At 36.4% G+C, this 144,179-nt stretch overlaps 3 protein-coding genes across 8 annotated transcripts in view; 2 read left to right on the top strand and 1 right to left on the bottom strand.

The window, feature by feature from the left end:
• Positions 1-16,865: 16,865 nt before the first annotated feature.
• Positions 16,866-75,174, bottom strand: pdgfc (platelet derived growth factor c). Of its 2 annotated transcripts, XM_067378671.1 has the most exons (7): positions 74,638-75,174; positions 74,468-74,534; positions 41,116-41,311; positions 31,825-32,005; positions 20,611-20,818; positions 20,298-20,518; positions 16,866-18,996 (listed from the first exon to the last, which is right to left on the bottom strand). In XM_067378671.1, the coding sequence occupies exons 1-7, from the start codon at positions 74,638-74,640 to the stop codon at positions 18,883-18,885; spliced, it is 990 nt and encodes a 329-aa protein (XP_067234772.1). In that variant the 5' UTR covers positions 74,641-75,174; the 3' UTR covers positions 16,866-18,882. The 2 variants fall into 2 exon arrangements, with proteins under 2 accessions (XP_067234772.1, XP_067234711.1); XM_067378610.1 differs by having other exon boundaries at positions 74,468-75,174.
• A 7,478-nt stretch (positions 75,175-82,652) lies between these two features.
• Positions 82,653-108,725, top strand: glrbb (glycine receptor, beta b). Its single transcript, XM_067378776.1, has 10 exons — positions 82,653-82,782; positions 85,458-85,600; positions 85,930-86,036; positions 88,849-88,916; positions 92,591-92,817; positions 99,352-99,434; positions 100,232-100,372; positions 100,523-100,675; positions 102,819-103,105; positions 108,274-108,725. Exons 1-10 carry the CDS (start codon positions 82,780-82,782, stop codon positions 108,568-108,570), a joined length of 1,509 nt encoding a protein of 502 aa, XP_067234877.1. The 5' UTR covers positions 82,653-82,779; the 3' UTR covers positions 108,571-108,725.
• A 13,486-nt stretch (positions 108,726-122,211) lies between these two features.
• Positions 122,212-144,179, top strand: part of gria2b (glutamate receptor, ionotropic, AMPA 2b) — a 37,005-nt gene continuing 15,037 nt past the window's right edge. For 4 of the 5 annotated variants that reach the window (XM_067379111.1, XM_067378894.1, XM_067378953.1 and 1 more), the window contains exons 1-3: positions 122,212-122,366; positions 122,463-122,603; positions 138,927-139,166. In XM_067379111.1, the coding sequence (XP_067235212.1) occupies positions 122,282-122,366; positions 122,463-122,603; positions 138,927-139,166 (466 nt within the window). In that variant the 5' untranslated portion in view covers positions 122,212-122,281. The remainder of the gene's footprint in view (positions 122,367-122,462; positions 122,604-138,926; positions 139,167-144,179) is intronic. The other variant, XM_067379191.1, reaches the window with a different exon arrangement.

The raw sequence follows: 144,179 nt of genomic DNA on the forward strand, positions 1-144,179 counted from the left end.
CTGAGGGCAGTAAACACAAACAGATGCTCAACCGAACTTGAACGACACATGAGAACAAACCGCTACCGGAAGCTCCAACATGCTGCATAACCAGTAAGGTTCATTCTCGTGTGTTAATCAGCAAAAAGATCTTCATTTGTGCTCTGAAGATGAACAAAAGTCTTACGAGTTTGGAACGACATAAAGGGTGAGTAATTAATGACAGAATCTTCATTTTGGGGTGAACAAACCCTTCCACTCAGTACTTAGTTAAAGCACGTTTACAGTCTCAAGTCTTTTTGGGTATGATGCGACAAGCTTTGATATCTGCATTTGGTGATTTTGTACCATTCTCCTCTAAGGATCCTCTCAAGCTCTGTCAGGTTGGATGGGGACCGTCGGTAGACAGTCATTTTCAGGTTTCTCCAGAGATGTTCAATTGGGTTCAAGTTCAGGCTCTGGCTGTGCCACTCAAGGACATTCTTGTCCATAAGCCACACTTGCATTATCTTGGTGTGTGCTTAGGGTCATTGTCTTGTTGGAAGGTGAACATTCTGCTTAGTCTGAGGTTCTGAATGCTCCGGACTATATGTTTTCATGAAGGCTATCTCTATATTGCTGCGTTGAGCTTTCCTTCTACCCTGATGAGTCCCCCAGTCCACTGAAAAACACCCCGACAGCATGATCCTGTCACCGCCACACTTTACTGTTGGGATAGTATTGTGCAGGTGAATAGCAGTGCTTGGTTTCCTCTATATATGAGACAGAGAATATTGTTTCTCTCAGTCCTCCAGGTGTTTTTTTTTTTATTATTTTTCAAATTCCAAGTGGGCTTTCATTTGTCTTTACTAAGGAGAGGCTTGAGTCTGGCCACTTTGCCATAAAGCCCAGATAAGTGGAGTGTTTCAATTCTTTTGCAAGCCACTGTATATAAATCCATTCATGTAAATTTATGTTCCAGTTACACTAAATGTTGTTATTTACGGAATATGATTAGGGCCAAGCAATAATAAAAAAATAAAACCATCTCGAGATTAAAGTTGTTAAATTTCGAGAAAAAAGTTGAGATAAAATGTTGAGAATAAACTCGTTACATTACTAGAAAAAAACTTGTTAAATTTTGAGAAAAATGTCGAGATAAAATGTTGAGAATAAACTCATTAAATTATGAGAATAAAGTCATTAAAAGAGTTTATAATCAAAATTTTATCTCGACTTTTTTCTGTAAATTTAAAGACATTTTTCTCATAATTTAACAAATTTGTTTTCGTAATTTAACAACATTTTTCTTGTAATTTAATGAGTTTATTCTCAACATTTTCTCTCGACTTTTTTCTTGAAATTTAACGAGTTTTTTCTCGTAATTTAACGAGTTTATTCTCAACATTTTATCTCGACTTTTTTCTCAAAATTTAACGTTTTTTTTCTCGTAATTTAAAAACTTTAATCACGAAATGGTTTTATTTTTTTTATTATTGCTTGGCCCTAATCCTCTTCCGTAGTTATTCCTGTTGTCATTCCTTCAATTCATTCCTTCCTTCAAAAATACAACTGTATTTTGTATTTTTACATAATATTATTAATGTAATATTGATAAAAGCTAAGTATAAATCTCATCAAGTGTTTTATGCATTTTTACATTTATTCTAAAATAATAACTAAAGGCAGTAATAATTTAAGCAATAAGTTTGATTTTGACGTGACATAAATCAGTGATATCTAAGTAGGTACGTTTTTCAATCACTTTTTAATTAGTCACCCGTTAACGCCATCATTTTGTTCATTCAGCCTGATTCGCGAATGAGGAACACGCACGAAAACAAGAAGCAGGATTTATCGCACAATCCAATCATATCCAGTCATGGCAGCTCTGAGAAAACAGCATTGCTAGATCATCAGATCATTTTAACATGACATATAGTGACTGAGCAACACAGATTTAACGATTAACATTTAAAAGAACCTGACACTCTACATAAGCATTTGTAACCACAGCTCATTATACTGAATGCCTAACATATGGGACTGCAACAATATCGTCATTTCCTAGCTCTGATTCTGTCATGCTTGGTCGCCTCTTTTCTACTCTCCTCCTTTTTGTCTTTCCTTTTTATATCCCATAGTTTCATTTCTGTCTGATACGTTCTATATTTTGGCAGCCACACCCTCATAACTCAAGTGTTATGACAGCTTTGATCAGATCTTGGGTCTAGACAATGTGATGAGTGGGTGGTCAGATTTTCCTGCTGCTATACGCAACATGCAACTCAGCTGTCATACTTTATAAAGTGTAAATGGTTGACTAATCATATCATAAGGGTTCTAACATAAGGGCAGTCCTGTAGCTCTGTTGGTAAAGCATGGCTGAGGTTGTGGGTTTGATTTCCAGAGAATGCGTGTACTGGAACATTATACCCCACTGAGGGACTGGAATGTAACACAAAAATTTGTAGGAAAGCTATAGAACATGGGTTTGGATCTTGTTTGTGAAAAGAAATACACTGTGGAAAAATAATAAATAAAATCTTCAGGGATGAGGAAAGTCCCAAAAATAAACCAAGACCATTACTGTATAAGAAAATCTACTAATAAGTATACTTAAATGCACCATTAAAGGGTTAGTTCACCCAAAAATGAAAATAATGTAATTTATTACTCACCCTCATGTCGTTCCACACCCGTAAGACCTTCATTCATCTTTGGAACACAAATTAAGATATTTTTGTTGAAATCCAATGGCTCAGTGAGGCCTCCATAGCCAGCAATGTCACTTCCTCTCTCAAGATCCATTAATGTACTAAAAACATATTTAAATCGGTTCATGTGAGTACAGTGGTTCAATATTAATATTATAAAGCGACGAGAATATTTTTGGTGCTCCAAAAAAACAAAATAACAACTTATATAGTGATGGCCGATTTCAAAACACTGCTTTAGGAAGCTTCGGAGCGTTATGAATCAGCATGTCGAATCAGTGGTTCGGAGCGCCAAAATCACGTGATTTCAGCAGTTTGGCAGTTTGACATGCGATCCGAATCATGATTCGACACGCTGATTCATAACGCTCCGAAGCTTCCTGAAGCAGTGTTTTGAAATCAGCCATCACTAAATAAGTCGTTATTTTGTTTTTTATGGTGCACCAAAAATATTCTCGTAGCTTTATAATATTAATATTGAACCACTACTGACATTTAAATATGTTTTTAGTACATTAATAGATCTTGAGAGAGGAAATTTAATTGCTGGCTATATAGGTAGGCCTTTCCTTTCTCCTTTTATCTGTAGAAAGGCCTGTAGAAAGAATATGTAGAAGGGCCAAAAAATTATAATAGTAAGTTTTTGAAACGGCAGTAATACAAAGAGCGCAGCTGTGACTAGCCGGGTGCGGGGTGTGTGGATCTGCTAGGAGGATGTCCAGCTTGAGAGGAGGGAAAGGAAAATTGTTTTGGTATTTTGTAGCAGATGTGTTGTTTGGGCTAGACTCTTTTGATCTAAATGAAAATCACCAGGGATCAGTGTTAATCGGTTGTATCAAAATCAAAGAGAATGAACACACACTCACGCACGCATGCACACACACACAAGTGTATTCCCACACATATCATTGTAAGTGTGAGCAGTCTGTTCCTCTGGTGACCCATGCCCTTGAAGTGCCATCACTTTGATCTTCCTCAGCCCTGGCATTGTTCACAACTGCTTGGCACCTCTAATGGAAATAGGCCATCCATGCCAGCTGTGGGCATCTTAGAGCTCTGTTAGAGGAGAGAAGAAAATAATGAGAATCAGAAAGTGGTCACATGTGCTGCACATTTAAACAGCTTGAGAGGAGAGAAGAGACCTTAAGACCCTCAGAATAGTTGTTTGTATAGATGATGGTTAGCCATAAGTTAAGTTCAGAAGTTGGGCAACAAACAAAGGATGGTGAAAGTAAACAAAGACTAAGGGACTTTGAAGTAAAGCAGCCCATCTGAGCCCATTGCATGCTGGGAAGATGCTGTGGCTGTGGAGATCCAGATGTTCTTATAGCCCATTGCATGCTCTTTCATGCTGTCCAATAATGTACATTTGCCTTCCACCTCACTTTTCTCCTGGGGTTTGGCCTGCACTTGTTTTATGCTTTTCTTAAGTTTACAGTAAGAACAGCATTAGCATGTGGCCATGCAATTACTACTATTTTTCTTAATACAGACCAATCACACACAAAAAAGTGTTTTTCCCTGGAGTAATGCTATCAGAATCATTTTTAACACAAAGTGAAAAATTAACATATTTCATCAAGTAGTGATAATGAGTGTGATTATTCTTTAATTGCTTCAAGTAAAGGGCACCGTCATGCTGTTTTGTTAATGTAAAAATGTTTCATATTCATCCTGTAGCTAACATTTTGTAAACCGCAGCAATTTTAAGGCTGCTAAATGGTTTAAATAAATAAAGCTTTAAATTTATCAAAAGTTTGGGGTCAGTAAAAAAATCCGTAAGGATGCATTAATTACATTGTTACAAAAAAAAACCCTGCTATTTTTTAATAAATGCTGTTCTATTCATCAAAGAATCCTGAAAAATGTTTTCAACATGATAATAAAAAGAAATGTTTCTTTATAAAGCTTTCTAAAAGATGGAAAGACTAGAGTAATGGCTGCTGAAAAATCAGCTTTGTCATCACAGGAATAACATTTCAAAATACATTAAAATAGAAAACAGTTATTTTAAATTATAAAAATATTCCACAAAATTACTGTTTTTAATGTATTTTCAATCAAATAAATGCAGCCTTGGTGAGCATAAGAGACTTTAAAAAAAAAAAAAACATTTTGTAGATGTCTTTTACTGTGATTCTATAAAAAAAAGTCACAGTGTTAACAGTGATAGTTAACAACCCCATACTATTTCCTGAGCAGTGATTTACCTTCAGCTAAATCTCAGAGCGAAACGACACCAGGCTGACCTGTACATGATATACTGCTTTGATTGTCATGAGAGGCGAATCAAAGTGACGTGCATGGATCTGATCTGGCTTTCAGCTTGTATTTTAAGTAGAAACCAGGGTCTTCACAGCACACTACTATCCCTCCTTTGAGAGTTCCTCCATCAGCTCTGTCATCAAACCTCCACTTCACATCAACATGAATAAGAATCAGAATGACTCATTTGTCTCACACTGACAGCCTGAAACAGTCTGATCTCACACAATCCCTGGCACATCCTGCTTTCCATCTTCTCCTAAGGGGGAATCTTAGGTTGGGTGCTGAGGAAATGGGGAGTCAAAGAACAATTAAGGTGCCTGATTATTCTAGGATAAAAAGAAACCAACTGTTTTGTGCCATTTGCTTGTCAGGGGAATTCAGGGGAAATTTGACGTCATTGCGATCTATTCATTTCAAAAACGGGTTTGAAAGGAGGAAGTGTTTTGTTTCCCCCATGGTCCCCAAATGTAAAACTATAAAAGGAAAACACAATCCTCAAGGTCATCTTTTTAATGCTGCTGGTGTTGCACTACTACTACAACCATATTTTTCATTTGCATTATGACTTTGTCAAATGAAATGATGTAATTTGGAGCATAATGACCAGCAATTGTGTACTCTGCACCCAAGTCCATTTGTCTTATTTATTCTTGATGCAATATGACTCTGCATTAAAACAGCACAGTTTGCCTTGCTCCCAGCAGTCAATATAAATCCAGCAGAAATGAGACTATTTTCCCTCCCAGAATAAATGTCTGCCATTAGGCTGTCTGACTGGCTGTAGCTGACATGAGATATTACCTTTTTTTCATGACTTGGGGGACTTTGTTAACTTCCACATGACTCTCGGTGTCTTAAGGTCAGTGTGGAGATTTGGCCTGCTTTGGAGTACAATTTGCAACTTGATACTTCTGGACAAAGTGTTTTAAAGCCAACAAAGGAACAATTTATACCCTACTGTTAAGGGCTTTCTCTTTGAGTCATACTGCGGACATGAGACTTCTTTTTTTTATTTATTTATTTATTTATTTTTACTTTTTTTTTAAAGTGAAATAATTTTAGTAAGACAAGCTCCAGATGGGCAAAAGAAACCCTATTAGAATTGATTACAAACTACCCACTGAACTGACAGCTTTAAAGGATTAGATCACTTTAAAATGAAAATTTCGTCAAGCTTTACTCACCCTCAAACACAATCGGAGTTATGTTGATAAATATCCTGACGCATCCAAGCTTTATAATGGCAGTGAACGGGACCAACGAGTATGAAGCTCAAGAAAGTGCATCCATCCATCATAAATATACTCCACACGGCTCCGGGGGCTTAATAAAGACCTTCTGAAGTGAAGCGATGCATTTGTGTAAGAAAAATATCCACATTTAACAAGTTATAAAGTAAAATATCTAGCTTCCACCAAGACAATCTGGCCGAAGCTAGTTCCTTAACTTTATAACATGTTAAATACGGATATTTTTCTTGCACAAACGCATTGCTTCGCTTCGGAAGGTCTTTATTAACCCCCCGGAGCCATGTGGAGTATGTTTATGATTTCTTGAGCTTCATACTCGTTGGTCCCGTTCACTGCCATAATAAAGCCTGGATGCATCAGGATGTTTATTAATAAAACTCAGATTGTGTTCATCAGAAAGAAGAAAGTCATATACACCTAGGATGGCTTGAGGGTGATAAAGCTTGGGGTAATTTTAAAGTGAACTAATCCGTTAACACGTGCCAGAAGTGCTGAACATTGACAAAACCTACAGCAGAAAGAGTGATTGAATGTCTGTGACCACCATACCAAATATGTTGCTGGAAGTTAGGTAATGCACATAGATAACATTTTTAACATGACCACATGGTAATTCTTTTATATTGAGATGTTTGATCTTACAAATGGAAGACAGACTTCAAAGGCCTGTTGAGAGTAGACTAAGAAGTTTGATTTGCAATAAAAGACCGTGGAATCAAGTGTGCTGAGAGGTATTATGTGAGACAGTACAGAGAAAAGAGGCATCTGATATTACAAAGAACTTTTAAAAACTATTCCAAATATCCAATCTGCAGAAACCATCAAAGTTTTCACTACAAAGCCTTTCAATTTATCATCAAAGAGCTCAGAAATACTCTTAACAGATGCTTTGAAATTCTGAGACACTGTGTTTATATGTAGATACTTTTTGTTCTTGGTGAAATTGGACACAACCCTGATATACAGTATAAGAAGGCGAGGCTGTCAAATGCTTGGAGGTATACATCAGCTAAAGACTCCACTAGTGTTCAACCTAATTCAAAGAGGCATTGTGAGGCTTTGTAACCTCTTACCGTGGAGCGGACCAGTGATTTAGGTCAATGGCATCCCAGAGCAGCACCCTGCCTTAGAGAATCTAGACCGTTTGGCTTGGACAGAGGCCATCTGAGTGAAGTCAAGCAAGTTCCACCCTGTTCAGACTCCCACAGAGAAAGAGGGAGAGCAAGAGATGGGTGTACATGACTGAGATCACAAAAAAATGCATAATGCTGACATTTTGGTCAGGAATAAGCTGGTAAAATAAAGATTTAATAAGTAAGGGATAATGCATAAAACCAATCAAGAAAAGTGAGTTTCTTTCACAATATTGACAGATGCTGTTTATTACACGGCTACTCAATAATTTAAGAAACTATTTTATAGTCTTTCCTGTTTATATTTAAAGCTTATGCTGAGACAAACTAGTCCATTACAATGTACAAAATAATCAGCGTAGAAATAACATGAACACTGTAATGATATTACAGTCAGTGTCGGGGTAACGCATCACAAGTAACTTGAGTTATGTAATCAGATTACTTTTTCAAGTAACTAGCAAAGCAACGCATTACTTTTTCAATTTACAGAAAAAAGTCACTTTTTCAAATAAGTAACGCAAGTTACCTTTTTACATTTATTGACAGACAGCTCTCCTGTTTCCATTTTGAGAAATAAAGTGCAGAGGTGTTGTGTGCGCTGTGTGAAAATGGTTATTGTAATTCTAGACTAAATGTGAACATGCATTTATTCATCTCACTTGCACGAAAACATTCAGTATTCCCCAAAATGAATAAAAACAGTGAAACGGAATCTCAGAATTGTATACAAACCTGTAATAATTAAGTATATTAAATTTCACAGATATACTTTATGTATTTAATCTCACTTTATTAACCAATCTCTTTGCTGCTGACCTTCAATGATCTAATTCAACCATACTAAGCAAAAATTACTTTAGATTAGATATAGAAATAAGAGTATTGAACTTCCATCTCCTGTATCCTTATGCATTTCCTTCAGTCTGAGGCTTATTCATTTCACTTTTGGTGTGAAAGGGCCTTAACATTTGCCAAAAATATAACTTTTTTTGTTATTATTAAAAAACATACAAGCAAGCCCAGCCCAGATGAGAAAAAGTAACGCAAAAGTAATGTAACATTACTTTTCATAAAAATTAACTAAGTAACACAATTACAAGTTTTGGGAGGCGTTCCCTCTAAATGAGCTGTGAAGGAGGGGGGGTGTTCTTACCCATGCGCTCATTTCAAAAACTCAGTCGACAAAAAGAACCACTTTAGCACCTTTAAGTATTTTTGTAATATGTTACTACTGAATAATGCTTTAAATTATCAAATTATCAAAGAGAGCAGTAGTTACCCTCAGCTATATATAACCAAAATTCAGAAATTATGAAAAAGTGCCTGAGCATGTCCTTTGTTACAGACATTAAGGATTCATTGATCCTGCTATAATACATGCCTTGTTCCTCAAACTAATTCCAATAGTTTGGCTGTCATATTCACTAATACTTTTTTTAAAATGAAAGGAGGAAATATTTTAGATTATATAACACTGGAGGATTGAAGGGATTTACTAAGAGCCTTCCTTCCGTTTCGGCAGTTTACAAAGGGCAACGGGAGCTATAAAAGCAGACTAATACCCTATGTATGCCATGCGCTGCGTCGTCCCTATGCCAAGACAAACAGACATTTTCCTCACATTAGACTCCAGCTGGGGCAATGGGTCCTGAATGCACATGGTGTATTCACAGGGAAGTCTCCTAATGAAGAGGGACGTCTTGTTAAAACTTTCCAGGAGCTGGCTTGGAAAAGGGCGGAAACTTCTCCTTTTCAAAATGAGATCCTTCCACTGTGTTAGGCATCAGTGGTTTCCTAAATTTGTAAACCTTCAACCATTAAAGAGTAAACTGACCCCAGCTGTTGTTTTTTCTTCTCCTCTCTTCCCCCTTTTTCTCGCTTCCCTGAACAACCACATCACTGATGTGGATTAGAGAGCCTGGAAAGTGGTGTTTAGATGTGAATGGCACATTTTGTGGACTGCTGACTTGTAATATGGAAGTCTTTACATGTGGTTTGTGACCCTCTTTTCAGTAAGGTCAAAGAGGAATGAGGGGAAAATGCACCATTCTCCAGCGCCATTAGGTCTGTATGACTAACAAAGAGATGGTCTGTTTGTAATGCCGGGTACCGTGCAGGCTAAAACATGAAAGCAAGATGGCTAGGGTTAAACAGCACAATGTTAAGACACAGGGTCACTTGCTTTCTAGCATTCTGTCTCTCTCAGGTGTTCTCCGATTAGTTTTCCCCTCACAATTGATGGAAAGGAGAACTGAAGGGCTGGGACTATGTTCTCATAATTTGGGCTGCTTCGAAAATGACCTCTGTGGATTTGGGTGGTCTGATGAAAACATTGTTCTTATACAAGCATGAGTAATTGCAAATCTGACTCATTTGACAGTGATGTCCAAAAGTCAAACTCAATAATGAAGGTTTTTTTTCTTGAAGAAGTGAACATTTTCCAGACACATGCCCCTTCAGCTTCACCTTCTCATGATTTCTTTAGCTACACTGTGCGGTATGTTTCTCTGTTGTTACAAAGACTTGATTCAAGCCACAGTACAAGGTCAATAAAAGCTCTCAATAAAATGTCTTGTGTAGGGTTCTTTGTATCCAGCTGAAATAGCTCAAAATAACTATCATTATCACAATGCATGTTAACAATAAAGCAAACAAGAGCTCAGCCTTAATGGTGTGAAAAAATAAATAAATAAATTTATATATATATATATATATATATATATATATATATATATATATATATATATATATATTTATATATATATATATATATATATATATATATATATATATAATATAATATAATATAAAGTAGTTGTTGGCAGTGTTGAGGAAAGTTACTTTTAAAAGTAATGCATTACAATATTGCGTTACTCCCTAAAAAAAGTAACTAATTGCGTTACTTAGTTACTTCATATGATTACTCAAACACAAACACAACTATTAAAAAAAGGTTCAAACATTCACTGATGTTCCAGAAGGAAACACGATGCATTAAAAGTCAGGGGTGAAAACTTTTGAACAGGATAAAGATGTCAAAATTTTTCTTATTTTGTTTAAATTTCTGTTTTTTTACTTTAGTATTGCCCTTCGGAAGCAACAGAAGACACTTAAATGTTTCCCGGAAGACAAATTAAGTACAATATTCCTTGATCTTCAAATTCAAAAGGTTTTCATGTTTCCTTCTGGAACATCAGTGAATGTTTTAACCTTTTTAATAGTTGTGTTTGAGTCCCTCATTTGTCTCAAAATCATACAGTCATTACTGGAAATGGTTCAAATATGCAAAAGATGCTGCTGGGAAATTTTTTTTATTTTTATTTTTTTAAGAATATTGGGCAGTTTAACTGCTCAGGACAAAAAAGTGACTCATGAACAACCATCACAAAACATAAAAACAGTCGTGGTTCATCCAGTTAACCACACACAGTATTAAGAATCAAGGGATCATAAACTTTTGAATTGGGTCATATTATTATATTTTTTTGTCTTGTGGACTCTATGTAAACATCTTTTATGTAAAATATCTTACTCAGAGCAGTAAAAATGACATGCATTTTGTATGATCCCTCTTATTTTGTTAAAATTATTCACATTTCTTTCACATTTTCTTTCTTTCGTTCACAAACTTTCAAGCAGCAATGTATATTGCTTTATGCAAGTAAACTATACAGTATATCCAACTTTTAATATAGTGTTTAGTGAAATGTGTTTATTCACTTTGTTAGGTGAGACAGATTTGACCTACTGTCCTTTTCCAATTAAAAGCCACTTTGTCCATCTCTTGTTTTTACAAGCAGTTAGAACCATGTGTAAATATAAAATCCTTACCAGTCATGTCAGTGGGATAGGCAAAGGGGTATAAATGATTGCCTGAAGTGCAAGGAAGTTGTGGTTGAGTGGAGGTTACTCTTTGGAAAGAATAATAAATATGATTAGATCTCATTCATCTCAGTCTAATATGTTCACATAGGGTCTCTTTTCATTTATGTATGTGTTTTTGTAATATTATTTGAAAGCCACTTATTCAGAGCATTAGATGAAAGGCATAGCAGTTGCTTATGTCTACATTTTTTTTTTTACCTTTATTCATGATCTAAAGTGTTTTGAATACATTTTGAAGAGTTTGTGTCCTCACTCACTTTATTTCTGAAAGTTACTTTTATTAAATAGCAGCAGGGCAAGCAGATACGTACTCTTTGGTCAGCATTATGCATATTGTGTGTAAGCGTGAAACAGCATCTGTCAGTGTCAGAGGGTTGTAAGCGTCCAGTAGGCTCAGCTCAACAGGGACTTCCTCTAGACTGATTACCCATGAATCTTGTGGAGTGAGTAAGACTGACCTCTCTGAGCCTCACGGCTATATGGGGAAGAGAATGTGTGAATGTGTGAGACCAGGCACCGGGCACCTTATTCACATCCGTTTTACCTTGCCAGACATAAGGGCACAGTAAGTTATTTTTACTGATAAGTGAAGCATTATGGTATTTTTTTTCAATAATTTTTGGCAAAATACTGAGAATAAGAATAATTATTGAGAATAATTTGTCCATGAAAATTTCAGGATCATTACATTTGAAAAATGACTGCTTATAATTTGAATTTGAATTAAATTCCTCATAATAAAACACTTCATTAAAAAAAAAAAAAAAATAATAATAATAATCCACAACGTTTCTCTTTCAATACATGTTTCGCCAACACTGGACTGTTCAGAATTTTTCAGGTTTGAATGGCACTGGCACGTCATACCACATTATTCAGTCAATATTGTTGTAATTGTAAATTACACAAAACTGTAAAAATATACCTAGAATATTGGGTTTGGCAGGCCAATATAAGTGTAACCATAAAGAAGCAGTGAAATAGTAAGAGAAACTTGCTTCTGTTTTTGAATAATGTGATTAAAAAGATTAAATCTAACATTAAATATTAGCGGACCAAACCATTTTTATATCTATCTATCATATATATATATATATATATATATATATATATATATATATATATATATATATATATATATATATATATATATATATATATATATATATATAGGGGGTACAAATAGGGCAAAAGTGGCAGTGAAGGACATTGGTGTAGCCTTGGCTCATTCCCAGAGGGTCCAGCTCAGCCCTCAGAGTACACAGGTCAGTGTTTATTATGAGAATGTGTGCATGAGAATATGCATCAGCACTTTGCAAAAAAAGGCTGTAGCTCTAAGCAGAAGCTGCATATGAAGTAAGTAACTACAGCCATGCAGTGAAGATCCATTGATGATTTTTTTTTGGACAATATAATGCCTTACTCCTGGTTTATTGAATTAATTTCAATGTTTTTTTTTTTTTCATTTGCATATTTGCACAGTGGCAATAGCAACTTAGATGTTCAAAGTTCCATAGTTACTATGTTGTAGTTGCCGAGAATATAGTACTGAACAGTTCTGTTTAGATACACAAGTAATTATAAACCATCAAAAGTGGCTTCTCATGTTTTTATATGCAGCTGCCTTCTGAAGCAAACCTTTTTTTTTCCATCAGACTTAAGACCTTCTCATTAAGAGGGATTCTTAAACCCCAGGCTATAATCATCCCAAGCTCACTTGATTGATCTACTGTTAACACAAAGAAATTGCTATGTATGTGGGATCTTTATTGCAGCGCTTAAAGGCAACACTGCATTGATATTCCTCAAACATTCTGGTTAGGAGTTTGTTCAAAACCCTTAAGCATTAAACAATGAGCTTCGGCAATTAACCCAGCCTAAATAGTTTTAAAACACAAGTAAATTTCTATTAGTATCCATATAGACATTTTCAGCCTTTGGTGTGCAGTGTTTTCCTAATGACAGAATGATTGGCTTTTCAAAATATAACTGGTACTGATGCTGTCATCATATTTATATACTGAATTGTGATTGGTCTACTTTTCTGACATCTACATGACTTTAAAGTTTAAGGTCATCAATATTTTTAATGTTTTTGAAAGAAGTATTATACTCACCAAGACTGCATTTACAAAAAAAAAAACAAAAAAAACAAACAGTAAAACCAGTATTAGTATGTAATGCCAGAACTGAATTATCAGCATCAATACTCCAGTCAGTGTCACATGATCCTTCAGAAATCACTCTAATAATCTGATTTGGTACTCAAGAAACATAATAATAATAATAATAATAATAATAATATCATTAATGTTTAAAACAGTTGTGCTGCTTAAAGAAAAGATTATCGCAACTTCCGTTTAATGCAGACTTTTATACACTAAGGTAAATCTAAAACTGGTTTACTGATTTAATCTCACCGTTTCTATTAAGATATACAAACCTAGTTAAATGATAATGTAGCAGGACTGGAACCACACTTTCAAGTTTTAAATTGCTGCAGCACATCAGCTCCTTGAAGTTTAACTAAACCTAGCACCTGAGGAAAATGTGATTTTCACTCACATGTGCGACACGCAGTGGATTATAGAGTGTGGCCTTGACCGCTCTGCCATCTTGTCTACAACAACACTTCAGAAAGTCAAAGCTCACTTATATTAACTTAGTTTAGATTATGGAAAACAGCATTAGATGTATTAACCTTCCAGGACCCTGAATACGTATATATGTGCCTATGAAGTAAATGCATTATTCAAAGACTAGAGGCAAATGCAGTACAGTCTAAACTTTGCCCTCTATCTGTTCTAATTGGACATGACAGATTAAGGTTTTCCAAGACAAATGGCCTTTTCCCTGCCCCTTCGGAATAAGCTTGTTATCAAACCTAACACACACAGGATGTGTGAGACAATGTGACTGTAAATGTTTTGTGTGTTAAAAGCACTGGTTGTTTTAGAAAGGGATTACAGACCTTGTTTTTAAGAGTTATGCATATTCAGTGCTAAAAGGAATTAAACCACAACTGACTGTTAATTTTTAGTGCCGTTACAGCTGTTACTTGAGGGAAACTTTACACACTCAATTTTAGATTTATACAAAATACATGTGTGAAGCCTATAAAACAGGCAAGATAAGGCATAGTAGAATTGTGTATTTTTTTTCCCTTTCTTTGTTTAAGATCAGTAAGATTTTTGTTTTAAAGAAATTAATTTAGCAAGGATGCATGAAATTCAACAAAAGTGACATTAAAGACATTTATAATGTTACAAAAGATTTGAATTTTCTATTTATAAATGAATACTAATAAAAAAGCAACATACTTTCCACAAAAGAAAAAAAAAAAAAAAAACCTTAGGCAGCCCAACTGTCAAAATTGATAAGAAATGTTTCTTGAAAACCAAATCAACATATTATAATTATTTCTGAAGGATCGTGTGACACTGAAGACTGGAGTAATCATGCTGAAAATTCAGCTTCATTAGGAATAAATTACATTTAAAAATATTTAAATAGAAAAGTTTATTATTTAATATTTCACTATCAATTTTTTGTTGTATTTTTGATGAAATGCAGCATTGAAAAAAAAAAAAATATATTTGAAGAGAAGTGTAAGATTTTTTGTTGATCTAAAACGTGAGTGCATCACATAATGACACTAGCAGTGGAAAGTCAAACTGTCCTCATCATTGATTAATGCCACTCAGATGTCAAGTCATTACCCAGTTCCTGGAAAACCACAAAGCAACCACCCTGTTATTATCCAAATAAGACCAAGCCCACAGTGCAACGCTCGTATACGCACATCTTTGTTCTCAGACAGTCTCATAAATTTGCAGCCATCATTTTTTATTATTAACTGTGACAGTGAAATTCCCAATCCTCTGTAAGTAAACGGAAATGTGCTAGCATATTAAGTCTTCATGTTATTATGCTGATGAAGTAATAATAACCTCTAGCCCACTTGGTAATGACTTTGTTAGCGTATTAACAGTTAAGTGTATAATTTGCACACCACCAACGTGACCAAAACTGAATTGCAGAAGTATGACTTTCAACAAATCAAATTTTCATAACGTAACAGGTCCACGGTGTTTACATTTTCCAGGGAAATGAATGGCTGGGTCTCTCCAAAGAAGAAAGTATTTTAATACAGGAAAAAAAAAATACAAGCACTTTTAACGACCGTGTCCTAACCAGACGCTACGCGCCGCGACACGCGATGAAAGCGGTATCTTTTCCATGTTAATCGGATTTTTTGTCCAAACTTGCCACGACGGCGACACGCAACCGTTTAGAAATGGCTTCTATTTTTCTGCGACGTAGCGGCTGGGACAACAACACAATGTATGACAACAGTGATAATCTCAGGTACTTTTTATGTGCTTTATTTAATGTTAAAAGTGTCTAATATGAGTTTGAATACCATTCTGTGTGCTTTTATAACCGTACTGAAAGCAACAATTGACAAATCACCTCAGATCTTCAAAATAAATTAAAAGAAACAAAAAACGTTCAAACTGTCAACTCATTGTGAACAGACAAGTGTATTCTATAACTTAAAGATTGCTTCAGTAACTCAGTATATTTTTAATAATGTTAAAGTGGTGTAATAATCATGAATTTGATTATACTTATCCATTTCGTTGCGAGTGCGGTGTCGTGCCTAATTCTGACCCCCGCCAAATTATTACCCCCCTATTATTGGTAACGTTAGGTAGGTTAGGCAATCAGGTAGCGACTTCATCGAGGACCCCAGCAGGAGCTTACTGAGAGAGCCCGCCCACATGCTCTTCTGATTGGCTGTGATTTTTTATTGACTTTATGGCGTCTCTTAGTCGCGGGTTAGTTCACCCAAAAATGAAAATAATGTTTTTATGAATTTATTACTCACCCTCATGCCGTTCCACACCCGTAAGACCTTCGTTAATCTTCAGAACACAAATTAAGATATTTTTGTTGAAATCCGATGGCCCAGTGAGGCCTGCATAGCCAGCAATGACATTTCCTCTCTCAAGATCCATTAATGTACTAAAAACATATTTAAATCAGTTCATGTGAGTACAGTGGTTCAATATTAATATTATAATAAAGTGACGAGAATATTTTTGGTGCGCCAAAAAACAAAATAATGACTTCTTTAGTGATGGCCGATTTCAAAACACTGCTTCAGGAAGCTTCGGAGCGTTATGATTCTTCTGTGTCGAATCATAATTCAGACCGCGTGTCAAACCGTCAAACTGCTGAAATCAAGTGACTTTGGCGCTTCGAACCGTTGATTCGACATGCTGATTCATAATGCTCCGAAGCTTCCTGAAACAGTGTTTTGAAATCGGCCATCACTATATAAATCGTAATTTAGGTTTTTTTTGGCGCACCAAAAATATTGTCGTAGCTTTATAATATTAATATTGAACCACTGTACTCACATGAACTGATTTAAATATGTTTTTAGTATATATTAATGGATCTTGAGAGAGGAAGTGTCATTGTTCCCCATGGAGGCCTCACGGAGCCATCGGATTTCAACAAAAATATCTTGATTTGCATTCCGAAGATTAACGAAAGTCCTACGGGTGTGGAACGGCATGAGGGTAAGTAATAAATGACAGAATTTTCATTTTCGGGTGAACTTACCCTTTAAGATTCCCTGTTGCATAGTAATCTGACGATTATCTGAACTGTCACACACACTTCAAGATGTAGCCTAAACCATCAAGAGATGAGGAAAACCCACTACAGGCAGCATCTCTCAGAACCTTAAATGAGTCTCATGCAGAGAAACTTCTGCGATTTACATTTGTGTGTGCTGTGTAACAACATCAAGGGACTTCTCTCACTTTCACGTGACACATCAACAAAATCCCGATTCTCATCCCCTCTGTCAGAATGCACAAAAATGAGCCTTTCTTCTTTTAAAGATGATCTCAAAGCCTGCTTACAGAAGGTGGCTTGTTAAATTGGTTTGCCAAGTGTGAGGAATCTGTGATCAAAGTATAAAAACAAGTCACAAAAATATTACATCAAAGAATAATAGTATGACAAAATGACAGCAGAAAAGGTCATCTAAGGCGGATTAAAAATATGCGAATAATGCTGCATGTCTTGTTTACTCAGCTCCTTTTTCCAGTAAATCAAAACTGAATGTGTGATGATTTGTGAGTAAAATCACATCGCAGTCTTCATTTTACAGCAATGTGATGTTTTGTTATATTGTTTCAGCATTCACATCATCTAATGCATCCATGCAGATGTGAACATTTCCCCCCAAAAAACAAGGAAATTAAATGCGTAATGTCACTATTCAAGGAATGTTGAGTGTAACGTCACATGATTTTACTCTTGAAAAGCTTATGAAACTCAAAAAAGGTTTTGATTGGCTGACAATACAGAACATACCTCATAAGAAAACATGTGAGCGAGACCACTGTCTTAATGCAGAGATACATCTTTTACATTAATAACGCTCTCAATGGCTGAAGACAGATTGTTGTTAATAGTTCATGGTTATAGGGTTCCCTGGCAGTGCTTTACAGTTTTGTGACAAGATTACTTGAACAAACCAATCCTTTAAGTGCCATTTGGAAAAACCACAACAATTTAGTTAATTGTTTAATTGTAGAGGAATATGTTACTGGCAGTTCTATGTCCCTTTAACTTCTAAAAAGTCTATTTACATGAATATCTAACACTTTTCAGAATATTTTGTCTCCAGTCAAAAAAAACAATCTTGTTACTCAAATAAAACTATAAAAAAAAAAAAAAACACAATAAATGTATGAATGTCTCTACAAAAGAGTGACTAATACTGAAAATACTACAGTGATTATGAAAGGGGAAAAATGATTCTTACATGCCAAAATTTTCGTACCAAAAACAGTAATGACAGGAAAAGTCAACAAATCACAATTTGAAATGTATTTACACAAGTTTCACTTTTGTATTTTAGTGTTCTCTCTTGAATGGAGTCATTCTCATAAGAGTCTATAGTTCATAGCAAATGAGCAAAAATGCAGACATGACTGCACAACTCTGGTTTAAAAAAAAAGAGGGACATCCTTATCTTTCCTGGAATATTCTTTATGAATTATTAATGAAAATGTCTAATTTTAATTCACCGATGAGTAGGCGACACAGTGCTGGTTTATGACAGTGTAATTAATTTCTTTGGGATACTATTGAGGAGGATGTCCACGCCACCTCAAAAATGTCCTTGGATCGCTGAAAGTGGATGCATAGTCAAGGTCCTTTGATATTTAAGTTGTAAAAAAATAAGAAAAAAAATATGTAAAAACGTGGCAGATCCATTTTTTCCCCCAAGCAACCTCACTTCAGGCCCTCTAGTTATCCTGGAATACCACAGCCCTATACATGCACTCAAACACTCAAAAAACAAAGAAGAACCGTGTCCAATTTTCTTGCAGATACTCCATGCTATCATAGGGCCAATGGAAACTTCTTCATTGGTCAATTGTTTATGGATTTGCAAGCTCAAAACGAATGGAACCGCAGGCTTAGATAAGTCAAAATAAAAAGATATCCAGCGCTGGGTTTCATTAGTTTGCAATGTCAGAGTAAAAACTCTTTCGCTCATTTATGCACGAAGCAAGAAATATTTTCCCTGGGTGAGTCTGTGGGGGGCCAGTGTAGCTCTCTATTGCGGAGACTGCTTTAGTCTGAGTCATTTTTACAGACACAGCTACACTCCTCATGGTGCTCCAGGGGGACATCCGTTAGAGTTTTTTGCAGTCCCCGACCCCCTGCCCTGTGCTTCAGCATCAGAACCTGCAAAAGAACAGACAAATATAGATACAGACGAAAACACACTCACACAAAGTACTTAAACATATCATAACTTTACCATTTACTCCCCATGGGTCTCATTCACTAACCATGTCCAAATTATGATTTGCACTTAAATTTTCTCTAAACTCAGGATGAATTTTAGATCCAACTCAAATTAAATGTGCCACATAAGCATTTATATTTAAATATACAATGCCTTTAAAAATAAATACAAATATATTAAACATTAATACAGGAATAATAAATACATCTAAATAGATATAAGTACATTTAGATGCATTTATTTTTAATTTATTTTAATGATTGCTCTCACTTGACCATACATAGGACAAGTGATTTTGAGAATGGATAGATTAATTGTTACAAATAATAAATTACAAATAAAGTAAAATACAAATAAAGTAAGTGCCCCTATAGACAATATGTTTTAGTGTTATACCTCATTTGGGTTAGACTTGCAGATCAATGCCTATATATACAAAAACTCTTGAGAAGATTTGGTATGTATTATGCTAATATTTAAAGCCATTTGTCCATCAAAGCGTTTTTTTTCCAGCGGCTAGCATACTTTTCCAAATATTTTTTAATGGGAGCATTGAGTTTTTTTTAAAGGCCAGGAGCGAAACGAGGCGCTGAGCGTCTTTTTCACGCTCAAGCGCTGAGTGCTCTGCGTTTTTTACCGCCTTGAGTTGAAGAATGTTAAACTTTGAGTAAACGCTGCGCTCATCACTGTCACTTTTTAGCCAACCGTCCAATCAGAGTAGAGGAGGGGCGGGACAAATAAAACACCGACTAACCGCCACATTCTGCTTGTACAGCGTAATCAGATGACAACAAGCATAATAACGGAACAAAATCATTTAAAACAAGAGCCAGAGCTATTCTTTTATCAAGATTTTTTTTTATATAGAAACAGTACAGAAACAAACTATGAAATGAGATATTAATAACATTTCCGTGGATATTCTGTATCATAGCAAGCATCTGAAAAAAAAAAAATGCTGTGCTGCAGAAGCACTCTCGAGCGATGACAGCAAGGCGTTTTCAGCAGAGCGCCTAGCATTTTCAGCTGGTTAAAAACGCTTTGGTGGACACACGGCCTAATTGTTGGACATATGCTACCTTTTCATAATCTGAAATCATCAACATCACAACATCATTAAGATGTAAACAGCAGAAATGTTGTGTGAGATGCACCATTTTTATTCATATAAGAAGTACTAAACAAAACCCAAAATGTGAAAAGTAGAGTGTAATGGAAGGCCTTCTGTTTGCTGTACCTCATGATATTTTTTGGCCACCTTGGTAGGCGAGCACTGGCAATCATAGCAGTTGAAAGAGCAGCATGCGCAGTTCCCTCCACAGCGCTTCACCAGCAGGCAGCTGGGCCAGAAGATGGCGTCCGTCCTTTTCAGTTCCTCACGCAATGAGACAGAAAAGTTCCGTGGAGTGCAACTGTAAAGCCGCACCTCCTCACGAAGCAGGTTCAGGTCCACCACTCCTACGCAAACAAAAATAGACAGCAGATTTACAAAAAAAAAAAAAAGTTCCAATATTTCAATTGACTAATACTTCCAAATACAAGATCTTTACCTCTGGATTTCTTTTGATGGAAGAACGATTTGCCCAACACGTGCCAGGTAGGCTTGTAGAGGTCCTCCATGTCCACCTGCCAGCGATCCGGCTCCAGGTATTTCATCACTTCCTCCATTGTGCTGAAACCAGCTACAGCTTCACTCAGAACATCCACACTCTGCATCCATGCAGGAATCACTGCAGGGGCCTCTGGCTCTGACTGCCTCTGAACACACAAACAAACAAACAAGAATTTCATTTTTAATGTGATTTTAAAAGTGTTCTGCAGAGGCCTGGTTTATTTTTAGAATTGTTTAATGCAAGGGTAGGCAAGTTCGGTCCTAGAGAGCTGCTGTCCTGCAGAGTTTAGCTCCAACCCTGAAAAAAACCTTCAGCTGCCTATAGCCTTAGTAATCCTGAAGAGCTTGATTAGCTTGTTCAGGTGTGTTTGATTAAGGTTGGAGCTAAACTCAGCAGGACAGTGGCTCTCTAGGACCGAACTTGCCTTCTCCTGGTTTAATGCTTTAATTAAACATGAATATCTGATGTATGAAGAAACAAAGCAAAACCAAGGTAAATATCACTTAATTTAAGAGCAGATTTACTGTGCATAATCTCCAATTAAGGAGTAACTGAAATGATATATTATTGCATTGTCTATTTAGAATGGAGAAAATGTTAGCTGTGAAATTGGCCTTTGTAAGTTTTGCCCAAAATAATATCTAATCATAGAATAAACCATACATTTTCAAGTGTGCAAAAAAAAAAAAAAACATGCATACATACAAGTTCATTTTTTTCACTTACACACAGCACACCACATTGACAGAAAAACACAGAATTGTTGACATTTTTGCAGATTTATTAAAGAAAAACTGAAATATCACATGGTCCTAAGTATTCAGACCCTTTGCTGTGACACTCATATTTAACTCAGGTGCTGTCCATTTCTTCTGATCATCCTTGAGATGGTTCTACACCTTCATTTGAGTCCAGCTGTGTTTGATTATACTGATTGGACTTGATTAGGAAAGCCACACACCTGTCTATATAAGACCTTACAGCTCACAGTGCATGTCAGAGCAAATGAGAATCATGAGGTCAAAGGAACTGCCTGAAGAGCTCAGAGACAGAATTGTGGCAAGGCACAGATCTGGCCAAGATTACAAAAAAGTTCTGCTGCACTTAAGGTTCCTAAGAGCACAGTGGCCTCCATAATCCTTAAATGGAAGACGTTTGGGATGACCAGAACCCTTCCTAGAGCTGGCCGTCTGGCCAAACTGAGCTATCGGGGGAGAAGAGGTAAAGAAGAACCCAAAGATCACTGTGGCTGAGCTCCAGAGACGCAGTTGGGAGATGGGAGAAAGTTGTAGAAAGTCAACCATCACTGCAGCCCTCCACCAGTTGGGGCTTTATGGCAGAGTGGCCCGACGGAAGCCTCTTCTCAGTGCAAGACACATGAAAGCCCGCATGGAGTTTGCTAAAAAACACCTGAAGGACTCCAAGATGGTGAGAAATAAGATTCTCTGGTCTGATGAGACCAAGATAGAACTTTTTGGCCTTAATTCTAAGCAGTATGTGTGGAGAAAACCAGGCACTGCTCATCACCTGTCCAATACAGTCCCAACAGTGAAGCATGGTGGTGACAGCATCAGGGACAGGACGACTGGTTGCAATCGAGGGAAAGATGAATGCGGCCAAGTACAGGGATATCCTGGATGAAAACCTTCTCCAGAGTGCTCAGGACCTCAGACTGGGCCGAAGGTTTACCTTCCAACAAGACAATGACCCTAAGCACACAGCTAAAATAACGAAGGAGTGGCTTCACAACAACTCCGTGACTGTTCTTGAATGGCCCAGCCAGAGCCCTGACTTAAACCCAATTGAGCACCTCTGGAGAGACCTAAAAATGGCTGTCCACCAGCGTTTACCATCCAACCTGACAGAACAGGAGAGGATCTGCAAGGAGGAATGGCAGAGGACCCCCAAATCCAGGTGTGAAAAACTTGTTGCATCTTTCCCAAAAAGACTCATGGCTGTATTAGATCAAAAGGGTGCTTCTGCTAAATACTGAGCAAGGGGTCTGAATACTTAGAACCATGTGATATTTCAGTTTTTCTTTTTGAATAAATCTGCAAAAATGCCAACAATTCTGTGTTTTTCTGTCAATATGGGGTGCTGTGTGTAATGAGGAAAAAAATTATGAGTGAAAAATTTGAGGTCTGAATACTTTCTGTACCCACTGTATGTGTTATGATACCCATTATATAATGTGTGTGTATATACAGTGCCTGGCAAAAGTTTGGAAACACCAAGTCTTATGGTTTTTGAGAGACGCATACATGTTCCCATTGTTTATAGGCAGCTATAAGTTCAGTATTTCTTTCACTGAACTTCAAGTCTCTAAACTTTCCTGCCATAAAACATCCCCAAACAATTACACTTCCACCTCCATGTTGGACTGTGGGTGTGAGGCAGTCTGCTAACATCTCTCCTGTTCTGTTTTACATAAGTTCTTCTGTTAGAGCCAAAAATGTCAAATTTGGACTCATCTGTCCACAAAACTTTCTTCCAATCATTCACTGTCCAGTTCTTGTGCGTTTTTGCCCACTTTAGTCACTTTGCATTATTTGTAGCCTTAAGGAGTAGTTTCTTGCAGGAAAATCTGCTCATCAGCATTGCATCTCTGAGCCTTCTAGTGACAGTGGATGTTTACATTACGTGCGTCATTGAGCTGTGCAGTAAGCTGAGGACTAGTTAAATGTCTGTTGTGAAGGCTGGACATCTTGAGGAGGGATACATTTGGGCCTTCTACTCCTTTTTCAGTCTTTTCTAGACCCAGTACTGCCTTTTCTCTAATAAACTCTTCAATTTCTTTGCTATAGCTCGCAAAAAATAGCCTTCATTTCTAACAACAGACTGGCATTTTCAATTGAGAATTTGTGCCATTTTGTAAACTACAAACACTAAACAAAATGCCTTACATACTAACCTGCAATGCAATCAATGCTCAACCATCACCACCTGTTTTTCATGGTTTTTAATGCATTAATTCAATTACTCAATCACTCACTTAATAACGCTCTGTAGGGCATTTAAAGGATTACAATTTCCTGATAATTTACTCACCCCCATGTCATCCAAGATGTCCATGTCTTTTTTTCTTCAGTTGAAAAGAAATTAAGGTTTTTGATGAAAACATTCCAGGATTATTCTCCTTATAGTGGACTTCAATGGTCTCCACACGGTTGAAGGTCAAAATTACAGTTTCAGTGCAGCTTTAAAGGACTTTACCAGATGAGGAATAAGGGTCTTATCTAACTAAATGATCGGTTATTTAAAAAAACAAAACACAACAACTGTATATGCTTTATAAAACACAAATTATCGCCTTGCAAGTGCTTCCACCATTCTGCTTTCCATATTGGGAAGGTGTACTTGAATAGGGAAGGCCTAGGACATACAGCGTAAGCTTTTTGAAAGATATGGAAAGCGGAAGCACTTGCAAGGTGATCATTTGTGTTTATAAAACATATACATTTGTGTTTTTTTTTTAGAAAATGACCGATCGTTTCGCTAGATAAGACCCTTATTCCTCGTCTGGTATCATTTAAAGCCCTTTGAAGCTGCACTGAAACTAATTTTGACCTTCAACAGTGGAGTCCATTGAAGTCCACTATAAGGAGAATAATCCCGGAATGTTTATCAAAAACCTTAATTTCTTTTTGACTGAAGAAAGAAAAACATGGACATCTTGGATGACATGGGGGTGAGTAAATTATCAGGAAATGTTTATTTGAAAGTGGACTAATCCTTTAACCTAGAGCATGTATATAATGGTTAACATGTTCTCCAAATAGAAACAGAAACTTGTGAAGTAGAACATGACATAGCTACATGTATTTCATCCAAAACCTTCTGTTATTGCCTAAGGTGACAGTTTGAAGAAAATAAGTACATTTGTACATTTATTTCTTTGGTCAAAGTAAATCTTCATACCATTAAATTACCTTTGTTGCATATAAATAAAAGGAACATGCATGTGTCTCTCAAAAATAAGACTTTTGACAGGCACAATTTATATTTAAAATAAGATATGGAAATAAACGAGCTTTTGTAATACCAAATTACCAATTAATAAGGGAATGAATGGTTTTTCTGTGAGTTAATGTTTGACACGTGATTACCCACAGGATCACTTAACCAGTCCTCCCTGTTTGAACTCGAACACACACTTAAATATGTATGCCAGGGCAGCAACACTGATACCTATGGTGTTGGGAAGCCTGCAGGAAAGCTATATTTCTGCACTCAGTTCAACTCTGCTCCATTGCCTCAGGTGCTGTGGGATCTGTCAGCATGTCCTTTTTCCAGAAGCTTAAATTCAGACATACTAACATAATCCCCCTATGAATGACACGTCCAATGGTGCACTGTAAAACCTGGTAATAAGTGAGGAGTGAGTTGGCATGGTTACCATTGTGTAAAGGACAAGGTGTCAATGGAAGGCCTGTGATTTCTACAATGATAAAAATTGCACTGCTGCCATGAACAAAGTGGTAAATGAGGTCACCAAGACAGACTGATTGAGAGCATCCGAGTCAAGCACTGAAAACATGTCTGTCAAAACAAGAATACTGTATGTGGACATTATGGCAAGCAAAAAAACCTTCTTTAGTGTTTTTTAATATGTCGCTAATTTATATATGGAAAGAAACCCAAATAATACACACACACATATACACATATACACACACATATATATATATATATATATATATAAACCTACATGAATGTGATGGGTGAAAGAATAGGGTACTTCAAAATAAAACAAAGACAGCACATTGTTTCATTGCCTTGTCCTCATGCAAAAACAAACAGCTTAGTCAGATTAACAAATGTATGACCTTATAATCCAGTTATTTTTTTGTCCTTTGAATTGTTCAAAAGGACTCAAACTCCCAAGTGACTTGTTTGGATCATTCTAATGAGTGCTTTAGTGTATTAACATCTGACTCACTGAATTGCAAGTCAACATTACATCTTCAGTGAATTATGAGATTCAAGTACACAACACAATAATTTTAGTTCACATCAGACGCGAGTGAAAGTAAATCAACTGCACACATCAAAATGTTTTAAATCATCTTTTGTTGTAAGCTCTCAAGACCAGTTACAATTACCTCCTAAAAACATGTACATTCAGCTATCCTTCAATGCAGAAAACTGGCTTCCAGTTTTGGCACTGGTCAGCAGTGGGGAATGGAAACCATTAACAGCTTGTGAATGTGAGGCACTCTTTCAATCTGTCAATTATAAGATCCTCTGAGCCCTCGACTTTAAAGCCATAGCCAAATGTCCCTTTCGAGGTGGATAAAACAGCGCTTGTGCAACTTTGCTTACAAGATAAGACATTTAGGAGACTTTCAGACATAAAACATGGAATTATAAACTGAAATATAACATTTAAAAGAAAAAAAGGACAATACTTTCCCCAATCTTTAGAATTCTATTACGCTGGCATAATCTGACTTTAAAAATAATTTAGTAACGGATGCCATTGTAGAAATGCACTATTCACACTCAAACATTCATTTATTTTGATTAAACTTTTTAAATGAGGAAATACTGAGTTTTTTGACCTTTAAAACTAAGAACTTAAAGGGTTAGTCTACCCAAAAATGAAATTTCTGTCATTAATGACTCACCCTCATGTCATTCCAAACCTGTAAGACCTTCGTTCATCTTCAGAACACAAATTAAGAAATATTTGATGAAATCCAAGAGGTTTCTGATCCCCCATACCAAGGGCGTAGATTTGGTTTCAACTTTGGGGGGGCTGAACATTGGTAGAGTTGTATTATATTGGGGGGTAGTAACTGATGGATTTGAATATTGGGGGGTTACCTCCCCCCATCCCCCCCACAAACTATGCCCCTGCCCTATACACAACAATGTCATTCCAAATTTCAAGGCACAGAAAGGTAGTTAAAACATAGCCAACGTGACCACAGTGGTTCAATTAAGTATTCTAATTTTTGTGCGCAAAAATAGCAACTTTATTCAACAATTTCTTCTATTCCCTGTCAGCAGTGTAGGACACTGTTGGAATGACATGAGGGTGAGTAATTAATGACAGAATTTTAATTTTTGGGTGAACTAACCCTTTAAATTTCCAGGAATTTAAAAATCACTTAAAATACATAAATCAAAGTCACACTTAAGGCACCTTTCCTCCTACATATCTCTTTTTTTATGTCATCAAATTTCATAACCGATGCACTGATTTTAAGGTAAAATATTATCTGAAAAATAATGGCCACATTTATTATGTTCTGCAGCCTGACAACATGATGTTTCAAATTGCTTGCAGGTTGTACGGTTCTGTTAGACTACAAGGAAAATGGCAGATGGAAATGAGCGCACAGACTCAGACGTCTGCCAGTAGCTCGTCAGAACACACATGAGAGCAGTCAGTTCTTTAGAAAACCAAATAACAGTGCAGAGGTCTCACTCAAAAATGCACGTGATTCACTGTGGACATATTTTAGTGAAGGCCATGCTTGGTGGCATGCCAATCATACACAGTGGTTGTAAGAAGAGGAGCAGAGAAATGAAGTGACTGGAGTCATTTCCACACATCGAACTCTGAATTTTGAATAGGTATTGTGTTTGAAATGATATGCCTTAAGTAATTCAATAATCCTTGTGGTTGTCCTGAACAAATGCTACTGAGAGGAAAGGTCTGGCCAACAAAACCGCCATCTACAATTACTTTAAAAACAAGTGGCAACTACAAAGGTTCTTATATACACAAGTGCATACTGTGTTCACACTGCATGTTAACGTCTCTCTTTTGAAGAGAAGCTGTTGCAAATTTAAAATGGTTTATAAAAAACATGTCCTGAACTTAGTTTGGCCTCAGCAACCATCTCTCACTTTTGGTGCCTATCAAACCTGTTACTCTGCTTGGCAAGAAACACATCTTACCTTTGTTTGAGACTACTAAATAATTTTACAATGACTGCGATGAAAAACACCTGTAATTGTTTCACTTTGTGTTGCTGTTGAAACATTTATATATATATTTCAGTTGATGCTGCATTGTATGAACAGTATAGGGCGCCTCATGCGCTGAGGAGATGCTTTTCTTTGGCGAGGAACTTCTATGTCGAACTTGTTCAGACAGTGCAAAGTCAATGGTCTGAAGAAGAAAGATTCAGAGGAATTGGCATTTGATGCTGCTTTATAAAGCAGAGAGCCAACTGCCAATGCCACATCCTTTTTTTTCCTTTTTAAAATTTTTATTTCTTTTCTTTTTCTGCAGATCTCCCGTGCCCCCCGGCAGGCACTTTGAAAACCACTGCCATAGCAGATCTAGGCAGGTGGAGCTGGGAGAGGTGGAAGATTTCAGAGCAACTGGCCTATAGTAAACACTGAACCAGATTATTTGAATGTTCAGCAAGCAGTCTCATTGGTTGCAGGATCAGCAAAAGCCAATCAGATTGTGCAATGTGATAATGATGCGAATGCTTGCAGATCGATGTAAAGGACCTCAGCCTGCGCCCTGACTGACCTAGATATTTCAGATGGTACAAAGCCAGTAGAAATCAAAAAGCACATGCAAAAGGCATCTTTCAGGTTGATTCAAGGAGGAAAACATCTATGAAATCCAGCTGAGAGCAAAAAGCAGCAGTCCAGCAGTTCCTGACTCTCGTGAGAAATCACAAAACATTTCTTATTTCCAGAGCTAGGCGCTGTTTTAATGACCTCTTCCCTCAAACCCTTACCAGTTCCCAAAATCTCTTCCTGAGAATCGCAGCTGGAGCTTATTTTCCCCCTTCTCTCGGTGAAAGTGGTGAGGGGGAGTGATTGCTTGTTTAAACAGAAAGTGTAGAGCTGCCCCCGTGATCCCGGGTTTCCAGTAGCTGAGGTTGACCACAGAGAAACAGAATTGGGCTGTTCCAACATGGCAGCCCATTGCCATGCCGTACAAAGCCAACAGTCAGCCAGCCAGGCCACTCATTTTCCTAAATTGCATCATAAGTGGCGAACCTTAAACCAGAAGATCTGAAGCACACATCATTTAACTGAGCATCAATGGACAGCAAAGGAAATATTAAAAAAAAGAATTGGCTATAAACACAGGTATGGTAAACACTAAAACAACACCATTAAGTGTTTTATGAGAAGTGCACTGGATTTGTGAAGTCAGGCGAATTAACACTTCCAAAATGCATGATGTTGCTCAACAGAAAACTGAATGCCACATAAACTGGGAATGCTGATCTCTGCAATAGTCTGACCTTATCCACTTTATCCGTTTGTGTAGTTGGGTTTTATTGATGGATATTTCATCCAGGTTGATAGTTGAAATGTTTTGCTCCTTACACTAAAGGAAGGAGGCTGGTTATACATCTATGCCTTAGCAAACTTATAATCCATTTGCATAAGCCAGATAGATAAAATATGGTAAAAGCAATAGCCTATCCCACATGCCAAGGACCCTCAAATATGACTCCTTTTCTAAAATATAAAAGCAGCTGGCGCAAACAGACCCATTTATACTTTGTATGATAGCTTAAATGCTAATTGTGATATTACAGACAACATGTTGACTTCTGTTTGTCTTTATACATATTTATACATATTTATACATATTTTATACATATTTCCAGCCCCCAGTACTCAAGAAGGTCACAAAATAATGTTGAATTATTCAGTGCTAACAAAAAGACCCTAATAGAGACACTTAAACAGCTTTTTGTTATTTATTTATTTTTTTTGGTAAGGGAATCCAAGCTAGATTCCTATTAAATTGAAGTGTCATTAACAACACTGCTGTCTTTATACAATTTAGTTGACAATAGGTGGTACATGATATGCAAATTAAACTAGGTATTAGGGCATGCTACCAGAGAGAAGGTGACTTTAACAGGACTGAAGATAAATAACAGCTCTTTTAATCATTTAAGAGCTAGAAAAGGAGTTCCATGTGCATTTTTCATTTCATTTTATTATGAAATTGTATTTTTGTATTTGCCATCTGGAATTTAACAATGTATCACATGCTCACATAATGATCACACTTTAGTCACATAAACTATTATTAAGTGTTTCTCACATAATTGTCATGTCGAAATGTGTAGGACTGTCAAGCAAAGTTTCATTAAAGAGCAAATTACTTATTTTTGGTCTGTTGAAGTCATTCTGCCACACACTTCCTGAAATTTTATGACAATATTTTGAGCATTTTATGCAGGCAACATTTAAAAAATGCAGCTCCCGTCCACAAGCTCTTTGGCGAGCAGGAGGAAAACAAAAACTATGCACTGTGAGTCAGGGCTGGAGGAGTCAGTATTGGAATTGTAGGTTCCAGCTTGACATCCTCCTCCACATACACTATAAATAGAGCTCGATTCAGCCACACCTTCTCTGATGCGAGCTCTGTGTCCAGAAACCAGCCATAACACAACCACCTCTCCTCTGCAATAATACAGCACTGCTCAAAGAAAAACAGCACCTACTGTAGTATAAAACGGAGAGAATATACTCATTTACACAACCTTTTACATACAAACATACCTCATTTTATATCTAAAAGCTAAAATTAAATGTAATGTAGGGGGGGAAAAATCCCTAAAAATAGCTAAATTGAAAAGTACCATTTCCATGATTTGTGCCATTGTTCAGAAGTTCTCCTTAAAAGGCACACCAATGTCTTTCTATTGTTAGGACATCAGTATTGAAGCCAGAAATGAACTAAAGCAATTACATTTATACCACAGAGAAGGCCAGGAAAAATTGTCTCTTCGCTGGCCCCTACCAGGAACCTGGAGCTGCTCAACGGATAGGAAGGTATAGATAATACATAAAGTTTGCAAAATGATAAATAAAATTAGTTACAAATAATGTGTGCATTGATTGATGTGAATTTCATTTACACCGCTGTTTAAATGTTTGGGGTCAGGGTGATTTTTTTTATGTTTCTGACAGAGGTCTCTTATGCTCACCAAGGATGCATTTATTTGATACAGTAAAAATAGTAATATTGTGAAATATTAATACAATAACAGAGTACAATTAGATTACAATTTCTAGAGTTTCTCAGTTTCTAAAGTCTTAACTCTCACTTTTGATAACGCGTCCTTGCTGAATAAAAGTAACAATTTCTTAAAAAGAAGAAAAAAGTTACTTACTGCACCCAAAACTTTTGAATAGTTGTGTCTAGCTTTGTGATTGGATATTAAATGTGATGCAACATTTGTTTGTTGGCAGGTTATGTAGGTTATGTAAAACTTGCAGATCAGCATCTGCTGATCACTTTCAATGAAAAAGATCTGAGTTCAGAAGAAAATGGCATATGGAAGCAATATATTCATTTTCTTTGCCTTTTAATAATCCATAGCCGCATTTGTCCTGTCTAATTTTAGTGGCCTACCTCACCACAATCAACACTACAATAATTATATTTCAGCAGAATAGATGCAGCCATTATCTACCACAAGGAGATAAAGCACACCTTTGTTCACTTGAATACAATGAGAGCAATTTTCGCGCAACATAGCAAAGCGTTCAGACACGCTCTGAAGGCTCAGTAAACAAATGCAAGGGAAAGTGGAGTCATAAAACTTTGACAGGCATCACACATCAAAGCCAAGCATGTCTATTAAATCATTTCAGGGGAATAATCCTTTTCAAATGTGCCGTGTGACGCCTGTCAGGGTGTAAATTAAAGGGAGGAAACTGAACCATGGCCAAGGTGGAAAACACCGTAGCACGCCCCGCTGTGGTTTTCACCACCACATAAAGTGAAACATTGAGGAGAAGGTCTCTGAGGTAGGAATATGATTAGAACTTGAAATTTCCAACTTCGTAAGTGCCATTTAAGGTTGCCAGGTCATTTCAGAGGAAAGGGATGGTGATTACAGCAACAGATGCATTGTAATAAAATGGAAGTATGGTTCTTACTTCCAAGATCCTTTTCGTTTTTTGGCCCCTGTTTTTTCAAGTAAGCATATCTCTTCGATTTCTGTTAAACAAGGTACACTGTATTTCTCATAAAACACTTTATCTTGTGCACACTGTGTATTTAATGTTAATCAGGTGGAGATATAAATTTAGCACAGGGTCATTAGGGATTAACAAAATGTTTTCAACAAAAACGTAGCCAGCTCTCAATAAATGTTGCATAAGCATTAGGAAGAACGTGGTGTATGAGTCGTTTCTTACCTGATGAAGCAAAGTGTAACGGATGCAGAATCCAGGGTCTGAGGGAAAGTATTCATCAGAGACGAAGCGGATCAGGATCTGGTTCCCCTTGGATACCTGGGGCCCTGGAACCATCTGTGAGCCACACCAACGACCCAACACTATCTCTCCAACAGGTTCCTTCACCTCCACGTAATCATACCTACAACAGCAAACAGTTTTGGTATAAGAGAGTAGCTAATGAATCACTAGCATTCAGGTCCTGTTTTTGCACATGGTATTAAAAGGATAGTTCACCCAAAAATGAAAATATGAAAATTGTCATTTACTCCCCCTCAAGTTGTTCCAAACCTGTATAAAATTCTTTCTTCTACTGTACACAAATGAAAATATTTCGAAGAATGTTTGTAACCAAGCAGATCTCGTCTCCACCCACTGACTACCATAGTATTTTTTCCCCCTACTATGGTAGTCAATGTCTTTAAATGGTTTAAAAACATTCTTCCAAATGATGACAGAATTTTCATTTTTGGATGAACTACCCCTTTAACATCCATCTAGATAGTTGGGCAAGACAAATCGGCACTTGTGGCAAAATTATGACTGAATTTCAAGAGGCACTCTGATTTTGTGAAAATTAGCAACCACAAAGTTAATTATGTTAATTATTTTAGTTTATTTAAGATATTTAAGAGTCCTTTGGATATATGCCATTGGATGTTGATAAATGAGGATGTTGGATGTTAAACAATGCGGAGGAGGATTCTGTCCAATCAGGATCATGATTGGATCTCAAAACATTTTGATTCATATTATTTACATTTGCCTTTAGCACTGTTTAGTTGGGATTTGATGGGATTATTTTAGTATCATTGAGAATATTATACTTTTTGAGATACTGTTTTATTTTTATTAATATTTTAAATCAGTTTTTATTTTTTCAGTTTTAATTTTAGTTGAAGTTTTGGTAATTTTGTTGTGTTTTGTAATTTTTCATTATGTCTGTGTAGTTAATTTTTATTTCAGTTTTAGTTTAGTACATCAAGTATATATATATATATATATATATATATATTTATATATATATATATATATATATATATATATATATATATATATTTATTATATTATATTATATTATATTATATTATATTATATTATATTATATTATATTATATTATATTATATATTATATTATATTATATTATATATATATATATATATATATATATATATATATATAATTATTTTTTTTTTAATTATTCTTAAATTCAGCTTTGCCTTCACAGGAATAAATTACATTTTAAAATATAAAGCAGTCGTTTCACAATTTTACCGTTTTTACTGTATTTTAAAACAAATCAAGGCAGCCTTGGTGAGCATAAGAGACAAAAACAAAAAATCTTACTGAGCCCAAATTTTTTAACAGTAGTGTATATAAAAACAAGGTCAAATTATTCTGAATATGTCAAATCAGCACAAGGAGGTTAAAGGATGATGGCCATGTGTGTCTATTAGTGACTTTTTTTTCATCTCTTATTTTTTCATTTCCTATCAGATGTACAGGCTCATGACAGGATCTGGTGTGACATCAGTCCTGCCAGCAGCATGTAATGATGTGCACCTGATGCTAATTGTGCCTCATTGGCGTTGCCATAAATCCAGCATCATGTCCTTCCTCTGTTGGCCACCAGGCAGCTTCTGTCACATGCCTGGACGTGGGCAAACGACTAGTGAGAGATGATCTGAGGGGAGGCTGACGCTGCTCGATCACAGCTATATAGTTAATTCATCATTGTCCCTTATCCTTGGGTGAGAGGGAAGGCTAATGGCTATGGAGGAATCTAAGTGTAGGTCTAATGCTTTAAAGGGAACTATGGCAATGAAGCCATTTACAGACACACTATTTCACAGACATTCAAACAAAGGCAGTGAGGAAAGATGTGAAAAGTGGAGAGGAAAAAGAAAAAAGGAGAAAGAGAGGATACTGAAAGAGAAATTGAGCTAAAATGCTTGAGAGAAAGTGAAGAGTGAATAAGATTAAAGGAGGACTACGAACATGTAAGCTCATAAATTATATTTATCTGTATTTGATCTCAAGCTAATATGCTAACGCATTAGGCTTTTCATAAGCTACAATAGCTGTGACCTAGAAATCCATTCTCACAAGCATTCAATGAACTGAATGAGCTATAAAATGAAGCATGGCTAAATGTATTATCTCAATCACCCTGATGGCACTGCAGTCCACAGAGAACATGAGAGCTAAATCTATCTGTTATTATGACGTCTAAAAACATATTGAATTCTGGGATTACTCAGCTATCCAAAATCACAACTGAAGGATTGTTTGTATCCACTTCAGGGAAAATCACACCTCATCAAATGATAAAAAATTACATTTAACCCCTAAAAACAGCACACATTTAAATGGTTATACAGTAACTTTATTACATGCGTGTACAGCCATACAAAAGTACCCATACAGCAAATTCACATACCGATACAAAGGGGGGAAACTGTCTAACAATGAACAGCACCTGCTGAAATAATAGCATCATTTATTTAAACTGTCTATAAACTGTTTTAGCACCTGGTTCACTAAAAGGATTACGGTAATGATGCTGGCAAAATTATTGTTTTCCCAATATGACTGCAATATACGGAGTGCAAACTTACAAAATGCAAGGTGACATTCACAGACATGCACATGCAAGTGTGTGTATAGTGTTAAAAAAATCTGCATTGGGTACAAGTAGGTAAAAAAAAAAATAATATAAAAAATAAACAATTTACAGATAAAATTCTACTCGCATGTGAATATCCTGAGCAAACATTCATTTTATACATGTGTGGTATTTGTTCACTTAATTAGAACTTTAAAAATCAACAACAAAAATGGCAAATGTTATAGTATGCAAGTATGTAAATATGTATGCAGGTATGGATGGATGCAAGTATGGATGGATGAGAGGCAATAAAGACATTTATGATGTTATAAAATATTTCTATTTCAAATAAATGCTGACACTGAAGACTGGAGCAATGTCTGCATTTTAAAATATATCAAAATAGAACAGTTATTTAAAGCTACAGTCCGTAACTTTTTTTTTTTTTTATCCAAAGTCAATTTATCCAAAAGTCAATTTTTGAGCAAGTACATAACCAGCCAGTGTTCAAAACTATCTCCTTACCTTGCCTGATTCACAACGGTAAGCTTGTAATAATGTTTTCTAATTCGGGTGGTACTGGTAGGTTTCTGCGGGAAATTTGAGCATGTTGCCGTCATCTTTGCGTCATTATGTCAGGTTTGTTTACATAAAGGAGTCGTCCCAGGTAGTTGGCTATATGCATGCGAGTATGCTGTAGGCGGCGGATCATTTATAGCTTTTTCTCGCAGCAGCTGGAATAATTAAACATTTTGATGGCGGATTGTATGGTATGACAAATTAACGCTAGAGATTAGACTGCACAGAAATTGAAATCTACAGGTAACGCTAATACACTAAATACACATAGTTATGCAATGCTGATGTTGTTAACATTAACAATTTGAGAACAAAGTATAATAATAATTTGCACGGTTTGATGTGATATGGGCTAAACGATTAAAATCACCATATAGCGCAATTTATTGTAATGCTTTTTTTTTTTCCCCACAAAAGTGGCAGATTTGTTACTTGTTCAAATGACATTCGAGTGAAAATTGTTATTTTGGTCATACTTCCAAGACATAAGTACAGTATCCACACCGATGTGGTGACTGAAAGCAAGCGGATTCATCCGCGCTGAGCAGCCGTGTCAATGCACAACCCACATAGAGATGACAATTACGCAAATAACTGCAATAGCAGGTTTCAAACAGAGATGGTGACAAAGAGGCAAAACTTACAGACTGCAGCTTTAAATTGTAATTTAAATTGTAATAATTTCACAATGTGTTTATTTTTACTGTATTTACTTCAAATAAATGCAGCCTTGGTAATAGTTCCATGTTAACTGGCAAAGACTCCTGACATTTGTAAATCCGTTGCATTATATAATCCTCGTTAAATAGGAAGAACATGAGAAAGCGATGAATTAATTTATACTCAGAAACCTGATTAAACTGGATTTTGCATTTTTGAGCTAAAGTACCACACGCTAAAGAGGTGTAACTAAGTAAATTGCCCTCTTATGTCTTTCATGGCCCTCTTTTGGGCTCTAAATTAAAGTCTTTTGATGCAACTTGGCCTGAACACACTGGCCTGACCATTTTTTTTTTTAATAAAGAAAAAACAGCAGCGTTGAGGTTGTGTTATTCTTGCCTGCATGGCCTCAATGTTCCTGCAGTGTTCAATAAAGGCTGGTTTCAGTGGCCGAAGCCAAAGCCTGGTAGTAATACTTTGATTGGACAGGAATACTTTCCCTATTCTCCATGTGCCAGCACAACCGTTTGGCTTTCTGGAGTCATTGTTTACTCTCTGCCCAGCCCGACACTAATGCTTCAAACCACATTCAATAAAAACAACAAAGGTCATCACGCATTGCACTACCAAAGTTCCTAAAGTTCCTATTCAATACAAGTTGTGACAAAACTATATAAAAGAAACACATACATATATAAATTAAATGTTTCTCTCTTTTGGATTACACTTTATTTTAAGGTGTCATTGTCAATATTTTATATAACACAAAACACCGCATTGACCAATGTGCACTGCTGTACTTAATATATATTGGTGTCTTATTGTTTTTTTTTTTATAAGTTATGCAATAAATCACAAACAGGTGTCCATACATCACACATTAGCAACTGAATATAACACATCAACCTTTTTCTCTGTCTATGATTCTTTTCTACCTCAGAAGACCATAAAGCAGAGTGACATTCCTAGAGACACTTTAGGCAGATGGCTCATGAATAATGTAATACGATTTCACTATTACCGGGTTTACATGCATACATTCACTCCACAGAAGCTCAAGTAGGACAGAAGCATGAAAGAGCCACAGATATCTTTTAGAAAATATGGCACAGCATCAGAAAATAAGTACTGGATGTTTGGAGTTCTTTTTAACACCGGAATATTTAAACTGAATGCTTAGAAACACAACACTTTGTGCTTAACATCTTTTATCTTCATTCGGTAACAGAGAGGATGAACAAGTTATCACGTTAAAAAAAAAGTTGTGCTATAGATTATGGTGAAAGATATTAATAAAGATACACTATGTAATATTTTTGATAATCTCTTATGCTCTCAGGCTGCATTTATTGTACAGTACACACAGTAATACTGCTAAATACTACAATGTAAAATAACTTTTTATTTTTATAAATGTTCTATTTTATTGAATAATAAATTGTAATTTATTCCTATGAAGGCAAAGCTGAATTTTCAGCATCATTATTTCAGTCACATGATCCTTCAGAAATCATTCTAATATACTGATTTGATGCTCAAGAAACATTTATTATCATCAAATGTTGAAAACAGTTGTGCTGCTTAATATTTTTTGTGGAAAGGTTTTTTTCCCCTCAGTATTTACAGTCACTTTTGATCAATTTAATGCATCCTAACTATTACTTATGAATGGGAGAAAGTGCAACTCCCATAGACTGTATAAAACAGGCAACACCCAATATGGTGAATAAGCCCCGCCTTCTAAGTGAAAGAGCCAATCGTTGATTAGTCAAGTCATCACATCACTGCAGCTGCCATTAGAAGCTCCAGTTGCTATTGAAACAGGCGGAGTTCTGACTCGTGCTCATGACTGACTCGCATCGGCTGTTCTAGCATGAAAAACAAGCATTTTTAAATGCTATTTGAACATAACCTGTATGAGACACTGGTCAGATTTAATTGGTATTTTCAAATATTAAATTTAATCATAAGCTTAGTGAACAGTTTTGGAGAACTTGATGTTCCCCATTCAAAAAGTCTATAGATGTCCAAGGAACCTAAAAGGTCTGCAAAGTTGTAAAGTCGAAAGTGCATAATAAATAAATGAATTGTCTCCCAAAAGACAAAATCCGAACCACCTCAAAAAAAGAGTTGACAGGAACTTTACAGTGTGTACAATCACTGAGCTTTAGGAAGCCTCCGGAGCGGAAATTCAGTTATGGTAATGGGCAATTTGTTTCCGACACACGCTGCAAGCTGTAGACCAATCACAACAGACTGGGCCATCTGGCCAATCAGAGCAGATTAGGCTTTCGGAAAGGAGGGGTTTAGAGAGACAATCTTCAGATGAGTTATTTGAGGATCATTAAAAAAAAAAAAAAAAAAAGTGTTGATGTTCAATGTATATTATGAGAAAATTAAAGTATTTTTGACCTTTAATGCATGTAAACCTGTTGTAGGAGACCTCCCATTTTAAAATAGCATAATTGAGGCATTTTAAGTCAGGATTTCACAGTTCGAGAACCTCTGCCATAGAATAAACTATCATGATTCTTTATTCTATTACAACTCCTGTCCTAATGTCCTAATCTTTCACCATAAACCTCAATAACAAATATTCCTGTATATTAAAAAGGTACTGTTGATCACAATTCAAATTCCTAATAGTTCCGATGAGTGAAACTTATTTCTTATGCGTCTTTTCAACACCTCTCAGCTTTTCACCAAAGACAGAACCAACATTGTAAAATTTCCAAAGTAGTACAGAAAATCTGGCCCAGTTTTCTTATCAGTCTGAACAAACACAAAGGATGATGAGAGCTGTCTGTAGTGGCCTGTCGGCTCTGGGCTGGGCTTTGCTGGAGGCAGTGTGATAGGATTCAGCATGCAGCTTTATTACAGTTTATTCCAGCCCAGCTGCTTTGATTCGATCCAAACAGAAGGGTCTTTTTTCTTCATTAACTGGCATAAGATCATCATACCAATATGTAATAATGCCTTTACTGCTTTTCAATATATGGTTGCTATAAATATTTTAAAGGAGGACAGCATGGAAGCTGTGCTAAGGGGTAAGTTGCATGGTGTATGTGGATGAATGTGAGGGGGAAAACGTGCATTTGCTGACTATGTATATGAAAGTTATGCGCGAGCGCTTGTGCCATCACTTGTTCAATAATGAATTTAATAATTTATTGCTGGTGCAATCACACAGACCAAGGCATTGCATGGCTGCTAGGTAGGTATATAAAACATGAACACAGATGACAAACACAAACTCTTTCCAGGTCAAATACACTCTGACTCACGGCAAAAATCCAACACCAACCCTACACATGTTCCTCAAGGCCACAGCTTCTGATTTAAACAAAGTGGACAAGTAAGCGCAGATTCATAGCATCAGTGTGGGCAACTACTAAGAAAGGGTTCAGTTATGTTCAGTATGATATGTCTATGGGAAAGGAATAAAACATATTTATCGTTTTAAGTCAATGTATATGTATATGTATATATATATATATATATATAAAATCAGTTGATGCGGTTTACTTCATATACGTTCCTGGTCTTATTAACTTTGCTTTCCTGCTGACATCACTTGGGCCACACATGCTATTGGACAATTTTAACCAATATGCAAAAAGCTATAGGGATAGAAGAATAGCATTCGATCTGACTCCAATCTGATATATTACACCCGCATTTTTCCATCCAACCAATTCCCTTTGGATAAAACACATTCCTTCACATTGAATATAAAAAAAGTCACATTAGGAAAGTAAGATGGGTTGCGAATGGCAGTTTGTTGAATTTATATACAAGACTAAGATCTTATAAGACCAATAAGACTTTTAAAAAGGACTAAGGGGTCCATTAACCGAAACGGTGATAATGTGCATTTAACATGGAGCCACTAGGAGGCGCTATACAAGCAGCTGGCAAGACTCCAGAGGTTTGCTGATAAGCGTGTATGAAAACACATTATCTAATTGATTATTGACAAGAAATAAAACCATACTGATTTACTCGTTTAAGTACAAGAGCACTGTCACAAATCATTTCCCATGATGCTTGCAGACAACGAGGAACCTTTCACAGGTAATGTCCACAAGTCAAGCAGACATATATGCTAGAAAAACACATGATTATTTTTTATCAATAACTGGCAGAGGTCTACAAGCATTTTTTCCACATGAAACCACCAGCTATGGGAAGGTCATCATCTAGATTCTGGGAAGTAAAAATGCACAGATGTGCACGTCTGCAATCGATTGCACCATACAGCAAAACAGAGGCATGGACAGAGGCCTGGAAGGAAGGAAGAAAAGCTAGCCTATAATTGAAAGAGTCTTTAATGTGGATTGGCTGGCTGAGTTGTGTGTGACCTACACTGTGTGTGAGTGTACGTCTGTGTTCGTATGAGCCTCCAGAATCTCAAACAGATGCTATGGAGTTACATAGGAGACTTGGACTTTTATGCACAAAGCAGAAAGGGCTGTTCTTTATGTCACTGTATCAGTCATGGAGAAAATAAATATATAACAGAACATAATCACTCTAGGGGTGGGCTTTTCATTATTCATCAGCCTTCTTGCAGCACAGCCAATCTCCCAAATGGCTTCCTTTCGACTCTAAATCTTAAAAAATGGACGTGGTCACAACAAGCACATACATCTCCACTGTAATCCCCCCCTTCCCCTCCCCGCACACACTTATACTGCTTCATTGTATATGGGTGCTTTATCTTACGTCTGACCCTGTCAAGAGAGTGCAATGGATGCCTGATGCTGCTTGTTTAGTGGTGCTGATTTGTCGCATAACAGCAAGCAAATATTTGAACGCCTGAAAGGAAACACTTGGGAATTTTTCAAGCTCTCAAATCTTCAAAATCTCCTCCTCTCTACAGTTTCGGTCCAGCCTTGATGCTATATTGAAACCCGCCTGTTTAAATCAACTGCCAGCTTTGGCTTGTACTAGATAGTCACAGCCCTGAGGAAAACATTTAAGAAAAAAAAATCTGTTTGATTTGTCAGGTACCACAGAAAAATGGCATTTTTAAATTGTAAAATTAAATTTAAGTGTATAAGAGTTATAATCATTACCTAAACAGTCTCATAAATTAAACAAACAATTTACCCCCCCCCCAAAAAAAAAGAATACATAACTATTTAATATCAATAAATGTTTTGTTTTTTTTCCAATTGAACTACTACCTTCATTAATATATTACATTGTATTTAAAGATATGGAAATGAATATCAATTTACTGTTTTTGTAATGTCTACTCTATTTATTAATCTGTCACAATAATGTCTTTAGTTATTTACTCCTTTATTCTCTTTCTTCTTTGCTTTCTCCATATTAAAATATTGTCTTTCTCTAATGTGCATGTGAGGTCTAGCAGGTGACCAAAAGGTTAGTCTCTTACTTGCAAATGCCGTCCTCGGCGTCCTCCAGGCCAAAGCGCGGATCAAAGGTCAGCTGGATCCTGGAACTTTCTGTGACTGCCACCAGCCGCCACGCTATAACTGTATTCCGGGGATATGTGTTGGGGAAGTCAGGGCTTTGAATAATTCCATCCCCAGTGACACTGAGGACCTTCTCGTGTTGAGACTCATGCACTCCTTCAGAAGAGAAAAGAAAGGTTTATTAGTACATTTTTAAACCTGCATAACTAGTCATAAAAACATGTCATAAAGTCATTTGTGAATAGTTTGTTTCTTTTTTTCTTAGTGTGAATACTAAATAATTGATCACACAAAGAAAAGATGAACCAAACTCAAGACTTCCGTTTTTTATTATTGAGCATTGATTGATTGACTGCTGATCACATTAAGGGAGTGATAAAAGGAAACTGGAAATGATTTTGCAATGTCAATACCATAAAAGCAGCAAAATGATGTTCCAATATTTGCTAACACAGCTTAATGAACCTTTGTGCATCAAAGCAATATTGTGCTTTCATGTTGCTTCACCATAATGGTTTACCATTATAGATCCAGATAAGAAAGATGAATCAGTAGCTATAAAGTGTTATTTATAGTGACCTGACAGCTGGAAATGACATTCCTAGTTGTAACAGTAAGATAAGAATTAAAGCTAGTTTGAAAAACATTGTTTGGGTGGTAGAAACTTGTGAAGGCCACCAAGACCGATTATTCTGCTACAATCAATTGTACCTCTAAGAGCTCTGACAGTTTAACAGTTCAGAGAAATGCAAGGCAAAGACGAAAATGAAGTAATTTTGTGCTCAGTGATTCTGGTTTAGCAGGGCAACAGAGATATGCAATGACTTTAGTTGTGTTTAAAATTCAGAAATGATAACATACTGATTCACTTGCAACTGTTATGACAAGATTTACAGAGTTGTTCCTCCCTAGAGGAAGAAACTTTAATACAGCACAAATAAAAAACACCTTTTACCTGCAGCTTTTCCAGGGAGGGAAAATGAGCTCCTAGAACACAATGCTGACTTCCAACATGCTTTTCACTTAAAAAAAGAGAGTCATTCTTAACTCTTAATCCACATTTCACACTGTTATTCTGGGTTTGTAATTAATCCTACAGTCAGGATTCAATATCACACTTGCTCTACATATTCAAACACAGTTGATAAGCTTATTTACATATTTATGATGTTAAAAAACATTGATGGGATAAGTACAACATGCAACAAGCACACAATCGGTTGTAAAAAACAAAACAAAAACCTTGCCCATCAGTGGAAACGTCACCATACATATCTGCACTGGTTAAGTCTGGTCATTTGCTATCATTGTTTCCTTCAGACACTGAAACTCAAAAGCTGTGTGCATGTACAAAAGTGAATGAATATTTAATAAGATGACCACTGAGGCCTTTGTGATTGGTTGCCCATAAAATTTAACATCACAGTGTTTCACAATGTTTCATTTTAACATCCCAGGATCAAAAGAAGTGTGAATCACTTGCTAACCTAGAGAAAAAAAGAAACAGCCTTTACCTGGGTTTTAAAAAGACATTAAGCCAGGGTTGAGGGGTAAGAAAAACCAACAAGTATTTCTACATGTGCTGATGCACTTTAGCCAACATTTCACAACAGTTACATCACAGCAAAATGAACTAATAAAGAACCAGCCTGAAAATACTTTCCAAAATAGGTTAAAAAAAAAATCTTAGAAAGGGATGCTTGTTTCCCGTCCAATAAAATGTTATTGAATTTTGAAAGTGGATTGAAATCTATCTTATCCTGTTGTACTAGGTTCAGAAAAGATGTTTGATGCAAACAGACAGCTGGTGAAATGCAACACCAGTGCTGGTTTTACAGGCCTGTCACATTCAGAGCCCACCCAGGGGAAATGCACACAGATTTTCTTTCACACTCCACTCACCGAACACACACGCACACACGGCTCCATCAAGTTGTGTGGCAAAGCTGCAGTGTCAATAGGTATCCTAATCGGTTACAGTGGTACAAGATCTCTAATGCTCTCCCCTGTCTATCTGAATTATGCAACACCAGAAATATTCACCTTCAAATGTATCACAAAAAAAAAAAAAAACAGCATTTTTCTATGCTGTATTTGCAGGCATCAATACATAACTCTTGCTTGAAAGGAAGCAATGATAGTTTATCATTCGTTAATTATCTTGTTAGCTCAGTGGGGTCCAAAACATGTTGATTTTCACCATATGAAGAACCCTCTCACGACCAATTCGTACACACTAAAAAATGCTGGGTTAAAAACAACCTAAGTTGGGTTAAAAATGGACAAACCCAGCAATTGGGTTGTTTTGAACCAGCTGTTGGGTGTAATCTTAAACTTAACTTAACTAATGTTTAAAAATTACTTTATTGATCACTTAAAATGAACCCAAAATAGGTTGGAAATTAACATTTATTAATATGTTTAATTAATAATAATTAAACATGCATTAAATTGCTTTTTAATGAATGTTCACCTTTTGATATTATTGTTGCCTCTACACTCTAAAAAATGCTGGGTTGTTTCAACCCAAGTTTGGGTCAAAAATGGACAAACCCAACCATTGGGTTAAATTTTTAAATGCATTTTTTAACCCAACGGTTGGGTTTGTCCATATTTGACCCAAATTTGGGTTAAAACAACCCAGCATTTTTTAGAGTGTAGTAAATATGTGTCTGATTTTTAATTTCCAACATATTTTGGGCTCATTTTAAGCCAGCCATATAGTCATTTTTAAACAATAGTTGAGTTAAATAAAACTACCCAGCAGGTTGGGTCAAACATTTAACCCAACCACTGGGTTAAAAACAACCCAATCACTGGGTTTGTCCATATTTAACCCAACTTGGGTTGTTTTTATCCCAGCATTTTTTAGAGTGTACGTATTTTACGAGGTGGCCAATTTGTACCAATTCATACAAATTTGGCAACTCGTAAAATACTTACGATTTAGCAAAAAACGTATAAATTCGCACAAATTAGCCACCTCGTAAAATACGTACAAATTGCCGTGAGATCGGGTTGGTATAAACAGAAATATTAATCTATATATCTTTTGTATTTTCACAGAAGAAAGAAAGTTCTGTCATGACAACTCTCGGAGTTACAATATACATGAATTACCCAAAGCAGATCTAGGTGGAGCTGGGTAAGGTGAAAGGTTTCTGAAAGCGTGCTAAGGCAAATGCTATCCAAGTATTTTGAAGTTTGAGCACACAAGCTCATTGGCTACTGATACAGCAGGAACCAATCAGCTGTGCCCTATAGATAACCATGTGATTACAAGCAGGTGGAGTTAAGGAACCTATTAGCCTGCACCATCTAGAGTTTCATGACAGAACTTTGTCATTTACTCACCCTCATGTTGTTCCAAACCTATATAATTACAATTTTAAGTAGATTTGGTAAATGTCCACCATGAATATGATCTTTTCCTATCTTCTGTTTTTTTATATATATATATATATATATATATATATATAAGGATTGGCAAATGACTTATTTATCCCTCCAGTCTAGATGACAGGTCACATCACAGGCTGCAGTTAATGTTGAATGATGTTTCGGGAGTCATTGGAAGAGTAATGACTGAACCAATGTGGTTGTGGAAAGTTCTGGGGAAAAGCTTTAACCTCTGAGGTGTGTCTGCAACCTCCAGAGATAGAAATCCGATCACTCTGACATCCATAACTGAAGGAAGGAACAGAACACAGAGAGACAGAGATAAAAAAGAATCTGTTTAGATCATCAAAATTCAATATGTTTGACTAAGACTCTGTGTGACTTGTTTATAATGGGCAGGAGGAAAAAATTAAAGTGGAAAAAAGAAAAGACGACTGATATAATTTCTCTCTGTAAACATGACAGGGGCTGCTTTGATGTCTTTTTTTCATGTTGTGATTAAATGTACTCTGGGGAGGAGATGTGAAAGATAATACACAAGTCACTTTTAAACAGACTTAGTTTGTGAACATCCAAAAAAAGTACCTAAAAATTTGCGCTTGCAGAAACCTGGCATGCCCCGCAAACTATTGCCCACTTGAAGAATAGACACCTTTGTCAGTGTTAGGGAGGCAAAGCAAGATAGCTCATGCTCTCCGGAGTTGAGGAGCATTTCTGTGAAAGATATCCAAACAAAAGAGCCCAAGGCCTGCGGAACAGTGTTGAACACCTCAGATCTGTTTGCAGCACAAGTCTAAACCCTTTATGGACTCAGTTATATAAACAGATCATGAGTTGGCTACAGCTGCCAAGGTCTTTGAAGTCCCTTGAAATGAGAAAGAAAGGGCCTTTCCTCAGCATGTTACAGCATTTGACCAGCTGATTGACAGCTTCTTGTCAAGCTCTGTCTTAATGTTTATAATTCTCTTAGGTTTCTGGTGTTAAGCCAGTCCTTCTCTTACTGAGGACTATGATTGTAAGTTGTTAGAAATTCTTGGAAGGAGGGATAAGGTGCATTCCTGTTCTCAAAATGCTAATGTAACAGGAGCAGATGTAGCTGGTCTCTTACTGGAAAAGATATGGATCACCAGCTTCATTGGCTTCAGTCAGGGGGCTCTGCATTATTTAGAATTATAAAAACAACAGCTATCCAATTCAGATTACCACTTTTATTCTAAAAAAAATTTAAATTTTAAGGTGGCAAACAGGATACAACATTTATTAATTAACATTACCTTTCATTTATGGACCATGTTCATTTCCTAGTTTCAAATACTCCTGTCAGTCTTTTTGAAGTTATCTGCAAACAACTGACAAGAATGCATGTGACAAATCCACATATACAGTAAATAACTATTGGAAAACTTGAAAACCTGCTGTTGTCTGACTGCACTTAAAGGATTAGTTCACTTCTGAATGAAAATTTCATGATAATTTACTAACCCCCCATGTCATCCAAGATGTTCATTTCGTTCTTTGGTTAGTCGAAAAGAAATTAAGGTTTTTGATGAAAACATTCTAGGATTATTCTCCTTATAGTGGACTTCAATGGGCTCCAAACGGTTGAAGGTCAAAATTAGTTTCAGTGCAGCTTCAAAGGGCTTTAAACGATACCTGACCAGGAATAAGGTGTTATCTAGTGAAATAAGCAGTCATTTTCTTAAAAAAATACTGCGGTACGACGGCGATACATATCGATATTGAACGCGATATTGCGTGTCTTATCAGTGATCTACGGCTCTGTCTATTAAATGCCGCACCATTTGAAAGCAGGTGATGGCGATTTAGCGGTAATCAGGGAACCGGCTTTACTGAAGAAATGCGCGTGACAAAAGCATTCGATACATCGCCCAGCCCTGCCGCACGCCGGGGGTCTGATGATTTTATATGGTTTCCTATGAGAGGAAAGGGAGGCATGACTCCATAGACTGTAAAGCATGACTTCTCTGTGTAACTTTACCTGCGGGTGTCGCTGTTGGGCACTGTTCCTTAAGAAATATGCGTGAATTGCGCTCTTTTTAATGTCATCATTTGTAATATTTGTGTTGTTTTATATGTAATATGGATTATTTTCTCACCCTATTTTTTTGAGGAGGCACTGCCTCCCTTGCCTACTCGGAGGAAACGCCCCTGCATACAGCGTAAGCTTTTTGAAGAATATGGAAAGCGGAAGCACTTGCAAGGCGAAAATTTGTGTTTATAAAGCATATACATTCGTATTTTTTTTTTTAGAAAATGACCGATCATTTCGCTAGATTAGACCCTTATTCCTCCTCTGGTATCATTTGAAGCTGCACTGAAACTGTAATTTTGACCTTCAACCGTTTAGAGACCATTGAAGTCCACTATAAGGAGAATAATCCTGGAATGTTTTAATCAAAAACCTTAAATGTCTTTTCGACCAAAGACAGACAGACATGAACATCTTGGATGACATGGGGGTGAGTAAATTTTATTTGAAAGTGAACTAATCCTTTAATTCCAATTCATTTTCTGTCACTCCAATTCAAATTCCTGAGGTCCATGATCAATTAAATTAAAATCACTCGTTATTAAAAAAGAACCAATGAATTTTGCACAACCCTGGTTTCTATAATATTAATTTTACTTAACTCTGTACCTCAAAACCCCAACAAACCACTTTAAAATGGTGCTTTTTTAGTAAATCCCAATAAGACTACTTACCAAAGAGTCATAAAAGCCTGTTCTTCATTAAGATTTTCCATTAAAAAAAAGTAATACAACAGCATTACTTGCAGCATAAATAATGACTGATACTTAAACAAGGAACAGTGAGTTTTACAATCACTTTAACGAATGAGCTCTTAAAACAGAACAGGGTGATTATACACCACTGCATGCCTCTGAGAAACAATTCGAACATAATTTCTTATGGGGGGAGGGGGATGTTAAACAATATGTGAGAAGGATTTCTGTAGCTAAACAGCTTAATGTGAAATGTAAGGGACAGAAAAACAAACATTTTGTAATGCTTGCTTCAAACAATGCCCCAAACATGAAGTGCACAAATACAGTAACGGTTGATGTCATTAGATACTGAACCTCAGCCTTGTCAATAAAACTTGCCTTGTTTGAAATTTAGGCTTATAGGGATTGAGAGAGGTACTGTGTCTGTGCTTTGAGATGACCTCATCTCTGGGTTAAATAATGTCATATAATGATCAGAGGCTGGCCCCTTAGGTGCATTACCTCAAACATGACTTTTCCTTGACCCACTTCTCTTTTTTCCCCACTTCCCTCTCTCCCGAGGAGAGCGCTACACTGATTAAGGTAGGAAGCTGAGCATGAATAAATAAGGGCTCACAGTGCTACCATTGTGCCTTGTTCACATGTTAGACCTCTGAGTGAGCGTGGAGTTTAAATATTAACCTGGAAGCGGTAAAAAAACAAAGATGGCACAGACATACGCGAGTGCATACATCTAGATGTGGGCAAGTGCATAAATAAAAACAAAGAGAAATATACTCCTCTTTGACACAAAGTGATAAAGTGATGGTCTAAAATCTTTGATGCAGTACATCATATTTAACAATGCTCAAATTATTGACTACAAAGGAGACTTAATTAGATTTTGAAGGATGTTGAGGTCCAAACAACATTGAACCCCACTTATTTTATTATATAGACACAATGAGACATTTTTCAGGGTAGTCATACAGGTTTAGTGTGACGTGAGTCAAATGTAAGTACAAAGAAGGAAAGCAGATTAATATTTAGACTTCAATCAAAGAGAAATGCAGTGAGGAATAAGTTACTTTTGAATGGTCTGTTGCAGCCTTTTAATATGGGTTTTAATATGTTTGGGGTTCGGAAACTGCAGTCTTACCGCACCACAGGAACAAGCATTACAATGAATCGAGCACCTAAAAACTCTTTCAAACCTCCTGTTGGAAATTTGGCATAATAGCACTACAATTCACTCAATTCATATTTCCCAGTTGTCTGGCAGAAGGCCTTGATGTCCGTATTCATTTCACTCAGAAAGTTCATGCTGGAGATCTACGCTAGTGCCCGTAACAGCGTTTAACAACATAAAGTGCTAATGTTTCTGATTCCAAGGGACTTGTTCAGACGCTGTCTGTGTTTTAATCTCCCATATGTCGGGAGCTGACTGCAGCCGGCTGGTGAAACTGTACCCCACGCTTACCATTCTCCCCCATTTTACCCCCCTGCTTTTAAGTTGCTCCTACATCTGCTCATGATTAAGGGTTTGTGGCGGTAACTACAGGTGCTGTAAATTCCAGTTCTGGCTTTTTCATATTTATTGCTTTAAGGTTTACAGTTGGGAAGCATAGAAAAGGATAGAAAGGAGAGTGAGGGGGAAGAGAGACGAGTGAGGGGAACGCAGCATGGGAATTTATCATACCATTAAAAAATAATTTGGCTTCAAAAGCATCGACTTATTTGGAATGTTTCAATCTGCCGTGCAGATGCTCCGTATGGAGACTCACCACAGGGGTTTGATGCTTTGACTCAATGAATTGCTTGGTTCCTGTCGGCCATTTAGCATCACTTAAGTGGCAAACCCTTTTCCCCAATATAGTAAATTCTTTTCACCATACTTATTGAGCGTTTAAATGTTCACATTCTTATGATTAGGCCGATTAATATAATCGATTAGGCTTATACTTGCCAACCAGACATTGTATAAGGTCATGTAAATGCATCAGACCTTTAATTTTGTATTTTATGCATCCCTTTTCTAATTACAGCATCTTCTTCCAGACCTTCTGCAATCAGCAGAAAAACATCAAGGTTTCAGTCAAGGTCAGAATCAATAAGCAAGAGATTGGCAGCATGACTGACCCCATGATATTGGCCGTCACACTCATAAGTCCTTTTCAACAGGTCACAAATCACACACCAACCTTCTTGACACTCACAAGCACTTCCCCAATAATGATTCCCCAATAATGTCACCAAGTACAACAAAGATATTGTATGTCATTTCATAGTGCTACTGGTCTCTTAAAGAGACAGAAGAGTTCAGTTAAAAAAAAAAAAAATCATAGATTTATACTCACCCTCACATTGGTTTATTTCAATGATTTTGTTCTTGTGTGAAACTCAAAATCATTAATAAAAAAAGCATTATTTGTAAAACATTCATACTACTGGTGCACTACATTTCAGGTGTTTTGAAGCCATTCAATAGTTTAGTGTAACAGACCACAATTCAGTCTGTGCCTTTCACAAAGCTATTATATGGCTCCAAAAGACATTACACATGTGACCCGTGCTGTCAAAATGAGTCACAATGAGCAAATTTTTTAAAATAAGTTATTGTTATTCTCACATTCTCGATCTAAAAAAAACAAAACTTCAAAATGATGTATGATTTGTTGGAATCTGCCAAAAAAATGACTGAGCTAGACCTGTTTGAAGTCAATAGAGTCAGCAAAGTAAATTTTGAGAAAAATCAAGTTTTCTGAAGGTTTCAAAACAAAATCACATGGCAACCATACCTTAAAATTTGGCACAAACCAAGTCAAAACCCATATCTATAGGAAAAATATTTATATATTTAAAACTTTTTTTCCATTATTCCACAATTGTTTGATTAATATTATTGAAACACACACACTTAGTTACACATCAGCTGTTTTTCCCCAACAGCTAACCAAATGTTCACTTAAGAAATAACAATCTTTGCATGAATACTCGCCAAGACAGGTTTTTTGAAATACTGTAATTCTGTGTATATGTGTGTATCGGGATCGCACGCTGTTTGAGGCACCTTTGTGCCCGCGCTTCGGCTCTGTCAGTCAGCGTGAGTAAGATCGTTTTGTTTACATCAGCATGAGTTTGAAAATCACATTTCATTGGTTCAGACTCATGCCATCGAGAATTCGCTATGAACATTCTCAAAGTTGGAATACTGCACTTTACAACAATACCAAACTTGTGCTGAGGGGAAGTGCCAGTCGTCGAGAAGTGAGCCGAAAATACAGCAATGTTTCATAGACTCGGGAAAGCTACTCCTCTCAGAAAACATACAAATTAAGATAATTTTACATGTTTAATTGCTGTTTGGAGAATTGTGATCGCTAGAAGGGATTCTTAATGAACTTTTTTTGTGAAAACATCAATTTCAACCAAAATTGACATTTTTCACTTTTTTTTTCTTCCCGTAGCTTGAAATTAGCCAGTGCGCATTCTGACTCATTTTGCCAGTACGGGTCACATATTTCTATGCTGCTTTTTGTAAACTGCCAGCTCTTGGATTTGCATTTACTTACATCGTAATGAAAAGAGAAGAGTGAACATTCAGCTAAACTTCTCCTTTTGTGTTCCACAGAAGATAATTGCTCACATAAGGTTTGTGGGTGAGTAACTGATCCCTTTTAAAAACAAATTTTAGTGGTTACCACTACAATATGACATTTGTCTAAGTACATTTTACAAATAAATTGTGGTAAAGAGCAAGTTCAAGTGAAGCCTGGCTAAACTAAATCCATTTAAATGCTATGTGAGCATAAGGTTGCAGTTGTGTCATCACATGGGGAGTAACAGAATCCCGCAAGCACTTCACCAAGACCCGATTAAGATCCTAACAGGCCACCAAAACCTTCCCTCTCCACAGCTCACAGAATGAGGCTCATCCATTAACACGTCCTCTCTGAGAGCTCCGTAACATCCGCACATGCTATCGTATGGCCAAACATCGACACTGAACTAACCCACTTGGTGGGTGGGTGAATGTGAGTGTGCATGAACGTGTTTGAGAAGCACTTGCCCGGCAGGAAATTTGATTCTGAAGTTAGCATGACTGTTCCCTCTGTCTCCCTCTGTAAGCTTTTTCCTAATGTCTCACTTCATGCGGTTTATACTTCTGAACGTCTGACTGTGAGCTTGAGCTCATCACTGTTAAAATGATTATCAGATCAAGTATCGTCATGGTGCGACTATTTTTCTTCAAGACCACCTTACTCAGACTTTATGCCAGTTCTAAAATTAACAGCAACAACTGGGAAAATAAAAGCATGTGGAGCTGAGACTGTAAGTCATGCCGATTCCCACAACCACTATGGTGATCTACCGCTCACCTCGGTTCTTTGAAGACTTGTTTTTGTAGGCAAAGTAGAAAGCAATTAAGTCTGGTAGGGTATGGAAAGTTTTGATAAGTATATAGTAAGGAGCACTGTTATTATTTTGTTGAGTATGAAAATCACTGCAATTTGTTAAAGAGATACTTCAACCAAAAATAAATTCTGTCATCATTTACTCACACCATCATGTCATCCCATCCTGTATGACTTTCTGCTGTGGAACACAAAAGGTATGCTGAAAAACATTGGGGTCCAAACATGGGATCCCATTAACTTTCACTATATGAACTGAATAATAATAATAATAATAATAATAATAATAATAATAATAATAATAATAATAATAATAATAATAATAATAATAATAATAATAATAATAATAATAAATAAAATACACAAGAAATTCAGTCATACAGGTTTGGAATGACATGAGGTCGAGTAAATGATTTTCATTTTTGAATGAATCATTCCTGAACATACAGTATGTAATTTTGGCAACAAAAAGAATTTGCAAAACTGTTTTTCTTCCAAACTGGTTTCCCAATCACTCATTCCCCTCGTTTTGGCCCAACTTTCCATTTCAGACAAAGTTTAAATAGTTTAAACTTATTACAGGTAGGCCCACCCCTAAAATCACCCAAATGGTTAAGCTAAACAATCACACATATACCAAATGCGCCTGTTAAATCTAGCCAACAATAGTAGGACCAAAATATTTTTATGGCTTTTAGTCCATTTGTGAACTCAAATTAAACTCTTCCGGCACGTCGGCTGCTTGCATACTTGTGTTTGCGGTTCTGGCCACACACACACACACACACACACACACACACGCACGTACGTCTTGCTCATATTGCATGTAAACCACAGCCTTTAACAATTTGGTGAGGTCTTCAATTAAGCAAAACACATGTGCATATTATTCTCTAATGGATGTCTGGTGTACTGCCTGCCTCATGCTTACTTTCACCACAGAGCTCTGTTTACATAGTTAGACATGGCTTTGATGCTCTGTAACTTAGCTTAAACCAGAAGGGCCTTGAATTAGACATGACATCATCTGTGAAATAGCAGAAGACAGTCAGCAATCAGACTAATAGTGTATCTATGACAGGTAGCTATTGGGTTTTCTCATAAAATGTAGGCTCAGTTTAACCACATCCTTCCTTACAAAGGGAAGTGTTATCGTTATTGGTGCTTTTATAGATTTTTGTTTTACTGCCTTAAAGATGCCCTTAATTCAAAAATTGAATTTACCTTGGCATAGTTAAATAACAAGAGTTCAGTACATGGAAAAGACATACAGTGAGTCTCAAAATCCATTGTTTCCTCCTTCTTATATAAATCTCGACTGTTACATAACAGTTGGGGTGTACGCCCCCAATATTTGCATATGCCAGCCCATGTTCCCAACATTATGAAAGGCATTAGACAAGGGCAGAACGTCTGGATCTGTGCACAGCTGAATCAACAGACTAGGTAAGCAAGCAAGGACTATAGCAAAAAATGGCAGATTGAGCAATAATAACTGACATGATCCATGATAACATGATATTTTTAGTGATATTTGTAAATTGTCTTTCTAAATGTTTCGTTAGCATGTTGCTAATGTACTGTTAAATGTGGTTAAAGTTACCATCGTTTCTTACTGTATTTACGGGAGACAAGAGCCGTCGCCATTTTCATTTTTAAACACTTGCAGTCTGTATAATTCATAAACACAACTTCATTCTTTATAAATCTCCAACAGTGTAGCATTAGCCGTTAGCCATGGAGCACAGCCTTAAACTCATTCAGAATCAATGTAAACATCAAAATAAACACTGTACTTACGCGATTAGACATGCTGCATGACAAACACTTTGTAAAGATCCGTTTTGAGGGTTATATTAGCTGTTTGAACTTTTTTTATGTTGTTTAAGGCAAGCGCAAGCTCTTGGGGCGTGGAGCACCAGATTTAAAGGGCCACACACCCTGAATCGGCTTATTTCTAATTATGCCCCAAAATAGGCAGTTAAAAAAATGAAAAAAAAATAAAAAAAATTATGGGGTATTTTGAGCTGAAACTTCACAGACACAGGGGACACCTTAGACTTATATTACATCTTTAAAAAAAAAAAGTTCTAGGGCACCTTTTTGATTAATTTTTGATAAATTCAACTTTATAAACTGCTGGTGGAAATTTTAATAACATATCAAGGTCTGTTACACCAAACACTTACATCTGTAAGGATGTCTGAGAAGAATTCATACTTACAGAATAGTGCTGAAATGCTATGGAATGTTGTTTTTTTTTTTCCCCAAATGGTTATATCATGGTTATCTTTGAATACACTGACCCCCTCACAATGCTTTTGGTGAGAATGTATTCTGACTTAGAACAAATAACCAACAAATGTCCCTGATGCATGTGTTATATTCCCTATAATAATTATAGAAGAAAACTGTGGGTCACTCACTATAATTCATAATAAAAAAATACAGATGCACTGATATGGAATCTTTTGACAGACACATATTTACACTGTGAAGTCAATAACTATGCAAATTAGACATCAATCTACATTTTGTGATACTACATACAAAGGGAAAAAAATCTAAATAAATTTAAATCAAAATTAAAATACTTAATTTGAAAAGATGTAAAATATTTTTTCTTATTCTACAATCATTCAACAAATGTAGGCCCTAATTGGAATTAAAAAAATTGGAATGGAATTACACAATTTTTAAATTACATTTATCATCTTAAATATATAAGCCTATTTTACAGTTTGTTAGATTTTTAAATGTGACTTTGTGCAACATTACCCGCTTTTCCACTGCCAGCGTGAGCCAGTTCTAACAACGTGCCGGACGGGAGCCAATAGTCTCGGACCTCGAGCATCTAGGCCAAAATCAAGCTGCGTTTCCACAGTCAGGCCAATATCGCCGCAGCGTTTACCCAAAAACCTGCCCTATATGCCTCCACAGAACAATGTCACACAACCTACCCCCCCCCCAATAAAAGTTATAGTGACAGTAATTTATTAATTTGTGTCAGCAGTGAACAACCATGCCGAATCAAATCGTATGTATCATCATTTCACAAGAAGAAAACACATTACTTGTTCAGTTGCGCATTCTTCCATTTATCTGTGACTATAAGAATGCACAAAACAAACTTATTAAGGCTTTTAAAGTTCAAAGTCTTACACATTTAGGAACATATAAATAAAATATCATACATTTACATCACATCTCTTTAGAAAGAATGAACATTTCTATTAATTTTACAAAAAATTATGCAATCTGAAGAGGGTTGAGAGATCTCTTCCGTCTCACCATACGGTTATCCTTTCAGCCAGAGCAACAGGGGGCGCTCACGGTCAGAAAACAGGAGTTATAAGAATTTACTAAAGTATATAATTTATGACAATTGCAGAACTCGAGTATCATTATAATCATATATGGTTTAAGTTCAAGCAGTCTCATATTTTCCATAACCATGTGCATTTATTATGGCAATATTTAGCATAAGTAGCCACATATAAATATATGTCTGCCTCATACTGTGATCAGAACCCCCATTAGTTAACAATCACAAGTTATTTCAGACACTCGCTGGTGTCTGAAAGTGAGTTGAGCTGAAATTGTTTTAAATGTCTTAAATGTTTATGTTAGCTGGTAGTCTGATGTCTCCTGAATCAGATAAACTCCTGTTCATCACCACTCCTCAAGCCCCAGTTGGCAGGCCAAAAACCCTTGGCCGTTGGACCAGAGGTGGCTCGATCAAGCCCAGGAAGTGACAGTGGAAATGTGACTGGCCCTGCATGCACTAGCTCACTTTTGCCTGACAGTGGAAATGCAGCTATTGTGCAATTTTGAAACAACAAAAATTTACTACGTGTCTGGAAATGCCTTTAGTACCCAGTAGTAGGACTAGTCCATAAACGGAGCTAATTAAGGGCCATGTGTCAGCTTCTGAGTTCTCACCACACAAACCAGCTCATGCTTAGTCGGGAATCCATTCTCATCAGGGTGGGTGGCCACATTTATGCCTCGAAACCCTTCTAATCTTATATTGACCTGCCAGGGTGAAAATCTTCTTAGGATAAACTTTCATATAATAGCAGAAATCGCTGGCAAGAGACGACACACCAGCTGCCACAATAGACGAATTCCATGTCTGCTGGTACGAAGAGCAAACACTCACCTTTCTACTAAATCTTTATTGCACCCTCTCAGACACGTGTATCTGGCCCGACACCAAACTCAGACACAAAATAGCTCCTCTTAAAGGTTTTTTTCTACCACAGCTGTGCTGGTTCTCTTGTGGAATGGCTTTAGGGCTTTTTGGAATCCCATCTGTGATGTTGGGTGCTGAACGTCCATGCGTGTGTATGTGACTGAGATCTCATAAGCATTACTGCAGTAATGCAACTCTCCCCATCTCCAAACACATTTTAAATTCACTTATGAGTCTTGATTATGGACAGATTGCTGTAGGACCCTCCATGTTGTACTTCTAGCTGTCTTTGAAATCAAGAACATTCCGTGCAAACAGCCCCAAGGAAATTGATGTCTGATGGGCCATTATTTTTCAGAATTTTCTTGAAGGAATAGTTAAAAAACCTGTATGACTTTCTTCTGTGGAACACAAGATATTGTGAGAGATGTCTGTTTTTGTGTCAAAATAAAAGTCAATGTTATCCAAAAATGTTTGGTTACCAACATTCTTCAAATTATATCTTCTTTTGTGTTCCTCAGAAGAAAGTCTTATGGGTTTGGAACTACATGAGGGTAAATTTTCATTTTTGGCTGAACTATCCCTTTGCACATTCCTAATGGTAAAGAGACACAAATTACAATTTTTTTTTTTTTCCCCATTAAGGTAAGATTACCGAGGCATCTCACTAATAAAGAGTACATATGAATCGATTAATTGATAAATTACACAAAAAAAAACACAAGACTAGAGGAAAAATAATTCAATGCTTTTGTATTCACTTGCAAAAATCGTTTGCTTTGACATGAGCACTACAACAGTACTACAGCAGGAGTTTGAGCGTTATAAGCGCTTTTTAGGATAAACAGCAAAGATACAGATCAGGCTTTAAATACCGTATTTACCGTTCATTACCATCACACGTTGAGACATGCAATGCCCAGCTGTTGGTGTATGCTACTGACTTGTTTAACATATGAGATGCAGAGCCAAAGAAAATATATGCATTTCTAGGCAGATAAACAAACCATCAAATCCCTAGTGGTGCAAATACGTAATAGCTCTTAAATACTGAAAGTCTTTACTAAATACAGCCATCAAAATAAGCATCATGTTTCATGAGGGAGGATCAGTCTGCTAAAAGCATTACAAACTTACAATCCAACCCAACTAATGGCTAAACATACACGAAAACACACGTGCACACATATACCGTTCACATTCACTGACTCCTGCTTGCTCAAGCATGCATGCATACCACTGGAAGATGGTCCAGACGTTTACAATGAACCAAGTGAACTTGTCTTGATGGTTGTAGGCTACAAAGTACATTTAAGGGGTGATTTCCTAGTTCCATGAACCTGAAGTTGAGTTTTTTTGTACTCCACACAGATCCAAACTGTAACATTACTTTTGAAATACATCTGCACTGCAGCTATACAGCAAATGTATGTAAATCACATAATGTAAAGCACATTAAAGGTTCCCTAATGTGCTCAGCAGACCTATCGAAAATTATTTAAGACCAATTAAAAACCTATGGACAGAATGATAAAAACTGCTTTTTTACTGTAATGTTTTCCTGAATCTGCTGCTTCAGAATAACCGATAAAAGGGTTTATATAAATAAATAACCTAAACACTTTGTGTCTGATTGCATTTTAACAGCCTACACACACCATTAAGCAGAGTGCCTTGATCTGTCAGACGCTTGCCGCTATAGTGTTGACGGATAACAAAACAAATTCTCAATCATGTGTGACTTATAGATTCCCAAAACACCCCATTAAACTGTAAAAACAACAGGATTACAGGACACAGGACATAAGGAAATGCTAATTCATCAATTTGATGAACACATATATAAAAAAACCCCAAAAAAAACAACAACATTTACACATTGTGGGAACACAACACAGCATTTTCAAAATGTTTGAATTCACGCTTCTGTGTATTAAAGGGATAGTTCACCCAAAAATTACAATTATCCCATGAGTTACTCACTCTCAAGTCGACTAAACCCAATTTAACTTAACCACCATTCAGGTGTATGACTATCTGCATCCAGAAAAAAACAGTCGGAGTTATATTAAAATATATCCTGGCTCTTCCAAGCTTTATAATAGTAGTGAAGGGGGCGTGAGATTTTGAAGTCCAAAAAAAAAGTGAATCAATCCATTATAAAAATAATCCATAAGGCTTCAGGGGGTTAATATTAAAGGCTTTCTGAAGAGAAGCGATGTTTTTTTTGTAAGAAAAATATCCATATTTAAAACTTTGCGCTTCCGTGTTCATCAATACGTCATGGCAGGGGTTACACATTCGCCATAAATCGATATGTACAGCCGTCTCCCAGAAGCTAGTTATTATAGTTTATAAAGTTTTAAATATGGATATTTTTCTCACATAAACCCATCACTTCGCTTCAGAAGGCCTTTATTAACCCCATGGAGCCGTATGGATTACTTTTAAAAAGATGGATGGATGCACTTTTTTTGGGCTTCAAAATCTCACGGCCCCTTCACTACCATTATAAAGCTCGGAAGAGCGAGAAAATTTAATATTACTCAGGTTGTGTTTGTCTGAAAGAAGATAGTCATATACATCTAAAATGGCTTGTGGGTGAGTAAATCATGGGATAATTTTCATCTTTGGGTGTATTATCCCTTTAAGATAAACGATTTATAAATGACAGCAGAACAATTGTATGAACCAGTGATGTTATTTATAAATCCTTAGAATTAAGTACATCGTTGTCATGTAAATGTACCCTTAGACTTTGGCAACTTTTAACTTCTTTATTTAAAACTTACATATGAGCTCAGGTATGTTTAAATTGTTTGCATTACTAAGAAGCATTCTAGATAATCCAAGAATTGCTTTAAATCTCCTTCTAATCTCTTTAATCCCATCTTGACCGTGTTCATCAATCTCAATCAAGTGAAAGGGGCCATGAGAAGTTGAAAGTCGATGATGTTCACTTTTTGATTGTGTAAGATAAAAAAAAATAATAAAAAAAGACATTCTACAAAATACCCTTATTTCTCAAAAGCATCCTGCATGTCGTGATTGAAATATGCAAAACAACTCACTAAACCATCCATGATGACATAAAATAAATACCTTAAAGAGCATTTCAACACAAAACTGCAGCTGGTTTCTGCAAGTGTGGGCATATAAACCAGGTGGTGTATTTATGAGGTGAGCACAAGTGCATTGAAGGGGAATGGAATCGTAACATTTGCCAAATTATCTGAAAGAAGTCACTTTAACAGTTAAATTCCATCATTACTGCCACAGGTGTGGGGACAGAGATGGTCTCTTGAATCGGTGACTGATGCAATGTGAAACATGCACACGCACTCAGCAGTGGCACAGAGATGAATGAGACCCGTCCCTGGCATCTCATTAGCCGGAGGGGCTTCCGGCCTGAATTAGTGCTGTCATTCCGAGGAGCTAATGAGAGGCTTTTGAACAGATGTCCGATGCAAGGGGGGTGAGACAATTTCACTTTCGGTGCTTTAAACCTGATTTATCCCACCTTTTCACACCTCAGTTGTTCTGATGCACCTTTCTGATCAACCACCTTCCCATTAGCCATGAAAAATGAACACGACAGCAAGATAGAGATAGAGGGAGAAAAAAGAAAAGAAAAGCCTAGTCTATTATAAATACACCGACTAAACCTTAGGGTTTGATTCAGTGGATAAACTCATGGAAGTCACCTTTTTGTCAGTACCAGCATGCATTTCACTTATCAATGCCATGGTCCTGCTATGTCACAAGCCAATGAGAATTTAACAGTCCATTAGGGATTGGACATTAAAGTAATGGGCTTCTAAATGCATATGCAACATCCTTCATCCGCTGGGACTGATTATGTAGCACTATCAGATGAAAAAAGACAGCGAGAGTCATTCAAAACCACTAAAAGTCAGCGTATAGGCTCCAGCATGCGTGAAGGAATTAGACTTACGGCACTACAAAGCCAATACGTTAAAAGTTTCAGTGGCAGTCCAAGCGAATTTTCCTGAATCTGGCCTTGCATTCATATCGCTATAAATCACAACTGGAGTCCATCTTAGCTGACAGCCAGGCTGCTGCTGCTGTTCCATCTGTAGGCTGGGAAATAGATCTCCAGTCTCCAGGGAGAACCGAAAGTGCCACGCCTGACACCAGCATCTGTGTTAGTGTGTGAGCGGAGAACCTATTTGTGCTCCGGCAAAAAGCCAGACATTCTCCGAATACTATGCGTTATTGAGTTACACACACTAGGGTGTGCGACTGGCACACTGTCGTATATCAAATCGCAGCATGTGCAAGGAAACATAATGCAATCTGTTCGGCATGGGGGCACTGGTGCTCAGCCAGCGAGTACCGCGACAGGTGTGCTGCAGCTTTTTCCCCCTGATTTCAAATAACATAACGTCCATATTTCATCAGCGAGCATCGTACCGTTGACAGAATAACGATGAAGCTGTTGGATGCCACATTCCAACACATCTGATTATAGTTTCAGAGAAATCAGAAGTTCTGCATGAGCAATAACTAATCAAACACACTGTATTTTTCTTAAATTACATTTCTAAAAATAGACAATGTTAAAGGGATAGCTGACCAAAAATTAAAAGGTTTTGTCATCTTTGACTCACCCTCATATCATATTCTTTTCCATGAAACGCAACATGGTTATTTAGTTGGATGTGCAAGACACTCTTTTCCATATACAATGAAGGTGAAAATAACTGGGTCGGTCTTGGCTGCTTTGGGCCTTCTCATCGCATTCCTGTAGCTCAGTGGTTCTCAACTAGGGGGCCAGGGCCCACTAGGAGGCCTCAGCAAACCTTCAAGATGGCCTCAAAATGAGTTGAAACGATTTAAAATGAGACAAAACTACCAAGAAAAAATAAAACCATTAAGATATTTCTTTTCTCTTGAAGAAGAAACAAGGTTCGCATGGTCTTGAAAGCCCTGAAAATATGAGGTAGCCTAATTTACGATTTATAGTTGTCATGACATTAAATGTCATGTAAATTAAAATCTCCATGGGTATTTTTATAATAAAATATACTTTTTTTTTAATAGTTATGCCATGATCTAAAATATCTTATATGGTAGAAATTGTGAGTAAAAAACATTTTTAAAAATCCTTATCCTTAATTGTTCTTCACTAAATCATGAACAACTAGAAAAGTCTAAGGTGTCCCCTGAATGTGTCTGAAGTTTTAGCTCAAAATACCCCATACATTTTTTTTTTATTAATTTTTTTTAACTGCCTATTTTGGGGCATCATTATAAATGAGCCTATTCAGGGCTGCTGGCCCTTTAATTGCTCGTGCTCTCTGCCCCGGAGCTCGCGCTTGCCTTAAACAACATAAAAAAAGTTCAAACAGCTAATATAACCCTCAAAATGGATCTTTACAAAGTGTTCGTCATGCAGCATGTCTAATCGCGTAAGTAAACTTTAACCACATTTAACAGTACATTAGCAACATGCTAACGAAACATTTAGAAAAACAATTTACAAATATCACTGTTATCATGAATCATGTCAGTTATTATTGCTCCATCTGCCATTTTTCGCTGTTGTTCTTGCTTGCTTACCTAGTCTGATGATTCAGCTGTGCACATCCAGACGTTCTGCCCTTGTCTAATGCCTTTCATAATGTTGGGAACATGGGCTGGCATATGCAAATATTGGGGCGTACACCCCGACTGTTACGTAACAGTCGGTGTTATGTTGAGATTCGCCTGTTCTTCGGAGGTCTTTTAAACAAATTAGATTTATATAAGAAGGAGGAAACAATGGAGTTTGAGACTCACTGTATGTCTTTTCCATGTACTGAACTCTTGTTTAACTATGCCAAGGTAAATTCAATTTTTGAATCAAGGGCACCTTTAATTACTCACCCTTATGTCGTTCAAAACCCGCAAGACCTTCGTTCATCTTCGGAACACAAATTAAGATATTTTTGATGAAATAAAGTCGTTATTATAGTTTTGTATTTGATGCTAAGTTTAGGAATTCTTTTCATTATCTTCTTAGCAACTTCTTACAAATTTGACACCAAGATGGGCAGAGACTATAATAGAGAAGACAGGAAATGATTGAAAGGAGAGCGGTTTTATCAGAAACTAAACTTGAACTTTGGTTGCCAGTACATAAGCACCATCGTGCAACACACTGGACCTTGTGCACTACCCGCAAGGGTATATCTCTGATAGTACAGCATAATCCAAATGTTTCTCTCAGTCATGCCATTTCTCTAAAACAGGTTATATGGTAAAATACTGAAGAAATAGAAATTTATTGTCTGGCTTCGGTGAATCCTCAGTGGCCACTGGATATTTTTCACACCATTCAAAGTGGAGGACTGAGGATTCTCAATCTCTCGAGCAAAACAGTAGCCTGGGGTCAGCAGAGACCTTCTGAGAAAGGCTAACGGAGGTCATGTCACCACAGTAGTGTGGTGTTGACAGCAAAATATTTCCTCATTTAAAATGTCACAGCACAAACACACCGGTCATAATCGCATATCATTTGGCTAATAGAGTATGTCTTGGTGTGTGGGCTGGTGATCATCCAGTGATCCCTTCCCCAGTCAAAAACATGCTGAGGAAACGTGCTGTAATGAGTGAATTTCAGACTCATGTCTCAAATAGGCAGGTTAGCTAAGGTCACAAGACAGGATATTGGTAAATCTTTGCAAAAGACTTTGTACTTGGCTCTTTAGTAATGATTACCATGTTAAAGCCAAGAAAACACCCAGGATAATTATTCTTCCAGATGTAAGATACTGTATGTCGTATAAAACAATGCCTGGATATTAACACAATCTAGAGCCTGGTGTGTTTTTTTTTTTCTTCTTTCTATTAATAATGTTCAAAACAGACTCTCTCCATGAATCAGTCATATAATTTAACATGCTTCCGAGAAAGGTATTTTGAAACAGATTTTGTATGATTTGACTACACCCAAAAAAAAAAAAAATAAAAAAAAAAAAATAATTTGTGAGCTAGTCTTTATTGTGCACACTCACATAAAGTATAAACCCGATTCCTAAAAAGTTGGGACACTGTACAAATTGTGAATAAAAACAGAATGCAATGATGTGGAAGTTTTAAATTTCAATATTTTATTCAGAATACAACATAGATGACATATCAAATTTTAAACTGAGAAAATGTATCATTTTAAGGGAAAAATTAGTCATCTCACAAAAGTTAAGACAAGGCCATGTTTACCACTGTGTGGCATCCCCCCCTTTTTTTTTTATAACAGTCTGCAAACGTCTGGGGACTGAGACGACAAGTTGCTCAAGTTTAGGAATAGGAATGTTGTCCCATTCTTGTCTAATACAGGCTTCTAGATGCTCAGCTGTCTTAGGTCTTTGTCGCATCTTCCTCTTTATGATGCGCCAAATGTTTTCTATGGGTGAAAGATCTGGACTGCAGGCTGGCCATTTCAGTACCTGGATCCTTCTACGCAGCCATGATGTTGTAATGGATGCAGTATGTAGTCTGGCATTGTCATTTAGGAAAATGCAAGGTCTTCCCTGAAAGAGACGACATCTGGATGGGAGCATATGTTGTTCTAGAACTTGGATATACCTTTCAGCATTGATGGTGCCTTTCCAGATGTGTAAGCTGCCCATGCCACATGTACTCATGCAACCCCATACCATCAGAGATGCAGGCTTCTGAACTGAGCGCTGATAACAACTTGGGTTGTCCTTGTCCCCTTTAGTCTGGATGACATGGCGTCCCAGTTTTCCAAAAAGAACTTCAAATTTTGATTCATCTGACCACAGAACAGTTTTCCCAATGTGCCACAGTGCATTTTAAATGAGCCTTGGCCCAGAGGAAACGCCTGCGCTTCTGGATCATGTTTAGATATGGCTTCTTTTTTTACCTATAGAATTTTAGCCGGCAACGGCGAATGGCACGGTGGATTGTGTTCACCGACAATGTTTTCTGGAAGTATTCCTGAGCCCATGTTGTGATTTCCATTACAGTAGCATTCCTGTATGTGATGCAGTACCGTCTAAGGGCCCGAAGATCACGGGCATCCAGTATGGTTTTCCGGCCTTGACCCTTACGCACAGAGATTGTTCCAGATTCTCTGAATCTTTGGATGATATTATGCACTGTAGATGATAACTTCAAACTCTTTGCAATTTTTCTCTGAGAAACTCCTTTCTGATATTGCTCCACTATTTTTTGCAGCAGCATTGGGGGAATTGGTGATCCTCTGCCCATCTTGACTTGTGAGAGACACTGACACTCTGAGAGGCTCTTTTTATACCCAATCATGTTGCCAATTTACCTAATAAGTTGCAAATTGGTCCTCCAGCTGTTCCATATATGTACATTTAACTTTTCCGGCCTTTTATTGCTACCTGTCCCAACTTTTTTTGGAATGTGTAGCTCTCATGCAATCCAAAATAAGCCAATATTTGGCATGACATTTCAAAATGTCTCACCTTCAACATTTGATATATTTTATTCACAATAGAATATAGATAACATAAGTTTATGAGATTTGTAAATTATTGCATTCCTTTTTTTATTCACAACAGTGTCCCAACTTTTTTGGAATCGGGTTTGTATATTTCCATACGTCAAGCAAATTAGTCAAACTAGCAAAAATAAAAATGGGGTTAGAAAACTGAAAGCATGGATACTTATTAATAGGGCCCAATAGACACTCATAACTCTACCTTTAAAGCACAATGCACAGTATCTGAGAAAGAATGTGTGAAGTAGAAGGCTACAAAAAATATTTCTATATATACATATATTGTCACACAGGTAGTAGAGACAAAGCAAGTAAGAACTAAAAAGGGAGGGGGCACTTCCAAAATACCTCTCTGACAGCAAGTGCTGACATCTGCCAAGGTATGTAGACATGCCTTGAAGAGATAGGAACCAAGGTCAAGTCATCACATTTACCTGCTGCCAAAAGTCTAAGGCCTTTGGAATTCGGTTTGCTCTGAAAACAGGCAATATCCAGACAGTTTACGCCTAAGAGCATAGAATTATCTGTTCTGGGCAGAGCTTTAGCCCTCAGAAACAGTTACAGGTTATCCGCTTGTTTCAGCACACAGGATTAAACTCTGGGGGGCACGTTTTTGGTGGGGGTGACTAAACCCAATTTAACTTAACCAGCATTCCACACAAATCCCTTAACTTTCACTATACTGTACAATATTAGAAGGTTTTCGTTACACTATAGTCTCTGAATTAAGTCACTAGCAGCTGTTAAGGGTTGCCTGAGTGCATGACTCTGTTTATTAAAAAGCGCTGATGCATCTGTCTTCAAACTGTCTAGGGGTGACAGGTAGGATGAATTAAAGAAAAGAAAAAAAAGGGAGCAAAGAGTCAAAGTGAGGGATGAGTAAAAGCTTGAGGAAGTGTTGTTGTCAGGCAGTGATTGACATGCATTAATGGCACAAGTTAAGCTGAACCTGAGGCTGCAATGTTCAGCTCCTCCAGTCTAGACAAGTGCAGATAGTCAATAACGTCATGGTCAGTGTCAGTGCTGGAACTTGGCTCTTTAAAGCCTTGTTTTCATACATATACTCTAATGTTTAAAAGCTTGGGGTTAGTAAGGTTTTTGAAAGTTTTTGAAAGAGGTCTTGTGTTCACCAAGGCTGCATTTATTTGATCAAAACAGTAAAAACATACTATTGTGGAAATGTTACAATATAGCGGTTTTATATTTTATTTTTAATACATTTATTTCTGTGATGGCCAAGCTGAACTTTCAGCTGCCATTACTCCAGACTTCAGTGCCACATGATCCTTCAGAAGTCATTTTACTATGCTGATTTGATGCTCTAAAGAACCATTTCTTCTTCTTATCAATGTTGAAAACAGTTGTGTTGCTTAGTATTTTTGTGAAAACCTTGATATATTTTTTAGGATTCTTTGATGAATAGAAAGTTCAAAAGCATTTATCTGAAACAGAATATTTGATTCAGTCAAATTTGTAAAAAAATAAATAAATAAAACCTTACTGACCCAAAACTTTTGAACAGTATACTTATACATTTGCAAGAAAACAGTGATTTAAAAAGAAATCTTTCTGTCTGGAGGAGGGGAAAAAAACCCAACCAGATTTGTGACACCTATTTGTGGTTATGCACATTTGACTGTAGCCAAAACACTATGGTATCATATTTGTTGTCACTGCAATTTGAGATTTACTGCTTTTAAAAGTCAACTCTGTTCAGCATTACAACTAGACTTCCCTGGGGCCATGAAAGCATTAAAACGCACTTCTAGACATTATTTCTTATCACAGCATAAATCATCAAAAATGAGAGGTAAGCAGACAGGAGGAAGCAGCTATGTAGCATAATTAGTCTTTTATACCTGATGCCTATTTTTTTTTTTTTTTTTTTTTTTTTTTTTTTTAGGTCTGACAGTAGAAGCAGGGGACTAAATGCCTTCTACGGTTCCTGTGAATAGATAAATATTTTAAAAGGGGCCATGAATTGAGAAATTACATTTTCCTTGATTTTTTTGACATAAGAGGTCATTGTACTATAAAAATATCCTGTACATTTCAGAAAATGTTGCAACACACAAGTGCGACTAAAAATGTTGTCGTCACTATTGCTCTGTCTGATACAGATTGTTTGATATGTACCAAAGGCCACAGTCAAACTATGAATGGTTGTGATTTGCTTTTCTTTCCTTTGCTTCAACATTTAAGGAGTTAAAGGATTAGTTCACTTTATAATGACATTTTTTTTCATGATTTACTCACCCTCAAGCCATCCTAGGTGTATATGACTTTCTTCTTTCAGACGAATACAATTGGAGTTATATTAATAATCACTCTGAATTAGTAGTTCACTGACAAGCCACGCGATATCGCGTTCATCATCGAAGGCGATTCATCTGCGATATGAACGCGATATTGCGTGGCTTATCAGTGAACTACAGCTCTGTCTATTAAATGCCGCTCCATTTGAAAGCAGGTGATGGCGATTTAGCGGTAATCAGGGAACCGGCTTTACTGACGAAATGCGCGTGACAATCGCATGCTATATATATCGGTCAGCCCTATGTAAAATAACAAGCTTCTGCCACAGCCTTTATTAACCCCCTGGAGCCATGTGGATTACGTTTATGATGGACAGATGCACTTTTTTTTTTAGCTTCTGTGCACTGCCATTATAAAGCTTGGGAGAATCAAGGTGATTATTAATATAACTCAGACTGTATTCGTCTGAAAGAAGAAAGTCATATACACCTAGGATGGCTTGAGGGTGAGTAAATCATAGGGTAGTTTTTATTTTAAAATGAACTAATCCTTGGTTATCGGATTATCGGATACGGAAGAAAGCACATAGAGAATGCTGCTTTGTAATTGTTTCAATCTAAACCATTCAATGTAATTCTGAATAAAAGCTCCAGTGTGAGACATCCTCTGTTTTGTCATCAGTTATTACATTACAACACGTTTCATTTTATTTAAAACGTGACACTGCAAATGACAATGTATACCTTTTCTGACTTTATCGAAAAGGATGAACTAAAAATAGCCTATAAAAATGACAGTGTGACAAACAATGGTACATTTATTCATAATTCGGTTTACATGAAATACCAGAAGTCATCATTTGTCAATTATAACCACGGTTACTCAAAGTACTTAACTTTATTTTCTTTAAAATGTAATTCACGTAAATGTTTCATATTGTTGGCAAATGTTTCAACTATGTAACAAGATATTTTTCAACATTGAAAATTTTCAAAACAATTCCACACGTGTAATGGTGGGGAAGTATAGAAAATTATTTTGATATGCAAAACGGTTACCCAATTATAGCAGCAGTGGGCGTTTACGTCACACCCATCAAAACAGAGTGTTTCAAAGACAGGGTCAAAAACAGGATAGAAAATAGCTTATTACTTCTAAATGTGGATGATTTTTGATGTAAAAATATTGATACCCTTTAAACAAACTAATTCCACTATCTGCTCTAGTCCCACTATCAGCGCTAGCAACACAGAGGTCATGGGTTCATTTCTCAGGGAAGACACAAACTTAAGCACTGTAAACTGTTTTGAATAAAATCATCTACCAAATTAGACTGAATTCTAAGGGCAAAGCAGGGTTAGCAGACCCATTTCTCCTCAGGGTAGATGGACACCACTACTGAGGTCTTGCAATGACCATTTCAGTGCACAAGCCATGGATTTCTTGACCTCATATTTAACTGAAACAAGAGGACATATCATTCACAGGATTATGGGTATTAGGTTGATGATTGCACAGGTGCCAGCACAGAGGACAGAAAGGCCATGAAATTACAGGAGGGGGAAAAAAATGGCTATGACCCAGTTCCACAGAGGAACTCCATTGCCTGGCTGCTGATCCCTTTAAATTTAGGAATATTTAGGTTAGGAATGTACACTCACTGTCCGTCATGACAAACATCAGACAGGCATTGACTTGCTTACTTACCAAATCTGTCGCATTGCTTTTCAAGTGTGCATAAAGCAAAAAACATGGACATCCCATCAATGCAATCTTCTATTCTAGACGTGTTACAGAAGAGACTTACCTTTAAACAAACTGCGCAGCATTGCATAAATAATGTCTTCTACTTCCCAGAGCTCTTTTTTCTCCCTTAAGTCTGAAAGGTTTCAATGAAAAAGCACGGTCCCCATTGAGCTTTTGAAACTCTGGCATTGGCAGGGTACAGTGTGTCGATTGACAACAAACTTCAATGCCTACAGTATTACAGCCAGGAAGGCTTGGTGAAAAAGGACTGGGATAAACTTTTACTTTAACAGGGAGTCATTTGTCTCAGGTGTGTATGCATGTATGTAGCTATGTAGTTTTCTTTTTCATTGGCCTACTGAGTATTCAAAATCCTTTTGGTTTAAGTTTGCCAGTTACTACTCATAGTGTATGCACAATTTACAATTGCAGTATAAACTTGAAATGCCATGGAAACTACTTAACACAACAAGCTAGTAATGTAGAGGTTTGCCAAGCAAGAACACTGCCAGCTGCCACACAGTCTCTGAGCTCTGGGAACCACTTCCTTCTGAAGCCTTTACAACAAAAAGGTAATACCTACAATATGTTGTTCTCCTTTGAGGAATGGATTAAGTATGTAGCTTTAAATTTCAAATTTCATTAATTTATCCACAAGTCCTACCTACAGTATAAATGTACCTCTTTTTGCCCAATACAAAGCAAATAAATGGTGTTCAAAACAGACATTTTTCAAAATATTTCTTTTGGTTTGGAATGACATAAGGGTTATTATAATTTTTAACAATTCTATTATTTCAGCTAGTTGCCATGGCCAAATTTCCCATTTTCATTTTAACTTTATGCACTAAAATAACAAACGAAAAATAACAATAACTATATGGACATAAAAAAATAAATAAAAATGACAAAAGAACAAAATGACTGAAACCAACTAAAAAAATTAAAATATTAATAAAAATGAATAGTATCTCGATACTAAAATAACACTATGAGGGTGAGTAAATCACGACAGAATTTTCGATTTTGGATGAAAATGCTGGGTTGTTTCAACCCAAGTTAGGGTCAAAAATGGACAAACCCAACTATTGGGTTAAATTTTTAAATGCATTTTTTAACCCAACGGTTGGGTTTGTCCATATTTGACCCAAATTTGGGTTGAAACAACCCAGCATTTTTTAGAGTATACACTAAAAAATGCTGGGTTAAAAACAACCCAAGTTGGGTTAAATGTTTGCCCAACCTGCTGGGTAGTTTTATTTAACAAATATTATTTAAAAATTACTGTTTTGCTTGCTTAAAATTAACCCAAAGTATGTTGGAAATTAACATTTATTAATATGTTTAATACATGAACATTTATTAATAAGTTTAATTAATTAAATTGCTTAATAAATGTTCACCTTTTGATTATTATTGTTAGGTGTCTGATTTTTAATTTCCAACCTATTTTGGATTCATTTTAAGCCAGCCATATAGTAATTTTTAAACAATAGCTGGTTTAAATAAAACTGCCCAGCACGTTGGGCAAACATTTAACCCATCCGCTGGGTTAAAACAACCAAATTGCTGCGTTTGTCCATTTTGTTTGTCCAGTGTATCTTCAAGCTGCACGAGTATGAAATGCCATAATATACAAAGAAAATTATTGCTAAGTAATTTAACTAAATTTAAACTCTTAACTGTACTGTGATGTGTTGCTTTTGAGCATTCAGGCAATTCTATGCTTTAATCATTACACACCAACTGCTTAGCTGTTGGATATGTGGGGCAGGCTGCATTTCCCAGTTAGCTGGTGGACCACATTAACCCCATTCCTAACTAAGTAATCCAGTAATGCAGAGCCTTGCAAGGCATTCAGTTGTTATTGAGGCTGACTCTCACACATCTCTGCCTGGGATGTCATTGGGGTTACAGCAGATTAATAGTGGATAATCTGGCACCATTAGAACATTGCAGCTGCTTTCTGAACCCACTCCATTGCTATAGATCTGACTTATGGAGACGGCTAAAGATGTGAGCAGCTAACTGGTGCAAGCATTTGTAGTTCTGTCATTATTAGGGTAGGACGCTGTTGCAACAATGGTTAATAAGCAACTACTCACCAGTTCAGGATTCTGTTTAATTCTTTGCTTGAATGACATCTAGTTAATGCTGATAACACTCATATAATAAAGTATATATAGCAATAACATTTAAGACCTATTTTAGACGTTAATAATCTCACACTAAAATCTAAAATGTTAAATTAGTACAGCTAATTATTATAATGTAACACTCTAAAAATTGACATTTAATTATGTCCTCTGACCTGACAAACCACATTTATTGAGAGCAGGCAGCATAGAATGACTAATGAGCCGTTCATATTGAAGGAACGATATCTTTTTAAAACGTTTTTAGAACTGTTAACTTAAAAATAATGATGCTTAAACAGCAAGTCAATGCAAATAAAATAAAAATAAAATGTAACACTTTGTTTAAAGACGATCAAGCAATAAATTAAAAGCAAGTAAAACATTAAAAAGATCGAATAAAAAAAGTGCAGATACTGAAAGAACACCCCCTATGTGAAAGACCCTTAAAGAGGACCTGTAATGCCCCTTTTACAAGATGTAATAGAAGTCTCTGGTGTCCCCAGAATGTGTCTTGAAGTTTCAGCTCAAAATACAGCACAGATCATTTATTATAGCATTTCAAATTTGCCCCATTTGGGTGTGAGCAAAAACAAGCCATTTTTGTGTGTGTCCCTTTAAATGCAAATGAGCTGCCGCTCCCGGTGTTAAAAGATTATCGGTTTCTGAGATTTTCGGTGTGCAAAGGCGGAGCATACATGAATATTCATAAGTTTCCCCAACATGCGCGATTGGATGTGCAACTGAGAATTTTAGTATCTCAGCACATTAGTGGATTATTCCATAAAGGTAACTATATTCTCAGCGTCGCAGCTAACTTATGCCAAAACTACAGTTGTTTACGTAGGTAACAGTTTATAATGTTTTCAGTATGCACGTTTTGTGTAGTTGTCTGTAACTGAATGACAGGTACTTCATATAATAGCAGAACCTTCAGCTATACAAGGAGTGTGAACTAAAACTCTCAGTTGCACATCCAATCGCGCATGTTCGAGAAACTCATGAATATTCACGTGTGCTCCGCCTTCGGAAACCGGAAATCTCAGAAACTGAATATATCGTAACACCGGCTGGTTTCCAGAAGAGGGCGGAGCTTTAACAAATTGCTCAACAACAACAAAGCTGGAGAATCTCACACAGCCAAAATGATGATCGTCAGTAACGGTGTTCAGCCTTACATTGTTCAAACTGAAGTCGGACACTGATGGAGAGACTCAGGAAGAAGTTACAACTTTTAGAATGAAACTGAACGTTTCTGAATGGTTAGTGGATACATTTATGTAGTTGCTGTAGAGTTGATTCAACACATCGACTAGCATGTGCTATCATGTTAATCTTTGTGCAAATCCAGCATTGATTTGACCCTCGTTTGTGAAGCAGTGCGGCGTAAAATGACGGCATGGCAACAACACTCTACTACAACAACTCTTCCTCTTCTCTAAAGAAGCCCAACATGGCCTCGCCCCCTCTGTTGCATGGTCCCGGGGGCCGGTTTTATGTAAATTTTAGAAAGAAGCTTGTTGTAGTCCTTAAAAGAAAATAATCTTTGTTTGCAATGATGTTGTTTATGCTCAAACAACAACATTACTCACTAACTAAAGTTAAAAAAGTGAAATCGTAATCACACCCCTTTAGGTCCATACCAGATTTGACGATAAACTTGATTGTTGTGGATTATTTCCCCCTAATTGAACAACAATATCTATATTGATTTCTACAGCAACTTTTTCTAATTTGATTTACTCATTTACCACAATAATGACTTTGAATATGGCTTACGGAAAACATTGACATACAAGATTAATTTGCAATTTGATTAATCAATTGACAGCCTTGTTGTAACACCCTGAGGATGCCTCCACTGTAACTGGACTAACCTTCAGAACGGTCAGTTATAATGATTCCATGAATCAGCTTTTGAAGGTCAGTGCACATATAGTCACTGGTGTGGACGGAGCACTGGAAACATCTTTCACCATCCTTCCTCAACTTTATCCTCATACTCGCAACAATTCATATGAAAACCATTGAACCAAAAGAACCAAGTGTTCAAAAAAGCCTTTATGATATGGGTGAACAGATCAGTGAACTGTGGGCTGGCAAACTCTATTGAGGTTAACCTGAAAAAGTTGGTCAAGTAGCTTTTTAACCTGACCTTAACCTCACACTGCAGCTGTGAAATAAAACCAGCCTCAGATCAGTGGTGAAGAACTGCCTCAATCAACACCAACCAGAGATGGCTGCAACAGAGCATCTACTGTTTTGGCAATTAAAGAGAGCAAGAGAACAAGACTCTCCGTTCAGAAACCCTTGGCAGAGCACACTACCAATTCACCTCCATTCTTAAGTCACTGGGGAATAAAGGTGGCGTTACAGCTAAAGACCCCTATCAAATGGCAATCACAAGGGTCTTCCCTGGGACACAACTCTGACCTGAGAGGACTAGATATGTGCTGCATCAGATGTGCCAAATCAATTAAGCCTTCCTTTTTTTTAGGCAAAGATGTTAAGATTTTACAGTCTTCTGAGAAGGTTTACATACTTTCATAAACTTCCAAACAAAAAAACGAAGTATATTTTCTATGTGAACATGACTTCCCAGTAGACATGTTCTGCATGTTTCACAGTTTAGAGAAAGAATGATAACACAATGGAAGCTCTGATACTGGGCCCAGAGAAGCCGTTTGAATGCAAGATGTTTCCACTCTGCTTCACCCCTGACACAGTAAGGGGCGCTCCCTCGCCTAAGTCAACACAAGTAGTAGTTTACATTTTGTTAATGGTGCGCAATGGGCGACAGTTTGCCTGTCCCCACCAACGCCTGCTTTAAAACACTGAGCTTATGGTTTCAGAGCAAAATTAAATGGAAACTTTTGCTTTATTTTATTTTTATCATTATGATTTTTTTTTAGTTCACCTGTGAGTTTTGGTAGGATTAAGCAAATTGCATGGCCCCGGGGCACCCCACGCTTCATGAATGGACTCTTTCTGCGATCAGAGAGAAATCCCTCCCAGGGGACCCGGTTACCCCGTGATTTTTTTTCCTCTTAAATACACATACAGATGTGCGTTTCAGGCACATGAAAGCCAAAGGTAACTTCAACTTCCTACTAAGCATATGCTGTGTGAACCCCATAAATTGTGGACATCTATGGCAAGCTGTTTTAACATGTAATCAATTTAACTAACTTTAGTCTTATTTTTGCTACTAATCTGTTATATTAAATATGTAATCCAATAGTATATTTTTCAATTTCACTATTTATTGGATGCTAGTATACGGTTACTTAGTAGGCTACTGTTATTCCATTAGTGACAAGTACTCGTTTAAATAGTCGCTTGACGGGTAGTTATTATTCATAGGATATTAGCATTTGTTACTATGCTAAATTGGTAATAGTCTCTATTGTAACATTATGTTTTCTATGAGAATAAGTGGGTTGGATATCAACTATCACAGGTATGTACTCTAATCATCACTGGATTAGTTTTACTACTACTACTACTACTACTACTACTACTACTACTACTACTACTACTACATTTATTGTCATTGTAAAATACAACGAGATTGCAACTAGTACAGTTGTCAAAAGTACCGACTTCGGTACCAATCGGCCAATCAAAGGTGTTTACATTTTTAAAATTTCGGTACTGAAGTCTGTACTTTTGACAACTCTATAGTACTACTCCAATAATTATGTATTCCAGCTTTGCTAGTACATATATTAGGCACATATGAATAACATTTCTTGTCATATATATATATATATATATATATATATATATATAGACTAGTTAGTTAAGGAATAAATGTTAAAAAGGCTTGCCATGGCCATTCATTGCAAAGGTAAACTCAATGCGTTTAGTTGTAAAGCATTATCAGAAATCTCACACACTCCAACAAGAGAAAAAGATCATGCGATGACTCTCTGAACTTACCATTTTGCTCTTTAGTGCTGGCGTGGTGACTCTTACTGATGTGACTCGATTCCGCCACCGACTCATGCTGATGAAGAGACGATATAAGAATCAAGAGAAGCAATGGAATCATTTGGATTAATGGTGGCTGTCGGTGCTTATAGGCACTTAGTATGTGTTGTTTCAATCACCATGCAGAAATATTGTTCGTGAGACGCGTATCCAACTTTGGACACATCTGTAAGAGGCACGCGTAAAGTAAAGTCCACATAATCCTGAGCGGGCAGAGTTTCTACAGCGAAAACTTCTTTGTGCAAAGTTTCCCGAGAAGCATCTGAGCAAAGAGCATGAACTTAGTGAGCGCACACCTGTTCGCCTATACACGAGTGTTCAAGAGGACGGTTGGAAACGTGCACGGCTGTAAATTAAGATCTGCTTAGACGCGAAACATACTTTTGTCTGTTTGCAAAGTGTTCGACTTTCCCTTGCAAACACAGATAGTCCATCCGAGTAACGCGACCGACTCTGGGTAAAATGCCACTTGTAGCTTTGCGCGTTCAACTTTCTGAAGGAAATGAATGTCTTGAAGTGGCTCCGAGTGTGTGGCGAGCGCAGACGGCCGACTGGCGACACAACAGGTGCTGCACATAAAGTAAAAGTTCCCCGTGGAGGAAACTCCCCGGAGAGGCGGGGACCATTCACAAGCTGCTGCTGGTGCTGCCGCTGCAGTCGCTTGGAGTGAAAGACTATATTTCTCACATTTCCACCGCCACACAAGTATATATACATGTGTGTGTGTGTGTGTGTGTGTGTGTGTGTTTGAGAGAGAGAGAGAGAGAGAGAGAGAGAGAGAGAGAGAGAGAGCGATCATATGGTTATGGGTCGATGAGGCCACGATCGTCATGTCTGTTGATTGTTTAATTGTTCAAAAATACATTAAAAATACAATTAATTAAAAAAAAATATTTTTTTATAATGAACACTTTTTTTTCTTTTTTTTTTTTAGTGGCGCTTAGTCAAAATGATTTATGTGGTGTAACTGTCCAGAGAAAGAAAAATAAATAAAAAAATACATTTAAAGGAAGGCTTGACTAGGAAGTATTTACATACAGTAGTTTATTTTTTTTATTAATTCATTTATTAATTTAATTTTAAAAAGACAACGTTTTGTCACAAACAGTGCCACCAGAGAAGTGAATGATTCAATTAAAGCTGCAGTCTGTAAGTTTTGCCTCTTTGTCGCCATCTCTGTTTGAAACCTGCAACTGCAGTTATATGCAGAATTATCATCTTTACGTGGGTTGTGCATCGACGTAGCTCGTCAGTGTGGATGAATCTAATGTTTGCTGTCAGTCACCACACCGGTGTGTACTTCGAAATCACAGATTCTATGTCTTGGAAGTATGACCAAAATAAGAATTTTCACTGGAATTTTCATCTGAACAAGTAAGTAACATGTCTGCCACTACTGACCAACTGAGAAAAAAAGCATTACAATAAATCGTGCTTCCAATGGCGATTAAATCTAACGATCGCTTAGCTCAAACCGTGCAAATTATTATTATTGTTATACTTTGTTCTCAAATTGTTACTGTTAACAGCATCAGCATTGCGTGACTGTGTATTTAGTGTGTATTAGCGTTATCTGTAGATTTCAATTTCTGTAGCCACTCCGCAGCCTGAAGTCTTTTGCTTTTGACCACGGGTGAATCTCCTGTTGTCACTGATGATTGTCATTTGGACCTTTCTGGATTACAAGTTTAATTATTCCAGCTGCTGTGAGAAAAGGCTATAAATGATCCGTTTCCAGCAGCATCCTCACATGCCATATAGCCTACTAGCTGGGACTCCTTCTTTATGTAAACAGACAGGACGTAATGACGCAAAGATGAACGGCAGAAACCCTCCAGTATCGATTTTATTATAAAACATAATTACAAACGTACCATTGTGATTTGCTCTAAGGTATGGAGATAGATTTAAACACTGGCTGATTATGTACTTGCTCAAAAAAAATATTTTGAATAATTTTTAACCCAAAAAAGTTACGGACTGCAGCTTTAAATATAAGAAAAGACCAAATATGTGTAGATTACTGATTTACAAATGTTAGGATTTATGTGTTAGGATGAAACAGAATATACAGTGTTAAAGAGCTTATAGTTACAGTGTTCACTGCTGAGTTGGTATTGAATAATCAATATTGTGAAAAACAGCCACAGACCCCATGTACGAATATGTGTTTCCTGAGAATAGGGCCTACCTGAGAGAGCTATCAGATTAAAAAAAAAAAAGGTTGATGCAGAACTGGGGAGATCTGTGTTGTTGCTCCTAATTCTGGTTAAATTATACTTGTTTAAAAACAAAGTCAATTATTTTCATGGTTGTTAGTACATCATAGGTCAAAGAACTAGGGGTCAAAGGACAATGTTAACATCGTTCATACTACACACCAGCATGCCTACACAAACTCCACCAAACAGCCGAAAAGTCAGATTGTCATCAAATTCAGTACATAATCTGGAAGTACAAGAATTTGGATGCAGATAAAACATGCATGCATGATTTTTTTCTCAATTAAAATGTAATCTTTTCTCATTTTGTACTATCGGTTGGCCAATTTAAGGTTGTCCTGCAAATGGTCTTGAAGATGCATTAACCATTAGTTCATGACTGCTTCACATGTTTATGGAAAGGCTTCCTGAATGGGTGTGACCATTTGGAACAAGGCCTAACACTATTATTATCACAAGTTGTGGCCTGTGTCGGTCTAAATGTCTAAATCTTTTCATCATTTTGTTTGGCATTTCATCATTGTGAAGTCAGAACAATGCCTAAAGCATCTTAAGGGAAATGCTAAAGACCTCTTAATTTGTCAAAGCTGCAGACAGTGCACCTACTCCCCTTGTGTAAGTTATTTCCTTCTCCCTACTAAAAGCATCAACCTAAGAAGTTCTTTTCATGTGGTTAATCTCATCTCCCTGTTGTCAACGTGTTCCTTAACGTGCCTGTTAGGTGTAGATTTCTATGGCAGACTAAACAATCAAAGAGGGGCACACATTGAAATGATTCTCCCAGACAAATGATGCAATGGCAAAGCAATTCACTTTCAGCCCCAGACCACTACAGAAAGGGGGAAAAAATCTGAGACCAGAAGCATGTGGAAGCTGAAGATCTCAATCTAGCTGACATGATCAGATTTCTAAGATTGTTCATTTATTGTCAGATGGCGATGGAGGTATACATTTCGGTCTTTTGGACAAAGAGACAGAGGCAAAAATTCATTTTGACAGAGTCAGGGCAGCAAAAGCACATAGAGTTACATGGCACAGTAAAAATAATGCTTTGTTTTAGCTTTTTTTTTTTTTATATAGAAGTATTTACCTCAAGGTATGCAGGAAATATTACTCATGGATCTCTCAGTAACAGAAAATGGAAAGGTGCAGTATTTGGTGCTGCCAGACTGGAGGTCATGTGCAGACTATGGGAGAGTATCATATTCCATCCCAAAACCTACAGCAGATGTCAGCACCTCTGCCTGAAAGAATCTCTCCTTCTGTCTGTATATGGGGGAGGGGTTTCAGTAGATTGCTATTTTGCCTTGTTCGAGACACTACAGTGTTTTATGCTTTCATGGTGGTCCTGTGAGTCACTTTGATATTGAATCTATATAAACAGATAAATTACAAACAAGACATATATTTGTGGATTGGATGAAGAGGTCACTATGGTCAATGACTGTCTGGCCAGCAAACACTGAGTTAGCATCTGGCAGTAGCATTAGCAAAAACATAATCTTTCTTTGTTTGCAGTGAGGTCACAGAGGAAACTAAACTAAATCTTCAATCCAGTGCGGTATCCATCATGCAGGATGTGACACATCAGATTGGCCTGGACAGGAAATACATCACCAGTAAAGGACATGACGATGACATGCTGATCATTTTCTGTCAAATTCAGTGTAATTTTATATTATTTATATACTATTATAGTATTTTTAATATTTTGGTTTTAATTTTAGTTTAAGTTTTAGTAAATTTAGTCTTTGTTTTTTAAAAATATATTTCTATTTAATTTTTATTTCAGTTTTAGTCATTTTAGTACTGCAGCTTACTTTTACTAAGACTATAAAATAACACTTGTATTGTTTTGAATGGGAGAAAGTGCAACATGCAATATGGCGGGAGTCCTGTCTTCTAAATAAGAGCCAATCGCCGATTGGTAAAGTCGTCGGCTACGTCTGAAAACTGGAAAATGCCGCCTTCGGAGGACACATTTCAAGGTAGGAAGGCATTAAGGCAGCTAAGGTGTATCCTTAGCTGCCTTTGATATCCCACAATCCTGTGCTTTCCATTCTGTGACAGTTGAGCTAGAAAAATAATTATGGTGTCCGAAAGTTGCGTTTGCTGGCCAGTTTGTGAGTAAATATACATTTTTGACCAACATTTTCCACTTTTGATGTCCTTTCTAGCGAGAAATTACTCCTGTAGAAATTAAATATTTGTTTAGTTCTCACTAAAGCTTGTGCTATACTGCTGTAGATCATTAAACCATTGCGCAATGTACCTAGATTTTCGGACGCAGCCATCGTGTCACTGCAGCGGCCGTTAGATGCTCCGGTTCCTATAGAAACAGTCAGACAGGCACTTCCAGGACTGCGCATGCTTATTAGCTTGATCCAGCCTGAAAAATACCGTTTTTTGTCATGATTTGAGTGTTTAGAAAAAAAAAATTATGAGACAGTTGTTGTCAGATTTCATTGGTGATATCATATAAGAAATTTAATCGAAAACTTGGCAAACAGCTTTGGAGAATTTGATGTTTCCCCATTCAAAGAGATGAGAGAAGCTGCACTTGCATGCCCTAGAGGCGTTTCAAAGATGGCTGCAGAGTGAAATGACTTGTCTTAAGGGACTTTGACTTTTATTTCAGGTAGGCAACATTTCCAATTTTCATTTGTTTATCTTTTAATAGTTATATTTTAATTTATTTCGATTAAATATTTTAATTAACAATGACACATGGTCAAATCACTATGATCTTTGTTACAAAACAACCCAAGGTGGGTTGTAAATGGACAAACCCAGTGATTGGGTTGTTTGAACCCAGCGGTTGGGACCACACTGTTGGAAAGATTTTATAAAGAATGAAGTTGTGTTTGTGCATTACACAGACTGCAAGTGTTTAAAAATGAAAATAGTGACGGCTCTCTTGTCTCTGTGAATACAGTAATAAACGATAGTAACTTTAACCACATTTAACAGTACATTAGCAACATGCTAACGAAACATTTAGAAAGACAATTCACAAATATCACAAAAAATATCATGTAATCATGGATCATGTCCGTTATTATTGCTCCATCTGCCATTTTTCGCTATTGTTCTTGCTTGCTTACCTAGTCTGATGATTCAGCTTTGCACAGCTCCAGACGTTAATACTGCCTGCCCTTGTCTAATGCCTTGATCATGGGCTGGCATATGCAAATATTGGGGTCATACATATTAATGATCCCGACTGTTACGTAACAGTAATCGCAACGTTATGTTGAGATTTGACTGTTTTTCTGAGGTCTGTTAAACAAATGAGATTTATGTAAGAAGGAGGAAGCAATGGAGTTTGAAACTCAATGTATGTCTTTTCCATGTACTGAACTCTTGTTATTCAACTATGCCAAGGTAAATTCAATTTTTGATTCTAGGGCACCTTTAAATGTTTGCCCAAACTGCTAGGCAGTTTTATTTAACTCAACTATTGTTAATTTACTGTATTGCTTGCTTAAAGTATGTTGGAAATTAACATGTATTAATATGTTTAATGTATAATAATTAAACAATAAACATTTATTAAATTGCTTATTAATAAATGTTCATCTTTTGATTATTATTGTTGCTTCTAGTAATTATGTGTCTGATTTTTAATACTGGGTTCATTTTAAGCCAGCCATATAGTCATTTTTAAACAATAGTTGGGTTAAATAAAACTGCCCAGCATGTTTTTTAGGCAAACATTTAACCCAAATGCTGGGTTTGTCCATTTTCAACCCAACTTGGGTTGTTTTTAACCCAGCATTTTTATAGAGTGTACATTTAAGGTATTTTGACTTGCAGACATGGTCATAATGGTAAAGCCATAAAGATTTATTTTAAAAATCCTGTTGTATTTAACATCTGATCTCTATCTGTACTGTACTGAACATTTGCAGCTGTTAAAGTTCCATGTAATTTGTCAGGTGAGTAAATTCTCTCCTTGTAAATTGCTTCTAGTCTGTGATTTGGTCCTGTTCCAATGTGAGAAAAAGGGCATTGACCTGTTCACTTTGATTCATTTGGGTCTGTTCCAAGAGACATAAAAAGAGAAAATAAAAGTTAAAACAATCTCTTGTTAAGCTGCAATTATGACCCAAGGAATTATCACACTCCATACTTCACTAGACAGATAAACGTGATAGATTTTATCAGATAAAAATGTTGTAAAGCGAATGAGTCTATAGGATGAGTCATGCTCCAAGCACAGCTTTTTGGCAAGAGAATAAGCGTAAATCCTTGAAATAGACATTGTCAGGGAAAAGTGAGACATAGATCTGTGATCTACAGATTTATTAATAAACATTTTTTTTGCACTTCTCTGTCAACACTAACGACCATTTCACCTCTCCATACACCTTCCTGTCTGCCTGGAAACATGACAGTCCCTTTCTTAGATGTCATTTCTCTCTCTGTCGAGTCATGGCTATATGTGATGACTAATCTCGACTCCCAGTTATTCTCCATCAGGGTCTTCATGATGTTCCTTCAGACCCCTGGAATGCTTGTCAATCATCTCTTGAGAGCTACACACCATCATACGGCAAAAAGAAGTGTCTTTGAGAGAGAAAAGTGGTACCTTCACCCTATGACTGCTTTTATTTTCATTTTGAACCAGGAATGTGTCAGCACAGGAGTGTGTGGAGACTGATAGCGAAGTGGAGTCTGCATGCCAGATATAATACCACATTCGATTTGCTAGAATGTACTGACATATTTTTGGACCGGTGCTGCATTGTCCATCAGCTAGGTGGCTCTTGGCCAAAAATTGAACGTTTTCTACGAACAAGCCTCCCTTTGTTCTTGGTCATTTATTGTCAGGGTTTTACTTCAACCGGTATTAATCAGTAATTTAGTTTATGTGCACACATTATTAATACGTTCTACTCCACTACAATAAAAAGCAGAGACTAAGGAGCTCATTGTCCTGACAAAGCTGATGAAGGAGGTATAGTATTGCGTATAATTCATATGAACAATGCCTGAGGTCTTTGGACCTCTGCTAAACGCCAGAGTGCCCTGTGGAAATTTGTGAATGTCTATGTTTTCATTCTCACTTAATCCAAACACCATTCACCCAAGACCCTTGGAGAGTATCTGCATGGGAGAGAAATGTGTCTTAGCTTTGCTTTTGGTTCACATCTTAATGTTTGTGTTTTCTTTTGTGGAAGTAATAGAGTGTTTGACTTCATTCAGAGAGAATGAGAGTGTGTTTGGCCTCAGTTTGGGCCTGTACCTGATGGCTACATTCCACCCAGGGCAGCCGGTTCCTTCAACCTCTAACATATGTCTCGATGAGCTTAAAAATACAGACATCCACACCTTGTACCTGTTGGCTGGCACACTTGTGTTTTACTTTAGTACTCAGGTTCAAGCTTAAAAAGGCACCATTCATTCAGCTAGGAACATGTATAGCATACAGTATTAAGCTTTAAATTATTTACACATACACAAATATACATGAATTCGTTTTTTGCATTTATTGCATTCGTCTTTTCTGTCTTGCATTCGTTCTTTTCTTTTTTCATCCTTTGCATGCATTCTTTCTGTCCATCTCTTTTTTCTTTTACAGAAGCACAATTTCAAGCACATGCACATTACAGAATACTGTATGTGATAATCAATTTTCAAGGGTAGACTTGTGCTGAAATGGCAGAGCAAGTGTGATGGCCTTGCATTATACTCCAGTGATGCTGTGGAAGCTGCATGTGTGATTCATTCTGTCCTTGTACAGCGTGCTACTGCGCATGTTGCATGACAGGTGCACACACAAGGCTCCATCTTGGCAACCCCATACCAATGCAATAGTACAGCGAGAATAAAGAATCTGTTAAGGTTACTAAAATTGAAAAAAATAAGAAAAACAGGCGGGCAACGCCGTCGCAAGGAACGACGATTCGCGCTGACCGAGGGAACTGGCAGAATGCGAGATAGACGGCGACTGGTCATGAAGGCTCTTTAACGACATATTGCACTGTCAGCGCTACTGGATCGAATCTGTGGAACAACAACCGTTGCTACATTGAAATGGTGAGTGAAATCACACTTAATATTTTAAAGAAAGCGCGTTCGGGCGTTTTAAATGTGTATGATGAATGGGGAGGAGGTGCGACGCGCGTATTTGCTGTCATTCTGTGTTGTATTTCCCCTCATCATCATCATCATCATCATCCCAACCCCCTCGTCGTCATGGTGGATGCTGTTGCTATGTTTTCCCTCTCCATATGCTGCCGTAACCTGCTTTATTTTCTATCACGCCTGAATGTAACTTCTTCAACTTGATGCTCAAAGCATCCACAGGTCGTTGTTATACCTTTACATATTTGCATTAACATAAAATATAAGCACAGTGTGAGATTAAAGTGGTGGGGTTTGCCAATATGGATGTCATCTGTCAGCCTAAAATTATGTAATATGGGCCTTTATGATTTTATTTTATTAAAGATAACCTTGTTAGGTTAAGCTTAACGTGTATAATGAATGAGTGTGTGTGTGTTTATCTGTATTTCTATATCTGTTTTTTTGTAATTGTATTTAATATGCATATAATTGTTTTTTTACTATTTTTTATTATTTACTATTATTTTACTATTGTATTATTAAATAACTATTACTATAAAATACATTTATATTTTATTCAGTTTTATAAAAAAATAATTATTGACTATACCACAAAAAATATTTGTACACTGTTATACATAAATATACAAAAAAAGGACAAACCCAGCAACTGGGTTGTTTTAACCCAGCAGTTGGGTTAAAAGTTTGCCCAACCTGCTGGGTAGTTTTATTTAACTCAACTATTGTTTAAAAATTACTGTATTGCTTAATTAAAATTAACCCAAAGTATGTTGGAAATGAACATTTATTAATGTTCAAAGAATAATTATTAAACAATAAACATGTATTAAATTGCTTATTAATAAACTATTAAATTATTAAATTTATATTAATCAAATATTAAAGCTTATTAATAAACATTCACCTTTTGTCTATTATTGTTGCCTCTAATTGCATCTGGTTTTTAATTTCCCAACTATTTAGTGTTCATTTTAATCTAAATTTTTAAAAGATATTTGGTTTAAATAAAACTACCCAGCAGGTTGGGCAAACATTTAACCCAACCGCTGGGTTAGAACAACCCAATCGCTGGGTTTGTCCATTTTCAACCCAACTTGGGTTGTTTTTAACCCAGCATTTTTTAGAGTGTATTTACATAAATATTTATATTTATATAGTAATATGGAACCTTCATAACAATGATCAGCAATTGGTTACTTGTTCTGTTTCTGTCATCATATTATGCTTGAGGTACAGCAGGCATAAATTAATGTATTAAACATAATTATATATTTTTCATATCAAGTTACCTCTAATACATAATTTCTAGATGTTATCTGCTTTTCCTTAGGTTACTATACAGATAGAGATTATGGTATGAAAAATGAGCATTACATAAGTGAAATCTTTTAGCTGTGAATGAAGCAGTAAGACTTAATAAGGGTACACGGCCAAAACATTTCAATTGAATAAGGGTCAAGTTTACTTAGATTTAGTCTGTTGTGGAAATAAAGCAAAACCATGTCTCTCTTTCCCTTAAATTGTCTTCCATAGTAAAACATTACAATCCACTACTTGAATTTCTATATGTAGACCTGCGGTCAGTGTTTGTGTGTGTCTTTCCAAGGAGGAACATTAAACTCAAATTGCCATGACCGCTGAATCAGGGAAAAGAAAGGGAATGAGAGCGAGAAAGAGATTGAGAGATCTGGAGAGATGTGAAAGAGAAACACAAGCATCTGGTGATAATAATAGTGATGGAATGAGTGAGAGATTGGAGGAGTGTGCATGAACACTGGCCTGTTTCATTTAAGATGATGATCAATGCATTGGCGTAGAATCAGGCCTCTAGAGGTGGAGGGTGGAAGAGTCTAGACAGGGGAGTTTTCTGGCAGCGTTCCTCAGAGGGGAATTCCTCATGCTGATTTTTCCAGTTGCTTCCTCTTCTCTACATTTTGGACATCATTGATGGTTGTGTTGTACAGCAGGACTCTACATGTGTACATTGTCGATTAGATGAGTGTTTGGCATATTTCAAACTACTGACGTGTAGGCCTTACTGCTAGACATGATAACTTAGTTATTTCAAAAAGTACATTTTAAATGTACTAATCCTGGTAATTTTCTTATGATGTGCATGCGAGTATACCAAAAACGGATGTGTATCAGTAAAGCACTGTTTACATTGTGCAAAATTATTAGTTTTGATAAGAAATTCATTAATTGTCCTATATAATTTGTGGAAACATCGTAGAAACACATTGTCAGACCACCCACAGTGACAGACACCCATAACCATTTTTAAAGCAGTCACGGATACAACAGAACCACATTTCCTGAGCCAACAGGCCATCAGTCTCTAAGACAGCCTGTGTGTCCTCTGAGAGAGGACACTGTTATCCATTGATAGTCTTGGAATATTAGTGCTCTGCTTATAAAATGGCTTTAAACGAAGACAGCAATATTAGAATATTTGTAATATAGTGACATAATGTGCAAATGTGTTGTTCTCGACAATGCCTACTGACCATGATACAGTATGCAGTTTACAAATAATATCAGTATAATAATACTATACTGTATGTACTTGTGATTTGGTTACTGCATTATTTGCTCTTAATGTATATCTGTTGTTTCTCTTCCAGGCTAAGTTGAGTTGCTGTAACATGAAGGCTCTAAAGGTGATTTTCTTGTTGCTTATCATCTGTCTCTGGATGGAAGGAGGATTCGCCAAAGAAAAATCTACTAAGAAAGGAAAGAAGAAAGGAAAACAGGTTTACTGTCCTTCGTAAGTGTATTTGTATTCAGCATTTGGTGGCCCTTTTTTTCATTAAACTTTGCTTCTGTATTGTGCTATTCATTATGTTATCTTTCTGACTATTCAACAGAGAACTATTTGCTCTAATGTTGTATGTGTACTTCACACTGTGGCAAATGAAATAACTCACACCAGAATCATAATAGTTGTATGTAACCATGCATAATGACTTTAATTTGGAAATGCTGTCCTTCACAAAAACAAATGACTGTATTTTTTAACATGAGCATGACTTAATATACTTTTGTTGTTGCTGTTAATGACTGCACCCTAACACTCCTTGTCTTTGGTCCCTTCAGGCAGCTGTCACCAGAGGACCTGGCACGGGTTCCAGCAAACACCACCAGCAACATCCTTAATAGACTTTTGGTCACCTATGACCCAAGAATCCGACCCAACTTCAAAGGTCAGTACTTCACCTACCCTTGCATTGCCATGATATACTATACTCTCAAACTCTTAAACCTCTTCATATGTTTGTTAACGCAAATATCTAATCAGCCAATCACATGGTGGCACCTCAGTGCATTTAGGCAGGTAGACATAATCAAATTGATCTGCTGAAGTTCAAACTGAGCATCAGAATGGGGAAGAAAGGTGACTTTGAACGTGGCATGGTTGTTGGTGGCAGACGGGCTAGTCTGAATATTTGCTGATCTACTGGGATTATAGCAAACTGAGGCTATAATTTGCACAATACAAACCAGCTCACCAAAACTGCACAACAGAAGATTGGAAAAAAGTTTCCTGGTCTGCTGTGTCTCAATTTCTGCTGCATCGTTCAGATGAAAGGGTCAGAATTTGGCGTAAACAACATGAAAGCATGGATCCATCCTGCCTTGCATCAACGGTTCAGGCTGCTGGTGGTGTAATGGTGTGGGGGATTTTTTTCTTGGCACACTTAGGTCCCTTAGTACCAGTTGAGCATTATTTAAATGCCACAGCCTACCTCAGTATTGTTGCTGACCATGTCCATCCCTTCATGACCACATGTACCCTTCTTCTGATGGCAACGTCCAGCAGGATAACGCACTGTGTCACAAAGCTCAAATCATTTCAAGCTGGTTTCTTGAAAATTACAATGAGTTCACTATACTCAAATGGCCTCCACAGTCACCAAAACTCAATCCAAAAGAGCACCTTTGGGATGTGGTGGAATGGGAGATTCACATTATGGATGTGTAGCCAACAAATCTGCAGCAACTCTGTGAGGCTAACATGCCAATACGGACCAAAATCTCGGAGGAATGTTTCCAGCACCTCATTGAATCTATGCCATGAAGAATTAAGGCAGTTCTGAAGGCAAAAGGTGGTCCAACCTGGTACTAGCAAGGTGTACCTAATAAATATACATAATTATTAACAAGACGTTATCTTGTCTATCGCAACTATCTGTCTATGTAGCAACTCCCCAGAAACCTCCCAAAACACACTAGCCACCACTCATAACCCCCTAGCAGCCACCTAGAAACCCTATAGCAATCACCTAGATTGCTTCAGCCAACTAGAAACCACTTACCAGTTACCTAGCAACCACTCAGAACACCCTAGAAAGCAGCCACCAAGAAACAATCAGAACACCTCTGCAACTGTCCAGAGCAATCAAACAATTACCTAGATCCCCCTAGTTAATGAGGCCAGCAGGGGGTGCTCAACCTGTGGTCTGTGTGGGTCCTAATGCCCCAGTATAGTGATGGGGACACTATACTGTCAGAAAGCACCGTCCTTCGGATGAGACGTTTAACCGAGGTCCTGACTCTCTGTGGTCATTAAAAATCCCAGGATGTCCTTCGAAAAGAGTAGGGTGTAACCCCGACATCCTGGCCAAAACTTGCCCATTGGCATCTGTCCATTATGGCCTCCTAATCATCCCCGTACACTGATTGGCTTCATCACTCTGTCTCCTCTCCACCAATAAACTGGTGTGTGGTGGGCGTTCTGGCGCAATATGGCTGCCGTCGCATCATCCAGGTGGATGCTGCACATTGGTGGTGGTTGAGGAGATTCCCCCTTCAATATGTAAAGCGCTTTGAGTGCCCAGAAAAGCGCTATATAAATGTAAGGAATTATTATTATTATTATTAGTAACTCACTCAGAGCACCCTCCTAGGAACTCTTTACCAATAACCCAAAACATCTCAGGATCAGTCTAGCAACAGCCCAGAATCCCCTGGCAACCACCTAGCCATCAAAAAAGCCTAACAACAGCTTAACAATAATTATTAACAAGATACTGTCACGTCTAAATAGCAACACCCTAAAAGCCACCCAACTGCCTAGCAACCATGCAGTATGCCCTAGCAACTACTAACCAATGCCCTACGACCATCGAGAACCCCATAACAACTGCCTAGCAACCACTCAAAACGTCCTAAAGACCGCCAACCAATGTACTGATCACCGCAGCAACAGTCTAAAACCACCCAGAATCCCCTAGCAACCACACAGAACACTCTAGCATACACGTAACTTTAAGACTTAAAAATCTCTCTTCAAACTGTATTCAAACAACACAAGGATCACAACCCTCTAACTTCAAATATCTTCCAGTTTTTAGACAAGGCTAGAGTTTTTCCTTTGCTAGTATAAATATATTCTTCTGTTGGTACTGTTTACTGATATTTTTCCTTTTCTTGTTCACTTGTTAGTTTTGCACTTTTGCATGCCCTCCTGTAAATAAATATATATTTATGTACAATTATTAAATTACAAATCATGTTTTACTGCATGTATATACATTGTGGCAGATACGTAACTCTAGGTTATGCTACTGTTGGCAGCCGTTCCAGATATAATGAAGCAAGTTGTAAAGAGTGAGAACCTCCTGCTCTCTGGCATTCAGTGTAAACGTGGGCCTTGATGTGGTCTGAGTGTTAAGAGCTCACTGTATGATTCAGTGTTATTAGTCTCTATGGCCAGCCAGCTGCTCTTCATATCTGAGCAAGATGAAAGCTCCTGGCAGTCATTAAAGTCAACATAATAATCTTGGGAATAGGAATAGCAGTGGAGTAGTTGGAGCATTTTCCTATAATGCCATGCTTTCCATGTAGTATATATAAAGTGCAAACATATGTTTCATGGTATAAACCAAATAGTTAATGTTACCCATAATAGTCTGTGAGAAAGTGCACTGCTAAAAATGTTACAATGACTTTTGGAGCGTCCTGTTTGATAGATGTAATTGATGTGCTGAGATGTGCACTTTGTTTTGTTTTTAGGTATTCCTGTTGAAGATCGTGTGAACATTTTCATCAACAGCTTTGGGTCCATCCAAGAGACCACTATGGTATCACTTTCACACACATCCACACATTCATTACTCCAGTCTTCAGTGTCACATGATCCTTCAGAAGTCATTCTAATATGCTGATTTGGTCCTCAAGAAACATTTCTTATTATAGCAGTTGAAAACAGGTGTGTTTCCTTATAGTTTTATTAACTGTGATACATTTAACAATTTAACAGGATTCTTTGATAAACAGAAAGTTCAAAAGAACGGCATTTTTAAAATAGAAATGAAAGTCTTTACTATCACTGTAAAAAAAAAAAAATCAATTTACCTTGTTGAAAAAAACAGCATATGCTGGTTAGGTATGTTTTGAAGCATACTGTTTGAGCTGGTTTAAGCTGGTCCTGAGCTGGTTATAAGCTGGTCCTGAGCTGGAGCTAGTTGCTAACTTAGGACCGGCACTTGACCATCTTAAACCAGCTCATGACTCGCTAAGGACCAACTAAGGACCAGCTTAAACGTATGACCAACTAAGAACCAACATAAACCAGCTCAAACCAGCTGCCATGCTTCAAAACATACCTAACCAGCATGCTGGGTTTTCTTCAACAGGGTAACGCATCTTTGCTAAATAAAATTATCTAAAAAATCTTATTGATTTTTTGAACAGTATTCTATAAAATTATTTACATATTTTCTCAACATTTGCCTTTTTAAAACAGAAATATATTACACTGTAATGCAATAGCAAAATCACAGTCAGTCCTTTCCTATCAGTCAATTTCTTTGTGAACTTACTGTACAACAAAAATGTGGCCTGAATATTGATATGTTCATCTAAAGAAGTTTGACAAAATCAGTTAAAAAGTGGCATTTGAATGGAAGCTGTTTCTGCCACTAAATAAAAAATAAAAAAGGTAATTGCAATTTTTTATCTCAGACTTCTGAAAAAAAGTCTGAATTGTTCAATATGTGGTTTCAGAAATGTACATACACTGTAAAAAAATGACCGTGATTTTAACAGTAAAAGACTGTAAAAATGCTGCGGTGAAAAACTGCCAATTGGTTTACAGAAAGTTTCTGTACTATATACGTTGAATAACTTTAATAGATCTAACGGTACATTTAATGTAATTTTATGGTAAAATACCGTTAAATTCACAGTTTTTGGAAGTGAAAAATAACAATTAATTGTAAAATTTACAGTGAAAAAACGTAAATTGACATTCCCACAATTCCCTGCGTGACACTTCACATTTGATATATTTGTTGAAATATTATTTCAAGATATTAGTACTTCATTAGGTTGGTAAATTAACATTATATCAGTTATTTAAATACATTATTTTACCGTAAATTTAACAGATTTATTTTTTTATGTTGCTACTGTATTTTTTTCGGTAAAGTTCTGGCAACCACAGCTGCCGTTTTTTTATAGTAAATTTTACTGGGATTTTTTTTACAGTGTATAATCATGCAGTTAGCTAACAAAGCTATCAAATTTAGGCAATTTCATTTGCAATCACTGTTAGCAGTTTAATTGAAGGTAGAGTCAATGAACTCCTGGAAATAATTAATTACATATTAACAATAATTAGGATATATAAAAAATTGGGAATGTGCAGAATAAATAGTTGCAATTACCTTTTTTATTTTTTACTCACAATTAAAAAAAAAAAGTCAGAATTGTGTGATATAAACTCGCAATTGCGAGTTATAAAGTCGGAATTACGGAATTTTTTTATTCAGAATTGCGAGATAAAAAGTCACAATTATACTTTTTTTTTATTATTCAGTGGCGGAAACAAGCTTCCATAAATTTGTCATATAAATTATTCACAATTTTTGGTGACACGAAATCGCATACTCTCTAGAGTAGGTACTTATTTAGAAAGTAATTACTTCATGGGTGCTAAAAGAGTGTGTTCTATATAGTATGAATGTAATCTGGACATACTACATTTGCCATGTTGCCTTTAACCCGTGATATACCAGCGTCAGTTGCGTCACGTCCTTGAAAGGGACTTTGGTTGCATCACTGCCACTCACAAATCCTCTCCTGTGGCCAGATGACCTTCTGGCGAGATTCTGAAGTGTGCATCGATGGACACTTTACTATCCCATCATAGTAAAGTGTCCATTGAATGCACACTTAAGAATATTGCCAGAAGGTCATCTGGATGCTTTTTGCCTTTTATGAGTACTGTGAATTCAGACCTACTTCTTTTGTCACAAACTGCGATTTCAGACGCAGCCAACCTTTTGAAGTATTCTAGTTCACCAAAACTTTTGACCATATTGAGTCATATATTTTATTCTGCTGTTTTCTTTTCTTAATTTCAATTTTTTAAATGTGATTTATGTTGAAATCAATGATTACATCAAACGAGCACAAATATGACTCAAACACTTTGTACAACAAAAACAATATAAATAAAAAAAGTCCAGTTTTAAAAATGTCAGATTGTGAAAGGCAACTCCTACCAGACAAATGACTGGATTCATGACTGTGTGCTTTATTTTGGGCTTACCGTGTTTACTTACTCTACCAAGGAAAAAAAAAATCAGCTCCAGACCCCACAATCTTACGTCTGGCTCCTTATGAGCAGTGACACCCATAAACAACCCATCATGCCAGAGTGTCTCAGATCACCTCTAGTGAAAATATTTCCCCTGGAAAGACATCAGAGGGTTGTGTTTTCTGCCCAACACTGCATGGTGTCATAGGCTGAATATAGTTTGCAGTCAGTTCTACAGGAGCATTGCGTGACACAAGGCATTGGAAATGAGGTCCCACTTTGTTGTTGCATCATTCTGCTGTGGTTAACCTTAATATGCACAGGTGGCATAAGACAGAAATACAAAAAGGCTATTCATAACCTCTCCAGAGACCTGACTAGTAAGAAGCAGGCCACTTTGCCTACCACAGCTTATTTAGCACTTTATTAACATTTGGACAAGTCCAACAAAACAACATTTGTAAATATGACACAACGCCATTCAATGTTGTGTGTAATACATCCTGAATGTTTCTGGTCAGAACACTGAACGAAAAACAGGACATACCAAGAAGTGAATCATACACGCAGGGACAACACACCCACACTTAGGAACCAAATTCACTTGACTCAGTAGTGCAGCTGGAGTGTGGCCATTTTATTTGGCATGTCATCTGTCTTCACAGTATCAGCGCTAGCAAAACAAGCTCCACTAGAAAATGCCACTTCAAAGCCTCGGGCTCACGCAAGCCGACAGGGAAGCTGGGGCCAATCTGACTTAACGAACCCTGTGTTTTCCCCAGTGTAGGTGCTCACATACAGCGTGAGCCCTCATTGCTGCACCCGTCGCACGCCTCTGATGTTTGTGATATTTGGAAATGTAAATAGGAGCAGCTCTGAGCACCACAGCTGCACGATTTCAATACCAGCCATTATTGGAGCCTAGATACTTCAGAAACAAGCTTTTTTAAAACATCACTCAGAGGTCGTGAGAAATGCTGGTTGCCATGCCAATGCCTAAGACACCTGGGCTTCTCTGTCGCCCTGAGGACTAATGTGCTGTTTTTGTGTCCAATTCAAGGCTTCTCACAGTTCCTGCCACCTAACACAAAGACAGGTGTCAGCCTACCGCCCACCCAAATCTAGTGTCACAAAATAGCTGATTTTTCAGGTTTGATTCAGTTCAACAGATTTCCGAAAACTGTAATAGATATTTTGGCCTGTATTTTATAGGACTATCGTGTCAACATCTTCTTGAGACAGCGCTGGAACGACCCCAGACTCCGGCTTCCTCAGGACTTCAAGTCAGACTCGCTCACCGTTGACCCGAAGATGTTCAAATGCCTCTGGAAACCGGATCTTTTCTTTGCCAATGAAAAGAGTGCTAACTTTCATGACGTTACTCAGGAGAACATCCTGCTCTTTATCTTCAGAAACGGAGATGTACTCATCAGCATGAGGTGAAGTTTAATGCTCTCTTCCTGCAAAACACCCAACCTCTGTCTTTGTGGATGGTGACAAATGTAGACAAATGAGGTCTACATGCTGGTTATACCTACATTATTTACCAAAGCAATCAAAACAAAGCAAACAAAAGAGTTTATCAGATGTCAGGGCCTTTTAAATTGGAACAATTTACCATTTGGGAGTTTTAATCGGAAGTTTTTTGTTTTTTTTTACCTTCTGTGAAATGAATGTGTCAGCCAGGTTTATAAATTCTTGGAAGCCTTTTTCCAAGAAATAATATATAAAAATGTGAGATAAACTTTAAAATAAGATACAATGTCACACTGTGAGAAATGAAATCACAAAAGTTTGAGGTTGGTAAGATTTTGTAATGTTTTTGAAAGAGGACTCTTATGCTCACCAAGGCTGCATTTATTTGATTAAAATACATATTATTACAATTTCTATTTGAATATATTTTAATACATGTTTGTAATTTATTCCAATGATGGAAAAGCTGAAATTTCAGCATCATTACTCCAGTCTTCAGTGTCACTTGATCCTTTAGAAATCATTATGATATGCTGATTTGCTGCTCAAGAAACATTTAGATTTCTATCATCACAGTTGAAAACAATTATGTTGCTTAAAGGGTTAGTTTATTCAAAAAGGAAATTTCTTTCATTAAGTACTCACCCTCATGTCGTCCCAAATCCTTAAGACCTTTGTTTGTCTTCGGAACGCAAATGGAGATATTTTTGATGAAATCTGAGGGTATCTGATCCACACATTGCACCTTTTGAGGTCCAGAAAGGTACTAAAGACATTGTTAAAACCGGCGATGTGACTACAGTGATTCAACCTTAACAGTTATGAAGCAACGAGAATAATTTTTGTGCGCAAAAACAAAACAAAAATGACCTTATTCAACAAATTTGTCTTCCCCGTGTCATACTGCTACGCTATTTTCATTGCTGAGCTTCAGTGTTTATGTTACGTATTAGACGGCTCCTGCATCGTGCTGCTTACGTGACAAGAGCCGGCCAGTACTGATCCGCCGTTTGGACGTAAACACTGAAGCTCTGCAAAAAAAAATATCTTAATTTGTGTTCTGAAGACAAACGAAGATCTTATAGGTTTGGGACGACATGAGGGTGAGTAATTAATGACAGAAATTTCATTTTTGGAACTAACCCCTTATTATTATTTATGTGGAAACTGTGATACATTTTTCTTTGAAGATTCTTTGATTAAAGGATAGGGGATTCTCTACAGAAACATTTTTTGTTATACTTGTTGAAAGTCTCCTCGTATCTTATCATATCTATCATCTGTGGAAGGCATAAGACCATAAAATGTTCATCCAATCATTATATTCGGTCCGAATGAAATAATACGATGTCCTACGTGCCTGTCAACATATGTTTTTACATACCCTAGTGCACCCTGTTCACGCAGACATCATAAATCATCAGAGCGTTTCATGCTATGCAGGGTTTATGTAGACAGACGTCAGTCACGGAGCACCACAAACAAACATAAATTATGCGTTTCCATGTCAACAGATTCAACACCGAAATTAATCTGCAGCAGTCAGGTACAAGCTCTCTAAGCTGTTTACGTTCATTATTATTGTATTGTTATGTGCTTTGAGACATGAGGTAATTTAACGCCGTCTCTTGTGATGCTTTGCCGAGAGCAGCTGTGTGTGTTTGCGCGTTCATGTGTTTTGGAGGAGGTGAGTCTTTGGAGATATATGATTTGAAAGCTAGCTCGCTGTCCTATTGCATAGTTCAAAAGAACAGCATTTATTTGAAATTGTATGAAAGTCTTTACTATCACTTTTGATCAATTTAATGCATTTTTGCTGGTTCAAAATATTTCTTTTAATAAAAAGACAAAGAAGGTCTTAAGGATTTGGGACGAAGGTCTTAAAGGGTTAGTTCACCCAAAAATTAAAATTCTGTCATTTATTACTTACCCTCATGCCGTTCCACACCCGTAAGACATTCGTTAATCTTCGGAACACAAATTAAGATATTTTAGTTGAAATCCGATGGCTCCGTGAGGCCTCCATAGCGAGCAATGTCATTTCCTCTGTCAAGATCCATAAAGGTACTAAAAACATATTTAAATCGGTTCATGTGAGTACAGTGGTTCAATATTAATATTATAAAGTGACGAAAATATTTTTGGAGTGCCAAAAACAACAAAATAACAACTTATAAAGTGATGGCCGATTTCAAAACACTGCTTCAGGAAGATTCAGAGCACAAATGAATCAGTGTATCGAATCTCCAGTTCGGAGCGCCAAAGTCACGTGATTTCAGCCGTTGGCAGTTTGACACGCGATCTGAATCATGATTCAATACACTGATTCATTTGTGCTCCGAATCTTCCCGAAGCAGTGTTTTGAAATCGGTCATCACTAAATAAGTCATTATTTTGTTTTTTGTTTTGGCGCACCAAAAATATTATCGTCATTTTTTAATATTAATATTGAACCACTGTACTCACATGAACCGATTTAAATATGTTTTTAGTACCTTTATGAATCTTGACAGAGGAAGTGACATTGCTCCCTATGGAGGCCTCACAGAGCCATCGGAATTCAACTAAAATATCTTAATTTGTGTTCCGAAGATTAACGAAGGTTTTACGGGTGTGGAACGGCATGAGGGTGAGTAATAAATGACAGAATTTGCATTTATGGTTGAACTAACCCTTTAAGGATTTGGGACGACATGAGGGCGAGTACTTAATGAAAGAAATTTAATTTTTGAGTGAACTAGCCCTTTAAGCAACATAATTGTTTACAACTGTGATGATAAAAATCTAAATGTTTCTTGAGCAGCAAATCAGCATATCATAATGATTTCTAAAGGATCAAGTGACACCGAAGACTGGAGTAATGATGCTGAAAATTCAGCTTTTCCATCACTGGAATAAATTACAAACATGTATTAAAATATATTCAAACTTAGTAACCCCAAACTTTCAAATGTATATAAAGTCACATTATGGGATAAAAATTGTGATACATGAATTAACAATCAAGTCCAAATTACCTTGTTGATATTTTTTACTCTTAGACTAAAACAGGCTTCCATACAAATTTAAGTACTGATACAAGTAAAATAAGTGTCTTAAAAAATATATAAAATCAAAGTAACCTAAAATACATGTTTGAATGACAGGGAACATAGTGACTGAACCCTCCTCTGAGCCCTTCTTAATGCTTTTAATAAACCTCAGGGGATTTGAAGTGATCTGAGAATTGGAGATTCGATACATCTGTTGACCCTAGAATTTCACCTCACCACTGACACCTAAATTACAGCTCCTGCTATTTGATCCCATGTGAAAGTTCAGTCCTTTAGCAGTGGTGGACACCTCTTGTCATTATCTTTCCACGGCTTTATCTACAGGTGCTGCTGAGTGAATGAAGCTCTCAGTGTCTTCTAGCAGTCAGTGACCACACTTGCTGTAGATCTGTCCATGGAGTGCTGAGACATACAAACCTTGTGCTGTGAAAATATTATTCTGCTCTAAATCTTCTTTTTTTTTTTTATTTAGTAAAGGTTTATAAACATGGATAGTATTAAACAAACAGTTATTTATAAAGGAAAACAATTCCACAGGCCTTTATGCTTTAAACAAATGTGAGTTGTTACTGTGGTCACCGTGCCAGCCGCGCATTGGACATGGTCCAGTTTAGGGTAAAGATAAAATCTAAACACTGGCACAGAGCCATTTCAGTCTGGATGGGAAGAGTGTTTAAGAGCATCACGTTTTGTTCTGTTATGTCTGAGGCGAATGTATTTCCATAGTGTTTTTCCATGCCACCCGGATCACGGCATGAGCTGGGTGGTCTTCCGTGAGCCCTTTCTCACTTTTGGCATTGGCCCAGGATGCCTTGCTCTGTATCTGGGTATGTGTGTGGCAAGGGATTACTGTCTTAATGAGAGTCTTTCAAAAAGAAACAAGAGTGTTTATTTCATATTATACCTCCCTGAAACTAATTTTGCCTTTACTCGTCCATCGACCTTCAACTTCCTCCATACATATACATTAGATATTTATGTCTTTCTTATCTTTTTTTTCTCAATGGAACTGACACACCTTATATATATTTCTTTATGCCAGAATAATATGCTTTTACATGCTTCAGTCACCTTTCCGACAAAAAAAAAGAAAAAAAAAAAAAGCTTTTTGCTACTTAATACATAGCAATTTTATTTTTCGCAACTAAATATTGTTTGGACCAGGATAATATTTTGGACACAATGGCCTGGTTCCAGAAACAGGGCTTAGATTAAGTCAGGATTAGGCCTTCATTCAATTAGGATATTTAAGCAGCTTTTATAAATGTGCCTTCGAAAAAAACATTACTGGTGGGCATCTTGAGACAAAACAATGGCACATACATATTTTAAGATATGTCAGAGCAAGTTTCTTTCAGTTAAAACAGCTCAAACATGAATTTTAGTCTGGGAATAGGCTTAAGCCTTGTCTGTGAAACCAGGAGTACGTTTATTTTCAAGGGGAATCTTTATTTTGTATCTTTGTTTGCCCCCCTATTTTTTTCCACCTGACCCCCTCTTACATCTTAACCCTTGTCTCTCTTTCTCTCTTCCTCTCAGATAAATTGTATAACGCACCATAAAGATACATCTTAAACAAAAACAGATGATAATAGAAGGGAAATGTTCATTCTCTCTAACCTTTCCCAGGCCTTCACAAAAATATCTTGGCACAGTGCTTCAGTTGCAGTCAAGTGCTGTGTGGCCTTGCCGGTGTAAAAAGCAGCTCTTTGCTGCATCTGAGACTGTGCTTGTCAGATTAAGAGAGAAAACCAAAAAGCTTTCATGTGTTAATGGTATTTTAAATAAATATGCTTTGGTGAGCATGCTGTGCACAAAAAAAGGGAACTGCATGAAGAATTTATTCCACTGTTGGGAAAGACATTTTATGTCTGTGGCATCTATGAAATCAGTTCAATTTTGATTGACTTTCAAGTGATGCAATCTAGTACGGAAGAGGACTAGGGCCAAGCAATAATAAAAAAATAAAACCATCTTGAGATTAAAGTTGTTAAATTTCTAGAAAAAACTCTTCACATTTCGAGAAAAAGGTCGAGATAAAATGTTGAGAATAAACTCGTTAAATTACGAGAAAAAAACTTGTTAAATTTCGAGAAAAAAGTCTGGATAAAATGTTGAGAATAAACTCATTAAATTATGAGAAAAAACTCATTAAATTTCAAGAAAAAAGTCGAGATAAAATGTTGAGAATAAACTCATTAAATTATGAGAAAAAACTCATTAAATTTCAAGAAAAAAGTCGAGATAAAATGTTGAGAATAAACTCATTAAATTATGAGAAAAAAACTTGTTAAATTTAGATAAAAAGGTCTAGATAAAATATTGAGAATAACTCATTAAATGACAAGAAAAAAGTTAGATTATGAGAACAAATTCGTTAAATTATGAGAAAAAAGTTGAGATAAAATGTTGCGAATAAACTCATTAAATTATGAGAAAAAAGTCGTTAAATTAAGAGAACAAATTCGTTAAATTACGAGAACAAATTCGTTAAATCACGAATTTGTTCTCATAATTTAATGACTTTTTTCTCGTAATTTAATGACTTTTCTCATAATTTAACGAATTTGTTCTCATAATCTTACGACTTTTTTCTCGTAATTTAATTACTTTATTCTCAACATTTTATCTCGACTTTTTTCTCGAAATTTAACAACTTTTTTCTCATAATTTAACGAATTTGTTTTCATCATCTAACAACTTTTTTGTCGTAATTTAATGACTTTATTCTCAACATTTTATCCAACTTTTTTCTCGAAATTTAACAACCTTTTTCTCATAATTTAACGAATTTGTTTTCATAATCTAACAACTATTTTCTCTTAATTTAATGACTTTATTCTCAATATTTTATCTCAACTTTTTTCTTGAAATTTAACAAGTTTTTTCTTGTAATTTAATGAGTTTATTCTCAACATTTTATCTCGACTTTTTTTTTTCTAAATTTAACACGTTTTTTCTCTTAATTTAACAAGTTTATTCTCAACATTTTATCTCGACTTTTTTCTTGAAATTTAACGAGTTTATTCTCAATATTTTATTTCAACTTTTTTCTCAAAATTTAACAACTTTAATCTCAAGATGGTTTTTATTTTTTTATTATTGCTTGGCCCTAATCCTCTTCCGTAATCTAGTGATAAAATAATCTTGCAAAAAATCTTTGAATATATTCATATAAGTGAACGTTTTAGCATGAAACTTAAAATGCTGTCAGTGGAGTCTGTTCTTTTTTTTCTGTTTTAATACCTAATTAATGTACATGGTTGTGAAATTAAACTTTTAACAAGTTCAAATGGGTATGATGTTTAGGTATCCACATACAGTTGGTCAAAACATTAAAAAAAAGAAAAAAAGAAAAAATGTAATTCCAAATTGCGACCCTGATTCAAACTGACCAAGCTGCTGCATGATTCATTGTCTCAAATACATTGTCTCTCTTTTCAGGTTGTCTGTTACCCTCTCTTGTCCTCTGGACTTGACGCTCTTCCCCATGGACACCCAACGATGCAAAATGCAGCTTGAGAGCTGTATGTAAATATGAATAACTTAATTTAGAAATATTTAGAAGAAATAATAAAAGTAAATAATAATAATAATAATAATAATAACAACAAACTATCAGAGTTCCCACAGTCTTTAAAAAAAACAAACCATGGAAATATGAAGGAATATAAGTTTTTCAAAAGGTCAAGAAAATTAGTAATATCTTAAGAAGACATAGAAAATGTAAAGCATTTATAGTATATATTGCATTTGATGTTGTACTGAAAAAAAAAATGAAAATGATTTACTTTATTATTTATAATTATTATTATGATATTATTATTTACTTATAATTCAAGCATAAAAACAACTGTCTATACTGTAAAAAAAAAAAAGAATTTTTGGTTAAACTTAAAGTAAGTTACCTGGTTGCCTTAACATTTTGAGTTCATCGAAATTAAAAAAAATAGTTAATACAATGAAGGTGATTGATTTAATCAACAGAAACTCAAAATATTATGTTATCTGAACCACGTTAATTATCTAAGTTGATTTGACAAAAGAAACAACGTTGTGATAACAAATCATAAAAAAAGTATAAAAAAAAAACAAATCAAAATAATTTTGTACAGTGTAGCATATATTTAATTAAAAATGTCATTATATATTTAATTAATATTTATGAATTATATTTCATATTTAATTGGCTAAAAATTGTGTTTAAATAATAATCTAAAACTTAAGGACTCAAAAGTCATAAAAAGTTGAAGAATGAAGCTAGTATAACAGGTATTATTGCTATAGAGTTATTTTTTATTTGAATGTTTGTGTGTGTGTGTAGTCGGCTATACCACAGATGACCTGCAGTTCATGTGGCAGTCTGGTGACCCCGTACAAATGGAAGAGATTGCTCTGCCTCAATTCGATATTAAACAAGAGGACATTGAATATGGCAACTGCACCAAGTACTACGCAGGGACAGGTAAAAGCTTTTCACTTTCCATTAATGGCACTAAATGTGTGCGTAAGCTCTCTCTCTGGTCTAGTTGAAGAGTTAGACATTAGATGTGATTCCTCAATAAATGTACGCGTTTGTCCATTTAAAGCAACCTTTTGAACTGTTGTACGATAGGCTACTACACGTGTGTGGAGGTGATTTTTACTCTGAGGAGGCAGGTGGGCTTCTACATGATGGGTGTGTATGCGCCTACCCTGCTCATCGTCGTCCTCTCCTGGCTCTCCTTTTGGATCAACCCTGACGCCAGCGCTGCCCGTGTGCCTCTGGGTACTTTTTCCAATCATCAGTCCTGCCACAAGCATCAGCACCTCATCTCATGTCTCTGTGGAGTCCTGTACCCCCATAACCAACCCCATCTTTTACATTTTTTATTCCCCATTTTCACCAATATAACATCCACCAATGAATCTTACTGATTTCAGTACAGGAGGTTTAGGGTGATTGTTTTTATCCCCTACAGTCCTGTAGCTTCTTTTCATCAATTGCGTACCTAAAGGCATCTCCATGGAAATGTAATGCATGTCCAGGATATTTCCTTCCACCTCAGCTGCAGCCCATAGGCATTGTTTCACAATTGAAACCGCAGAGGTCAGTGAGAGAAGATTATCTGAGATGCGATGAAGATTACACGACATTCCGTGAAATGTGACAATTTCTTGTGTTTTCCGGTTATAGCCTGATATTGCTGATAAATGCATGCACTGATTTTATGGAACGCGCATTCCTTGTGCACTGGCTGTTTCATGGGTGGACATTACAAAATGTCTGCAAATCCTCTGCCTCGATTTGGTTAAAATTGGATTTTTCTCTGATTTCATTGGTGATGCCAGTACCATCATCTGTCCACATTGTTGTCCTTGTCACAGTATAACGTGATTACATCAAGTGTCATCTCAAAATGCCACTGTCCGTGGTCTCAAACCTATACCATTTCAGGTCAGTCATTTTATGCAGTTTGTGAGTGTTTGTTTTGAAGGCTATGTGTGTGTGTGTGTGTTTGCATTCATTTTGATTATACACAGGCCTAGATGGATTCTAGAGATATTTTGTGGGAAAATCTGTAGAATGAATTTAAATATTTAACTCTTTCCCGGCAATCCATGTTTTCACGGTCATATGTTAGGGGATATGCTATTATTGCTCTTCTGAAATTTTTTGGTAAAATTATCAAAATGATGGCACTGATTGGAAACTTTTTTATAAGTTGGCAGGGAAAGAGTTAATATTTTAGGTCCCACTTTATATTAAGTGGCCTTATCTACTATGTGCTCACATAAAAATATAAGTACAATGTACTTTCATGTTCATACTGAATTGCAAAACACAAGGTGGGATACGGGTAAGGTGTAAGGGATGGGTCAACAGTGTAATTATAAATGTAATAACAGAAATTAATTACAGATGTAATTACATGCAGGTGTTTTTTTAATATATAAGTACAATGTAAAAACACACATATACACAATAACTAAATTTGTATCAAATTATTAATTTAAATGTTAGTACATAGTAGTTAAGGCCACTTAGGGACCATATTTTAATTTTAATAAAATATGAGAAAAAGCTGTAAGATTAAAATATTTATAAATTATTAATAAATAATATAAAATTGAAATGTTTAATAAACACATAGGAGACAGGCAAGTGCTTCTGTGTGATTCCATTTATGAGCCTGCTCATAAAATATTTTAACATAAATATATGCATCTTTTGCATTCAAATAAATGCTGTACTTTCTATTTATTAAAGAATATGCACCATATTTTCCACAAAATTTTAAGCAGCACAACTGTTTTTACAATATTACTGTATTTTTGATCAAATAATGCAGCCTTGGTGAGAATAAGAGACTTTTTTTCAAAAACATTAAAACATCTTACCGACACCAGACTTTTAAACTGTAATGTTTAAACAGAGAAGGAAATGAATGTCAGCATAGCTTTTATTAACCACTTTGTTGTTTCATATTATGTTGTATTATGTAATACATGTCTGTTCTGCATAACCTGATTTTGCTCATCATGTTCCTGGGTCAACATTTTTGTTGATCCTGGAACAACATTCAAATCAACCAATCAGATTTGAGGGACAAGTTTACAGATTATGTCAAGTTTAGGCTTAAAATCATGAATTGGTGCTTCTACATCCGTGTTATTCATCTATCATTTCCCTCTGATTTTTGGGATAACTTATGGGTAGGGTTAGGTTTAGGGGTAGGAAGAGGGTTAAGACTAAATTTTCAGACTAGAATGTTGTTCCAGGATCAACAAAATATGTTGACCCAGGAACGCATCTAACTCAGCAATATCAGGACGTGCTGTATGTTGTCTTGGGAAGCAACTTCAGATCATTGTGTAAGCTCATCTCTCCTCAGATCATTTGATCTAATGACCACTCTCTTTGTCTGCAGGGATACTGTCAGTGCTCTCGCTCTCTTCTGAGTGCACTTCTCTGGCCTCTGAACTGCCCAAAGTCTCCTATGTAAAGGCAATTGACATCTGGCTGATTGCCTGCCTGCTCTTTGGCTTCGCCTCTCTGGTCGAATATGCTGTGGTTCAGGTGATGCTTAACAGCCCTAAGCTGCTGGAGGCAGAGAGAGCAAAGATTGCAAGCAAAGAGAAGGCAGAGGGAAAGACCCCTGCCAAGAACACTATCAATGGCATGGGAAGCACCCCTATACACGTCAGTACGCTACAGGTCAGAGACAACCTGCTTCTATTTAAACAAAATGTGCTGAATTGCTACCACAATTTCATAATAATAATAAAAAGCACCACTGGTAGTGATAATACTATGATAATACCATAGTTCTTGGACATGGCAGTCTACTCTTAAAGTATGCTTGTTTTTCCATCTGATACCAAAATTGTATCATGTGGTGCCGCAGTATATATACAGTATATATTTAACAAATTTTAACAAAGCATGTATATAATTATGTATGTAATTATATATTTAATATACACTACTATTCAAAAGTTTAAATGAATTAATGCTTAAAGGTACAATATGTAAAATTTTTGCAGTAAAATATCAAAAAAACCACTAGGCTAGTGTTATATATTTTGTCCAGCTGATTACAAACAGTATCTCTAATGTTTTCAACTACTTGTAAATCATGAGAAAATTCCCATTCTAAACAGTGACACGGGGCAGTGCAGTCGCCTGTCAATGACGTCAGTTACCTTTGTTACCGCCTTTACTGACGTAGAAACCACATGACAACAGTGCCGTGGACAAATGCGGAAGTAGTGTCTAGCGTCCAGCAAACCACTAGCTCGCTTCAAGCAGTTCCTTATTTACTTCTTGCACGTTTTATGGTGGATTGTGTTACTTATTTATGGAACATAATTACTGTTTACCATCTGCCGCTGGTTCTGTCGACAAGGACAGCTCCCGTAAACTCATGACCGGAAAAGCGGAAGGGGCGCCGGTGACTGTTTCATAATAAAAGTCCCGCTGCTCGTGAGGCGTGTGTTGATCAATCGCTCCAGCTCCTCGTTCAGCTCCCGCAACACTCGGTCCTGCTCTGCTTCATACTACAGTAACGTTAATAATCGCATCCACGAACATGAGTTCTTCCGGACTCCAATCCCTATTCTTTTGCACTGTCCGTTGAGATGGAGACCACATGTCCCAAGTTTCCGCTCTAAAACTTGGCGTCATCAAACTACGCCTTTGTTTTGAATAGGCTTCTAGCGACCTCTAGCGGAAAAAAATATCACAAATTGTACCTTTAACTTCTATATTTCGGACAAAAGTGAAAGTATGTAATGTTACAGAAGATTAACGTTTCAAATAAATGCTTTTAACTTTCTTTTCATCAAATAATCCAGCATTAGAGTTTCCACACAAATATTAAGCAGAACATTTCCAACTTTGATAATATTAAGAAATGTTTCTTGAGCACCAAATCAGTATATTAGAATGATTTCTGAAGGATCATGTGACACTGATGACTGGCATAATGATGCTGAAAATTCCGTTTTGCCATCTCAGGAATAAATTACATTTTAAAAAATATTAAAATACAAAACAGTTATTTGAAATTGCAATAATATGACTTTTTACTGTATTTTTGATGAAATAAATGCAGTTTTGGTGAGAGACTGCTTTCAAAAACATTAAAACATCTTACTGACCCAGAACTTTTAAACAGTAATTTCTATATTAACATTAATATATAAACATATTAATATTCAATTAAATATATTACTTATAACAATTTATTGTAAATATAATATATTGTTAATTATTTATTTTATTTTATTTGATATAATTCAGATTCTGAATTCACATCTGTATTCATTCTAAGTTTTATTCCATGACAGTATACAATATAGAGACACAAATTAAGCAGTACATGGGGACACACGTTTAACGTTTAAAAGGGTAATTTTACCTTTTTAAAGAGATCATTGATTAAATTCTGTTTTTATTATGTTCTGATGCATTGCTGTCCCTGTAGTTATATAATCTAAAATCATGCGCTGCTAATGTCAGGTGTAAAGTGTAGGTGGGATAATCACAGTACTTCATGTTCTTCAGACAACAGACAGCTTTATAGCAACAGTTGGAAGAGGAGCTTGAAGGCAAGGGTTGCCTGACAGACAGGAGAAATAGGCTGAATAATGTGGTTTACTGAAGTCTATTATAAGCTTTAAATTGGCCCCAGAGGGAGGCTTAAGGATGCAGTGTGTTTGCAACCACTGTCACACATTTACTCCCAGACTGGACCTTCGACAGCTACCAGAAGAATATCTGACCCGAAATTAACCCACATGCTCTTTGCACAGTTACTGACCTCCAAGAAAACCTCATTCATTGCTTTGAATTAGAGCTGTTTGGAAGCGTCCCAAGGCTTGTTTTCTGCCACCGATTCTCCAGCCATTTAATGGCTGTTCAGACATGCTGAAAGCTTTTGAGCAGACAATATTTATTAGAAGGATATGAAAGCTCCAATACTGTATTTGACAGACAGTTTCCTAAATCTGTGCACTAGAAAATATATCAAGCTGTTTGAGGATTTAAGTGTTGTGTGCCCAGTGGGAAGTAGTGCGGTCCAGCACTGCATGGCTTCTGCCCCTTTCCACACATCCAGAACAAATACAACAGACAAGTTGGCATTAGACCATCAGACATCACTTATCCAGACATCCCTCTGCTCTGTTAGTCAGAGAGAGAGAGAGAGAGAGAGAGAGAGAGAGAGAAAAACAGACAGTGCAATGTCACATCAGTTCTTAATGCTTGTCTTGTCCTCTTCTATTTTGATGCAAGGTAGGTGTTTCTTCACACCACTTCTTTTCCTTTCCTGTTGTTCCTGCGTGGGAGGGCCATGCTACACTGCCTCGGCCCTGTTAGGGCTTTAGGAAGAGCCCAAAATAATTGCCTGTCCTCAAAATCCCCCTCTCCCAGCAGCTCAGAGTGTCATGAGAAAGGAAAATGCTAAAAGAAAGAGATAGAGAGTGTATGTGCCTCTACTTGAGGGACATAATTCTGAAGGAAACATTTAATCATTTGGTTTGAGTTGTCCATGTCTGATGCCTGAATGAGTATCATAATGCATAAATGATCCACCTGCCAGCTATCATTTGTTAATTTCCTAATCATACAAATTAAAATACCTAAGTGTGAAATTAAAGGGATAGTTCTGTCAAAAATGTCCTGTTATTAATAACACTCATGTCTTTCTGAACCGGTATGATTTTCTTTCTTCAGTCAAGCACGAAACTGCATACATAACCCTAATTCACACTTCGGAAAACGCTAATCTAATAACGAAATCAGTTACTCTTTCAATTAACTCACCAGTATGATTTGTATATTCAATTTTGTAATCATTGTATAATGTGTTTAAAGTGCCCCGTTAAGCTTTTTCGAATATTACCTTTCATGCAGTGTATAATATAGCTATTTGTGAATGTAAAAGGTCTGCAAAGTTTTAAAGATCGAAGTGCACGGCAAATAAAGTTATTGTCTCCTAAAAGAAAGGATCAATTCTGAACCGTCAAAATGAGTTGTCAGCAATTCAAATCTCACATCCTGTTACATACCTACATAACAATATAACAAATTTGCATAATGTCAGCCTATGGTCCATTGGCTGCCTGTGGACAACGTCAACTTTGACCCGCTCTCAAACATTGTGGTTGTAGCTGAGACCTGGAAGAGCTTCATTTGTGTTGTCGACATGTCAAAAAGGCACTGTTTTTGACTTTGCATGCAATTCAAAAGATGACTCATGCTGGAATTGATACGGAATTAATACGGATGCGGAAAAATCAACGCCATAGTTACTGTTCATATCCATGTAAATCTATTCTAGGAGACCTCAAAAACAAAATTAGAATTAAAATAGCATAATAAGTGCACTCTAATGTACTTCAAATTGTTTATTTTACTCATTTTTAGACTCTGCTGAATACACATTTCAGGATTGCTGATCATAAACAAACTAATAAATACATGTTTCTTGGAAATATAGTATGGTATTCTTGGAATAATAATAGTTAAAAAATATAGCTGCAAGCAGCAATTAAGGGGCCAAGCACAAAGAAGGCACAGCAAGTCATGCAAGCACAGCTGGGAGCATCAGACTGACTGCAACAATGACCAGTTGCAGACATATTTAGGCAAAATAACCAAAAAAATCATAAAAATAGTCAATAATAATGATTTATCACTTTTGACCAATAGATGGCGCTATGGCCAAATTGATGTGGTATGGTCAGAGTGAGGTGACAAAGACACATGCAAAGTTTGGTGTCAGTGTGATAAAGCATTGCGGAGATAAAGCGTCAAGAGTTGTTTTTGCATCATGGCTCAACTTCATTGCTGCAGTATACGAAAATGGTTTAATGAATCGACTTGAATTCCATGACTTTTTGTTGGCATGGTCTGAAGATGATACGATTTGATTTTGGTGAATAACAGTCTAGGAGGAGTTAGAAAAAAGTAGATTTTTAAAGAAAAACTAAATGGCGTACAGGAAGTTCGGCTGACTCTGGCAAAATTGGTATCAACTGTATGTTCTCAGCATGACCCAAGGTTTCATTACAATAGGTTAATATAGTCAAAAGTTATTAGCATTTTTGTAAATTTCATTATAACTTTTGACCACAAGGAAACTTGAGTACCTTCATCAGTGCATGGAGCCGAAGACCCATATCGAGTTTTGTAAACGATATGGCAATGCGTTTGTAAAATACAGCATTTTACGACAAAATTCAAAATGGCTGACGTCCAAAAAGGCTGATATTTGATATCGGATATCATTCGACTTAGCATGACACCCTTAATCTTAACAAGACCACATTTATGATTTTTGGACAAACCTTTCAGAAGTTATAAGCAAAAATAGCCATTTTTCGTATGTCTGGACCAGTAGGTGGCGCTGGGACGAAACACAGCATGAAACCTCAGGCTATGCTTGACATGGACCAAGTCTGAATTGAATTCTATAACTTTTTGTCAGCATGGCCTGAAGATGATCTGGTTCAATTGCCGTGAAAAACGGAGCAACGGCCTAGGAGGAGAAAATTCAAAATGGCGGAAAAAATTTAATGACGGAAAATGACGTCATAGGGTACAATCAAATCGAATTAAAGAATTTTGTTTCTAGTCCCAACAGCTTTGTTGGTCACCATTCACTTTCATTGTATAGAAGGGAGCAGCTTGGACTTTTTCTAGATAACACCTTTTGTTTTTCATTGAAGAAAGTAAAAGTCATACAGGTTTGGAACAACATGAGGTTGAGGAAATGAATGGAAATGAGGACAGAAAAATCATACCAGATGTTGCTGAGATCTGACATGTTTTCTCTTTATTCATCTTTTTCTCACTCTCTCCCTCTTTATCTCTCTTAGGTGACAGAGACAAGGTGCAAAAAGGTATGCACCTCCAAGTCAGATTTGCGCTCCAATGACTTCAGCATCGTCGGCTCTCTGCCACGGGACTTTGAACTCTCAAACTTTGACTGCTACGGCAAACCCATTGAAGTCGGCACTGCTTTCGGAAAATCGCAAGCCAAAAACAACAAGAAGCCGCCACCTCCTAAACCTGTCATCCCCTCGGCAGCTAAGCGCATAGATCTATATGCCCGTGCACTCTTCCCTTTCTCCTTCCTTTTCTTTAATGTCATTTACTGGTCTGTGTATTTGTGATTGTGTAAAGTTCAACCTGCTTTCATTCAGCTAACTTTTCCCTCCTTCGTATCGTCTCGGCCCATATAATTTTTGTTTTTTACCTTAGACATCAATTGGAACAGGTGCGCAGAGTGAAAGTATGGGAAGAAACAGTATTGCTAAACAAAAGTAAAATTTTCTATTAGAAAGAGCTAAGGCATTGCTTGAATCATGTTTGATTTTCAGACTATATTTAATTTATGCACAAACAAGAGAGAAATTATTATCTTGCATGTGGAAATGGAATATATGGATATTAATATATTGTATTTAAAATATATAATTTTTGACCTACAGATCAGCTGTTAAGATTATGCTGAGACATTTGTACTGAAAAACACTGCCATAAGAACTGTCTTTTGATGATGTTCCTATTACAAGCATTCCAAATTACAAGCAACTGTATATAAAAAAAACAAACATCTTCTGTGCTTGTGAATCATCCATCAATAAATGGCCCAATGGCTCAGCTGACCTCATGACCTATGACTCATTTTCCTGCTAAATCAGCTCTCAAACTCATATCTTTGAGTCAACTTGTAGAAATTTAAAAAAAAAACTATGATTTTAAAGAATGTACCTAAATGAAACCTTAAAAAATCTTCAATTTCCCTATATAGTTTTGTTAGATCATGTCTGTAGATGCTTAAAAAAACAGAAAGTTGTTATCCTTAAAAATCCAGGTGAAAAAAAATTCAATAATGTTCTTAAAGTGCTCTATTTTCGTGCACTAATTTTGTGCTTAATATACGAAAAGTTCTTCTTTACTACTTCTTAAAGGGTTAGTTCACCCAAAAAGGAAAATTCTGATGGCTCCATGAGGCCTCCATAGGAAGCAATGACACTTCCTCTCTCAAGATCCATAAAGGTACTAAAAACATATTTAAATCAGTTCATGTGAGTACAGTGGTTCAATATTAATATTATAAAGTGATGAGAATATTTTTGGTGCGCCAAAAAAAACAAAATAACGACTTATTTAGTAATGGCCGATTTCAAAACACTGCTGGTATAGGACCATAAATTGTTTGTCCAATCTTTATTTTTGGTCCGAATGAAATAATACGATATCCTACCTGCCTGTCAGTATATGTTTTTTTACAAACCCTCATGCACCCTGTTCTCGCAGACTGTTCATACATCCTCAGCGTGTTTCATGCTATGCAGACAGAGTACAGACAGACCTCAGTCACGGAGCACCGCAAACAAACAGCAGCCACCTTTTACATTTCCTCCAAAACAATGAGCTTGTTCTGCGTTCACGCCATAACTACTGTAAATGAAGAGATGTCAACCCGTGACGCACTAACCGGAGCCCAGAATTATGCTTTTCCATGTCAACAGTATCAACACTGAAATGAATCTGCAGCAGTCAAGTACAAGCTCTTTAAGTTGTTTATGTTCTTTATTATTGTAATGTTTTGTGCTTTGAGGTAGTTTAAGCAGCTGTGTGTGCGTGTGTACGTGCGTTCATGGGTTTTAGAGGAGGTGTGGCTTTGGACGGCGATTTACAGGGTGGGTGGGATCGTATGCTTTTAATGCTAGCAAGCTAACTTTAACACTTCCCAGATAACGTACTGCACCTTTAAGTATTTGTTGAAAGTTAAAATTAAGGGGTTGAAAAACTACTGTGCTAACTATAAGAAACAAGTTTTAAAAACTGGTGGTTCTGAAGTCCACTAAACTAAAAACTTATTGGCAGCTTGAATATGTTCAGTTGAACAAATACTAATAATGCTAATGGTGACTCAAAATGATTGATTAAATTATACATTTCTACATTAGTTCAATTATGTGTGTCTAACAAAATAGAAGTTGGATTTCTTTTACAGTGCTGAAGCCATAAATTATAATATCACAGTTAATTTAGCAGAAGATTATCAGTATTTTTCTATGTAAGGGCTGTTTGGAAGTTACTGCAGATCTCTTGTAATGTGTGTGACTGACCTAGCATATTCTTCAGACCAAAGACACACAATAGCCCACACAGTTTTCTGGGAGTCATGGTTTGACCTGTTCCTGCACCCAACCCAAGAACGAGTATCCATTATGTTGTGAAATATGCTGGCAGATTGACCTACGGGTGTCTTTGCGCTAGTTGGAATATGAAATCTGTCTGGAATGTAATGAAGCGTGGTAAATGGAGAATGCCCCACCCCTGCCTGCCACATTCACACAACAAATAGGCCGTGTCAATAAATCTTAGAGAAACCTGGAGTTGTTTATATAAAAAGGGAAGGGCAGGAAGAAATTGTCTTAAACCTGACCACATTATTTCCCTCCATTTTATCTTTGTGGTATACAAAGAGTTGCAGAGCATGTGTCGAATGGTTAGTTAGTTGCTATGGCAACAGACACCGAGACAGCTACTGCGTGATTTTGCTGATATATTTCCCTGTCTCAGGTTTGACTGTGTCTGGAGCCAGGTCTGCTTTTGAAACCTTTGAAACGACTTACATTACATTCAGACTGCTGGAGGAAGTCATCTCAGTCAGTTTTTTTCACTTATAAATACCCGCATCTGGGCATGTTTTCGATTAGACATTATGTATTTTAAGTAGCCTACTTTAGTTTAACCTCAGACTTCCAAATGTTAAGATGCACTATAGAGCCCTCTAGGGGTACAACTTATGAACTAACTCACTAAAGAGACGTCAAGTAAAGCTCATAACTGTACAGTAGCCTGTATGCAAAATTACAGAAATGTGTGAATTGTTGAAAAACTGTTCCCGAACCATACTTATGAAGTTCTCATATGTAGCCTGTTTCCTCCCTCTGAGCATTATAAAGTGAAATCCTCCTCCACAGTCATTTGACTAATTACTGTGGTAGCGCCGCTTCCTTTGTGTGACAATACAGGATAACCTGGAGGTGTAATAAGCCTTTGAATACAGTATGTGTGGATATCAGTTTGATAAGCGCAAAAAGCCAGCTCTCGTGAAATGTTTCACTCTAAAATGCATGTCAGTAATTTCAGTATTACATTGCTCAAGATAAGGTAGACATTGACAGTCAAACATAGAAGATTACCTCGAAAAATAGCATTTAAAATAGGTAAAATCTTCAAAAATGTGTCTCAGAGGTTTCAAAGTTATTTTCAGCAGCTTGCAGTTGTGTGCTTGAGCGTGACACCACTCAGCGTGTGTTTCCAAGCCCACCCACACGCGTTCGCCTCTGCGTTTTCTCTGTGATTGCTGTCTCGCACATTGTTTCAAGCAGCTTGTCTTGATTCCTGCTGGTTATCTGTCCTCCCACCCCACAGGTCAGTTCACTCTGTAACCTATATCACATAGACTACTGCTTAATACAACCTGAACACACACTGGGTGAGGTGGGGTTGGAATGACAGCCGCTTCTTCCTTGCAGTTTCCACATCCATCACCCTATAGTAAAATGAAACGGTATGAAAATTTAATTTCATGATTAGAGTAACCAAACTTATCGCGGTTATCAATATTATCACAGTATTGTTAAATGAGCTGTAGGCTATGTTAAAAAAAATAAACTGGTGGGCTACACACTGAAATAATTACAATTAAGTTTTACATTGAAAACCAACAAACAACAAATAAAATCAGCAATACTATGCACTTTTTGTTTGCATAAATATTAAAATAATAACATTAACAATGACAATCGGGTTCTCAATGGGCAATTTAAAGGTGCCCTAGAATTAAATATTGAATTTATATAGGTATAGTTGAATAACAAGAGTTCAGTACATGGAAAAGACATACAATGAGTTTCAAACTCCATTGTTTCCTCCTTCTTATATAAATTTAATTTGTTTAAAAGACCTCCAAAGAACAGGCAAATCTCAACATAACACCAACTGTTATGTAACAGTCGGGATGTGTATGCCCCCAATATTTGCATATGCCAGCCCATGATTGAGGCATTATACAAGGGCAGAACGTCTGGATCTGTGCACAGCTGAATCATCAGACTAGGTAAGCAAGCAAGAACAAAGGCGAAAAATGGCAGATGGAGCAATAATAACTGACATGATCCATATTTTTAGTGATATTTGTGAATTGTCTTTCTAAATGTTTCCTTTGCATGTTGCTAATGTACTGTTAAATGTGGTTAAAGTTACCATCGTTTATTACGGAGACAAGAGAGCCGTCTCTATTTTCATTTTTAAACACTTGCAGTCTGTATAATGCATAAATACAACTTCATTCTTTATAAATCTCTCCAACAGTGTGTAATGTTAGCTTTAGCCACACAGCATAGCCTCAAACTTATTCAGAATCAAATGTAATACATCCAAATAAATACTATACTCATATGATCCGATCCATGCACGCAGCATGCATGACAAACATCTTGTAAAGATCCATTTTGAGGGTTATATTAGCTGTGTGAACTTTGTGTTTGCTGTTTAAGGCAAGCGCGAGCTCCGGGGCGGGGGAGCACGAGATTTAAAGTGGCCGCAACCTATATATCAGTGCATAGTTAATGATGCCCCAAAATAGGCAGTTAAAAAAATTAATTAAAAAAAATCGATGGGGTATTTTGAGCTGAAACTTCACAGACACATTCAGGGGACACCTTAGATGTATATTGCATCTTTTAAAAACAAGTTCTAGGGCACCTTTAACATAATGTAATCTACTAACATATACTACATGTTCAAATAGAGTTTTGACAAAAAAGTTTTATAAAATGATAAACCCCATATTTTAGCCTTTTAAGCCTTTTATTCAAAATGATAAGTGATTTGTAAATACTTGATGGCAAAAGAGATGTCTTAAAATGGAACTCCTAAAATGTTATATATGACAGAACCTGTTAAAGGGATAGTTCACCCAAAAATGAAAATTTGATGTTTATCTGCTTACCCCCAGAGCATACAAGATGTAGGTGTCTTTGTTTCTTCAGTAGAACACAAATGATGATTTTTAACTCCAACCGTTGCTGTCTGTCAGTCAAATAATGCTAGTGGATGGGAACTTCTACAATAACAGTAAATAAAACAACGCGCTCTGACAACGGCAGTGATGTCTTGCTCTCATTTAAGTATATGCGCGAGACATCACTGCCGCTGTCAGAGCGCAATCAGACCAAACGAATCGAGTGATGAATGCCGTTGGACATAGTGGTGTATTAGAGGTAAAAAATTATATAAATACTGTTTGGTTTCTCACACAAACCGATCGTTTCGTGTCTTAAGACATCAATGTGTCGTCACGAGCCGCAGGGTTTAATTTGGATTTGTCTAAGCAAGTTTTATTTACTCTTATAGTCCAAGTTCCCGCTGACTTGCATTATACCACTGACAGACGGCAGCGGTTGCAGTTAAAAATCATCATTTGTGTTCTACTGAAAAAATAAAAAAACACCTACATCTTGGATGCGCTGGGGTAAGCAGATAAACATCAAATTATTGGGTGAACTATCCCTTTAAGGTTCTGAGAATTAAATATTTGAAATTTCAATATGAAATATTTGTATGCTACCAATCAACAATCTGATTTCTGACTTATGAGGAATCAGAATCACACCGTGTTGTTTGTTGGCCAGAAGAGAACTTGCCCCTCGACTGAGCTTGGTTTCTCCATTTGAAGCTCAAAATCATCTGAAGGTTTTTTCTCCATTCTGTCACCTGATGGAGTTTGGGTTCCTTGCTTGCTTAGCTGGGGATACTTAATATTCAACAATATTATTGATTTGACTGCACTGTCACTATTGGATGAGAGTTGAACCGAGCTGGAAGATGACGTCACTGTTTTTCTCCAGAACTGCTTTATAGATGAAATGAACTAATTTCATAATTGATGATCTTAAAAACAGAACTGAGTCAACACTGAACTGACTTTACTTACTTACTTACTTACGCCTACAACCCCTCTTGGGGCATAGGCCGCCGACCAGGGATCTCCAGCCATCTCTGTCCTGGGCTTTTCTTTCCAGCTGGTTCCATGTCACTCCCATGGTCTTGATGTCTGCCTCTAGATCTCGGCGCCAGGTGTTTCTTGGCCTTCCCCTTTTCCTTTTGCCTTGTGGGTTCCACTGCAGCGCTTGCTTGGTGGTGTTGTTTGCTGGCTTTCGTAGAGTGTGCCCAATCCATCTCCATCTTCGTTTCTTGATTTCTTCCTCTGCTGGGATCTGATTTGTTCTCTGCCATAGTTCTTCATTGCTAATGGTATCCGGCCAATAGATGCGTAATATTTTGCGTAGGCAGCTGTTTATGAAAACCTGTACTTTCTTGATGGTGGTGACGGTGGTTCTCCAGGTTTCTGCTCCATAAAAGAGAACTGCCTTGACATTACTTTGGTTTTCGCTGACAGTTCCTTGGAGGTCCAGATGTTCCGTAGTTGAATAAATGCTGCCCTCGCCTTTCCTATCCGTGCCTTGACGTCTGCATCAGTGCCTCCTTGCTTGTCGATGACACTGCCTAGGTAGGTAAATGCTTCCACCTCCTCTAGTTCTTCGCTCTACAGTGTGATTGGGTTGTTGTTAGTTGCGTTAATCTTGAGGACCTTGGTTTTATCTTTGTGGATGTTGAGGCCTGTTTGTGCAGAGGTGGATGCCAAATGGTTCGTCTTCTCTTGCATCTGTTGTTGGGTATGCGAGAGTAGAGCCAGATCATCAGCAAAATCCAAGTCATCCAATTGTTTCCATGGCATCCACTGGATCCCGTGGTTTCTTTGGGCTGTTGAAGAAGTCATAATCCAGTCGATTGCCAACAGGAAGAGAAACGGTGAGAGTAAACAGCCTTGTCTCACGCCGGTTCTCACTTGGAAGGCTTCTGTTGATTGTCCTCCATGGATGACTTTGCAGCTCAGTCCTTCATACGAGTTCTTGATGATGCTGACGATCTTGGTGGGCACCCCATAGTGACGGAGAAGCTTCCAGAGGGTTTTCCTATCCACACTGTTGAATGCCTTCTCATAGTCAATAAAGTTGATATACAGGGGAGAGTTCCATTCTAGTGATTGTCCAACAATTATACGCAGCGTTGCGATCTGGTCCACACATGAACGATCTTTGCGAAAGCCAGCCTGCTGGTCTCGGAGTTGGGCGTCGACTTGGTCTTTCATTCTGTTTAGCAAAACTCGGTTGAAGACTTTACCTGGTACTGACAGCAGTGTAATGCCTCTGTAGTTTGTGCATTTACTAAGGTCTCCTTTCTTAGGAATCTTGATAAGGTACCCCTCTTTCCATTCTGCTGGCACTTGTTCTTCCTCCCAGATATTTTTGAAGAGTGGGTAAAGCATCTCAACTGATGTACTGATGTCTGACTTCAGGGCTTCTGCTGGGATGTTGTCCGGCCCTGCTGCTTTACCATTCCTAAGTTGCATAATGGCCTTCTTTATTTCCTCTCTGGTTGGGATGTTACAATCTATGGGCAGGTCTGTATCTGCAGGTTTGATATCAGGTGGGTTCTGTGGCGCTGGCCTATTCAGAAGTTCCTCGAAATGCTCCACCCATCTAGTCCTTTGTTGCTCATCTCCTATGATTGGCTTTCCTTCCCTGTCCTTTACTGGTCTTTCTGGTCTGCTGTATTTTCCTGCCAGTTTCTTGGTGGTGTCATACAGTTCTTTCATGTTGTTCTCTTTTGCTGCTACCTCTGCTGCTGTAGCCAGGTCATCTATGTGCTTCCTCTTGTCTTTCCTAATGCTCCTTTTTGTCTGCTTGTTGGCTTCTGTGTATTCTACTTGTGCCTTTGCTTTCTCTGCTCGTGTGCGACTGTTACTGATAGCCATCTTCTTTTCCTTCCTCTTCTTGATCTTACTCAGACTGTCTGCCGAGATCCACTCCTTGTGCTGGTGTTTCTTGGGGCCAAGCACTTCCTGGCATGTTTCTATCACCGCTTCCTTGATCCCTTCCCACTTACTCTCCAGGGTACCGCCTTCCTCTTCCAGCAGGTCCTGAAGGATTTGAAACCTATTGCTAAGGGATACCTTGAACTCCTGCTGCTTGCTATCATCTTTCAGTAGTGCTGTGTTGTACTTCTGGCATGCTGAGTGTGCCATCTCCCAGTTCTTCTTTAACTTCAGCTTCAGTCTAGCCACCAGCAAATGGTGGTCTGAAGCTACATCCGCCCCTCTCCTCACTCTTACGTCTTGCATGGACCGCCTAAACTTCTTGTTGATGCAGATGTGGTCGATCTGGTTTTCTGTTGTGTGGTTTGGGGAGATCCAGGTGGCTTTGTGGATGTTCTTGTGGGGGTAGACACTGCCACCAATAACCAGGTTGTTCAAGGCACATAAGTCTGCTAATCTTTCTCCATTTCCATTAATCTGTCCCAGTCCATGGCACCCCATGATGTCTTCATACCCAGTGTTGTCTGCTCCTACCTTGGCATTTAGGTCCCCCATCAAAATGGTGATGTCACGCTCTGGGTATTTCTCCACTATGGACTGTAGCCTACTGTAAAACCGACTTTAGCTGAACACTATTTTCTTTTAGAGCTGCTGTACATGTAGCCAAAGTGAACTGTTTGCATCACTGAATAGTTTTCCTGTTTATCACTGTAAAGCTGCTTTGAAACAATATAGCACTATAAAAATAATGGTGACTTGACTTGACAAGGTTACATTCCTCTAAGAGTGTATAGTGACATATCTTTTGCTGATGTTAATATGGCTGATGTCATTATAGGCATTTCAGACAAACTGGCAATATTTCAGTCAAAGGTGTTGCTGTAAATCAGAAGGGGTGTCAATAAAAGATTTAATTGGAAGCAACGTTCCCAATCCACGCATGAGTGAAGTCAAAATTTATCATGATAAGGTTTAATATGGAGTGTGTGCATAAATTTGGTTTTGGTGTTTGAAAGGGCTGCCATCTTTCAAATGGAGGGACGACAGAACGGGAACGAGACAGAATAATGTGTGGAGGAAATGGATGACGAAAACTCATTTTTTTCTCCCTCTTTTTGTCTTTTTCATTCCCCATCTCTTCTTCCAACGCCCAACTCAGCCTCTCTCTCTCTCTCTTTCTGACCAATATAGCTGCATGTTGCATGGGTGACACTGCTGATTATGGCCTCAATGTCTTGTCACCATGGATTAGAGCAGCTGCACACATATATAGGGGGATGTCCATAAGCTTAAATTGCTTGATTGTTGATTTGAACATTTTTTTAAAAAAAATTATTATTTTCAGTGTTACATTTTTTTTTTCTGCTTAATATTTTTGTGGAAACCATGATGCACTACCATTCAAGAATTTTGTTGTAAGTGATATTTAAAAAACAAAATAAAAACATGAACATTTTTATTCAGCAAATACGAATTAATTTCGTGACAATTATTATTATTATTTTTTTTTATTATTATTATTTTCCTTTATTTAACCAGGGGAAGTCATATTGAGACTAAAGTCTCTTTTTCAAATGATCCCTGGCCAAGAAAGGCAGCACTTAAAAATGTATCAGCACCCCATAAGCCATACAACAACACCTAAGGACAAGAGTTAAATACAACAACAAACAAAATATAACACAATATCATAATCAAGACAAGCAGAAAACAAAACAGAACAGCAGCCTATATACAATCACACTTATAGCTGAAAGTTTCTGTGACATATAATTTAAAATCTTTAAGAGATATAATAGTGCCTAGCTTCAACTGTTTTTGCAAAGCATTCCAGGTTGAAGGGGCATTGTAACGGAAGGCAGTTTTACCAAATTCAGATTTTACAGCAGGTATAATAAAAAGAATGCTATTACTTGATCTGAGATTGTATCTATTATTTTCTACCAAAGAAAAAACTGATAAGTAAGAAGGCAACAATAAAGACATTTATAATTCTAAAATATTTATATTTCAAATAAATGCTCTTCTTTTGAACAATATCATGTTTTGTAATGTGTATATTATGCCAGTATTTTCTACTAAAGCGAAGCCAGAAAGACAAACACACTAGCCTGTGATACATATAGGCTAAATCATGCTATATCATGTGAACTTCTCTTAGTGTGTCACACTTAGGTCCATGTCATGCGAAATGGCCGTTAGTCCTGCAGCCAATCTCCTTGCCCACTGCATGACCTTTGTACTCATATATGTGTAGATTCACGGGGGCTTATCCAAGAGGAGAAGAGGGGATAGAGCAGTAACGTGTTAATGTGAGGACGACCCACTTGATAAACAGCCATGAGCATGAAAAAGGACATTGAAGAGTACCAGTAGACACACAGAGAGAAGCATGAATGTGTCACGCACAAGATATAAAGCTTAAATGGAACAAATACATTTTTGCTTCTCATTAATTCATCTACATGACATTCTCATCTTCCTAGCTCTACACACACACACACACATATATATATTAGTGCTGTCAACAATTAAAAAAAGTGTTAATCACATTTTTTCTGCAATTGCAATTAATCACACCTAACATTAAAGTTTATAATATATTTTTATTTTGTAATAATTTCACATTTAATCTCCAAATTAATGTAGAAACAAAATAAAGACAGTATATTTATTTAAATATTTGAATAAAATGATCAAACACTTCACAGTAATAAGGATAAATCTATATTTAATTTATAATTTATGGTTAGGTTCACCCAAAAATAAAAATCTAATTACTCACCCTCATGTTGTTCCAAACCCGTAAGACTTTTGTTCATCTTTGGAACACAAATGAAGATCTTTTTGATGAAATCTGAGAGATGTCTATCCCTCCATAGACACCCTACACAACTGAAACTTTGACACTTCAAAAAGTTCATAAAGAGACCGTAAAAATAATCCATATGTATTGAGTGGTTTAGTCCAAATTTTCTGAACTCAATCACTTTATATGATGAACAGACTGAATTTAGGATTTTATTCACATGTTAACATGAATCAACTCTCACATCAGTTGTGGTAATCGGAAGCTCAAGCATGTATTTTTGACGTGCGAGAGCCAATGAAGTTCATTCTTGTGTGTCACGCAGCACGTTTGAGCTTTGGTTTATGTTCGATGATTTATATGTGAATAAAAGCCTAAATTAAGTTTGTTCATCATATAAAGTGTTCCAGTCTCTTTAGAAAATTTGGACTAAACCACTCAATTTATATTGAGGATGCAGGTTTTTCTCAGTAATTTGGATGAGATAATTTTCACATTCACAGACTGACCAGGAATGGGTTTCCCAAAAGCATCGTAAGCCTAAGTTGATTGTAGAACAATTGCCACAGATGGTCTCTACGATCAACTTAGGCTTACAATGCTTTTGGGAAATGCAGCCCAGTTCTAGCCATAAAGCATTTTAAGTCCTTCAAAGTTGCCTTTGGCCTCTTGGTAGCTTCTCTGATCAATGTCCTCCTGGCTTGGTCATCCAGTTTAGATAGACGGCCTGATCTAGGCGATGTGTTGGTGGTGTCATATGCTTTCACTTCTTAATGATGCTCTGAACAGAACTCAGAGGGATAGCAAAAGCCTTCAAAATGTTTTTGTTGCCTTCTCCTAACTTGTGCCTTTCTACAACTTTATCCCAAAGGCCTTTCCCAACTATGGTGAATTCTTTGCAGTACCATGCACTATTAATAGTTTTATGCTAGTTTTATGGCTGGAAGTAATCAAAACCACTACAATTGATGTCAGTTGGGGCAATTAGGCTGGTGTTTGATCTGGAAGTTGATTAGTTGAGCAAGTTAATAATGGTATACTCTAAGGGGTTGATCACTACCAAACCAGGTATTCCACTAATTAATTTAATTTTAATAAACCCCACAGATTCAGCATATTATATTATACTGTCTTTCCATGCAGACAGATTTTCCAGGGAATTTTACTTATACTGATTGAAGATTGAAGTGCTTGTGAAGTGATTAGAAGTTACTGAGTCTAAATAGATTAAACATGATTAAAAGCCCCATCTTGGGTTATGGTTATCCTCACCTTTTTTTTAGATAAACACATTGTCATTTTTTCATCATAAAATATTTAATTTTCCATTTATCACTTCAGTGAGCACAGTTTTTATATTTGCAATTTAACTCTGAAAGACCTTGCAGACTGGGATCTTGTTATAGCAACTCATGCAGTATGGAGCATGGGCCGAGGGGAATGAAACTGGGACATGGTGGTTGGGGAGCTGTAAGAGATGATGATTAAGGTGTTGCTTGTGGACTGTACTAAAAGGAGGGGAAGGAAACTGAACAGTTTCCAAAATTCAATCAGATATCTGTGAGAAGTATTAGGAGATTCATTGCCATTATATATTCAGCAATGAAAGCAGTCAGGTCTTCATCAGAGACTGGGGTTAAGCATGCAGTGTACACTGCAAACCTATAGCTTGAAGTGTTGTGGGACAGAGGTAGGGTTATTGGAAGGGAGCGATGTATTAAATATCATGCAAACTGAACCACATACATACATGTGCATATAAGTGCACAAATAGTGTTTATATATGCTATATGTTCGGCTCATCAAATGAGGTCACTTTTGATGTCATTTGTTTTGTGGAGGTGAGAGGGACCTGTCCATGGTCCTGAATGCAATGCAACTTCTATACATTAGAGATTTGGCCAACATGAAGTCCAGTATTCTAGTACAGGGTAGAGAGTGGGGTGAGTGGTGGGAATGACTCAAGACTACAGTCCTCTTTACATACACTGCAGTAATACATTCTTTATATTTAGCCTATATGAATGGTAAAACTTGTTTCATTTAGTGCTTTTCGTTTGACTAAAATATTCATTCATTTACGATCCCCTGTTCTCATTGAGTGAGTCATCACACTTTAAAAGGGGAAATGGACCAGAATATCTATCAGCCAATCAAGCCCCTTTATAATTTTAATCTTGGATACATGAAAGTCCATTTTCAACTGAAATTAAACTTTCTTTCTTTCTTTCTTTTATATATATTTTGTTGGGCTTAAAAAAAAAGACTAGGTGGTTTAACTTTCTAGAGTTTGTAAAATAAAAAAAATAAAAATAAAAAATGCGGAAATTCTTGACAACAAAGATGGCATTTGTAGTTTGGCCCGCTCTTTTATTATTATTTCTTTGAGTAGCAGTTAAGCAATTTTGTTTATTAATATTTGAAAAACTTTTGTCAGCCAAATCAAAATCAGTGTCGTGTAACAAACATGGGAAGCCATTTTGTTGTCACAAGACTACATACTTTATGACTCGATAATAACCTTGAAAAATATGTTTGAAAACTTTTTTGAAAATGTGTTCAAGTAGCCTATTCAAACCTGTATTCAAGGTGCAAGGACGGTATTTTAGTATTTTTATCGGCTATGATGGTTACAACACCTATTTATTCTAATTCAAACTGTTTATTTGATTTAAAGGTTTTTCAAAAATGTATGAAAGCAACATAAACACAAAAATGAAGAATTCGTGTGTTTTAGATCCATTTATCATTGTCCCTTAATACGTGTCTTCTTCGTTATCATTCGTCGCCAGTTAGCCTACCATGTAGCCTATATGCAGTGTTCCTGTTCCTGGATGTTAGTGAAGCGAAGGTATCAACTCATAGGAAGGCGCGCGAATAGAGGGAGGAGGGAGAGAGGGAGAGAGAGAGAGAGTGTGTGAGAGAGATAAATCTGCATTATTCCTCCAGAAGCGGGACTGAGGCAGGAGTCCGCGATAGAGGAACCACCTGCAGACAGCAGCCGCTCTCATTCTCCAGCAACGCCTCAATATGTTACGGATTTGATTAAACACTGTGTAAACGAAAAATACTTCCTTCATACAGTGGGTAAACACACACTGTCGTGGAGATGCAACAGTTTAAGAATTTATCGATTTGCCTCATTTCCCTTTTATGTGGGTTGTCAGCTGGAGGGTCTCCAAGTGTTCAAATTGGTACGTTTAATATGGGCGTCATTTTTGGTAAATAAATGTTTTTAATTCATGTGAACTGTATGATTTTTTAAAAACATTTTGGTGTGTGTCGTGCAGGGGGCTTGTTTCCGAGGGGAGCTGATCAGGAATACAGCGCGTTTCGGATCGGAATGGTTCAGTTCGGAACGGCTGAATTTAGACTGACGCCTCACATCGACAATCTGGAAGTAGCTAACAGTTTCGCGGTAACTAACTGCTGTAAGTTATGATGTCTTCTTTTTTATAATGATAAATGTGATTGCATAGTTCTCACAACTGTTCGTTTTTAGACATTTTGTCAATTCTAATGAATCGTTTGCAATGCTGAAGTTTCATTGTAGCTACTGGTAGGAATTTGTGTAGCCTATAGCAGGATGTGAAGTTGGTTTCCACAGTAACGGAGATGAACACGAGCTCTCTTAATCAGAAGCATCTTAACCATTCCATTGTCTTATCCAGTACTATCGTTTTTGTTATTAGAATCAAGCTCTTGACATTAAAGAATATATGATTTATATATATATAGAAAAATATATATAGGATTCTATTTTTTTTTTACCCGGATTTGAACAATTCCACAATTTTGAACTGGATTATGACTTTTCGCCTATGGCCTCTTTTTTGTTGGGGGGGGGGATATAAAATTTGACCAAAATATATATTTATCCACTCATACACACCTTTCTCTATGTTTGGCTACAATGGGATAATAGGCTTTTAAGGGATGCTTTCAAACACCAAGGGAATTTTTCTAATAACCTATAGCTGTTTTGCAAAAGTAGGGAGGAATGGAATTATGACAGATGTGCAAATTTGGTCAATATTGACTGCTCCAGTCACATATTTGTTATAAACTGCATGAGTTATTATGAAATGCAAGAGTGATTAATTCATTACATTTTTTTATGCATTTTTCCCAAGATATGTTCCAAAGCTCTTTAATATTTATTGTTAATCAGATTGCGTTATTCATTGAATATTCAATTCAATATATATATGTGCCTATATGTCCATTTATCTGAATAAACTACCCGCTTAACACAAGAGGTTCATAATGCAGGCAAAATGTATATCGTTAAATATCCAGACATTTGAAACTATAGCACAATATTTGATTTTGTAGTTTTTTTTCTGTCGGTATATAGGCTATAAAATATCATATGGTTGATCTGCGTTCACATATTTGCTGTTTTAATGTGAGTAGCCTGTTGATCTAGAAATGATCAAAAGAGTAAAAAGAAGAGATTTCCAGTGCATGAGAATCCTCTCTTACATTTACTGAGCATCCCTGCATTAGATTTAATCAGGACAGAACTTTATGAGATGATGAATAAATGAATCCTTTATTAAGTGGATCACTTATATTCAAGGATTTCATTAAGTATTCAGTGGGCTGTTGCTAAGCAATATTTCAAAAATGATTCTTGTTGAAGAAAGTCTCTTCAAGAGGTTTAGTTAGAATAATTTTTCAATAATTTTCCCAAAAAGACATACATATCTAAATCATTTGCTGAACTTTCTCATAACAACCTTATGAGAACATTCTATTCTATGATGGTCACATATGTTTTACTTCATATGCAGTGCATATTTACGGAAAAACGTACTTTAGCACTCAATTTCTTTACCAAGATGAGTGTTGTCTGTTAACAATAGGTCTTTCAGGCGTCGTTCCTTTTATTTCTCAAACATAAAAACCCTCTAGATGGCACTATGCATTTACAGGCACTGCTTTATCGTTTTCCATCTCTCCCATAGAGTTTAGTGTGTCCTTTTAAAAGCAACTGGGGAGAATGTGTTCATCAGTCGTATTTAATCTGGACCACACTATATATATAATTTAGACTTGCTCATGGTGTGCTTTACTTAAAATGAAGCATGTGAAGAACACAGCTGATGCTATGATCCATAATGCAGCACAGGTTTTTGGTCTCTGGTATATGGAAGACTTCATGAGTTTTGTTGGATCGGAAGACATTTACTCTCTAAACCTGACATTTGTTCTGTGTTGTTGGTTAGGCATGAGTCAGAATGTTCTTGTTACTGAAGTATGACAACTCTAGAACAGATACTGCGAATGGCTTAGTGTTAAATGGCTGTTCTAATGAGACAAACTGCAAGATATGCTACCTTAGTATGAGATGCAGTTAATGAGACTCTTCTTCTTTGAAGCTATATAGCTTTTGGCAAGATGCTGTGTATTATTAGCACTTATCCTCAGATGTGAATCAACCCACTCGCAAAGGCATTGATGGTACTATCATGTAAATACTGTTGTTTGTCACATCCCAACTTCAAATTGATTTAAACTGACCACTGAGAAATATGTTCTCAGGAAGTGTTAGAGTTACATATTTTTTGTTGTTTTACAGTAAAAGGTGTAACAATTAAAGGTAGGTTAAGTGTTAGCTGCAACGATAATGTTATATATGTCAGGTTCTGATTTGACCATGATTGCTTGTTCACTTCACAGAACTAAAAAATTCAAAATGGGAATGAACTAGACTGAATAATAAAACACCCTAGCTTTTAAACATAAAAGCTTTATGTTTGCACAGGGCCTCAAAATCTAATTTACTGGATTTATGATTCATATTTGTATGCATATATTTGAGTCAAGTAAGCAGATCTGTGCTTGTCAGCTTTCCTTAGGCCTTCCATCTATCTATCTGGAAGATATATCTGGAGCATATTTGCTGACATTACACAAAATATGACACAAATCAGTTGTAGATAAAGAGTCTGCTGCCCCTTGATATTTCTTGAAGATTAATTATCAAATTAATGGTAAGAAAACTGTATCTTCATCTCATTTGTGCTGGGAAGCAAATGATTACATGCAATCTAGATTATGTAATCAGATTCAAAAGTTAAGTACTTGTAATTAGATTATATTACGTTTTAAAATACTCGTAATCAGACTACAGTTACTTTTTAATTAATTACATGTTATTCTCACAGTGGTAGTATATTGTTTATATAATTTACTGATTTTTCCCAACTGCTTCTTTTTTTTTTTTAAAGCCTACTGCTTATACGTATATGTTTAGAATGTCTTCCAGGTTTGTGGAGTTTCACAGACAGCCACTAGTCATGAGCCTATCTATCACTGAAAAATGAGATGTACACAGCATTTTATAACTGGATTTACAGGAATCATTTCATTTTTAAGAAGTGTTTTCTCATCATTGCAACACTGCATATTTAATCATCTCCTGATGAACACCCAAAAATGAAAATTCTGTCATTAATTGCTCACCCTCATGTCATTCTATACTTGTAAGACCTTTGTTCATCTTCGGAACACAAATTAAGATAAAATAAACAAAATAAAAAAATAAAAAATAAATAACCAGTGGTGATGGCAAATTTTAAAACACTGCTTCGGAGCTTTATGAATCGAATCAGTGGTTCGGAGCGCCAAAGTCACGTGATTTCAGCAGTTCAGCCATTTTATAGGAGATCCGAATCTCTAATTCGAAACTTAGAAAAGTTTAGAAGCAGTGTTTTGAAATTGGCCATCACGAGATATTGTTGAAAAGTCGTTAACTTGTTTTTTTTGGCACACAAAAAGTGTTCTTGTCGCTTTATAATATTAAGGTAGAACCACTGTAGTCACATGAACTGTTTTAAACATGTTTTTAGTACCTTTATAGATCTTGAGAGGTTCGATGGCTTTGCTCTCAATAGTGGTCTCACTGAGCCATCAGATTTCATCAAAAGTATCTTAATTTGTGTTCTGGAGATGAACGAAGGTGTAAAACAACATAATTGTGAGTAATAAATGACATTATTTTCATTTTTGGGTGAAGTAACCCTTTAAGTATTATTTTATTTATCACTCAGTGAGTCATTTAACCACATATTACTGTCTTTGGAAAGCTTTTGTCTTTCAAACACATTAAAATGTGTTTGTGAATTTGGAGATGGAGCTCTCAAGATAGGGGTGTGATCCTTTTGGGTAGGGGTGTGTTTGTTTTGGTGAATTCAAACATCAACAGAGAAATTGCTTTCTGCACCTTTAATCCAACCTGGTCTCATGGAAAGACATACCTATGTGAACGTTTTCACGAGTCGCAAAAATACGTACCAATACGTACATATCACTGCAGTTTCCAACAGAAATGAACACTAGAGGCAGTAAAACAGCAAGCACTTTTAATTGTTTTCATACACAGTTACGATTACACGGTCAGATTATGGATTAATAAAGACTTGTTTTTTACGTCTCCTTGCACAATATTATGTTATGACTTCAAAACGCTTTTTACCAAAGTGCACTGTTTGTAAACGAATACATTTTGGACTGCATCGTTTAAAAAGCTCCATATGTTTTGCTTTTCTGACATTATAAACTTGCTCGGTAGCTCAATTGATACGGAGTTGGATTTAGGACAAGGAAGCCTTGGGTATGAATCCGGGGAAAAACGAGACAAAAATTAGAGATCAAAACAAACTAAAACGGCACAATTACGGATGCTTTTTATGTCATATTTTCTTTTGTTAACTCTGTCGGGTAGGTTTAGGTGTAGTGTTGGTGGTACGTTATATTAAAAAAAACTTTTAGCGCCACTCACCGGACAAAATTTCAAATCAGAACGGCAGTGATTCGTATAAAAACCGAAGTCATAAAAACATACACTATTCACGTTTATCTGTTCCGCCAAAAAAAAAAAAAAACATAACATGCTTTTAGCACCACTAACTGGACATTTCACATTGAAACTGCAGTTATGTACGTATTGATAAGTATTTTGCGACTCGCGAAAAGTTCCCACAGGTACCTTTTTCTAATGAGATAGGCTCTTTAAGTCAACAAGTATAAAATCATAAATAATACAATTAAGTTCATGGTTCTCTGATGTTTGGTAATGGTCACATGACATGCAGATAAAAAAAAAGTTTTACCTATTAGTAAATGTTTTATTTTGATTTATACATTTTACATTTTTATTATTTAATTACTTAATACCCTCTAAAAAATGCTGGGTTAAAAACAACCCAAGTTGGGTTGAAAATGGACAAACCCAGCAATTGGGTTGTTTTAACCCAGCGGTAAGGTTAAATGTTTGCCCAACCTGCTGGGTAGTTTTATTTAACTCAACTATTGTTTAAAAATTACTGTATTGCATAATTAAAATTAACCCAAAGTATGTTGGAAATGAACATTTCAACATGTTCAATGAATAATTATTAAACAATAAACATTTATTAAATTGCTTATTAATAAATTTATATTATTAAACTATTAAATTTATATTAATAAAATATTAAAGCTTATTAATAAACATTCACCTTTTGTTTATTACTGTTGTCTCTAATTGCATCTTGTTTTTAATTTCCCAACTATTTTGGGATTATTTTAAGCTAGCTATATAGCAATTTTTAAATAATAGTTGGTTTAAATAAAACTACCCAGCAGGTTGGGCAAACATTTAACCCAACTGCTGGGTTAAAACAACCCAATCGCTGGGTTTGTCCATTTTCAACCCAATTTGGGTTGTTTTTAACCCAGCATTTTTTAGAGTGTAGCTTTTCAATAAACTCACAAACCCCTTGCAGTTCCATCATGAACCCCAGTCTGGGAAACTCTGATGCAATGTAATATTTAATGCACTTCATATTGTTGATAACAAAGAATGAATTATATTTTCTATATTTTTGTATTTTTTATATCAATATGGTACAGGATTATCCCATTGAAATCAATGTAATAAACGAGCTATGTCAAAAGTAATCTAAATAGTAGTCTGATTGTATTACCTTATATGTAATGTAATGGATTATGTTAATAACTACAGTATTTGTCATGTAATTTGGAATAAGTAAAGGACTACAATTTGTAAGTAATCTACCCAGCACTGATTGTATAAATTAGTAAAGTGTTGAGTGGTAGTTGAGTGGTATGTCTTAGTTTTAGACACACATATTTATCCTAATAAAAATTTATATTCTGATTGAGCTGCCTGGATATCAAAATATTTACATTTATAAAATATTTCAATGTGAAATCAATTCTGTATGTGCTAGGACTCATGTTTTCTGAGTGCTTTCTCAGGACATTCATTTGTATGTAAGCGGACAAAATTCCATTTGGGAGCACTGATTGATATCCAGTGTGGATTTATCCCTGGTTTTGGAAGCAGTTCCAGTGTTGGATCTTGCTTCAGTGCATTTGTGCTTCACTAAATGCTGCAACAATGAAACCCCCAGATATACCAGTAGTCATAAAAACAGTGAGAACCCTATGCTGATATCCTCTCCCACATCCTTCAATCTGGTTTGGGAGTGTGAAGTCTATTAACCGTGGGAAATAAATTACGTGATCATGATCAATAGCTGCGTGTGTTTCAATCCTTGTCTCTTGTCAGTACATACATAAGTCGTTCGACTATCCTCTGCTAACTGGGTGATTCAATCCCTTTTCAATTAAAAAGACCTGCTGTTTTTTCCTACCTGACACAGCAGGGTTCTCAGGACTGCTCGCTCTGATCCGGCTGTCACACAGCAGCCTGGGAAAGGCTTTAGTGCTGCACTGCTGAGAAAAAAGCACGGAACAGTAAAAGAGCATTAGAAACTGAATGATTTGAAGTCAGGGTTCAAAATAAACTTTATGCCACACCTGCCAATGCAGAGTGAATTGAGGACATTTACTAGTCAGAAATATTTCTTACTGACCATCAAACTACTTACTGACCATATATATATATATATATAAAATACATACTATGACTCTGTCTCTAGGTAAAACTGCACCTGTCACAATATGGCTCATCGCAATTTTGTTCCTCATATTTCCATTTTGGTGGCTTAATGCGTGGAAAAAATAAACTTTAGGCTCAGCTAAACGACATATTTTCCACCGAGGTAAAAGTGATTTTTTTTTTTTTTTTTTTAGTAGATGGTTTAAATTGCTCATCTACATAAACAAGGGTCAACCGATCATTGTTATACTTCACTAAGCAATTGATAAGTAACTTTTATTTACTGTCCAAAAACTTGTAAACTAAATGGTAGTAAAAATGGACTTCAGCAATTCTTCAGCATGGATCCTGCATGAAATTACTGAAAACTAAATTTGAAAGAAAGAAAGAAAGAAAGAAAGAAAGAAAGAAAGAAAGAAAGAAAGAAAGAAAGAAAGAAAGAAAGAAAGAAAGAAAGAAAGAAAGAAAGAAAGAAAGAAAGAAAGAAAAAACATGAAAATTCCTTGTTGCAATTGAAAGAGGCTGTGTTGGGAAGGTGTCTTCAGTGAAGTGCAGTACAGTAGCTCACACTTTTATCCCCCACCCCACACAGGGATGACCCCCATCTATTAAAAGCCCTTTTTTCCTCTGGCTGCTGCTGCATAACAGAAATGGGCTGCATAAATTATCTGACAGTTCGATTTCCACTTTCTCTGGCCTTCTCATACAGAGGGAAGCAGTAATTGTGTGGCATCTAATAAGAACATTTAAGAGTGAGCCGCATGAGACAGCGTAGCTTTGTCATATTTCTGCTTAAGTCCAGTCCATCATCTCATCATGACAAATGAGTGAGAGTCGGTACTGTTTAACATCTCAATTTGGCCTATTTTTTAGTCTGTGCTCCATTCAACTATGGCCAGAAATGGTTCACACCTGTGATCCATGTATAAAAATGGATACAATTGTTTATAGCTTTGAACTAGAGCTGCACGCTTCTGGATTAATTGCGAATCAGTATTTTTTGCTTGCAATAGAAATTTTCATAATTCTGGAGAAAAATGTTTTTTTTCCAGTGATTTACAAAACCTGAACATTAGGCTAGTTAACAAAATAGCATGCAGTTTAGCAGAGGTTCTGAACAAAATGTTTTTCACTTCAGTTTATTAAAAAAAAAAAAAAATCAGCTGAATAAATGATTCAGTGACTCACTATAGGCAGTCACTTGTTTGTTCCTAAATAAAGCTGTGGTTTTGAATGACTCGACTGAATGAATGATTCAATAGGCTTTATGCCGAACGTCATACAACAGGAAAACAGGTCTCATTGCATAAGCTTGCCAGAGAAAGGGTTAATGGCAGTATGAACTGATGCCAATATCTATGGACTTTTAAGGTAATCAGCATTGGATTTTTATTCAATTTAAATATCTAAATGTTAGTGAGAAGAAGAAAAATAAAACAATTTTCAATATCAATCTGCATATGTGATGGACATCAGTCAGGCTCATCTTCGTTCCATTTAAGGAAGCATGTCCAAAAGACCTGAACCTGAAACGATGCGAACTGTTTTACAGAATACGGAAGTTTGTTGTGTATAACACTCATAGACTTAACTCATAAAGTCACTTGTCGCCACCTACTGGCATAACTATGTAACATGTAGAGAAAAAAAAACTGAAAAATTACCAATACTAATGCACTGAATGAAATTAATTTTCAAAGCATACCAGTGTGATCGTACAGTACGAATCAATGGGGTTAGTAGACACATGGTATGTTTAAATGTTTGGTTTTTTTTTTTTTTAAAGAAATTAATAATTTTATTCATCAAAGATGCATCAAACTGATCAAAAGTGACAGTAAAAACAGTATCACAGTTTTCAACATTATTAATAATAAGAAATGTTTCTTGATTTCTGAAGGATCATGTGATTCTAAAGACTGGTGTAATGATGCTGAAAATGTTCCCCATTATTTTAAAATATATGAAAATAGAAAAGTTATTTTAAAATGTAATAATATTCCACCATTTTACTGTTTTATTGTATTTTCAATCAAATAAATGCAGCATTGATGAACATATAGCCTACTGTATATATATATATATATATATATATATATATATATATATATATATATATATATATATATATATATATATATTAATATTAATGACCCCCAAATTAGGAGCTTACCTTAATCATTGTCATTAAAAACTGTTTGGATGTTTGAATCAAGAACACATTTTTTTTTTTTTTTTTTTTACGATTAATTGTGAACTGAGATATATGTGCAATGCTAGAGAAAATCATGAAAAAGCAATAGCACAATTTGGGGACAGTTCCAAGTTAAAAATATTGTATTGAATGCACCTGAGCTTAGGTTACATAAGGTACATTCAATAACCTAATCAAACAAAAAAATAATAATAATGAAATTAAAATAAATAAGTAAATAAAACATACTTTCCAAACAAACACTATCATTTCTGAGATAATAATCCTAAAACTTGAAATGTGCATATTTTATGGACATTGTTGGATCTTTTTCACAGGAAACGAAGAGACTTCCAACTAGTATCCCTCACAGCCTGTGCTCCAGACTGTGCCATTGTTTCCATAGTGATGAGCTTCCCCCTTATAGGAAGACTTTTCTAACACCCTGTGGTTTATCTATCTGCTCCTAAGCTTGTACACTTGCCGCCGAGAACTCCCTTAGAATGAACGTGTGTGTGTTTTTGTATGTGTGGGTGGAATATGATTTGTCCTGCCAGAGTGTGAAATCAACTTCAACACACACACACACATACATACACACAGGAAAGATACACGCTCTATTCGACGGTCACCATGGAGATGCTGGGTTCCTTTAAAGGGTTGCATTTACATAATGGAAATTGCATCTATCGCTGTCGCCCTGCTGTAATCCATATAAAGTGTTCAAGACTGAAATTAAGCATGACTAATCATGGTTTCTCTCAGTTAGTGGTTACAGTGTGCATGTTTGATCAGGAAATCTCAGAAGTGGATTCAGAACAGTATCTGAAAGTCTGCAAGCTGTGCCGGTATTCATGCAGAATGCATTATATTAACTTCCGCCGAAGTGCTTTTGCTTTTTCAATCTACAAAGACAATTGCGTTATTTATAAAAGCTCACGGTATAATTGATAGCAGTATGACATAATTACTACAAATATTATAAAAGCACTATTATTAAAAAAAATAAGGATTTTGATTCTTAATTCTGATTGGATGTGCCATGTTGAAATGTTTATTCCACTAATTATTATTAATAAATGTAACTACTTATTGAACAGTGCTTTTTGTGTCTACACATGTCATTTATATAGTCCTTGTGTTAAAATGATTTTCCCACTGCTAGGTGTGTTATAAAACAAAATGATGATGATCTCGATTCATATTTAATCATTTTTCAAGTTTGTTTCACAGCCTTTGAAACATTCAGCTTTCCCTCTCACTCCATTGAATGTCTGGCTGTTGCTGTTTCTATGGCAACAGCACGTCAATAATGAGCAAACATCAAGTCTCATGTGTTTATTATACTGGACTCTGACTCCGAGTTACTTACAGAACCTTATTAGATGCTGTGACACACCAGTGCACTGAACTCTCTTCATCCAGCCATTTGCAGAATTTTCACATTGTCTTTTTTTGTCATACGCACTTGCATTCAGGCTTTTATTTGTACCGGAATTCACTGATCTTGTCCTCAAATCAGCTAAAAAACAAACAAACAAGCAAAAAAACATTATTTAGACAGTTAGCACCAGTGTTATACTGTTAACCTTAAACCATTAAGTGATTTTTGTTAATTGAAATAAAGCTGAAACAAAATATAAGTATTCGATTTAATTATAAATTTAAATGAAGAAAAAAACTAAAATATAATATGTTTAAGTTGAAGTACTAAAATTACTAAGACTAAATAAATATAAATTGATAAAAACATGGCAAAACCACAAAACAAAATTACTCAAAATAGAGAAATGAAAACTGAAAATATAAAAAAATAAAAGCTAATTAAAATTGTTAATAAATAGTAAATACGTACATAATGCTGGTTTACAAATTTAAAATGAACAAATGAACAGAAACTGAACCATTATAAAGCAGTAGAACATTTAAATTGACTTTTTGCTAGTATATTACTGTATCATTGATCCAGAGGAGTTATTTTTCTCATAAAGAAGAGAATCTAATATAAGAATACAGAAAACTGTCTTTCTGGCCATGTTAAATGAGGTACTACATTAATATTTTATAAACTTTTAAAGTTTAATAAAAACATAATGATTTCCACCCAAAAAAAGTTCCTTGGTCCCAAGGAGTCTATTAAATGTGATGCGTGTAATTTTTGTACCACTAGTGTCACCAAATGGAAGTAGGGAAAAAAGGAGAGAGAAGACTTTTTAATAGGTTGTTTGCAATCACGTGGTTCTGGTGACGCGCGAAATACTGGTGGAGGGCAAGCCGTGAAAATTAGAATGGAAGAGATGGAGAAAAGTCCTTTCTGTGCTGGTTTAGAAAGGTATAAACAGAAAATCACAACATATGTTGGACGTGATCTTTATGTTATGAAGATGAGCGACTTTTCCATTGAATTGAAAGACTTGATTGCCATCGAGGAGTGAATGTGAAGCTGCCGTCACGCCGTGTTCAGTTCTAGTTTGTGTTTGTTTATATAGTGAAGTCTACTAGTGTAGTTAGGGCAGTATTTTGATTTTCTGTCGGTATAAGTTATGTAAACGATATAAACACCTTCTGGGTTCTCGATTTTATCGATTTGAGCAACCATAAATGACGCAAAGCATACAAATTTCAAGTTTTTAATAGGATTCCTATATAGAAAAATCACTCCCTGCCCTCCAGACTCATTCGCGCTGCTGCTGTGACGTCATGTGCAAACAACCTATTAGGTTTCCTGAAAACTCCCCGACTACCATTGGCTGAATACTGAGGAAGCCCCGCCCCAAACTCACACCAATGGTTGAGCTAGTGTCACTGGTGTATTTCTCCCCTTTTATTGAGATAGGTGAAAATAATTGAGCATCAAAAAATACACGCATAACTTTAATATCATTTGTTCATTTCATAGAGAGCATTATATTTTGAACCAGAAAGATGCCATGTTAAAATGTGTTTGAACTTTTGCCCCATGTGTTTAAAATCAGATCTTTTAGGTCAGGCTTTTGTTTGGTTTACCTCCCCCTATCTTTTTAGCATGCTTCTATCCGGTCTCTGTAAACATGAGGGTTGCTGGGGACTGAGGCTCTCTGTGTTTCCATGGAGCAGCTGCAGGAAGAGACTGTGAGAACCACATCCATCCCACAATGCTCCTCTTAAACCAATAGCAGGAATGTGTCCGCTCAGACATGTCTGCTCAGATAAACTTGCTTTTTATACACAGAGACACATACGGACTTAAACACACACAGGACCAGACCGTAACAGTCAGAGCCTATTAAACCTGACCAAAACCAGCCATTTCAGCATTCACATCCTTAGCACATCATGCTGTGAAAAGTGACAGAGGAATGTACTGCCAACCATAAAAAGAGAACAACAATTTTGCTTGCTAACAGCACAAACCCTTTGAAACGATTTGGCAAGCAGAGATAAGGTGTCATGTGCAATACGTTGTAATGTCAGACACATAAGAGGAGGAGGAACAGTAGAAATTATCATGCTAACAAATCAACGTTTAATTAGACTTACTGTGCACGCTCTCAGTCAATATAAACAAACAAATAAGAAAATGAGTAAACAACAAATTAGAAGCGATAATGAGGACTTAAGGGGGAGTTTAATGCTCTTGTGTGGCACCTATGGAATTTATCCATGTGTAAATAAGTTATTTGTGCCATGCGTGTAATGTATTGCACAGTATTGTGCCAATTTTCATTCTAGTTAATATAATTATTTCATCAAAGGTGACTGACACATAACATGGAGGCTGGAAAATAATGTCAATAGTGCACTCTATTCGTGTAGTTGTTCTTAGTCAGCTCACAAGTCCATCAATGAACACGTTTTGCAGGAACTTGATCGCAGGTACAGGAAATGGAAGCCCTATAGAACAGAATGTGTCAGACAGAAGAAAATAAGGCCAACTAATGAGGACAGCTAAATATACCACTACAGGCGTTCTGCTCTCTCTCTCTCTCTCTCTCTCTCTGAAGGTTACCTTGCTTTCATTACACGAGGACACATTTAATATCAGTACTGTGATCAGGCCCAGTGAGACCATATAGAGCTTTATCTGGGGTTTGGACCATCATAATTTTCATAGAAGACATACTTATTTCTGTGCCCAAGGCAAGAACAAACATTCGAAAATTCTGTCATTATTTGTTGACCCTCGTGTTGTTTTGACCCCATTCGCTGTTATTTTTTCTGTGGAGAATGAAAGTAAGATTTGTTTTTTGACTCGTCATACAGCAATGGTTTATAGTGACCAGGTTTGCCAAGCTCCAAAAAAAGAAAAACAGTTGTTTATCTTTTTTTTTTTTTGGAACTACATGGACCCTGTGAAGACCTTGGAATGTTATGGGGTAAACAAACCGTTTCTTTAAGACCTAAAGTTCACAAAAAAAGTAACAATAGCTCATTGCCTTGTAGTCTAGAGATTCAAAGATGAAAGGGAATTCAGCAAGACACAATTCTTTTTGTGACATAAATCCAAGTGAAACCACGTCTCGAGCAAGAAAAAATGTAGGACGGTACTTAATTTTGTCCATCAGGAATTGATTGGATGGTTGTGGTTTGCTATTGCTGTGATCTCATGTAAGTGACAGGTTGTTCCGCCCTCATGCTGAGATAAGTTATTTTGATTAAAGATTATGAAAGGCACATGAATCTTTGAAAAAACAATAATGATATATTCCATAATTTTTTTTTTTAAAAATGTCAATTTTGATTTCATGGTGCCTTTAAGAGAAGATTGGGTAACACTTTAGTTTACGGTCCAATTCCACTATTAAATAGTTGTTTATTAGCTTGCATATTACTAGGATATTGGCTGTTTGTTAGTACTTATAAAGCACATATCAATTATTCTGCATGACCATATTCTTCACCCCTTAATCCTAACTACCTTACTAACTATTAATAAGCAGTAATTAGGAGTTTATTGGGGCAAAAGTCATAGTTAATAGTTAGTTAATAATGAGAATTGGATTCTAAAGTGTGACTAAAAACAGAACGCATACAAATTATACATCATTTAAAACAGATCTGACTTTATTGTGTTTCTTCGATTAAATGTAAAAAATAATAATGTTGAGAAATGAAATAAATAAGCAGAGCTATTAACAGCCTGGAGTAATTTATCCACACACTTTACTCTTTGGTGTTGTTTCTGTATGCTAATGACTGTGCCATTGAAAAGCAGTCATATGTGACAGTGTCATTAATGGCTTCTTGGCTCTCTCATTCGCTCTCTATATATGGTGGCAATCTTGCTCTTGATTAAAAGACTTTAATAAGACGTACATCAACTGTTCTTCCACACTTGAATGACTGGGCCATACAAACATTTAAATGAACTCAAGTCTCAAGTTTCTATTCATTACATAGCACATATTGAGATATGGGTTACATAGAAGATTCTTCAATTTGAGAAACTTTGAAAACTTGAAATCCTAATAATAATAATAATAATAATTAAAATATTAATAATAAGTGGGACAGAAATTCTTTGTTAGAAAAATTTTTAAACATACTGTACATAGCAAATGCATTTAAAATATAGTTTTGTAAGTTCTTAGGAAAAGAACATTTCCGTGGTTTGTTTTTAGAACATTTTTTCTTTTGTCAAATCAACTTAGATAATTAATGTGGTTCAGATAATATAATATTTAAATTTCTGTTGATTAAACCAATTGCCATTATTGTATTAACTCAAACAATTCTTTACAGGGGAAGTCTGAATAGTGGACCGATATTGAGAAATTCTGGTAAATGTAACATTTCAGCACTCTAATTAGGAAACAGTAATTACAGAGCCATAATAAAAAAGTTTAAGGCTATTACAATCTGCCCTTTACAGAGTAACTAGAATAATTGCATTTTGTCCCTTTAAATTCATACTAGAGACCAGAACAGTTCCCCTAAAGAAAGCATGTATTGAGGTTGACTGCAGGCAATAATTGGTAGCATTGTAAAGAACCAGTCCTATTATTTTATTCAGCAATAGCCTGAGGAAAGGCAATTCAAAAGTGCATCTTTATCTGCACTTGACATTCTTTCTCACCTATTTTGTTGTAATATGGCTGGAAAAATGTATTCATGGGGTTGATGTGGTAGATGAAAATATTAAAAGCAGGTCTTACGGATGACATTTGTATTTAATATTTATACAATTTTGCTGTGTATGCTTGCATCAGCATCAGCACACTGGCCAAGATAGCAACCTAATTCAAAATGCCACATTTTGTTGATTCATTAACCATTTACAAGATGACCTGACCTGACCCATCAGATAGCCTGGCCTCTTCTTGACCCTTTGCTAGATCAATGTAAATGTTGAAACTGGTTAGAGATAAGAAACTTTTAATGTTCATAAATGGTTTAACTAATAGTGCTGATGAGTAACATACTCATTAAGGACCGGTCTAAAGAGCAGCTGCTCACTTTTGGTTTATGATCTGTCACATGCCAGGCAGCTTTCATTGTATAAAATGTATACATGGAGGTGACAGGCAGAAAGGTGTCTTGGGAAATAGCGACAGTCCGGGTTGGGGGTGGTAACGAAAATAGAACTGTTGTTGTGGGTGGAGTGGGGGAAGGGATCAAGCAGGAAAAATTCCAGAGGCTCAGATCCAGATGGTCAGTGATATATAGAGGTGGCCCAGTTATAGTACGTTGTACCATCTTGTGAACATGAGGACACACTACTTTAGTAGCTACTTTGTTATCTTGATATATGAGGTGAATTATACTCATGCATGGCATGGGTGCCAGCAACCATTAGTAATATTGTTGCTCTTGCTTACTGTATATACTCCTAAGCCTGACCAGACATTAGGACCAATATGGCAGTGGTTAAAAAAAAAAAAAAATGTTAGTAAATGGCTTTTTAATTTACTAATTTAACATTTTGATCAATCATAAAGGCATCATTTGGTTGGCAAGTCTTCATAACTCAAAGGCCCTGAGTTAATTACACTGATTGCAATGCATATTTCATCAATAATTTTGATTATGCAATCCCTCAGTAATAGTCTTCATCTATTGCTTCTGCTGACTTAACATCATATAGGAACAACGAAGTTTACGATGCTCAGATCTCAAATTCATTTCATCAGCCCATTAGAGAACTTTAAAAATGAGTGGATCCGAATGAGATTTTTATTTGTGCTGGAGGCTTTCAGGTTTTAAAAATTGTAGATCAGGGTTTTTCATCTTTTTTTTAGGCCATGCACCACTTTGGTATATATAGAGACGAAACGATGTAATAAAAATAATGTAGTAACATAATAACTCAATGTAAAAAAAAAGAAATTGATGTATAGAGTCATATACCTAAAGATTAGATTGTAATGTTTATTTTATTTTACCACTTAATATTGCATTGTTGTTTATAGGATTATATTTTGAGATCAAACAATAATGAGTCACATTGTTGAAGATGAAAAATTAATACAAATTTACAAAATCCTATTTTACATAATTCTTGAAAACACTTCAATTTATACTCCCATAATGACTGTTGTACTAGTTAGTTATAGTAGTTATATAATTTCAATTTTTTTCTAGAAATCTTGAGGAAAGGGGGACTGATTTTACAAATGATATTCTAGAGTTTTCTATCAGATTCTTATCTATTCTCTTTTTTTCCAGTCTGTTCTCAGTTCTCAAGAGGAGTTTATGCTATTTTTGGATTTTATGACAAGAAGTCAGTGAACACAATAACGTCGTTCTGCGGGACACTTCACGTCTCCTTCATCACACCAAGCTTTCCCCTGGATGGAAATCAGCAGTTTATCATTCAGATGCGACCAGACATCAAAGGTCCTCTCCTGAGTCTCATTGAGTACTACAAATGGGACAAGTTCGCCTACCTGTACGACAGTGACCGAGGTAAAGCACTGCACTGCATTATTCAACACCATATGAACAATGAGATGCGTGGGCCGAAGAGAAATAATAGATTTACTTTTTAATAGGACTCAATGTGTGTCTTGACTGTGGGACAGCTTTGTTATTTTATCAAAATCATCACTTATGGATGAAGCCATTTCTCTAGATTTTTAAAAAAATATCAGTGCGTATGTGTTTTTTAGGGTTGTCAGTTAAAATGCATGGGGCCCTGGACAATAATCATTGACAACATTGAATGGTACAGATAAGACTGTGGCTGTTTTATTCTGAATAGTCACACATATTTTAAGGATATTAAGGGAGTATAGCCTGTCAAAAGGCATATCTACAATAAAACTCAGTTTGCACCTTAAGCAAGAGTGGCAGGATCCTGTGGGCTACAGAATTATTAAAGGTTCATTTTGTTTGTTGGACCCACTGGCCTTTTTTTCTCAGCTTTTCATTTGCCTCAAGTGTGTCTGTCTCTCTCACTCTCCATTTTTTCAGTCTCCCTTTCTGTCTTACTCATTTTCCTGTGTCACCCTCCCATTTCTTTGATGGTTGCGGAGGTTGAGAGCTTTGTGGCACAAATGAGAATGGTTGATGTGTCTCTCTAAGGACCGTGGTGTCATAAATGTCTCTAATGGGGACGTTTTATTAACTGTGAGGTTGCTACTTTTAACTTTCCTGTGATGAAGATCAGTATGCACACAATGTGTCATTTATAATTTATTAAAATTAATTATGTATACATAACCCAACGTTCCCACCAAAAAAAATCCTCTTTGTGTGTGCTTTTGCATGCATGTATTCGTGACTGTTTGCTTTTGTTGCGGGATGGATCTACATGATTTATTTCAGATTTGTGTGGTTGTGTCTGTGGTATGTAAACGTGCGTCAAGGTGCATATTTCATCACCTGTCATACTAATTAGGTCAATCGGCGCTGCATTCCCATGGCAACCATTGTGCTGTGTGTGTTATTAACGTTACAGTGTGAGAGCAGCAGCACAGCGCCTGTGGTCATGATGCATTCCACTGGTGAGATCGTTTTGACATAAATGCAAACTTAACTCCACATCCAGTATTTCACTCCTCCATTTGTGCAAATAATATGGAAGATTGAGGGTACATAATGCATCTTATAGGAATAGGATACTTATATTTTCAGATGATGTACATACTGTGGTATGTGAAACACAGGGAGAATTAGAGAACGTAGAACGTCATTTTCAGAGTTTATTAGTTTTAAATCAGTGCAACATAAACGACACACTTCCTCAGACATCGCTTTTTGGTCGTGTCTAAACTGAATGTACTCGAAATTACTTGACTGATGATTTGTGAGTGAGCGGGTTTATAGCGGTACATCTGTGTCTGCGACCATTGTGGCACTTGTGGTGTTCATATTGGATTTGTTGACTGATCATTTGAAAGAAGGTGACTATGAATAAAAGGGCTATTAAAGAGCAATACTAACAAATAAAAGCTGTATGTGTGTTTGTTTCTGTATTATAGTAGTTGTTTGTATTTTTAAAGAAAAAAAGGTTTAAATACAAAAACTTGAATCTGGTTTTAAATACTAATCTGATAATATACGCTACTCTTCAAAAGTTTAAAGTTAGTAAGATTAGTAAAAAAAAAAATAATAATAATAATAATAAAAGTCTCTAATGCTCACCAAGGATGCATTTACTTGATCAAAAATCCATTAAAAAAATTTAATATTGTGAAGTATTACTACAATTTAAAATAACTATTTGGACCCACTTTATATTAAGTGGCATTAACTACTATATACTTACATTTAAATTAATCATTTGATACAATGCACTTATTGTGTACATACATGTTTTTACATTGTACTTATATTTTAAAAACACCTGAATGTAATTACATCTGTAATTAATTTCTGTAATTACATTTATTATTACACTGTTGACCCATCCCTTACACCTTACCCCTACCCTTAAACCTACCCATACCACCAAAGCTTTCCCTATCCTTACCCGTATCCCAATTCAATAGCAGAAAAAGTGTTTCGCAATTCAATATGAACCCAATAAGTACATTGTACTTAGTTTTTGATGTAAGTGCATAGTAGTTAAGGCCACTTAATATAAAGTGAGACCAACTATTTTATATCAGGGGTGTGCAATCGTCGACGACAATATCAAAATTGTTGTTTTAAAAACATGCGAGCTGACATTATTATTATTATATAAAAGCATTCACTGCTTGATGAAGCCTATTTGAAAGCAGTTGCCCCTATAATCCAAGTTATGAAAGCAAAAAATATGATATAGTTAAGTAATATCATGCAAGCAAGAGCACTGTTTTCCCAAATATCAACGCATGAGCGTGATCACAAATGTGATATTGTTTTATATACAGCAGTTCAACAAGCAAGAACTTAACATGAGGGAGTTACATTTTAGACACAATATTGTCTGTTTTTTTTCTGTTTCGCCAAATAGTTCCATACAGAGCCAGAGCTGAATTGTTGTGCATCTCAGAGCAACACTTGTGTGTTTCGTTCCTGAATCAGTGTTTTTGAATGAATCATTTGAGTCTATGATGAAGATTGATACCATTCATAAGGATTTATAAAGACGTTTCTAAATAAAGCAGCCTTTTTGAATGAACTGTTTGCATGAATGATTCAATGAATCACTCATTAAGACAGGGACTTGCTGCCACCTACTGGCGGTTTTAGTTTTATTTATTATTATTATTTATCCATGACAGGCCTACACCAGCTAAGGTACCAGCACAAAAACACAATCAGCAAAATATTGTTTAATTATTGTTATTGAAAAAATCCCCCCAAATTTTGAGATATCAATTTCTGTCAATATCGCACACCCCTATTTTATATTTTAATATATTTTCACATGATCATTCAGAAATCGTTGTAATATGCTGATTTGCTGCTCAAAAAACATTTCTTGTTGTTATCAGTTTAAAACAGTTGCACTGCTTTATATACATATATACATACAGTATATATATATATATATATATATATATATATTTTTTTTTTTTTTTTTTTCAGGAGTTTTTGATGAATAGAAAATTCAAAAGAACAGCATATAAATACTGTCACTTTTAATCAATTTTAAATAAAAGTAACAGAAATATTTTTATTTGAAAAAAAAAAATTTATTGACCTCAAACTTTTGAACAGTATTGTAAAAATGTACGAAAAAAAAAAAAAAAAAAAAATCTTCTTGTCAATAGTCCCAAGTGTTTGGTAAAATAGTTTTAAAAATCCCTAGAAAATGTGTAACTATCAAACCGAACCGGAATATGAATTCTAAAAAAAGTGAGCTCATTTTATAAGTCTGTAGACCACTGCATTTTCCAATGGCCCAGATAACCGTCACAGATAGAGGCATACACACTTGTTGTTGCATTGAATATATTATGTTTTAGTAAAGAAATTGCTGATGGGTTAATCAAGAGTTTATTCAAGCCTGATACTGAGCACTTTAGCAGGAAACAAATTCATAATTTATAAGCCCAGAAAGGCTTTTATTTTTAATCCACAAAGTGTGGAAATGAAAGTGACTGGTGGCCAGGGTGGTAGTTGTTGTGCTTATGTAAACTGTGTGAAGATTCCAGCTTAGTGTTTCGTTCAGTCACGTGGATTTGAAAACACGGTGGATTCTTACAGGACGTTGGTTGCTTTCTGCAGGACAGTTGATCTCTTTACATACTTTTTCATCACCCACCTGACAGAGATGCCAGCGTCCCTTTTGTGCTCAGTGTTGATGAGCACTGAAGTGACTGCAGCTGAGGGTTATTTCATCACCCTGCTTGCAGCCCATGTGGATCTGCTGTGGCGCTGTCCGTGGTCCTGGAAAGCATGAGACAAGGGACCCAAAGCGACACTGACAAACACACACATACAGCCTCACAAACACTCTAGTTAGGTGGTGTGTTGTCATCAGGGACTTATACTTCACAAAAAACAACAACAGAGATGTTTGTCTGGATTTGATCTTGAAGGATATTAAAGACAGTCACTGCTCCTTGTTTCATTGTACTTTATCTTGTTTTAGTGGTTTGCTATATGTTTAAGTGTCTTATATAATCAATAAAGGATTGGCTGTGCACAAAGACTTATTCTCCCTGACTGTGAGACTCATCCATAACCTCTGCATAATTGGGATGGCTAATTAAATCAGCCTAACACCTCTGATGATCTACAAAGTTCCAGCTGCGTAGTGCTTATAGAGAGACAATGAGATTATGTAATATAGTTGACATCACAGTTCAATGAGGGAGACCCCACACCGGGAAAAAATAGACTATTGGGCCATTATTCACTAAGGTTTCACTCATGCTTATGTAACAAGATTATGAAGCATAAAATAAAAGAATAAAAAGAATAAAAATATACAACTGTTTAAATGTTTGGAGTCAATAAGAGTTTTTTTAATTAATACTTTTAATCAGCAAGGATGCATTAAACTGATGAAAAGTGACAGTAAAGGCATTTATACCATTACAAAAGATTTCTATTTCAAATAAATGCTGTGCTATTCATCAAAGAATCCTGAAAAAAATGTATCCCGGTTTCTATAAAAATATTAAGCAGATTTTAATATTGATAATAATAAGAAATGTTTCTTGAGCACCAAAATCAGCATATTAATGATTTTTCAAGGGTCATGTGACACTGAAGCTTGAAGTAATGGCTGCTGAAAATCCAGCATTGCCAATCACAAGAATAAATTACATTTAGAAAACAGGTTTTGTGTAAACATAATTATTGTTATTATTTTGTTGTTGCTTTTTATTTTGCTTAAGTATGAGTTACAATATTAAATAGTTACAATATTAAACAGATTTTTACAAATCTATGGTTAAGGAAACAGCTAGAAAATTAGGAAAATAAATTACTAATATAAAATAAACATTTATTTTTTAAATGCATCACCTTAAATGGTTAGTTCACCCAAAAATTACATTTATGTCATTAAGTACTCACCTTCATGTCGTCCCAAAC

Source organism: Chanodichthys erythropterus, chromosome 1 (assembly GCF_024489055.1).
Source record: "Chanodichthys erythropterus isolate Z2021 chromosome 1, ASM2448905v1, whole genome shotgun sequence".
Lineage (NCBI taxonomy): Eukaryota > Metazoa > Chordata > Actinopteri > Cypriniformes > Xenocyprididae > Chanodichthys > Chanodichthys erythropterus.

Coding starts and splice junctions, on each gene's coding strand:
- pdgfc (XM_067378610.1), bottom strand. CDS start 74,579: ATGATTCCATTGCTTCTCTTGATTCTTATATCGTCTCTTCATCAGCAT. Junction 20,819..31,824: donor GTTACACTTTGCTTCATCAG/GTAAGAAACGAC, acceptor TTGTGTGTTCAG/AGGCAGTCAGAGCCAGAGGC. Junction 18,997..20,297: donor TGGCCAAAAAATATCATGAG/GTACAGCAAACA, acceptor GTTCTTTTGCAG/GTTCTGATGCTGAAGCACAG.
- glrbb (XM_067378776.1), top strand. Junction 86,037..88,848: donor AATCCGACCCAACTTCAAAG/GTCAGTACTTCA, acceptor TTTTGTTTTTAG/GTATTCCTGTTGAAGATCGT. Junction 88,917..92,590: donor CCATCCAAGAGACCACTATG/GTATCACTTTCA, acceptor TGTATTTTATAG/GACTATCGTGTCAACATCTT.